Source organism: Erpetoichthys calabaricus, chromosome 2 (genome assembly GCF_900747795.2).
Source record: "Erpetoichthys calabaricus chromosome 2, fErpCal1.3, whole genome shotgun sequence".
Taxonomy (NCBI): Eukaryota; Metazoa; Chordata; class Cladistia; order Polypteriformes; family Polypteridae; genus Erpetoichthys; species Erpetoichthys calabaricus.
In genome coordinates, this window is record NC_041395.2 from 45,057,139 (window position 1) to 45,170,001 (window position 112,863).

The 112,863-nt window shown below is 38.4% G+C and overlaps 1 protein-coding gene across 1 annotated transcript; it reads right to left on the minus strand.

Moving 5' to 3' along the window:
* Window positions 1–31,685: 31,685 nt before the first annotated feature.
* LOC127526602 (outer dynein arm-docking complex subunit 3-like) lies at window positions 31,686–95,993 on the minus strand. Its single transcript, XM_051922480.1, has 13 exons — window positions 95,957–95,993; window positions 94,092–94,210; window positions 90,027–90,104; window positions 81,845–82,015; window positions 74,345–74,446; window positions 53,887–54,012; window positions 52,241–52,363; window positions 47,739–47,870; window positions 46,206–46,366; window positions 44,158–44,317; window positions 38,821–38,976; window positions 32,504–32,591; window positions 31,686–32,080 (listed from the first exon to the last, which is right to left on the minus strand). Exons 1-13 carry the CDS (start codon window positions 95,991–95,993, stop codon window positions 31,980–31,982), a joined length of 1,554 nt encoding a protein of 517 aa, XP_051778440.1. The 3' UTR covers window positions 31,686–31,979.
* Between the last annotated feature and the right edge of the window lie 16,870 nt (window positions 95,994–112,863).

Genomic DNA, 112,863 nt, shown 5'->3' on the forward strand with positions numbered 1-112,863 from the left:
CTTAGAATTTTGCAAGAATGGTCTAAAAGATGCAGACTGCATTTTCAAGAATTCGTCTGTTCATTAATAAAAGTTGTTATTTTATAACTTATGACAACTTGGAATTCATGTTGACTTTTTGTTAGGCACCTTCCACACTCATTAATTTGTCTTATGAATCTTGAAAATTCTCAGTAGTTTTATTTTGAAAAAATGTACTGTGACCTTTAATTTCTAGTTGTATTTGTGCTATTTCCTGATGTCCATGATATTTTTGTCCCCACTCATTTTGGCAGTTTGCTGTTAGAGCTGGAGTTGTACTTAGAGGTGACACCGTACTGAGGTGGGTGGGTGTAATGATGGAGATAATCACTTACTGCGAGGAAGGAAAGATAAATTGTATTCAGGTAGACACCAGTAAAAACCATACACTCATAACTACTGAGCAGTAAAACTCCGCATGTGTGCGAGTGCACAAGTAGATTATGAGCACACAGAAGACATTTAGATGTTAAAAAGTCTCGGGAGATGGGTGTTCAGTCTGGAGATGGACTTAGCTGTTCTAATTATAGTGGGCAGGCTGTTCCTTAAGTGGGAGCTACAGCAGTTTTGATGCCCCACTGCAGTGGCATCACCAGGAGGCTGAAATCAAATGGCTTTGCTTGGATTATTGTCTATGGGCCTGAGGTGCAAATTTCAGATTTCCTAGTTGGCCAATATGCCAAGGGGAAGATTTTGATAATGATGCAGGCAGATTAAATGCATCCCCTAAAAAATTATTCTTTTATATCTCCACCTAGTTGGGTCAATGTCAGGGTGGAGTTGTCCATTTAAATGCACTTCTGCAGGAGGTTTCTCCAGATATTCCAGTTCCCTTCCACAGCCTAAAGACATGCGCGTTAAGCAGATTAAAACTCCAAAATGGCCCTGAGTGTGTGCCAGTGGCTTTGTGTGTGCAGATGTAACTTACATTGCATACACGTTTACTGCCTGCTTTGTGTTGTTGAATTAGAATCTGCAACATGTAAAATTAGTTTCAGCAAGTAGAGGAATGAGTGACTTCACACTGTAGGCACAATTATGGAGTACGTCAGTGGTATTCCATTCCAGGATATGTTTTTAAGATCTGTGCTGCTCAGCTTGTGTTCATACTAACATTTTTCCTTAACTTAACCCAGTCTTTTGTACTAACATGCTTTAAAGATCCACCATTGTTCCCTGTACCTAAGAAATCACATCCAACCTGCCTGAATGACTACTATCCTGTTGATCTAGCTAGCGTCTGTAACATGACGTGTTTTGAGAGGCTAATCAAGAATTACATATGCTCTTCTCCACTAAAAGAACTGGATTAATTAGCATTTGTGTATCACTCAAATAGGTCCACAGAGGATGCCATCGAGTTCACACAGCATTGGCCCAGCTGGATAGCAAGAGATTATGTGTGAATTAACACTGTTTATAGACTATAGTTCTGCATTTAACACAATAACCCCCTCTAAGCAATGGGAGGTATTTTCTACAAAAAAAAGGAAGTGAAAATTTAAATTATAAAATGAAAATGCAATCTCTCTTTTGCAGTTTCATTTTCAAAGTCTACAAGCAAGAATGCTGCAAAAATTGAAATTTAAACAAAGTAACCCCACTTGCGATTTCATTTTCAGCCTGAACCGCAATGAAGCTGCAAAAATGAAAAGTAAAACGCAAATAAGCACTGGCGCCACCTGCTGCTCATTGAAATTTCATTTTCATCAAATCCTGGGATGAGACGACTTTCAGAGAGACACTTTGAAGTCCTGCGAGACAAGTCTTTGTGCCAAGAGATTTAACCATGCCCGGGGTCGAAAATAAAAGACAGAGAGTAGAAGACAAAGTAGAACGTCATAAAGAATTCAAAAACATTGGTGTGATACACATGCAGAGCAGGTTAGAGATTATTAAAGTACTAAACTTCAAAAGTCTCAAAAAAATGATAGTAAAGGTCGCAATAGTGCAAACAAACAGAAATTATTACTCGGTGAAATAACGGAACAGTGAAAAGAGATCAAATATATTATTCAGATTTAAACTTTAAGCTGGAGACTTGTAGATTGTCTAATTCGTGTTGCCATCAGGGGAAAAGTAGTGTGTCTTCCCAATGAAGAGGCGTATCCGCGAGAACTGAAAGATTTGTTGTTTAGTGAAAGTGAAATCCACATACATGAGCAGCAGAGATGCGAAGTGGCTGGCGGGTAGCACAGGGTTAGCGAGCAGAGGGCAAAGCCCCCTAGTTTTCCAAAGAAATAGCACGCCTAATCAGAGTTTACGAAAGGATGATCAGGCAAAGAATGTGAGAGTTTGGTCTCCGGTATTTCTTTGACTTTTTTTTTCCATGGAGCAGGTATGTCTTTATCACTTCTATGTTAATGTTCAGTCAAGGCCGACCTGGTACTGCACGGGTTGCCGTGTCCACTGATTCCGTACTCGGGCGATGTACAGCCTCATGTAAATTGAGCCATACGACATCAATTACCTCTGTGCTGGTGAAAGCCTCGACATCTCCAAGCCTACCTAAAATCACTTTGCATCTAAGTAATATAAAACTTTCATCTTCACAATCTGCCAACTCCATTAGGTCTCTTGCATTAGAAACTGCCGGTACCTTCCACATGTTGAAGTCTTTTCCCCGCCCACCGACACGTGTTATTTGCATGTTGAGAACTTATAAATGAAAATGCAATGAGCAGCAGGTGGCGCCAGTGCTTATTTGTGTTTTACTTTATTTTTGCAGGTTCATTGTGGTTCAGGCTGAAAATGAAATTGCAAATGGGGGCATTTCATTTTAACCCTAATTTTTGCAGCATTCTTGCACGTAGACTTGGAAAATGAAGTTGCAAAAGAGAGATTGCATTTTCCTTTTATAATTTTAATTTTCATTCCCTTTTCTTGCAGAAAATAAATCCCATACTAAGCTTATCACTTGTGTCTGAACACTTCACTGTGCAGCTCGACTTTTACCTTCCTGTCTGGAACTTCCATACATCCCTGGAGCAATATCACAGGAATTTTCAAAAGAACACAGATTTAGTATTTCAAATAAAATAATGGACATGACAGAAGTGGAAAGGGATTAGACTCTTGTGTTAATTGATTAGTGTACCCATTAGTCCCATTGTAAGCTGACAAGGAATCTTAAAAATTTTTGAAACAAAAAAAAAAACCTGCATTTTAAAAACAATTTTATGTGGCAAATTAATATATACAATGATTGTGGAAAAAGTAACCCTGACATGAAAAATGCTAAACATATCGTCTAATACAGAGTCCAGACATTATTACAATATAATGCTAATTAAGTCATGTAAATAACTGATATGAAAATGCGCCCTTGGCCCATTTTAGTTAATTATTACTGTTATTTCATATTTGGGTGACACATTTATGAAAGGCATCCGTACACATTGCTAATGCTTATCTTTGGAATGGCCACAGGTCAGGAGACCTCCTTGGGGTCCCACAGTGCAGCAGAGACAGGAGCTGAACGTGCAGCCTTGAGGTTTTAAAGCCCAGTGCACCGTACCGCCTCCTGGTGGAGCCCCTTAATCTGGCTCTAGTGAGTAATAGAAAGCTTTAACAAGCTAATTATTTATAACTAGCTGTCTAAGCCCAGTGTCCTAGAAACTGTTGAAATCGTCAGAAAAAAACTGAAATGTAGAGATGTCAGGTAATTGAAAGGAACTACTCTGGGCATGTCTCTCCTAGGAGGATTCGTTTTGCCGATGTGCTCGCATCACTTGTGTATTAGCGTCAGGAGGAAAAGTAAAAGGGATACCGTTTTGCTGATGTTAGCAGCGAAGTGACTTTGTCTTTCTTCTGAGGTTTTGTTTTACTGACATGCTGGCCCCGCTTGTGTTATTAGCAGCTACGTGAGTTTTCTGTTTCCTCAGAGGTGGAGTTCTTACCCTGGGCCGGACACACACACACACTTCCATGCATAGACGTTTATATATAAGATATCTGCCAGGATGCTGCAGAGGGTAGCACTGCCACCTCACAGGCTGTGGGTCTGAATCTTGTGCCCAGCCATTGTTAATGTGCATTTCCTTTCTGTGTTTAGTTGGGTTTCCCACCCCACATCCCAAGATGTACTGGTTACATTAATTGGTAATTTCAGATTTGTAAACATAAGGGTGTGTAAGTGAACCTTAGAACAGACCGGTGTCCACTTGAGGGCTGTTTTGTTTTACTTGTACCCAGTGCTGCTGGGATAGCCTGCAACTCCTGTGACCATCAGATGGATTAAGTGGGTTTGAGAATGTTAAGGAGGGCCATAGAGTATTACTGAAGTCAACACCGCTGTCTGTAGTCATCACTCAGAGCACTTTGGCACATTCACCTTCATATGCACTGCACAAGTATATTAGTCACAAAATAAAATGTTTTTGTGTTCAGACATTTGACATACAGTAAATGGTGTTTGTGCACATTGAAGTGAGACTGACACGGCCAGACAGTGACATATTTTAGTGAAAAGGTACTAAGATCAGATTCGATCAAACACAGGCTCTGGATGTGACTGGCAAAAGAATAACTCTACACTTTCACGCTTCAAAGTAAATGTTTCTAATCCAAATTTTAACAATGTTTCTGATGACTCCAAAATACAAGAAAAAAACTCTCATTAGTGATTGTCTGTCCGGTGAATCGTGACCTATTTATGGAAGACTGGCCTCCCACCCAAACGGATACTCAAGTGGCTGCACAGTAGAATGATGGTAATATTTATTTTTCTATTTTGATCATTGTTGTTTGTATAAATATAATATATATTAATGTATATCAGGGATATAAAGTAACTTTCAGTTAATTTGTGATTGTGATCTGTGAGCAAGATTTTTCATATACATAATCGTATTTTAGTAATATACTGCACTTTGATTCATAAATAAACGCTTGTTGGGCCACCGGCAGGTCAGTTTTTCTTTTTTTTCTGGAAACTAAAGTGTGACCAAAGGTTCAAATAACAAGCCGTCACTGTTTTCTATCAGTCAATTGCCTTTAATGCAAACAGGTTCAGTTTACATACGAGATTACGTTTTACCGTCATACATAATGACTTGCTGATTTAGGCCACAGGCGGTGAACTGGAGATTGGAAAAATGTTTTCGCCACTCTGCATGCTGGTCGGCAGAAAAGTATCATAAAGGTTAATAAGTGGGGTTAGTGGATGGTCCGCCAGATGGCTAAAGGGATTTATTTTTCTGAAAATTAATACTAATAAACGTATTGGTATAAACAGTTAATAAGAGCTAATGGACAATATAGTTAATGGAAGATGATGTAATGTTGGCGGCAGTTCTTAAGTAACTGATTAAGTTCAAACAAAGAGATGTTCTACGATATAAAAATGACGCTCAATTGAGTCACGTGAAAAGGCCCATAAAATGTTTACTTTTACCGTATGTGGACATATCAAGATTTGATTTTACTAAACAGCGTCTTTAGGTAAAGGTGATGTAAATGAAAAAAAAACAATGAAAATGTGATTTTGCAATAATTTATTAAACAAAAGTCATTTGCATCTGTAGAAAACGTAAGTCCACCCATGGGCTCTCAAATCTGGTCTTGTCTCCTTTGACATTTCGGACATTAACTGGGAGGAGGTTTTTGCCACTCCGTCATGTAGAATTCTTTGAGCTGTGTGATGTCTGAGGGGTGTCTTGTGTTCAAAGCCCATTTGAAACCCCCCCACCAAAACTACACCTTAAAACGCTTTTGTGCCCGCCTTTAACTCAGCTATTCCAGAACACTCCTTTTCTTTTTTGGTAGATTTACTGGTATTTTTCGGATCATTGCCAATCTTCAGACAGATGGTCTCACATTATTGTCAAGGACCCTCTGGCGCAATGCAGAATTCATAATGTTATTTCATGATGGCAAGCTACCCGGGTCCTGAAGCAGCACAGCTGCCCCAAACCATAACAACTCCACAGCCATGCTTTACCGCAGGTATCAAGTACTTCTACTCAAATGCAGTTTTTGTGTTTTGCAAAAACATGTCTTCTGGAGTTGTAGTCTGATAACTCCTTGTTTAACTTGCCTGGCCAGAGCACATTGTTTCAGAAGTCCTCATCTTTGCCTAGGTAGTCATTGGCAAACATTAGTTGTGCCCTGATGCCTTTTCTGGACATTGTGTCCTCCTGGCCTCCCACGTAGACCTCATTTTCTTTAGCCTCTTTCTTATGGTACAGTTATGTGCTGATATACAGCCAACCAAGTGAAGGTGATTTATACGTATGGCCAAGGGCCATAGGACAATAATAGGGTAATAAAGTTCTACCAGCTGCAGTTATACATTATTTGTTAATATACAGTAATTGATATTTCAAAGGGTCTGATTCTCGGGGAGCCCTTTAAGGTCTGTTTTGATCGGCACCACTCCACATGGCTAATGCCCACGTGGCCCACACCGCCTTCACTTACACCAGTGTTTCTCAACCTTGGTGGTCCTGCAGCCCACTACTAGCAGCAATTGCAAACCACCCCTCGGTGAAATAAGCACACTTTGAAACCGGGAAACATACCCTGCAGCGTCACTTAGGTGGTCCTTTCACAATCCAGCAATGGTAACCCACAACCCATTGGTGCCAGCTTGGGTTGTGACCCAGTGAAATACTGTCAATGTCAATTTATTTATATAGCACATTTAAAACACCATTAGAAATGTTGTGGCCAAAGTGCTTTACAATAAAAGAAGAAAAAAAAAAACATACAATTAACATTAATAGAAATAAAGTAAATGAACATAAATAATAAACAGAAGTAAGATTACATAATCACAATGAGGAAATCATCAGTGGGTGGCGCAGTGGGTAGCGCTGCTGCCTCGCAGTTGGGAGATCTGGGGACCCGGGTTCGCTTCCCGGGTCCTCCCTGCGTGGAGTTTGCATGTTCTCCCCGTGTCTGCGTGGGTTTCCTCCGGGCGCTCCGGTTTCCTCCCACAGTCCAAAGACATGCAGGTTAGGTGGATTGGCGATTCTAAATTGGCCCTAGTGTGCGCTTGGTGTGTGGGTGTGTTTGTGTGTGTCCTGCGGTGGGTTGGCACCCTGCCCAGGATTGTTTCCTGCCTTGTGCCCTGTGTTGGCTGGGATTGGCTCCAGCAGACCCCCGTGACCCTGTGTTCGGATTCAGCGGGTTGGAAAATGGATGGATGGATGGATGGAAATCATCAGTATTACTGAAGGTCACGGAAAGCAAGTGAATAGAAATGAGTCTTTAATCTTGTTTTGAACAGTTCAATTGTAGACGACTCCTTTATGTGACGAGGTAAAGAGTTCCACAGGCGAGGCGCAGCAGCTGCACAAGCCTTGTCCCCCTTAGTTTTACACTTAGTACGAGGGACAACAAGACACAACTGACCAGAAGCACTCTAGATGGTTGGTGTAAATCACACAATTCAGATAAATAGGCAGAAGAAAGCCCATGTAAAGATTTTAAAACTAGCAACAAGATTTTAAAATCAATTCGAAAACTGACAGGCAGCCAGTGTAAAGAGGCTAATATTGGAGAAACAGAATCAGACTTTCTTGCCCCAACCAGAAAGCGAGCGGCAGCATTCTGGACCAACTGTAACTTGTGTATCAGGGATTTGCTAATCCCAGAATACAGCGAGTTGCAGTAATCAAGGCGAGAAAAGATAAAAGCATGAGTAGCTTTCTCAAGATCTCTAGAAGATAAAAAAGGCTTGATCTTACCTAAAAGATGAAGCTGGAAAAAGCAACTCTTGACTACAGAATGAATCAGTTTCTCAAAAGAGAGGTTACTGTCAAAGATAACACCAAGATTGCGGACTTGAGGTTTGCAAAAGACAGAGAAAGAGGGACCCATTCGCATACCAACGACGGCAGCCTGTGACCCAACAGTGGTTGAGAAACACTGTGCTACACAGACTCCCTGTGCAGACGCCGAGACTCAAAGATCTGCTTGTGCTACTCAGTACTGGCAGTTAAGTTATTTACCAGTGACCCACATCAGACCCTCGGGGCCTCAACTTGTAATGACCGGTAGACTTTGTGACTGACATACAGCCAAATAACCGGTCCCAAGTGGAGCTGTAAGTGGGTGCATCACTATACTCTGATATCAACATTGGCAATGGCTACCTGACCCTCTCTAGTGATGTTCTGAGCATTTAAACCTGATCTGGGCAACTGATTCTAATTGGAGAAACGTGGGGCAGTGATAAATGTAGGCTGAATTGTACATTTATGCTTACTTAAATTATACAATGGATTACAAAATGTAAATGTGTGATGTTTGTTATCATTTTTACCTAAAGATACTGTTTAAATGAAGGTCATATTATGGATATGTTCACATACTGTGTGTCTTTACTTTTTCACGTGACTGTGACTCAGTTACTCATTGAAGACGCCTCCTGCTGTTTGTGTCTAGGAGAATCCTTCTGAGTCATTGAAGACCCCACTAAACATCATAAGATAATTGTGCTGTCCTATAGGCGTTCTTAGTGGTTTATCACAAAGTAAATGCAGCATTTAAAAGCAACTTAAATCCAACCTTTCTTGAGTACCCTAAAGCAGTGGTCGCCAACTCTAGTCCTAGAGGACCACCATGGCTGCACGTTTTCATTCTAACCCTTTTCTTAATTAGTGACCCTTTTTTGCTGCTAATTAAGTTCTTTTGAACTCTTTTTAATTGACTTGTTCTTGAAGAGTCAGACCCTTTAATTGTTTCTTTTTCCTTAATATGCAGCCAAACAATAATGAGATACAAAATGAGCCAAAACAACTGGTGTCTATCATACAATATCTGAAAATAAAGTGAAAATAAAGAACGATGAAGGTCTCAGGAATGTTGATCTGCTCAGGTCCACAAAACATTGTAACTTTGAGCTACATCATTGTTAACAGTGCTCTTAGAAAAGAGAAAATCAACAATTTCGGAAATGTCTGCTAATGCACCACAAGAGCAGCAACAAGCCACAGAATTAAAGAACGGGTTTAATAAACAACAAGAATCGGCACCTCATTAAGCAGCTGGTTGGAGTGAAATTGGTTGGAGTTTCAGGCCCTGACTTAGTTGGTCTTCTGTTGTCTCCCTCACTTCACATTTAATTTCTGTTTGGGTGCCATTTAAGGAAAGAAATGAAGAAATCTTAAAAAATGCAATTCAGTTTAAGTGAATTCACAAGAAGTTAATTAGCAGCACAAACGGGGCACTCATTTAAAAAAGGGTTAGAATGAAAACCTGCAGCCACTGTGGTCCACAAGGACTGGACTTGGCCACCCCTGCCCTAAATGGTCATGTCTTAATATCTCCACTGTGAATACTGGAAGGAATATTTGAGCTTGAGTGTGATTAGAATTCTAAAAGGACGCAATCCCACGCAGCATGTGGCCACTGCTGGAATCTCACTGCTCAACAAAACACTACTTCCCATTTAGTTAAAAAGCTGAAATTTGGCAGGATGAGGGCAGAACATATCTGTGTATTTAGGGGTAAGAAGATAGAAAAACTAAATGCCCCAAAAACACCTTGAAAGATTTAATGGAAATTTGGTGATGGTATAAAATAATAAAAATAAAATAATTTTTGCATTTATATAGCGCTTTTCTCACTACTCAAAGTGCTCAGCAATTGCAGGTTAAGGGCCTTGCTGAAGGGCCCAACAGAGCAGAGTTCCTATTGGCATTTACGGGATTCGAACCAGCAACCTTCCAATTGCCAGTACAGATCCTTAGCCACAGAGCCACCACTCTGCCTATAGCACAGGAGTGGGCGATGTCGGTCCTGGGGCCTCATGTATAAATGGTGCGTACGAACGTTTCCACGCTCAAATCGCGATGTATAAAACCTAAACTTGCCGTAAAGCCACGCACATTTCCACGGTACCTCATACCTTGACGTACGCAATTTATCCGCCCGTTTTTTTTAGACTGGCGGCACCCAGCGTCAAAGCAGTGCTACTGTTCCTGTGTGATCACCCTTTCTTTCTTAGATCCACATTCCTGACACGGTTTTATAAATACACTGAAATTAACTGCATATTGTTTATTAGTGTAATGCATCTGATTGTAATTAACCTGCAGCAATATAATGGTCCAGGGAATAGCCATAGTATTCCAAATACCATAACTGCTTTAGCGTTGTTACGCTCACTGCATCTTCTTCTTTCAGCTGCTCCCGTTAAGGGTTGCCACAGCAGATCATCTTTTTCTATATTATCCTCACTGCACCACTCGGAGTATTTGTATCACTGTATCTGAGTGAGGAATCACAGCAGCAGCTGATCAGAAAGAGAATTATCGGTATACAGCATGAAGCAGACGCTGCCTGAGCCACAGCAAAATGCTTCAGAGACTTCCCTCTACGGACTTCGCGGTTTAGAAACAGTTTAATCCCAAGAACTATAAACGCACTCAATCAGTCCATCAAGTGCTCCTTGTAGAAATGTTTGGACTTATAAGTACAATGACCTCACTGTAAACTTGCACTACAGTTATAATATTGCACAACCTGCGCTACTTTATAAAGCGCGTATTTACATATGATGACGGTATTCGTTTTTAAGATGAAATGCAGCAAAATATGTTGATTATATTATACAGATAAAACTTTAACTTCATTTAAATAATCTGTATTGTTAATAATTAAACGTGAGGACACGGTGCCGCAGCGCTACCTAGTTCAGGGATTGTTCCTGCATTGCATTGTATTCTTGCTGGTGCTGACGCGACACTGGAAAGATAGACGGATATAATAATTAAACATGTACTACGAAGATATTTCAATGTTCCTTAAAAGTTTTGAAGAATCGGCGTTCTAAGCTTACAGATGGCTTCACGTCTATTACATAGCTGATTGTGTGGCGATTGGGTATTTGGAGAAAGAAAAGTAAGGACAGGAATTGGAGGTTAGTACGTTTGAAAGAGACAATACTGCTGTGATAAATTATTTCATTGAAGGTCACGCATGGCGCAGTAAGCCTCTTGCGTAAGACATGAACAAGCACTGCGCCACCATGTTCCCATGTTTAATAACATGCTTTCATTCCTATCATCATGAAAAAGATATCACGTATACATCTCAGTATTTTAATTATGCAGAGAGCTGTAATATCACGAATGTAATGGATTATGTGTCCTGTCGGAGAAAGAGAAAGAACAGAAGCAGGTAGTGATTCACACACAGAGCACAAAGAGGATCAAATAGAGAACAAAGCATTTAACGTCCTACTTTAGTTACAGTGGGATTTGAGAAACTAGTAAATTAAACGATTTTAAGATGAAGTTTATGATGTTCTACTTTAATCACGTAATTTATTTTGTCATTAAAGTGGAAATTTTGAGATTAAAGTTGACATTTCGTACTTTTTTTCCCCACTGTGTGCCTATTTTTTTTTTGTCTGTACCCTAATAAGCTTTCATATGACACTCAGACGGTGGGCTACGACTTGCCTTTTCACGGCGACTTTGATATGTGATTTCTTTTTTATTTCGGGCACTGTGCGACTTTGTGAACTTGAGCCTTCGAGTTTCTCCGACACTATGTCACTCGATCAACTTTCTTTTGTTGATTACACCACTGTTTAAACCAACAGATAGTACGTTTTTCCTTTGCCTCCACTTGGTATTCGCTTAAATTCTTATATTTTCCCCTGTGCTTTTCCCATTGTCTTTTCTCAGAAGGCTATTTATATCGATTTGCATATTCAAAGAGGCGTAATTGTGGGAGGAGTTGGGGCGGGACAGAAGGCGTGTGCACGTGCGTTACTTTTCACGCTGATCGGGATTTATGTAGTGGAAGAATGTGAAAGTTTACGTACGTACAGATTCCTGCATGTGGATTTTTCTGTGCGTACGCACATTCCTGCTTTTGTGCTTACGCCATGTTATAGTGTGAGTTCTATGCACGCCATTATACATGAGGCCCGTGGAGAGCCGCAGTGGCTGCAGGTTTTTGCTCCAACTCAGTTTCTTAATGAGACGTCAATTACTGCTGATGAAGCACTTACTGCTTAAGTGACATTTTGATGCTTCATTTTAGTGGTCTCGCTTGCTAAGGTTCCCCACCCTTAATTGCTTATTTCAATCTTAAACGGCTGCATTCACTGTGTTTTAATGGCTCCTTATAACCAATAAGATGTAAATGACAAAGAAGTCAGCAGTTCTCCATCTAGCTTGTTTCCATTTACTTCTGTGTGTGTTCATCATGTACTGTCTGATTTATTAAAACACTTCATAGAAAATTTAACAGGCTGAAAATGATCTGTTTTTAGGCTTCAAATCATTTTGATGATATCCTTGGAAAGGAAAAAAATCTATGATATAAGAACCTTACATTGCAGACTAACAAGCCCTAAAACTAAATCAGGTCTGAGATTGACCAAGTTTGGTTTCTAATTAAGCAATTGGGTTGGAATGAAAACCTGCAGCCACTGCGGCTCTCTAGGAAAAAAGAAAATTAGCTGATCTGTTTTTTTATTTGTTGATATTTATTATTATAAGGGGCTTTATGCAAATGAAGGACACATCAGAAGTGACTGACAGGCCACACAAATAGCACCCTAAGTGTTATGGTGGACTGACAACTAAAGAAGGGGTGCTGTCTGGGACAGGAAAAGAAGAGATGTGATCATGTTTGCCGTCTCCAAAATTCTTTACATATACATTTGCATCTATGGACTTTAAAGCTTGACAAAAAACATGAAAAGAAATACTGTTCTATAATTGAATGAATGTCATAATCAAATGAGAATCATAAACCTTTAATAATAATAATAATACTATACTACAATAATATCCCCAAATTTTACATTATTTCTGATTACCTGTTTTAATTCAAAATAATACTTTCCTGAAAAATTGCATTTTGCAATGGCCATCAACAGAAGCCAAGTCACTAGGAAAAGCAGAACTTGATCCATTACAGCAGGGGTCCTCAATCACAGTCCTGGGGGGCCGCAGTGGCTGCAGGTTTTTGCTCCAACCCAGTTGCTTAATAAGAAGCACTTATTGCTCAAGTCACACTTCTGCTTCACTTTAGTTGTCTCACTCGGTAAGATTTTAAACGCTTATTGCTTATTTTAGTTTAAACAGCTGTAGTCTTGGTTTTTAGTTGCTCCTAATTAGCAATAAAATTAGCAAATGACTAATGAAAGCAGCATTTCTCCACTTAGCTTGTTACCATTTACACCTGTGTGTATTTATCCTGCACTATTGGGTTTAATTAAATACTTGGCAGGAAATTGAAGAGAAAAAAGTGAAGGACTGAGTATTACTCCTCCATTTTAGCCTTCAAATCATATGGATGATATCCTTAGAAAGGGGAAGAAAATTGAATGACCTGACATAATGGAATTAAAGCATAAACAAGCCATGAAATTAAATTATTGGCAAGAATTGCTGTCTAATTAAGCAACCGGGTTAGAAGAAAAATCTGCAGCCATTGCGGCCCTCCAGGACTGTGATTGAGGACCCCTGCATTACAGGAACGTCATACCCGTGGGCAATTGTGTATACAATGTTCAGAAGTAAAGCGGCCTTAGTGACCTAATAGTAGTAGTATTATTATTATTTGACTGATGCCTTTGTCCAAAGTGACTTACAACATTTGAGATACGACTTGTTCCGTTTCTTTTCCTTTTCCAATTGGAGCAAAGGCAGGTGAAGTGACAGGATTTGAGCCCAAGGGGGGATCAGACCTCAGGGTCTGAATTCCAAAACCTTAACCACTACACCACACTGCTTGACAATAATATATAAAAAAAAAAAATCTTGCAACGACACGTGATCTTTGGAAGAGAGACAGAGAGACACTTTCACGTCCCACAAGACGGACAAGTCACGTCATGCTTACAGCCTTTGGAAACAAGTCCCGTGAGACACATGCAGAGCAGGTTAGAGATAATGGAAGTAGGAAAATTCGAAAGTCTCAAATAAATAAGAGTAAAGATCGCATTAGCGCAAACAAACTGAAAATATTACTCGGTGAAATAAGGGAACAGTGAAAAGAGAATGAACAGTGTCTGAGGATGTCTGGGGGACAAGAAGGTGCTGTACTGGCTTTTAAACGGTCACAGCGCCACACGAAATGCAGATCACTCGGCATGGCAGGAGCAGCAAGTCAGCAGGTAATTGAGCAAAGAGAAGAGTTATTTATTTGTTTCCCATTGTATCACCATTTAAGAGGGGTTTCGAAGGAGCGACCGCATCTCCTTAGAGTGCGTTCAGCCCCCCTCTTCACAATGGCGTGTAGCGCTGGCAGGGGGTGGGGATAGGGGTTGGCGAGCAAAGCCCCCTAGTTGGTTAAATTAAAAACTACTTAGTTACATAATATCTTCAATACACCTGATGAACTGACACCCACTGCAGCTCGGCTACTGCACCCTAACATTTGGGTTCCTAAGTTCAGTGTTAGAGGGCTGCAGTGACTGCAACTGTTTGTTCTAATCCACTTTCTTCATTCAGAGCTAATTATTGCTGCAGAAGCCGTTATTGCTCAAGCAAGATTTTAGCACTTCATTTTAGTTACCTTACTTGTTAAGGTTCCCAACACTTACTCGCTCTTTTTAGTCTCAAACAGCTTCTTTGTCTGTTTTAACTGTTAACCGTTTTCTTAACCAGCTGCCAAGTAATATTTAGATACACATGAGAAAAGGAGCCAGCAGGTCACCATTTAACTTGATCCTGTTCATACCTGTGCATGTTCTTCATGAAGTTCCTGCTTTGATAAAATATTTGGAAAGAAGAGAAAAAATTACTGACAATTACAAATCCGCCACGTTGCTCAAATTATTTGGATAATATCCTCGTAAAGGAAAAACTGAAGAACAAGAGTGACCCGACGTGGGAGAATGAAATCGCTAACAAGCCATCAAATTGGATAACAAGTTCTGTTATCGGCAAGGACTGGCTTCTAATTCAGCAAATGGGCTGGAATAAAAACCTGCAGCCACTTAAGCCCCCCACGACTGAACTTTGAAACACTTGACACTATGTATGTATTGGCAGAGTGGCTGGTGCTCCAGTTCAAATCCTACCTCAGATTTTGTGTGCACTTTGTACAGTACTGTGTCTAGGAGGTTCTTCCCATATTACATTCACAGGCACCTCGAAATTGTCTCGGTTTGGCTGAATTTTAAGTGTGTAAAACAGTAACAGTTCACCCATGTTTGGTTCCCACCTTTTACCCAATCCTACTGAGGTAGGCCTCAGCCTTCTTTGGCTCTTAATGTGAAACAAACAGGTTCAACCAGATGGAGCAATGGCCAAAGTGCTCATTAACAGTGAACACTCCTGGTGTGGGCTACAAGAGCTGCCCATGAATTTTTACAGCTGAAAAAGGCCGGGGAGATTGAAACTCCAGCCTTGTGAATTTAAGTCTGAATAATGGAGACCACTGTGGTATCACTTCTTACTGGCAGTGGACTTGATGTCAACGTTTGCAGACTGTTGTTCACCATGTTTTAATATTTCCTTTTCCTTTATGTAGTACTCTCATCTTATTGTGCTTTCTTTCATGACTGAAAAGCCTTAGACACAAGTCTATGTGGCCTACTGAAACATCAGAGGGTTTGCCTCAAAGTGGGAGTTAGAAACTATGAGAGGTATCATTCACTTTAGGGCAGATTTGGCACAAATGATGACAAACAGACATATTTGAACAGCTTTTGTAGTGCTTTATTATAAAAATGTCAGTAATTAGCATGTCTAACCATTAATTGAGTGACACACATTAAAGTGAGGTGAGGTTAAGTCAAGTCTGGATACTGTCCTCTGGGACGTCATTCCATGCCTATTCAGTTTTCCTGGTCTGCTGTACTGTAGTTTAGGTGGGCAAAAGGAAGAATCCAAATGTCTGCCAGAAATGTCCCTAATGTGTTTGACCGGATTCAGGTAAAGGTCCTGAGAAGCCACTCAGCTGTCGAGAAGTCTTAAAGAGCTTCTCCAGTGATGGCTGCATTGTGTTTTCAGTCAGATGCATAAAAGAAATCCCGACAGCTTGTGGACATACTGTACTACTGCCTTCAAGGTCGACTGGCTTAGATCTGCTGTCTTATTTTATAGCTCCCCCAACCAAGGTTCCGGGTCTCTGGAAGATCCACACCTCCAAGACTTTAATGGACCCAACACTGACCACCACTATCTCACAAACAGAAATGAGACTCATGACTGATGATGAATTTGCTGCACTATAATGCCCAGTTTGACAACAGACAAAGTACATCTCATAAATACAGGATAATAACACACAGGTACCAGCTAATGGTCTCTCCTGAGAATATAAAGGTACCAGTGGTCAGGGTCTAATACGACATTCTGGAAGGGAGGCCAGACTTAACCTGTCACAGTGGGGGTGTTTGGGGCAGCCTGTACTAATTCTTGAGAAGATGACCCTAGGAGTTTTACAGGGCCAGGTGATGATGGCACATACTTTGGGTAGGACTTGAAGTGACCACAGACGTATTCTCTGGACTGAACTTAAAGAAGACCATGGGCCTGATCTGTTTGAAGATGCAAGAGGACAGGTGGGCAAGGACTTCCTTTTACAATAGGGGCTAGCATACTTGGAAGAAGAACAGGGAAGTAAAATGAGTGTCAGTGAGTATTCTAATAGTAGGTGAGTGGACCAACCATCCCACGGGTAGGATGCAGACATTTCTGTTTAGGAAGGCCCTTAGAGGGTTAAGTTATTGTTTAAACACCTCTCTCTGTGTGCTTCTGTGTTTAATATAAACTGCCCTACATTATTTACCTGCACCCCCTTGCTTGTTTATCTGGGTTTGAGTTCTGCTTTAACTCCCATGCAGTTCATAAGACACTTAATGTTAATGCAGGTTACATTTGTACAATAATTCTTTTGAGGTTTCATGCCACCATTACGACTATGTACACTCTTCCTGATCTGTCATCCTTCTAAATGGTCCTGTCCCAGGTCTGCTGGTGGGGGTCCCTGACCCTACACCCCTTTCTGTGTGGAAGTATTACACATGCCAGTGACCAGGCCCCTCTCAAACTTCAACCGCTGTTCAGACAGTGCTCTTGTCCACTTTCTAGCCATGGTCTGTCGAGGACAAAGGTGTACAATATTGCTTGCTAGAGTAAGGATTCATTTTTCACGTGTACAAGGCCAGGAACTCTATAGCTTATGTCTGATTTGACCATCTTTATAGGCAGAGGGTTAATGGTGTCCCTGGACCACCTTGACTAATAAGGGAGTCTCCCTTGAAGGTAGGTATGCATTATTACTTGAAATATTTGCCATCTAAGAGCATGTCCTTGAAGGTATTAGCACATTGATATTAGTATATGCTACCTAAGACTGGGGGGCAGAAAGAGTTTACCCTTTAAAGTATTAGCAGGTTCATAATAATATTAGATCATCTATGAATAGGGAGGTTGGTCCACCATGAAGGTTCGTATTGTGTTCTGAAAAGTAACTTATGAATGCTTTGAAATTACTTCAATTTTTTTTGTCTGGTGAGAAAACCCCCACATGATACAATGTTCGATGCTCTGTGATGTCTAATTATGCAAGATGTCAAGCTTTTTGGTGTTCCCTCCTATTTTAGGCCCTTTTGACACGAAAAACACTCATTTTTGGTCATGTTTTGTGCTGGAAATTATACAGTATTGATAAAGAGTAAACCAATTGGTGTCTTCAGCAAAATTGATCTGACAGACTTGAAGTTGTGCATACCACATCAACTGACCTCAGGGGGTAACCTCACCGCCCTACCGGGATACACAAGAGGTCAAAATTACTCCTTTTCACAAAACTTCAATGATATACGCATGTGAAGTGTCACTTTATGCTCTTTTGAGGTTGCAGATCACAAATAATTTTTAATATTTGATTCTTTACTGGTGGCCCTAGATCTCTAAAAGACACTCCCAGAATGTTAAGAAACATAATTTCAAACATAAGCACAAGGAGTATCATTTTAGAGTATTTTAGGGTCATTGATTACGAATATGATGATATTTTTGATTTCTGATCCTTTACTAGGGATCTAGCCCTCTGTGGACTTCTATGAAAGGGTGACAAATGACACATTTCTATTAAAATCAAGAATATTTTGACTTTAAACATTTAAATGGAAGCAGACATTTTTAATAATTTAAATGTTTTGTGCAATTATTTTTGTTTTTATTATGTACAGTTACATGAAAAAAAACATTTTGCTCCTTTTCAATTTCCTTTGTTTTTGCCTATTCATTCATCCTCATTTCCAGAGATTTTAATCACGTTACCCTGAACAGGATGCTTAGTACCTTCACCCAGTTTGTGAATTATCTCACCAGGGAAAATAAAACTCTGGATTTAATGTATGCCAATGTTAAAGAGGCATAGAGTTGTACCACCATTCCGCCTCTGGGTAGATCGGACCACAACCTTGTGTACCTCCTACCCCTTTATGTGCCACTTGTGAAGAGGCACTCGGCCACTGTCAGGACCAAGAGAGAGTGTGGTCAAAGGAAGCCAATGTAGCTCTGCAGGACTGTTTTGAGACAACAGATTGGGCTGTTCTTTGTGAGCCTCATTTGGAGGACATTGATGGTCTCACGGATTGTGTTGCAGAATACATTTAACTTCTGTGTGGACAATGCTGTGCCTTTAAAATTTGTACTCTGCTTCCCTAACAACAAGCCATAGGTCATCAGAGACATTAAAGCCCTTCTGAATGAAAAGAATTTAGGTCAGGTGATAGAGAAGGAGTAAAGAGGGTACAGAAACAGTTGTCCATTAAAATAAAGAGGGGTAAGATAAAGCTGGAGCAAAAGCTGCAGCAGATCAACACCAGAGAGGTGTGGAAGGGTATGAGGACAATCGCTGGCTTTAATTCCAGCTGAAGGGGGACTGAGGGTGACACAGTAAAGACCAATGAGTTTAACCAGTTTTTTAACAGGTTTGACAACATGCCTCAGTCCAACCTGCCCTGCTCCACTTCTGTGGCCGACAACTTACCCCCATTAGTGCCTTGTTAGCTCACTGCTCCCCACCCTCACCCTTCATTACAGGGGAAGTGGTGTGTAGAATCACTGCCTCCTCCCCCACTTCTGTCTACAATTCTGATACAAGCAAACCATCCATCACATTTACTGAAGACCAACTCATGAGAGAACTACACACACTTCATTCTGCCAAGGCAGCAGACCCTGATGGCATCAGCTTATAGGTGCTCAAGATCTGTTCCTCACAGCTCTGTGGTGTGTTACTAAGCATTTTCAACATGAGCTGACTTTTCAAAGGCTGCCCAGTGCTGTGGAAAACATCCTAGTGCCCCATCTGACTACAGGCCAGTGATACTCACCGCACACATAATTAATAGACTTGTCCTGGAAATACTTCGCCCCTTCGCCTCCAATTTGCCTAACAGGTAAGGACTGGGGTTGGCGATGCCATCATCTATCTGCTGCACCATGCCTACAGTCACATAGATAAGCCAGGAGGAACTCTTAGGATTATGTTCTTTGATTTCTCATGTGCTTTTAACACCAGCCAGCCAGCTAGACTGGTGAGTAAGCTATCAGCAATGCAGATGGATGCTCCATTAGTTGCGTGGAGCATGGACTATCTGACTGGAAGGCTGCAGTATGTGTGGCTCAGGGCTATGTGTCTGACACTGTGCTGTGTAGTACTGGTGCTCCACAAGGGTCAGTTCTGTCATTGTCCCTTTTCACCTTGTACACTACAGATTTTAGCTACAACATGGAGGGCTTCCATCTGCAGAAATTCTCTGATGACTGTGCAGTAGTGAGAAGTATTAGGCATTGGAGATGAGACAGAATATAGGAAGGCAGGGGACAGTTTTGTTGACCGGTGGGAGCTGAATCAGCTGCGGGTCAACACCAGCAGAAGTAAAGCGCTGGTGGTGGATTTAAGAAGATCACGATCTCCAGTTACTCCCCTTTCTACTAGTGATGTGGATGTCACTCAGCACTATACCAATGTTGGGGTGCATATGAACACTAAGTTAGACAGCTCCAAGAACTCACTGGCCATATACAAGAAGGGTCAAAGTAGGCTGTATTTCCTATGAAGACTCAGATCTTTTAGGGTCTCAACAAGATGCTGTGGACATTTTATGAGTGTGTGGTTGCCAGTGCTATTTTGTTCGCTGTGCCATGTTGCGGGCAATAATATAAAAGTGGCAGACATTAAAAGGCTAAACAAACTAATTCAGAAGGCTGTGGTAGGAGAGAAACTAGACAGCTTGGAAATTGGCAGATTGGAGAATGTTATCTAGACTTCAGTTTATTATTGAAAATGCTAATCCTCCCTTTATAGTGTTGTGGTTGGACAGAGGAGTGTTTTTAGCAGTAGACTGACCAGCATAAAGTGCTCCACTGAACATCACAGGAAATCCTTCCTTCCCACAGCCATTGGACTCTGTAACTGATGTTTCCTTTTCTCTAATGGATAGCCCAATATCTTTTCAGCTACTTAGATGTGCAATAACTTGTCTGTTTTTCTCACATGAATAACCTTTTCTTCTCTGAATGTGTAATATCTTCACTTAACATGCAATATTATTATGAGAAGTACTTCAAGCTCAGTCTGCTATTACTGTTTAGTATACTAGGAATTTTGTAACATACTAACATGCATACTATTTATTGTATTTCATTACCATGTACCTGTAGAGCTTAATGAATTATGATTTACTGTACTTTGTTTGATATTTATATTCTATGTATATTTTTATTTTACATGCTTATTTTTTATACTTTCGCTTAGTGTTGTTACTTATGTCATTGTCTATGTGTACAGTTTTAACATAAACAATTTCCCTTAGAATTAATAAAGTTTACTAATTCTGATATGATTGCGATTCTGGTTCTTTCCCTCAACACTTGCTATTGTAGTTGTATAAAAACACTTGCTTTGTAGAGTATACAAAATGAAACTACAAGCTTCAACACACTCAGAACTTCACAGGGGAATATTGCTTCGATGCAATCTGAATTTTCATGGGGGATACTGAAGTAAAAATTTTAGTACCAATCCAACACTACTGCAGACAAACATCCAGATGCCATCTCACTAGTGCATTGTACAGTTTGAGCAGAACAGCCCTTAATTTATATTGAACAGTTTTAATGATATAACCTAACATTTTATTTACCTTTTTGTTTCTGCACATTGCTTAGATGATGAAAATATTTTGTCAACATAAACCCCTAAATCCTCCCCTGACATTGCTTCCATCAGGACAATGTCTCCCATCTAGTATTTATAATTGACATTCCTTTTCTACATTCAACTGCATTTTCCAATTGCTTGCCCAGTCCTGAAGCTGATCTCCAAACAAATTTATTTGAATGGAAAAGACAAGCCAAGTAAACAAAATGCCATTTTTAAATGATCATTTGATTTATTGAAGAAAAAAAAAAATCAATAACGCCCATATCACCCATGTGAAAAACTTGTTCCCTCCTGAACTTTATACTTGTTTGTGCCACCTTTAGTGGCAACAACTGCAATCAAAAGATCAGCCTTTGGCATCACTGTGGAAACATTTTGGCACTCCAGACAGAGGAACAGCTTCAGCGACAGACTGCTGTCACTGTCCTGCTCCACTGACAGACTGAGGAGCTTGTTCCTCCCCCAAACTATGCGACTCTTCAATTCCACCCGGGGGGGTAAACGTTAACATTATTCAAAGTTATTGTCTGTTTTTACCTGCATTTTTATTACTCAATTTAATATTGTTTTTTGTATCAGTATGCTGCTGCTGGAGTATGTGAATTTCCCCTTAGGATTAATAAAGTATATATCTATCTATCTATCTTCTCAAAGGATTGTTTAAACTCTGATATGTTGAAGTGTTTTGGACTATGAAATGCCCATTTGAGGCCTACCACAGTATCTCAATGGGGTTAAAGTCAGGACTTTGACTAGGACACTCCAAAACCTTAATTTTGTGGTTTCTGCAGCCATGCAGAAGTGAACTTGCTGTTGTGCTTGGGATCATTGTCTTGCTGCATAATCCAACTGCACTTGAGCTTCAGATCACAGAGTGATGACCTGACATTCTCCTTCAGTACTTTATGGTACAGAGTTGAATTCATACTTCTCTCGAATTAGGCCTTGAAGCAACAAAGTTTCCATACACCATCACACTACCACCACCATGTTTTACTGGAGGCATAAGGCTTATATAGTGGAAAGCTGTGTTAGTTCTGGGCGAGATGTAAGAGGACCCATGTCTTCCAAAAAGTTCCACTTTTGACTCATCAGTCCACAGAACATTATCCCAAAGGTTATGGGGGTAATAAAGGTGTTTTTTGGAAAATGTTAGACAAGACTTTTATGTTCCTTATGTTTAATCAGTGGTTTTCGCCTTGCAATTCTCTCATGAATACCATTCTTGCCTAGTGTAATTCAAATGATTGAATCACAAACTGATGTTAATTGAGCTGAGAGAGGCATGCAGTTCCTTAGATGTTGGTCTGGGTTTTCTACGCACTCTTGAATTAACTGATAGGCCGGCCACTCCTGGGCAGATTTACCACTGTTCCAAGTTTTCTCCATTTGGAGATAACAGCTTTCATGTAGGTTCGTTGGACTTAAGGGTTTTAGAGATTGCTTTGAAACTCTTTCCTAACTGATATATTTCAGGGACTTTATCAGGCCTTCTAGAATTTTTTTAAATCCAGGTATGGTGTGCTGTTTGTTGAGCCAACTTCACATTGCTATAAGTATTCTCTTTTAGTGATGATTAGATTCAGCAGGGCTGGAACCATAATGCATGTGTGTGTCTGGTCTAATTTAATCTGTTATCTTTAAATTTGGTTCATAGGTTAATTGAGTGACTAAGGGAGCAATTACATCTTTACATAGGTGACAACAGCTGTTAGTGAATTTTTCCTTCTATTAAATCAAGTGATCATTTAAAAACTGTGTGTTTTGTTTTCTCACAATGTACAGTATTTTGTATTACACTAAATTTGTTTGGACATCAGAAACAATTAAGTGTTAGAAATAAGTTTCATTCCTTTCATTTGTGTGTCATGGTATCACCTGGTTTCTTTCTTGTGCCTGTGTGGTTAATAAAACATCATTTTATTTGCATGTTGGGTCTTTCATGTTTGCAGGAAGTTACATGATATATAGGATTTATTACTACAGAAGTACACTTGTTGTAAGTGGTCCCCAAACATTTCTTGTGTACACCTGAAGTGAAACTCCAAAATGGCTACATGGCATTGTCAAAACTGAGACATGCTCTCATGCATCACCCTACAGGGCCTGGATTTAAGAAACTGTACCTGGAACTGGCAGCATGGCATCCTTATGGCTAAGGTGATAGGCTGTAAAACTCAAGATTGTTGCTTCATTTTCCGCCGTTGACTCACTGCTTGTCCTGACCAGGTCACTTGCATCGTCAGCGCTCCTAGTTTAAAAACATGAAAAGTAAACTACATTGACATGATGAACACATCCAGAACGACATTGTAAAAATGGTTTGTATGATGTAAATAGGCGTAATCAGAGGATGAAGGCAGTCCAACAATTCACATGTTACGACAGACAGTATGAAGGTTTTACTCCCATTGTGGTACAGAAATCATTACATGGGAATCAAGTTGATTTCCTTGTAGATAAAGCTTTAAGTAACCTGTGTCACTAAAGAGGATGCACAAAAACTGGACTAAAATAATTTTTTTGCCACTAATGAAGGAAGGGAGAATTTTAAGAGCTATTAAAGTGAGTCAGATCAATGACAAAGAGGTGACGCCATTCAAACTTTGTTAGGAGTCGATTTCATTCCACAAGTGGATTCCCATTTGAGCTTAAAGAAAGGAGAAGTTACTTGTTTTGCTTAAGATTATTTATGCATGAAAGAAAGGGATTGTAATTTCAAGGAAAAAATTCTTTCTGTAATAGTAATAGATATGTAACTATGTCAAGCGTAAAATTAATGTGGCAACCTTTATATCTTTGTTTGCAGGGATGGAGAATTTTAAAATTTACAATGATTGTTGCAGAGTGTTCAAAAGAAGCATTGAACTACGGTGGCTAGTGCTGTTTCATGAATAAGGAAGTGTGTGTTCAGATCTCTTGCCTGGATTTTGTTATGATGATAATAATAATACAACAAGTTCACAAGTATGACTGAACTTGCAAATTCAAGTTTGAACAGAATGGTATTGTAGTCAACAAAAAATTGTAAGCAGTATTAAATGTCACTGTAATCTGTGCAATCAATTAGCTTTGCACGCTTAAAAATAACAAAATATTCTTCTTTCATATACAATAATATATATAATACACACACACACTGTGCTGCTCAAAAAAATTAAAGGAACACTTTTTAGTCAGAGTATAGCATCAAGTCAATGAAACGTGTGGGCTATTGATCTGGTCAGTTAAGTAACAGAGTGGGTTGTTCATCAGTTTTAGCTGCTTTGGTTTTAATGAAATTAACAACAGGTGCACTAGAGGGGCAACAATGAGACAATCCCCAAAACAGGAATGGTTTAACAGGTGGAGGCCACTGACATTTTCCTTCCTCATCTGTTTTTTCACTCGTTTTGCATTTGGCTATGGTCAGTGTCACTACTGGTAGCATGAGGCTACCTGGACCCTACAGAGGTTGCACAGGTAGTCCAACTTCTCCAGGATGGCACATCAATATTTGCCATTGCCAGAAGGTTTGTTGTGTCTCCTAGCACAGCCTCAAGGCCATGGAGGAGACAGGCATTTACTGTAGGAGAGCTGGACAGGACGGTAGAAGGTCCTTAACCCATCAGCAGGACTGGTATCTGCTCCTTTGGGCCAGAGCCTACACAATGACCTCCAGCAGGCCACTGGTGTGAATGACTCTGACCAAACAATCAGAAACAAAGTTCATGTGGGTGGTCTAAGGACCCGACGTCCTCTAGTGGGCCCTGTGCTCACTGCCCAGTACTGTGGAGCTCGATTGTTATTTGCCATAGAATACCAGAATTGGCAGGTCCACCACTGGCGCCCTGTGCTTTTCACAGATGAGAGCAGGTTCACCCTGAGCACATGTGACAGATGTGAAAGGGTCTGGAGAACCCGTGGAGAACGTTATGCTGCCTGTAACATCGTTCAACATGACCGGTTTGGTGGTGGATCAGCGATGGTCTGGGGAGGCATATCCATGAAGAGACGCACAGACCTCTACAGGCTAGACAATGGCACCTTGACTGCCATCAGGTATCGGGATGAAATCCTTGGACACATTGTCAGACCCTATGCTGGTGCAGTGGGTCCTGGGTTCCTCCTGGTGCACGACAATGCCCGGCCTCATGTGGCGAGAGTATGCAGGCAGTTCCTGGAGGATGAAGGAATTGATACAATTGACCGGCCCCCCACGCTCACTCACCTGACCCAAATCCAATAGAACACCTCTGGGACATTTTGTTTCAGCCCATCCGATGCTGCCAGGCTGCACCTCAGACTGTCCAGGAGCTCAGTGATGCCCTGGTCCAGATCTGGGAGGACATCCCCCTGGACACCATCCCTCGTCTCATTCGGAGCAAGCCCTGACGTTGTCAGGCATGCATACAAGCATGTGGGGGGCATACAAACTACTGAGTACGATTTTGAGTTGCTGCAATGAAATCTCGGCAAAATGGACTAGCCTGCCACATCATTTTTTCTCTTTCATTTTCAGGGTGTCTTTGAATTCAGCCCTCTGTAGGTTGATAATTTTCATTTCCATCAAAAGATGTGGCATCCTTTTGTTCCTAACTCATTACCCAGTCCATATGTAGAGATATCCAGCAGGATTTTTTTCCCAATGAGATCTGATGTGCTTTCAAAGTGTTCCTTTAATTTTTTTTCAGACGTTTTTACATTTTATATATATATATATATATATATATATATATAAAACGGTCACTTTTGCACATCACACCCTACTTACAAAAAATGTAAAACAAGTTCACGGACATCTAACCTCTCAGTTGTTGGAATGCTATTGGCAGACACACTTCATGTGCTCCCAGCTCTTAAAAATTTAATACGCTCTAGATGGCATGTCAATGACTAAGTGAAGAAGAAAGAGCAGCTATGTGCAAACTATCTATCTAAATTCGAAAGTATCAAAAAAAAGAAAGTGAAGATCACATTAGCGTAAACAAACGGAAATTATTACTCAGAGAAATAATGGAACAGCAAAAAGAGATCGAATATATGGACATAAGTGATATGTCAGAAGTATGTAGATAGTGTTTGGCTTTAAAGTCGGAGACTTGTAGATCGTCTAATTTGTGTTGCTATCAGGGAAAAGTAGTGTTGCCTCCCAATGAAGAGGGGTATCGGCGAGAATGAAAAGATTTGTTGTTTGGTGAATGTGAAATCCACAAACATTACAGGCAAAATATCCATATCTAAAATAATCTGTTTGCGTTCTCATCATTCAATACACAAAACATAGATTTACACAATAATGGACCATACGCTATGAGAATGTGTGGTGCCTCAACAATTAAAGCTATGACATGTTTAATTTAGAAGAAACCACAATTCGGTCAGGTGTATATTTATGATCACGGAGAAGAGATGCAACATAGAATTGAAAGAGTATGTAACAATTCCCATAAAAATAACAATCTCTTTAAATTGTATATCCGGATAACCAAACCCAGGGGTGGGCGAGCGAAGTGAGCAGGGGGCAGAGCCCCATAGTATATATATATATATATATATATATATATATATATATATATATATATATATATGTGTGTGTGTGTGTGTGTGTGTGTGTGTGTGTGTGTGTGTGTGTGTGTGTGTGTGTGTGTGTGTGTGTAGTTTCTACTTAATATTATGTTATATTGTTTGTTTTACCTTTAATTATATATTAATGCTTTTTATTTTCATTACTATCCTGTATCAGTCAAGCTGCTGGTTTAATAGCCATTTGTCTATGAGAAATGTTTTTGTTTCCAGAGATTTCTACCAAAAAAAAGTGAAACTCCTAACTAAATGCTGGTAGGTTTCTTTTACCCACACAATGTTACGATAAAGTTATAATGTATTTTACCAAACCCTGGCATATAAAAACCCCACAACTGCTGGACTCTGGACACACTGGAGCACCACAACCGTTGACCTACTCAGACCTGGGCCTTTTGAATTTGCAGCCCTCCATAACCTTCCACCCTTCAGATTTTTGCACGTTATGACAGCATCTGGAGAAGATAATGGCAGGAGCAACAAGAGCACCTCGGCTAACAAAGAAAAAGAGAGAGATAAAGAAAGTAAGCATTTTAACCACTGCAGATGCTTTAATTCTTTGCCAACTTTTAACAGAAATTTCCCAGCAGAGTCTGACAATGTTTCTCTTTGAGTTCAATAAATCTGAAAAAAGAAACAAAACAACATTTTCTTGAATGTTTCACATTATAGCAGCCTTATGGTCACTGTTGTAAATTTAGTTTGGTTAAGTCAAGTCAGTATGTAACTGCGAGACAGGTGTTTTCTTCAGTGAGTCTTGGATAAATTAGTATTAGTCTATCCAGTACTCAGTCTGAAGTAAGTGTGCAATTTATACTGAGAAGCACCCCGCCATGCTGCTAAAAGGAAATGATGAACAACACACTTCTGTGTTAACTGGTTACTACTTATGTCCTATATTAAAATGTAATAAAAACAATCTTGTTTTGTGAACCTTATATAAATAATGTCTTCTACTCTTAAGTTCTCATGTAGTGTAAGCAATACTATTCATCACACATACTTGATATATGACTCTATATATATATATATATATCCATCCATCCATTATCCAACCCGCTGAATCCGAACACAGGGTCACGGGGGTCTGCTGGAGCCAATCCCAGCCAACACAGGGCACAAGGCAGGGACCAATCCCGGGCAGGGTGCCAACCCACCGCAGGACACACACAAACACACCCACACACCAAGCACACACTAGGGCCAATTTAGAATCGCCAATCCACCTAACCTGCATGTCTTTGGACTGTGGGAGGAAACCGGAGCGCCCGGAGGAAACCCACGCAGACACGGGGAGAACATGCAAACTCCACGCAGGGAGGACCCGGGAATCGAACCCAGGTCCCCAGATCGCCCAACTGCGAGGCAGCAGCGCTACCCACTGCGCCACCGTGCCGCACTATATATATATATATATATATATATATATATATATATATATATATATATATATATATATATATATATATATATACACATATACATACACTGTATATATGTATGACTTTCAATATAACTAGTGACTTAGTTGGAATGTATGTCTTGTAATTTAATTCACTTCAAATTTACTGGATTCTGCACTGCCTACTTGTATCACTCTTGCAAATCCATATTGTCTGCAGAATTTTATATGCCTAATTTAATTTAATACTATAATATTTGCTTAATTAGTTAATTAATTGCTTGCTGATCTGTATTTGTACTAAAGAGTGTGTGGGTGCAGAATGAATGCAAATTTAGCAATAGGTGCGTTACTTTTATAGTGTGTTTGAATATTCTGAATTAAATTTGTCAGCTGGTATAATTATTTACCAGAAATTTATATTTTATCACCAAAATAATTTAGACTGAAACTAAGAACAGCAACATTAAATTATACCTTTACCAGTCCTGTGAAGCTAAGTGAAGTGAGTCTTCAACAAAATGACCTAAACTTACATAATTCTGTCCATTGCTCCATCTAGAATATAGGAACCTAACAATTGAAAAGCTAACTGAAAACAAATGCACATATTAATGTAACACAAAGACAACACACATTCTCTTGTTGATTAGGTCAATCAAAGCACATACAGAGTAGAAGGAAATGAACAGCAGTGCCTCATGTGACCAGTGACTACACCCCCTAAACTTTTATAACAAGAGCGATGCATGAAGGTGGAGAGACCCCTGAATACAATCCATCTTTAGTCACAATACAGACAGTGGAATTACATTAACTTTAATTCTATGCTGTAAATGAACATCATTAATAAATGTTTATAGTCTAGTCTGAGACAGACTAAATAGAGGTTATATTTAAATAGGATCTTTCTGGAGATTACAGTATATACACAACATCATACAGTGAAATGAAATGTCTCCTGATATATCTACTGTCTAAATGAAAATGTAACACATCACTGTATGCCATCTTTTGGAGAGTCACCTAAGTGAAACATGTCCATTCTGCAGCATGCAAAGTAGTGAATAATTTACATGTACCTTTGTAGTTAACAGGAATTCTACTCAGAGAGCTGTATTTGGTAATCAAACCACATAATTATTACAGATAGTGCACATACACAGCTGTTGTCAACCCTCCATGATGATTTTTCCCTGGGAAAAACTGTTTCTGCCCAATGAAAGAAGTCCACTGCACACCCACTGGGTGTTTATTGTGATGGTCTGGTTCACTTGAACTGGAGAGTAAAACAAAGCAAAGTCACAAAGAGCTGTACCCTTTCCTAAACAGCATCAGACAGAAGGCACTTAACAGTCCCCATCTAACCCAACAAACACTTTTTACACCGAATCTGCAAACCTCTTTCCACAAACACAGTGCTGGAATAAAGACTTAAGCTCAGGTTTTTGGAAGCATGAGACTGCAATACTATTTACTACAACACACTGATGCCTCAAGTATATTTCTATTTCCAAAGATTACATTTGATAATTTTCATTAAATCAATTTTAATTTACTGATCAGTTCAAAAACCGGATATTAAAATGATTATTTTTACAATGGAAATAAAAATTAGTTTAATTTCTTTTAAGTATAATTTAGATAAAATATTATTTACTTGGTAACATTTATATAAAACAATGTATTTAATAACAGACATGTTAATACTGCATGTATTTGAATGGGTTGGTCCACAAACTGTTTTGGTCAACCTTACATTAAGAAAACCATTGAAAGATGTACACTTGTGGAACCTCATTTCTATAATGCTACTTGGAAACATTCTAAATAAATGTAGTTTTTGATGTATTCATGACACCTTCTTTTAGATTGACATAATTCATCATTGGAGCAGAATTTTGTTATATTAATAATGTATTTGGAATAACTTAAGCAGCATTGGTCTCAGTCTTTATCAATCTTTGGTGAGGAATGAAGCAGATCTCTTTTGGAATGGAAGAGATAGCAGGGTTAACATCACTCTAAAATGCAAAAAGTAAACTAGTTATTAATTTTGAACAATTAGTATACCTTCATATAAGTTGTAAAAAAAATTCTCTGTGTATTCTGGTATTCCTTGCACATTCCAAGGACATACAAGTTAGGTTACCTGGCCTGGTGTGACTGAGTCTTGGCGTCAGCAAGTGCTGCAGAAACAGGCCCCACAACCCTGAACTGGATTAAAAGGAATTTATCACTGATGAATGGAAAGTTTCTATGTGTTAATCATTATTTGCAAACTAAATGAATACTGTAATTGAATTAAGTAACATTTCTTGATAGAACTAGTTATTTTTGCCATGGTCAGCATTTTGAAAGGTAGCTCTAGTAAGTGGTATTTGTTTTGCAGTTATAATTCTTATTACTTATGGTGTGGACAGGGCGGCACGGTGGTGCAGTGGTAGCGCTGCTGCCTCTCAGTAAGGAGACCTGGGTTTGGTTCCCGGGTCCTCCCTGCGTGGAGTTTGCATGTTATACCCGTGTCTGCATGGGTTTCCTCTGGGAGCTACGGTTTCCTCCCACAGTCCAAAGACATGCAGGTTAGGTGCATTGGCGATCCTAAATTGTCCCTGCTGTGTGTGTACTTGGTGTGTGTGTGTGTGTCCTGCGGTGGGTTGCAGCCCTGCCCAGGACTGTTTCCTGCCTTGCGCTCTGTGTTGGCTGGGATTGGCTCCAGCAGACCCCCGTGACCCTGTAGTTAGGATATAGCAGGTTGGATAATGGATGGATGGATAATGGATGGATGGTGTGGACAGCAATGTATTTCACCTATGTTTATATCAAAAATTGTTAGCGAGGACTACGGGTGTGCATAACTAACAAAATATACAGTATAAAGCCCATATCTTAAGAAAACACTTTGGGGTATTCTCATTTGTTATACTTGCTCTAAAATTTTAAGTATATTAAACTGATCACAAGTGATGGAAAAGGGAGTGTGAGATGGATAATCAGATTTAAACAGCTGAAGCTGTTTTGCAGCCGCTGTAACAGCCCATGGTGGTGAAGAAGGAGCCAAGTCTAAAGGCAATACTCTCAGTTTACTAGTCAATCTACATCCCTATTCTCACCTATGGTCATGAGCTGTTGGTAATGACCTATAGTGTAAGATTGCGAGTACAAGGGGTAGAAATGGGGTTTCTTTGCAGGGAGGGTGGGCTGACACTCCATAATAGGGTGAAAAAGCTCAGTGATTCGAGAGAACCTCAGAGTAGATTCGCTGCTCCACCAGATCAAGCTGAGCCAGTTGAGGAGGTTTGGGTATGTCATAAGGATGCTCCCCAGACACCTCTCCTTACAGCTGTTCTGAGCATGTCTCACTGGGTGGAAACCCAGTGGCAGACCCACGACATGCAGGAGGAATTATATCTCTCGGCTGGCTTGGAAACATCTGAGCATTACCCAGGAAGAGCTGCGATCAGTTACCGGGGACAAGGAAGTCTAAGCTGACCTGCTTGGTCTATTGGCACCATGACTCTCACTAGGAAAAGTGGTAAAAAAGAGGAGATGAGGCATTTTTTCATTACGTGAAATCTAATTTAAATAAACAAAATCTGCCGGAAGGCCATTGTTCTTCAACACAAAGTTAATCTATGTAGACAACTGGTAAATAAGTGGCAGGTCAGTGGAAAGAATTCAGGTTTTTTTATTTTATGGTATTGCACAGGTAGTATTGATGATGGCCTGAAACTAAGTTACACTGAGAAGAAAACTCCATCATCATTCAAGCAATCATTTAGAGAGAAATTCTTCATACCATTAGCAAAACACCAGCTCCATTAAGTTGGTTCAGCTTGTTATTTTGTCAGGCTTTTGTTCATCTAAGTCCAATATCTATAATTTAGCCTCTTCTCTTCTTTGAATTGACAATCTTTTGTGACTGCCGTTTCAGTTGCTCACGAGTGAGAACATCAGGATCCTCTTCTTCACTGTCCTCAATTTCTGTGAAAAACATGCAGTAAACCATATAAAATTAGAGCATAATTTCCTTTACAAAGTCCCTAATGAGTAGGAAGTGTGGCAATAGCAGGGAATTAGAGCAAGAAGCAAAAGTAACAGTGCCCAGGTTCAATCTTACATCTTAGAAGAGGCATAGCTGCATCCACATTCTAATCACAGCCACTACAATAGCTTTATGCATCATTTATTTATCTGTGTCCAAAACAGCAGAATAGCATTAAGAAGAGCCAGAGCCCAACACATCAGCAGTGGGCATCACACAATGGTTTGCTGGTCCATTGTGAAGTGCAACACTAATTAGAAAAGATAATAATGAAACTCATTCTTCCCCAAGATAAAAAGTAACTTCCTTAATTCAAGTAAGCAACTACTTATGTTTCAAGTCTAATCTGTATAATCACTTACCTTCATCCATCTCTTCACCTGGAAGCATTGGCAGCTTGATTCTAACGTTAGTAGGTGGCATGATCTCTTCCAGCACAGAATAATCTTTCTAAAAGATTGAAGGGATAAAAACGAATAGGAGACACAGTTAACAATATAAAAACTTAAAATAAAATCTAGATAATAACAGGCCATTCAGCCCAGCAAAATTCACCAGTTCTATCCACTTAATTCTTCCAAAATAACATCAAGTCTAGTATCAAAGGTCCTTAAAGTTCTACTGTCTACTACACTACTTGGTAACTTATTCTAAGTGTCTATGGTCCTCTTTTTGAAGAAAACCTTTCTAATGTTTGTGCAAAATTTATCCTTAACAAGTTTAATGAACTCATTCAAAAGTAGCAGTCTTGATTCACTGTACTAATTCCCTTCATTAGGTTTTACATTTCAATCATTTCTTCTCGTAATCTCATTTTGCTTAAACTGAAAAACTCAACTCTATTAGTCTTTTCTCATAACTCAGCCACCGTTGCCCTGAAATCACCCTAGTCACTCTTGCCCAGACTACTTCTAGTGCTGCTATGTCCTTTTCATGCCTGAAGACCGAAACTGTACACAGTAGTCCAGATGAACTGTTATTTCCCAGTTTCTATGTTTTGGGGTAAATGAAGAAATTACAAAACTGAAGTGTGTTAATACATTTTAATAAATATTAGGCAGCTATATGGGGAAATGGGTGGCGCAGTGGTAGCACTGCTGCCTCACAGTAAGAAGTCCAGGGTTTACATCCCAGGTCCTCCCAGCATGGAGTTTGCATGTTCTCCTCAAGTCTGGGTGGGTTTCTTCCGGGTGCTCTGGTTCCCTCCCATAGTTCAGAGACATGCAGGTTAGAACATTTGAACAATCAAGATGAGAACAGGCCATTCAGCACAACAAAGCTCGCCAGTCCTATCAACTTAAATCAATCTATTATAATAAAAAAAATCTTGGGACAAGTCCTGCAAGACAGAGACTTTTAACATGAGATTCTTTCAAGTCACATCATACTTACAAACTTTGGAAGCAAGTCCCGCAAGACGGTGACTTTTGCCATTAAATTCTTTCAAGTCACACCCTACTTACAACCATTTTTAAACAAGACAATGGTCATCTAACCACTCAGTCGTGTGAATGCTTTTGGCAGACACACTTCCTGTGCTATCAACTATCATAAATTTTATCAGGGCAATAATTTTATATGTTCTAGATCAGGGGTCCCTAACCACCGGTCTGCGACCCACTACCGGGCCGCGAGAGAACTGCCGGCAACGGAGACTCACTCAGACTTTTCAGAACGCTTGGCGGGCGGGGCTTTGCAGCGGCGCAGAGAGAGGAGAGAGACTGAGGTGAGAGAGTATTACAACAAAGTATTGTTACGGTCCCGACAGTTTCCCCATATGACACGAGTCTATAGAAATCGCGTTACTACGAAGTACATTCAGCAGATGCTTTCATTACAACGAAGTGACCTTGAAATGCCTGAATGAATCATCCACAGAGCAGTTAGATCTGTGGTCGCAGCTCAGATGTGCACGTTTGCACAACGATCCCCAAACAGAAACATTGTAAAAAAATTCTTTCTTCAAACTTTCCTCGTACTGTTTTTTTTTTTTGCTGTTTTTGTTTTCTGTGGTTTTCAGTGATACCTTTTGCTTATTGCTTGTCAACATTTGAAAAACATCCATTGGAATTTAACTCATTGTCACCCTCCTATAGAAACAGCAGACACGAAAAAAACAATAACAGTGTTAATGTTTGTGATGTGCAATCTGTTGGAATGGCAAATGCAAAGCATGTGTCTTTGTTATATGCAAAAAAAGAAGAAAAATCTCCGGTTGCAAACGTATGCGAACTGCTTAATAACTTAATAATAATAGAAATGTTATGTAAATTGTGTATAAAACTGCCCCCCCCCCCCCCGACTGGTCCGTGGAAAAATTTGCATCTAATAAAGTGGTCCTTGCTGTCAAAAAGGTTGGGGACCACTGTTCTAGATGACACATCAACGACTAAGTGAAGAAGAAAGAGCAGTGCATCGAAAACAGACCCAAAAGCGTTGTTGAGAAAAGAATGCAAAAAAGAACAACAATAATCTATGTGCAAAGAGGCGTATCCGCAAGAATTAAAAGATTTCTTGTTTGGTGAAAGTGAAATCCACAAACACTACAGGCAAAATATCCATATCTAAAATAATCTGTTTGCGTTCGCATCATTCAATGCACAAAACATAGATTTACACAATAATGGACCATACGCTATGAGAATGTGTGGTGCCTCAACAATTAAAGCTACGACAAGTTTAATTTTGAAGAAACCACAATTCGGTCAGGTGTATATTTATGATCACGGAGAAGCGATGCAACATAGAATCGAAAGAGATAAATGATCGGACGTATTAGAAATTATACAGTCAATAATAGATACAAATCCACACATTCACACTTTATACAAAATTTATTTGCAAAACACGGACAAATAAATTTTCTTGGATTTCTATATGAATCCGAAAGATCAAGGTCGCATTTATAATAAACCAACATGTGATCAATTGTCAGCGATAATAGTTTTGAAAGACAGAGATATCAAAGACAGAATAGATTTTCGTGTATATCCAAAAGCAAAGCATGATTTGTCATTTCTGTTAAATAAATTGTCACATTCCGATCCATTACTCTTTCCTTTTCTCATTGATCACATTCAAAATTCAAATATCAATCGTTCAGACAAATTCGAAATAGGTAAAGCAGTAATATTACCATCATCATATCAAGGTAGTCCAAGAGCATTGCAACAGTTATATCATGATGCAATGGCAATATCCCAAACTATCGGGCGGCCAGATTTACTTATTACAATGACATGCAATCCACAGTGGCCAGAAATCCTTCAATTCTTGAGAACAATGCCACTGGCTACATCGTCTCTGGATATTCCGACTTTCGTAAGTAGATTGTTTTATCAGAAAGTCTTACTTTTATTGAATGAACTCAAAACGGTGTTCGGTAAAATCAGAGCATACATTTACACAATCAAATTTCAAAAACAGGGTTTACCTCACATGCATTTATTGGTTATTTTGCAAAATAAATTATTAACTGCTGATGATGTAGATCGGTTTTTCAGTGCTGAAATTCCAAACAGAGAAACCTATCCTGAATTATGGTGCAAAGTCATTAAACACATGTCTCACGGACAACATTTAAAAGATTCAGTATGTTGGGACTCAAAAGAGGCGGCACGGTGGCGCAGTGGGTAGCGATGCTGCCTCGCAGTTAGGAGTCCCGGGTTCACTTCCTAGGTCCTCCCTGCGTGGAGTTTGCATGTTCTCCCCGTGTCTGTGTGGGTTTCCTCCCACAGTCCAAAGACATGCGGGTTAGGTGCATTGGTGAACCTAAATTGTCCCTAGTGCATGCTTGGTGTGTGTGAGCGCCCTGCCTGGGGTTTGTTTCCTGTGTTGGCTGGGATTGACTCCAGCAGACCCCCGTGACCCCATAGTTAGGATATAGCAGGTTGGATAATGGATGGATGAATGGATGGGACTCAAAAGAAAAAAGTGTTTAAAGAAATTTCCTAAAGCATTTGTTCAATCAACAGATATGACTAAGGCTGGCTTTCCTGATTATCGCCGAAGAGATAATCACGAACAACACACTTATCACGGAAAGAAACATGGTAAAAATGTGATGATCGATAATTCAATGATTGTACCATATAACCCGTATTTGCTCGAACAATTCGATTGTGCATCGGTGGTGAGTATTAAGTACATCTATAAGTACATTCATAAAGGGCACGATAGAGTACGCGTAACATTATTCAAAGGACGAAGGACGTTATTCAGGACGAAGTTCAAGCATATTTAGATACTCGTAACGTCGGTGCAATGGAAAGCGGGTGGCATTTAATGGAATTGCCAATAAATATCAAATAAACACTTTGACAAAAGGTACATGTATAACAAAACAAGTGTGCTTTTATTCAAGAATATAACCAAAGAAAAAGAAATCGGGTTAGGGTACGACACTGACACAAATACTTGGGTGGTGTAATGGTAAGAACTGCTGATTCATAATCAAGAAGCCGTGGGTTCGATTCTGGCCACTTCCCAAAATTACTGTTTTGAGTAGTGAGTGGCTCTTATTGTTATCATTATACAATAAAAACATACATTTGATCTGAGTCTGTAACAACCAGTGTAAATTTATGGTACTTAAAGGTTAGTGGTTTTTTTTTATTCAGTTTTATTCTCTCAGTCACGTTCAGACTCCCCACGATCTGACACTGCTGTTTTCAAATGAAAATGTGCTATAACAGAGGTGAACTCAGATGAAGATGAGCAGGGCATGCCGAGCTTGCCAAGGTATTGTGCAAAGTTCTATTTGTGACTATGTTTTGTGATGGTCTTTATATAAAAGCCAGATCGAATGTTATTTACCTATTTACCTTAATTTATTTACTTATCTTCCTATAGCATAAAGTCACATGTAGACTGCAGAGGTTCCTGTGTTTGACCGACACGTGTATGCTGACAAAGTTTTTGCCCAAGCTGAGCTGCAGTGTTAGGGTGAATGGGACAGCAGTCTGCCGATGAAATGGTGCAAAGGAATTTAAGGTGGCTCGGGATTACGAGTTTTTTCGTAGGCTTCGGGGATTCTAGTGTTAAAGACGTCAGTGGTTAAGGTTGCTGTAAGGTGATGGGTGCCATGCAGAATGGCCTTGAAGCACCCTCAAAGAGATTCAGAGAGAGTTTTTTGGGAACTGGACTTGGGATGTTTCTCGTCAGCTCATTAGCTGTTCTCTTTCATAAGTTCAACTCTCAGTTTCATTACCACTTACCAGATACAAATATTGATGTTTTGATATCTGTGCCAACACAATTTACTCCACCAAAAGCAATTGTCAAAGCAGAAATGATCTTTCAATTCAAACATAGTATGGTGTGCACCAGCTAACCCTGAGGTATGGAAACAAACTGCATGTTTGATTCTGCCACTAAAACACAACATCTGCTTTGGGGCAGTAATATGGCATTTGAAATGATTGTCAAAGTGTCAACATTTACTGCTGTAGCTGAAACCTCCGAAAGCCATATGGTGGGTGAAGGTGATTTGGGGAGTTTGCACACCTCCATAATATTTGGTATGAATATATTTTGGTATTCTGGTGTGTAATCCATTTATAACTTAAATGAAATTTGTATACAATGTGAAATATTCTTGTCCATGTCCTATCTGATCCCAGTGAGGACTGTGTCCGTTTCTCTTGTTGATTTTCAGAATACTGTCCTAAGAGTATTTTAGTCAGTTAACCCAACTATGCTTGCCTTTGACTACAGCACTAGGTCGATACAATTGCTATTGGTCTTCTTGGTCTTATTCTGTTGCAACAATGGGGCAAAAGGGCAATCACAGAATAGAATGGACAGCATGGGATGATATCCATCCATCCATCCATTTTCCAACCCGCTGAATCCGAACACAGGGTCACGGGGGTCTGCTGGAGCCAATCCCAGCCAACACAGGGCACAAGGCAAGGACCAATCCCGGGCAGGGTGCAAACCCACCGCAGATGGGATGATATATCACAAATAAATGGATTGATTACAGTCAAGTTACCTGCTGAGGAAGATGTTTTGTGATAAGACTGGCAAAGCATTTGACCCTTTTATTTATCATAAACTACAGTATTGTTTGTTCTCCAGGTCCAACTGAATTGCAAAATGCAGCTACATTTTTCCTTCATTCCACTATCATTGTTTGACAAGAAGGAACATTTAGCTGTTTTTCAATTCATAATGGGTTCACTATTAAATCTTGGCCCATAAGCTGGTGGTCTAGAGATAAAACTGATAAAGTTAAGCTCAGTGATCTGAGGACTTCAGGACATATAAATTCTGTAGTCTTACAGTAGAGTCTCATGTAAACAGTGAGAGAGAGAGATACTGAGAATAGTACTGGCTAACTACAGGGATTTGTTAAAAGAAAATGAATCCTGACTGAAAGGAGCCATTGGAGAGAGGAAGAAGAACTGCACCACACTATTCTTCTAAATCTCCTGTACCATTCTGAAGTATAACTGTCTTCTTTTGTGTATAACTTGAATCAGTAGAAGAAGAAGTGGTGAAGCCCAACTAGTACATTTCACAGGATTACTCCTGATATGTCCACTGTCAGCAGAATTCATACAGGTTTAACCAAATCATAAAACGGACCACCCCAGTGCAGGTCCAAGTGAAGTGTGTTATCCTTTTCTGAAATTAATTTACAGGCATTATTGACCCATGACTATTGCTTTCTTACCTTACTATCTTTCATTTCTTTCTGAATGGTTGCCAGATCCTTGCCACGGAATTCCTCCATAATCACCATTAGCTGTTTCTCCACACTAGACAAGAGGTCCAAGACATATTCTTCTAAGGATGGAACATGGCGCACTGAAAGGGGACTGATCTTAGGCTAATGAAGAAAACCATAAACAAACAAAATTCAATACTGAGTGGTAGAAAAAAAAAATCACAACAAAATTACAGCTTTTATTCATCCAAATGCAGAGTAGAAAATACAGTAAATTACTTGTCTGTAAATTCATTACAAAGATATACTTTGTTGTGACTCAGATAAAATCAAATTTTGCTTTAGCATTATTTGAAAATCCCAAAGGTTTTGGACATAGGTTAAATCTTGTTGTTTTTTTTTTTTTTTTACCGTGACACTATTTTGTTTTATTATTGGTCTTTTACGCAAGCTTGAAAAGTAATAATTAATTTGTATGTTGCTTATGAATCAGCAGAAGCAGAATATGATAATGACTTGCTGTTCCTTCCTGAATTACTGTAATATATTGGGATTAAGACAGACATTTAATCCATCACTTCTAGGTATGTCTTGTCTACCTTCAAATCTGTACCCATAGTCAAGAAATGTGTCCTAGTAGCTATGGTCTTGGATTGTGAAGTACATGGTGGTTAGTTTAACCTTCAACTGTGACTCACTGTGTGACTCTGACCAAATTCTAATTTTGTGTTCCAATCATAAGAAATCTGTCTATTATATAAAAAAATCTTGGGATGAGACTTTTTTCTGGCGACGAGACATGATCTTTTGAAGCGAGACAGAGAAACACTTTTGAAGAGAGCTCTTCTTTTTTTTTTTTTTTTAATTTTATTTATTAATTTTATTGTAATCATTCCATACAAATAGATCAATTTATAACAAAAAAAAATTTTGAAGACATATCAAACCCCACCCCTGAGAAGGAGAGCTTAGCCAAAGGAGAATTGCTTAGGGCTTTTTAATAAGGCAACAATAAACAAAAGAAAGGAAGTAATATATATAGGTAAATAAAAAATGGAGAAGGGAATTAAATGTGGTAATAGTTATTTCTCTTATTCTAAAATAATATTGATTAGATCCTGCCAGGTTTTAAAAAAATTCTGTATAGATCCTCTAACTGAGAATTAGATTTTTTCCAATTTCAAATAATATAAAACATCGGTTTCTCACTGACTTATCAGAGGAGAGTTAGGATTCTTCCAATTTAACAAAATAAGTCTGCGTGCCAAAAGTGTTGTGAATGCAATCACCGTTTGCTTGTCCTTCTACACTTAAAGACCGTCTGGAAGAACACCGAACACAGCTGTTAATGGGTTAGAAGGAATTGTGACCCCAAGGCTGTCTGAAAGGCACTTAAAAATTTTGGTCCAAAATGATGTTAGTTTGGTGCAGCCCCAAAACATGTGACCCAGTGAGGCTGGAGCTTGGTTGCAGCGTTCGCAGGTTGGATCTTGCCCTGGAAACATTTTGGACAGTTTTAAGCGAGACAGATGAGCTCGATATATAATTTTTAGTTGAATAATTCTATGCTTTGCGCATATGGAGCTCGAGTGAATTCTCTGCTTTGCTACCTTCCACTCCTTTTCTGATATATTGATTAAGAGATCTTCTTCCCAATGTCCTCTTGGGTCTTTGAAAGGTAGGAACTCTAATAAGATTTTATATAATGCGGCAATGGTGTTTAACTCCTCTAAGTTGAGCAGTATTTTTTCCAACATGGTGGAGGGTACGAGGCAAGAGAGCTCTTCTGAAGAGAGATGCTTTCACATCCCGCGAGACAGGCACATCACGTCATACTTACAACCTTTGTAAGCAAGTCCCATGATACACATGCAAAGCAGGTTAGAGATAATTGAAGTAGGAAAATTCGAAAGTCTCAGAAAAATGATTGAAAAGATCACATTAACACAAACAAACAGAAAATATTACTCAGTGAAATAACGGAAAAGCAGAAACAGATCACATAGTGTTTGAGGACAAAAGGACAGGTGCTGTACAGGCTTTTAAAAGTTTGAAGCGCCGCCTGAAATGCCGATCACGTGGAATGAAAGCAGCAGCAAGCCAGTAGGAGGTAAAAAAAAAAAAAAATAACTTACTTGTTTCCCAATGTATCATCGTTTAAGAGGGGTTCAGCCACACTCTTCACAACGGCACGTGGTGGTGGGGGGGATTGGTATGCGAGCAAAGTTCAGAACACACGGCATGGCAGCGCGTAGTGCTGGCATGGGAGGGGGGGAGGGTAGGTGAGCGAAGTGCAGATCACGTGACAAAAAAGCAGCAGCAAGCCAACAGCTGCTCAAGTAAAGAGGAGTTAAAAAAATGTATTTGTATCCCATTGTATCACCGTTTAAGCGTGGTTTCGGAGGAGTGGACACGTCCCCTTGGGGTGCGTTCAGCCCCCCTCTTCACAATGGCATGAAGCGCAGGTGTTTTTTGGCAAGCGAAGCGAGCAGGGGGCAAGGTCCCCTAGTGTATATATATATATATAATTGCACTTTATTTCTGTACATGTAAATAGCTGCTATTCAGTGATGGATAACTTCACTCTGTATTAAGGTTTGGATAGAATGAATTATGAAAGTGGCCTAGAATAGGATGGCTTTATAGTTGTACAGGCAGGTTTGGTAAACAAGGAAGTAATCTATGACGACAATAAAAGTTCCCTAATTGAGCCAATAAAATACATAAGAGCAAAACTTTTCTTAAACATCAAAAATAAGTTTCATCCAGCACTCACATCTAAGCAATAATGACCATCACCTTGTTCTCTTAAATATCAGAGGAAAATATAGAAAAGATATCACGTGAAACTGGTCATTACCAGGCAATAAAATTACTAAAGCACAGCGTAATGGAGGAAGACAGATGCAGCAAATTGACATAATCCTCTGAAGATTTATAGAATAAAAAAGGAAAGGTCCGTTGTTTCACAGAGGATATTTAATTCATTCTGCACATTCAATTTTAGGTACTGATATAAAAACATCACACTTCAACTGGTATTCCTAAGGAGAAGTGAAGAGTAAATTAAATGTCTAACTTCTGAGGACAAAGACACAGTTTCATTATCCTTGACTAGGTTTACTAACAAAAACAATGGCTCAAATAAGGTTGGTGTTGAACTATGGTACAAGTCTATTCCTATAACTACAGTAAATGTCTACTCAGTTTTGCCGATTGCAATATGTTGAGTGTAAACATGTTAAATCTGCTTTACATTCTACAAGATTTTGTGGCTATGATATTGGTGAAGGAGTATGGAACATATTCATATTTTCTGTAAGAAGTGTGAGCAATGAAACAATTAATCTGGCATGCTTCTGTAATGTAAGAAAGATATATTTATTCGTTCACCTAAGCACATCAATTTGCTGTTCTAAGTAAAAAAAAGCAGTTGCATGAGCAGAGGTCAAGTTCAAGGCTTTTTATTTTGTCATATTTGCACGAGAAAACATGAAATGGACTTCTCGGCTGCATCCAATAACAGACAAAAATATCATATACAGACTGGTTAGAAATTACACAAAAGTTCTGAAACATTTATATCTTTTGAAAAAAGCAGCACTTTGTTTCTAAAAATTTGACATTAAGTTCAAAAACTTTACTTAAACTAAAACAGTTACACAATACATATGAAAACTACACACACCTTTTAATTATCTTTGATATTTCAGGTTAAAAAGCCATATGGCACTTGGAAGAAAGGAATTTCTGAAGCAGTTTGTGTGGGCCATTAAGGCTACTATTGTCTGAGTAACTGAAGGAAAGTTGTGCATGTAATGTTAATGTTAAGAGACTGGATCACAATGCAAAAAACACAAGGTACTTGACCACTTTAAACAGTTTACAGAGGAGAAACATGTTGATTGCATTTAGAAAAAAAAATATATATATGCCTGGCCTCATGTGGCGAGAGTATGCAGGCAGTTCCTGGAGGATGAAGGAATTGATGAAGGCCCCCACGCTCACCTGATCTAAATTCAAAAGAACACCTCTGGGACATTATGTTTCAGTCCATCTGACGCTGCCAGGTTGCACCTCAGACTGTCCAGGAGCTCAGTGATGCCCTGATCCAGATCTGGGAGGAGATCCCCCAGGACACCATTCGTCGTCTCATTAGGAGCATGCCCCCCCCCCCCCCCCCCCCCTTCAACATTGTCAGGCATGCATACAAACACATGGGGGACATACAAACTACTGAGTACGATTTGGAATTGCTGCAATGAAATTTCGGCAAAATGGACTAACCTGCTGCATCATTTTTTCACTTTGATTTTCAAGGTGTCTTTGAATTCAGTCCTCTGTAGGTTGATAATTTTCATTTCCATCAAATGATGTGGCATCCTTTCATTCCTAACCCGTTACCCAGTCAATATCAGTATAGATATCCAGCAGGATTATTTTCCCATTGAGATCTGATGTGTTTTCAAAGTGTTCCTTTAATTTTTTTAAGCAGTTTATATATAGTGTTCATATTCCAAATCAGATAATTATTTTGGTGATTTACATTCAGTCACTTATTCTACCTCCTCCCCAGGTCAACAAGTGATGAACATACAGATTTCTGTAGCAGGTGAACCAAGCTGGAGACTGCAGGATTTACTCTTAACCAGCATCCACATGCAACAAATTCATCATACTGGTAAAGAATTCAACATGCACACCAGGTTAGAAATGATTAAGTGTTGTCACTCCTGGAACAGTTTGCAGCAGCTGCTGACAACCCAAAATTCTGGGCTGAGTAGCCATTGACCGGGATGAGGGAAAGATGATAGCTGGGCAAAGCAAAGACAATTTTAAATTTGGCATGTCTCCTAATACTAGACTGTTGTAAATTGAGTTCTGAAAATTTTCAGGTAAGAAATACAGAAGTTTTGTGGTAAGGTTTTTACACTCACTAATAAGGGAATGTTGCATGTTGATTAGCATGTGCAAGTAAGAAATTCACTGTACTCTTTACATGTAATAATAATGATCCCATAAGCCCATTTTCTGTCCTAATTATCCAGTTAAGAGATACAACATCTAAACTTGACAGTTTGATAAGTCTGCTCTGATGCAGAAGGACAGCCCCACTGCACTCTTTCATAACCGTTTTATACACTATTTCTGCCCACAAATGACTGTGCTCTCAGTACAGTAATATTAAATATGTATTAGTTATAGTTCTGCACAAACAGAGAGTATGTAGTATACTGTATATGTACAGAACAAGAGAAATCAATTTGCCATTTGAAAACACACTTGACACTTTTAAATTATTTACTTAGCCTCTGGAAAGTCCCAAATGTTTATAGGAAGTACCTTGCTGATGTGCTGTAGCTTCTCAACAAGTGTTTCAAGCACAGCCCTCACTTTATTCAGAGTTCTGTTGGACAGCTCCTTTGCCCATTTCTTGGCTTCATCCCTGCGTTTCAGTTCTGCCTCTAACGTGTAGGTGAGGTCCTCTATCTCCTTTTTTTCCCTAAAGTCAAAATAAAGAACACACATACATTTTTGAAGTTTGGCACCAATAAAACCCTGTTTGTGGTTCCAGTCAAAGGAGAGATAATGGGAAATGTTGTCAAAGAAAGTTCATATTAAGCTAACTAGTTAAAGATTTATCTTTTTTAACAGTCTAACATAAGTCATTATCAGTGTACACATTAAAGCCAAGGGTAGTTTGTGAAAAAGCAAACAATTACAGCCACAAATTCAGCTAAAATAATGCCATCTGTCTATTGTGTATCACTCTTCATAGAATTATAAGAACTCATTACTATCTGGCCTAATTGTGTTTTTGTTTAACAATGTATACAAGTAGTTAGAAACCTAGACTTAATCTATTATGATGGAATTCAAATCTGAGCAAGAAGCTGATGATGGAAGCAAACATGTGATAGTGTCCATCCCCTTCATTAATAGGTGTAACAAGACGCTATATTGCGCCTGACCCGACACAGACTGACACTGAGGCACAGATAAAATAAACAAAAGACTTAAATTTTTCTTCAATTGTGGGTCACGTCTTCCACGTGAACCCCATAGGCACAACACAGTCCCGAAAACAGACTCTCCAACACTCCCTTCTGGCACCACCACCACTCCTCTCGTCAAGCTTCGTCCACCTCCTCCAGACTCTGGCCGTGAAGTGGTGGTTGCTGGCTCCTTTTATGGCCCACCCGGAAGTGCTCCAGGTGCTTGATCACCTGTTTCCGGTTGCACTCCCGTGTGGGGCTGAAGATTAGTCCAGCTGGGCTCAGGGACCCATGCAGCGCCCCCTGGCGACTACTCCAGAGCCCAAGAGGGCTGTGGAGAACTCTATCTCCCATGGAGCCCTGCAGGAAGCTGAGGCACCACCGTCAGCCAGGGAGGCTGCCACCAAGCGTCCCGGGGGAGGTATTAAACCAGCCCATGGTTGCTCCTCCGGAACGTGCATTGAAGGGGCGTCCCGGCCAGGCATGGGACCCGGCCGTCCACCACATAGGTCTAGGATCTATCTTGGTTCTGCTTCTGAGATACTGCTTGGTCATTTTTAACTTTCAAAGTAGTGTTGTGTTTCAGTACTGTGTCATGAATATATATAATATAATGTAGATACTGTATAATCCCAGATAGTCAATAAATAAAATCTGCTTTTCCAGACTGCTAGATTACGACACATAGTATATACAGCAAGTTACCAATTAGTGGAGTTGAAAGTAACATCTTTACCAAGGGAAACATTAACCAGAGCTTTCTTTGATGGCAAGAATTTAAATTTCATCATATGATTAGCTATGGCATCTGTTGTGTAGTTATGCCCACAGTAGAGACATATAAATGTGTTTATTATCCTTCAAGTGATTAATTCTTCCTATTGTATATACCTTGTCTAAGAATAGTTTTAGGAAGAACTGCAAGCTCCACAACATCAAAGATAGTACTGAGAATCTAACAGGTTTTTGGGACTGTGAAGCAGCTGTGTCAATACGTTGTTGTTCATATGGCAGAAAATATAAATATACTTAAAAAGGCAGAGTAAATAAAAGAATGAATAAATTAGTTTGTTAAGAATCTATAAGAAGATCTTTAGTAATATATACAAAAGAAAATGGAAACAGTAAATGGGCCCTGGATGGATGGATGACAGTACAAGTGGGCAATGTAGTGAACCGTTTCCTCATACAAAGTTAGTTGATTATGAGGGGCTCTAGCCCACAACCTGAATTGCAATTAGAATTACATCCTGAATTGCAATTGCAAATACTCTTATGCAGTATTTTAAAGTTACTTGTCGTGTGAGTCATGGCTTTAAATGTATTCACAGTACTGAGAAAACTACACCTAGAGTCTGTTAACTCTGTTAAAATAAAGTGGATGGTAGTACATACTGAATTATTCTGGCACCTCCAGAATATTTGATTTGGTTAAGTTCATCCTTTAGCTTTTTTTGTTCTTCTTTAAGGCACTGAAGGAGCATATCATTTTCTGCAGCAAGATGTTCCAAGCGCTTTTGAGTGTCACCCTGACAAATAAAGAACTGCACCACTTTCTGTAAGGACATGAAGAAGACGACAGATATTAGTGGGTATACTAAAGCAGTAACACTTCATATCGTAGCTCCATTCAACATAAATTAAGTACAAATATTATGAGATGATAATAGGAAAGTATACATAAACTCAAGTACTGTACATACAGTAGCTACTTGTTTTTGTATATTAGGGAGAGTATACCAAAGAGCAGATACAGTATTTACTCAGGTTATTACAATGCAAGTATTTACTATAAATGTTCAGTGTAATTTGTGTACTCAGTGAAGAGCATTACAAAAGAATAAACAGAAATGAATATGAAAACTCACTTATAGACAAACATAAACAGAAGTAAATATGATCTATTGCATGAAAATTCAGCAGGCACCCAAAATAGAATTTTAAACTTATATACAACTAAATGTATTCTCACCAACATAAGCTAATGTTCTTTAAGATTAGAAACGGCTAATAGGGGACAATGGATGAATAACAAATACATTTATAAAATGCATCCACAGTTTTAAATTTGAAGGTTTTAATTAATGACATAATATACCATAAGTTTTAAAATGATTAAGACAATTTTATTCTGTAATAGTCACTGTTCTTGTTCATGTGGAAAATCAACAAAAAGTTAAGAGTAACATGGCAGTGCAGTGGAACAGGGGACATTTTGATTTGTCTTAGGTAACCCTGAGACAGATTTACTTTTATTTCTTGAAGAATTATTAATTCCACTGAAAAACTTTATTGTTTAAGTAATATTAGGTTGCCCAGGCAAGAGTTTCTTTTATTAAATCTACATTTGTTTTCACAAACAAATCATGTCTTTGCTCAAAGTTAGAACAGCACATAAGGATGTAGTTACTCAACTATTCCGAGAAAAATTTCAGAATTTCAGTAAATAAGGAACCGTCCTTTTCCAAAGATGTCCACTGGTACTGTCTAAAGATGCCACTTGTATTTTATTGTGCATGCACAGTCTGTATGCTGATAGTACCAAGCAGAACATTAATTAATTACTAAAAAATAAACTGACTTCATGAGAAATTATTATACATGTTGTTCATTATTCTGTCAAACCGTCACAACAGCCTTAAGTCTGAATACTTGAACTGGCAGCTAGTAATAGCCTTTTAAGAAATACATACAAGTAAAGAACATTTTCAGAAAAATATCTCAAGTCTGTATTGAATTGTCAGAAAACATATGAAATGTTATTGTATATATTTTTGTATTGTATAAACTGAAACATATAACCTCATTTGTATAACATGGTTTTCTTTAAAAAAAAAAATGAAATGCCAAACCAGTTTTTTCAGGGCACTATCACTTTGCACTCCAGGCAGTTCCACTCCATTCCAGAACACCCTAACAAAGTCTCACCTCGGTGTCAGTGGCACCAGTTGCCTCTCTGAGCTTTCCAAATGCCTCTTCTAAAGAGTCGCCTTCCTTCTCTGCCTCCTCCTCTTCAGGGGCATCATATCGGCTCTGTCTCCAAATAATCTGAGGCTGTTTCTGTACAAAAGAGGAATAAAAATCATTGTAAATGAACAAATTATACAGTACAACAATCAAAAACTACAGCAATAATTTATTTATTTTATAGCCCAAAATCACACAAGGAGTACCGCAATGGCCTTTAGTAGGCACTGTTTTCTGACAGCCTCCCAGCATTGACTCCTTAAAATGACAAGAAAAAACTTCCAAAAAGGGAAAAGAATAGAAGAAATCTGGGGAAATACTATTTTCAAATTGATTTATTATTGCTATTTTTTATGTTTATGCAATTCATTTCTGGGGCTGCAGAGCATGATGCCACACGGACTATGACATAATCGCCACTCCTTATCAGTGCAGTGTTTTCTAAATTAATACTTATACCAAGAGGCTCCCCTGATTAGGTCAGTTGAGAGAAAGCCTTCATCTTTTCTTTTTTTTTATTTTATCAAAATGCTAATTTTCTTATCTTCATGGTAGATTACATATTTTAATTTTTGGCATTGGTGATTTTTATTGTATCGTTAACAGTATTGTTAATATCCTACCTCTCTGACCTTGCTCCTCATTAGCCTCTCTATGGTTGTAATGTATTATTTATACTATTGTTTTATCAATACTGTGTACCCTGTAATGCACTGGCCTCACTACCTATAGAGAAGATCCAGCTCTCTGTGAACCTTTACTGTAAAAAACTGGTGGGTAATAATATGCGTTAGGTGGTTTTATGAGGGAACCATCAATTTTTAATACTTTTTTATATGATTACAAACCTGTAACAAAATTGATTTCATTTTAATAAAGTATGACAAAGAACACCCTTTATAGCTTTTCTATGTGATGCACAATGGCTTTGGGTCAAGCTACAGTTACCTTCCTTGGCCCCACTATATTCTGTCTTTTCCCTCAGTGAGATTTCTCCCATGGAGTAGTCGGTAGTGCACAATGAAGTGGACTTGGCTAGTAGGAGAGCATAAAGACAAACACAATGTTTCAAATGGTGATACAAATTATAAGGCTGGCTAGTGGACATAAATAAACGATTTACTGAAAAAGGACAGGAAGCCAACTGGGTAAAAACAAATCTCTCTATTATAAAAAAAAATTCCTGCAGAGAAACTGTAGGGCGTCGAGACGTGATCTTCACGTTAAGATCATGAAAGACACTTAAAAGACCCATGAGACTAAAGAGATTGGCCACGGAGCGTTTCGCGGGGACCTTAAACATGAGACTTTGTGCGAAGAGATTGACCCAGGACCGTCTCGCGATGACGTAGAACATGAGAATCTTGCAAAACACGCCCTACTTACAACCAAATAAGACCACGGTCATCAAACCTCTCAGTCGTGTTTTGGCTTTGAGCACACACAGATCCAGGGCTCTCAGCGCATATAAAGCATATAAGGACAATACGTTATAGATGAAACGTAGACGACTAAGCGAAGAAGAAAGCAGCGCAGAGAAAAGAGACTCAAAAGTGTTGGAGAGACAAAAAAGAAAAAGAATAATCTAGGTGCAAATTCAGAAAATAAGGAAAGTAATTATCAGCCCGGAACAAGTGGAATTGAAAAAAAAGCACGTCCAATTCGGACGTTGGCGCTATACACTTGCAGAGAAGGTTAGAGATTATGAAAGCAATGGAATTCGAAAGGTTAAAAAAAAAAAAACATTGCCGCAATACACATGTGGGGAAAGTTAAAGAATATGAAAGTAGGAAAATTAGAAAGTATTAAAAAAAGAAAGTAAAGATCGCAGTAGTGCAAAAGGAAATTATTACTTGAAAAAGGGAAAATAATCACCACGGACCAGGTGTCACTGAAACAAAAGCAGGATAAAGCGAGGTCAGAAATAAAAGAGTAGAAAACAAAGTAAAACATCATAAAGAGGTTAAGAAACAAGGGGGCCAAACACATGCAGAGCAGGTTAGAGAAAATGAAAACTGGAATTCAAAAGCCTCAAAAAAATGTAGGTGTGAAACACATGCAGAGCAAGATACAGAATATGAAAGCAGAAAAAAACGACAGTGTCAAAACAAAGAAAGTAAACATCGCATTAGCGTAAAGAAAGAGAAATTATTACTCGGAGAAATAACGAAAAGGTGAATAGAGATCGAATATATGGACATAGGTGATATGTCAGAAGTATGTAAATATTGTAAGGCTTTGAAGTTTAAGTCAGAGAATTTCAAAAACGGAGTTTACCTCACATGCATTTATTGGTTACTTTGCAAAAGAAATTATTAACTGCTGATGACGTGGATCGTTTTGTCTGTGCTGAAATTCCAAACCGAGAAACCTATCCTGAATTATGGTACAAAGTCATTAAACACATGTCTCACTGACCTCATTAAAAAGATTCAGCACATTGGGACTCGAAAGATTCCAAATATTGTTTTTACAGAATTCCAGAAATAAAAGTAAAACTAATGAAATAGTAACAATTCAAAGAAAAAAAAAATCATAAAATTGTGTATCCGGAAAAACAAAAATGGGGGTTGGCGACCGAAGCAAGCAGGGGGCAAAGCCCCCTAGTTAACAAAAACAAAAATTAAATCAAGCGCGTGGTCCTTTACTTTCACACTGCTGTTCTAATGATCTTTTTCTTAGGCTCCCTGTTGTGACCCTCAGTAAACTTTCCTGCCCTTTCTCTTTAAACACAGATTTTGGCTTAATTTTGTTTTTTTTTTGTTGTTGTTGTCGTTGTTGTTTCTGATGTGTGAAATCAGTAAGTCTAATGAAAAAAAAACTACAGTACTTCATCTGCTCAAACATCTCCATATTCACTGTAATGTTTACCTTTTAGTAAACTTGTTACGAATGCTTTTGAAGTTTTGTGATAGTAAAAGAAGATCAACAATATGAAATTACTTCAGAGACTGCTGTTTTTCAAGATGAAGAGGAGGCAGTGGATTTGGTTTGGGCATTCAGAAATGATGGTGCTTCACACAAGGTACCAGTCCACCAGGAAATGACTTTGGACAGATCTAAGCCACAATGGAGAAAGATTACTTCATGGCCAGCCTGAGAGTGAATGGTTCTAGAAGTACCTAAGCACCAGATCATTAATTAGTAGTTTAAGTTGTTTTGTTTTTTTTGCAGTTATATTAAAATTAAGTAGAATCTTTAAACATCTGGCATCTATAAAATCAGGCACATGCAGAAAGTTTGAAAGGGGCAGGTGGTGAATTCATGTTAACAAGGCATGCAAGGAGAGAGAGAAAATCTATCTATCCTTTTTATTAACGTGTTTATTTAGGGCAAAGTCATAGGGAAGCTGAAACCCATCCAAGCAAGCATCATGTGCAAGGCAAGAACAATCTAAGAACAAGTAACCTTTTGTGTCGATGTGATCTCTGTAGAGCAGATGCACGGTTTAACTTGCTAGGATTTACTGGTTTTTCCAAACTAAAATATTCAGTATATAAAAAAAAGTAATAAAGGCAGTGAAACTTCACTTTGTGTCACCTACCATCTCTGGATATGTCCTGACAGTAACTAAAGAGTGACGCTAACTTATTAAATTCATCTGTTATCCTGACCATATTTGATAATAATCTGTAAATGTTATTTTATTCCTGCTTCTGACAGTCTTCTGGAATTTAATATGCTTATCAATAAGCATATTTATCTTTTATGAATTTTGCTTTATTGATTTATATTTCTATCTATATGACATTTGTTCACATTGCCTTTTTATCTGAACAGAGCAGATACTTGCATTTTTGCAATGTGGCATTTACAAGACGAAGTGTCACATAAATAATAAATGTATTTCCTTAGAAGACAAGCAATGTCCCATTTTTAACTCTAGTATATGAAGGTGTTAACTGTGGGTCATTTCATGGTCACAAGGATGTGTTGGTTGAAAGCAAGGTATTGTATTATGTAGGTGAGATAGGATTACTGGAAACATCTGATAAGAACAAATTCATCACTTCTCTAATTAATAAACCAAAAATGATGTGTTCATTGTTTCTACAGAGTTAACTAGTCAGCAAAATCAGGCATGATGTGGTTCCTTTAAATATGATAACTCAAAGCACAGAAGATTATTCAAATCTTATCTTTGACAGAAGTTGAACAAACTGATGTACTGTAATAAAGACCTCCAATTTGATAATTGCCTCATTTTTCTTCCACAGACTGGTTTTAGAAACTTTCACAAAAGGCTGCAAGTTTTTGTGGTTTCTCTGCATTAAACCTGCTAAAACGAGGACCATTGTACTTTTCGACTTACCTCATCTGGTCACAGCTCTACCTACTGTATGATCCATATTAATAAACACTGCTGTAACACAGTGGATACAACAAAAAAAACATCAGACACACAAAAGAACTTTAAAAGAGCTCAGTGTCTACTGTACACATTTCATTCCACTCAAACTCACTGGCCACGTAACAGAATCCAGACGGTCTCGTTCTTTTTCTGCTTGTTTGGCATATTTGGTCTTGAGTAGCTCTCTTGCATGATGCTTCCTCTCAGCCAACAATTTGTGACGTTGCAATGCTGCCTAATAAATAAATTAATAGACAAATAGTTTTGTTACCAGTCAACTAGATAAATTAACAGGACAATGTACTGTTGCCAGTTAACACACAGAACTGGAACTCCAGAGGTCCTTGGTGAAGCTACACTCTCTGACAGTTGACACGATGCCTCCTAGAGCAGAACAATATTATTTTTATACAATTTATTTTTTTTTATTAACTTAACCATCATTTATTGAAATTAGTGTTACATATACAGGTATATCGGAAATTATTTAAAAACGGGTCTCTGAAAATTATTTATGAAGCTATAAGGAGTATTCAACTTTTTTGAATAGTAATAAGTAATATTTTTTTTATAATATGTAATGTTGAACTCTAATTTTATTGACTTTGAATAACAAATAAAGCAAAATGAAAAGTCAAATGAAAACAATATTTATTGTTATAAATAAAAACTATAATCAGCTGAATACATACTACCTATATGCAGTGAAAATGTCTAATTTGTTTAGACTCAAAGTGGAGCCTCATGATATCCAAAAGATACTTTCTAGATTCATCAACTATTTGCATTACCACTAAGTAAAGCTAACTTGCCTGTAACAGGTATATTGTGCATGGATACCAGCAGCTTCAAATGCAAATGTAGATCACTTACTAAATACAATACGCCAATGTAGACTAATGGTACAATGTGGCCCACTCAGGCTCTTGAAATTGTAGTTAAACATAGCCAAAGTTACAACCAAGCACAGTTTCACAAACATCACAGTTAGCCAAGGGAGATCCAACGCCATTGCATGCCCTGTTTAGTGACATAGTGTAAGAATAAGAGAAAGAGCACATCTTGCATCTTCTTCTCCTCTGCTCTGGATGAGATGGCTAGAAAGATTGGCAGCCGTGTATCTCGCTTTTTTCCGCTCCATTGTGCGCAGTTTTTTGTGTAAAATAGTACGAGAGACCAATGTCATTGTTCTTGCGAATTTTATTTTACATTCTTTTCCCTTTTTTTTTTTAGCTCCTCTACCAGTTTGTTTAAAAGTTATTTTACATAAGTTGAGGTTCTGTTGCACTGTAGTATTGTATATTAAGAAAGCAGAGGAGATTTCTGTGATCCTTCATCCTTAATAGTATCTGCTTAATCCATTTCAGTTTTCCAAGTTTACTAGTTTAATTTGATATATAAATCTTTTCTTAACTACAAAAAATTCTGTATCTTTTGCATTCTCATAATTCCAATTGTAAAAAAAAATATTAGATTGCACAAAGCTAGGTATTTCTGGTAGAATCGTAAAAAATTCAGTCTCTTATAAAACCTTTTGCAGAGAAAAGTCTTATTTTTAATTTCAAAATTATTACATTGTAAGGGCTAAAAATGCATCTGTATACCCAACACCTCAACCCCTAAAATGGTTTATTGGCTAATTAAAATCAAATTAATACTTAAAGAATATAAATCAACTTTTAGTTTCATAAGATTACCTGCCTCAATATGGCCATATACTTGGATCTACATCTGGATTTGAAATAATTGAAGAAATACCTTTGCCTCATCCTTTGACAGGCACACATCTTTTTGCATGTGTCGGAGTCTGATCAACACCTGCTTTTGCCTCTCCACCTCCGCCTTTATCGTCTCCATACGACTCTTGAAAGTTAAAATCTCACCCTGTAAACATAAGCAGAAAGTTCATGTGGCCAGTGATAAAACTGTGCATATTTGGTCTATGGACTCAAGAAGAAAATTATTTACCACTATTGAAAGCCCAGAAAAAGCTTGCTATGCATTTTTAAAAGTTACTTTTATTACATGTTTATAGGGTCATCATTATCACATGTACATAGTACAGTGTGTTATGACATTGCACATACTGTATTTATGCATTCTATTATTGTTCTGGTTTCTGAGCTGTTATGTGTTTTATTTTCATGTATTTTCTGTGATGTTTACAATTATGCACAGGCAGTTCAGTGGGATTTGTTGTTACTCTGAAGTTTTTTGGAGTTGTAAATATTATTTTTGGATGTATTTTTTTTTTCATTATATTTTCCTCTTTTAGGCCTGTGTAGCCTACTTTCCAGGCAGGAAGAGGCCTTTCCTGGCCAGTGAAGCCTTTTTGAGGTCTCGCACCCTTTTTGCATTCATGGAGGCTCCAGTTCACGACAGAGTGAAATTCTTACTTGCATGTAATCAATATGCAACATATCACCACTCTCCAGCTCCATTAGTAATGAGTATAACTAACCTGTCTCCAAACTTGTCTTCCTTACCTAAAAACTGTATTTCATTTTTTGTCAATTACTTTTAGGAATTTTACATGAGGTCATTAGAAAGTAATTATTATTTTCTTGTACGCAAATAAGGCATGTATAGCTTCCTATAGCTATACCTGATATAGCCAGAGCCTCATAATGTCTAAATCCAGCCCTAATGTTGAGAACCACTGCTACAGAAGAACCACATTGATTCTTTTTAGCCACCTTCAGTAACAGAAATGTGAACAATTTAAGCAGTCTTTTATCACAAACATTAGGTGTTATAACCTGTTATTACAAATATTTAATTATTTAAATTTACTATATAGACTAATTTTGTAATTGAAAGCTGAAAACGAAGTTTAAATTTGAATAAAACTATAAAATAGCAATGAACTCCCATCAATTTATTTCAACTCGACAATAATTTTTGGGTCTGTTGCTGCCAATCTTGTTGCCTGTATCTAAGTTTCCACACAGAGAACTTACGAAGAACCTGGTTAACCATCAAGCAAAACAGCAACACATTTTTTACCGTCAGTTTAATAAAATTCAGTAATATTACAACAAGGAGGGAAGAGATATTGGCTCACTGGGCAAGCTTGGTAAAAAAAACTGCACATACTGTATATGCATTACAGTAATAAAGTATGTGTTTGTGTATATATATATATATATATATATATATATATATATATATATATATATATATATATATATATATAGTGACTTGAAAGTGCTCAGCCCTTTATCTCACCCTTAAAGTCTCAGTTTAGAATTTTAAAAATGTTTTAAATTGAGAAACATGTTGCAAGTTAAACATTCATCTTCCCAAAGCCACCCCAAATAAAGAAAATACAAATAAAAAAAAAATTGAAGTGTGTGTCATCATAATAACTTTGTACATCACTTTGACCATTATTCCTTGTGAAATTGCTCTAGTCGTGTCAAGTTAGTTGGAAAACTATAATAACTTTGAGGTCTTGTTGCATATTTTCAATTGAATCACAATAAGGTCAGGTGCCTGACTCTGCAAATTAAGAAAATCTTTATTCCTTCATTTCAAGTCACTTGCTTATTGTTCTGATCATTGTCATGTTAAAGCATACGGTAATCGGATTTCTAGTTTTAATTTACTGGCAAATGTTTATCCAATGTTTCTTTTTTTTTTTAAATTTTATTTATTAATTTTATTGTAATCATTCCATACAAATAGATCAATTTATACAAAAAAAATGAAGACAAATCAAACCCCCACCCTTGAGAAAGACAGCATGGCCAAAAGAGAATTGCTTAGGGCTTTTTCATAGGGCAAAAATAAACAAAAGAAAGGAAAAAATATATATAGGTAAATAAAAAAAATGGAGAAGAGAAAGAAATGCAGAAATAATTATTTTTTCTTATTCTAAAATATTATTGATTAGATTCTGCCAGGTTTTGAAAAAATTCTGTACAGATCCTCTAAATGAGAATTTGATTTTTTCCAATTTCAAATAATATAAAACATCGGTTTCCCACTGACTTATCAGAGGAGAGTTAGGATTTTTCCAATTTAACAAAATAAGTTTGCGTGCCAAAAGTGTAGTGAATGCCATCACCATTTGCTTGTCCTACTCCACTTCAAGTCCGTCTGGAAGAACACCGAATACAGCTGTTAATGGGTTTGGAGGAATTATGATACCAAGGCTGTCTGAGGCACTTAAAAATTTTGGTCCAAAATGATGTTAATTTGGTGCAGGCCCAAAACATGTGACCCAGTAAGGCAGGAGCTTGGTTGCAGTGTTCGAAGGTTGGATCTTGCCCTGGAAACATTTTGAACAGTTTTAAGTGAGACAGATGAGCTCAATATATAATTTTTAGTTGAATAATTCTATGCTTTGCGCATATGGAGCTCGAGTGAATTCTCTGCAATGCTACCTTCCACTCTTATTCTGATATATTGATTAAGAGATCTTTTTCCCAATGTCCTCTTGGATCTTTAAAAGGAAGGGACTCTAATAAGATCTATATATATAATTCACTAAGCCGCCGACAAGTAGCCACCCATGGAAAGCACGCAGGAAAGGGCATGGACTCACTAAGCCGCCGACAAGTAAGACGCCCATGGCGCATGCAGGAAGGAGCCACGCCCACCAACTCTAAGACCATTGGATACGACAACAACTCACAGAGCCACGCCCACCAACTCGGACACGACGACTTGGAAAAAACGGCGTCATTTATGTTCGTCTGTGCTACAGTACACATGCACCTCTGAGCCACGTTGACTTTCGGTTACGACGCACGACCGCGTGCACCATAGCAAACTGTTTTACACACTACATACAGCAATTCACATCCACGACAAACATGCATCTTCTTAGATGGTCCTGCAGGAACACAGAAGACGTTTCCCCGCCCATCAACACTTCTTTTTCCCCGGCCCGCGTCTACCCTCGCTCTCTAGGCATTCACACTGCCTGCTCATGTGCCCGGACGCAAAAACTCACCAACCACCCAGTTAGTCCCTTTCGTCTGTGCTAGGAGTCCACAGGCACCTCTGAGCCACGTTGACTTTTCATTATTCTTTTCGGTTGCTACACCCGACAGCGTCCACCATCGAAAACCATGGGAATGGAACAACGAAGCCCTGCCCAGAAACTCTACCCCTCCTCCCACGTGATCGGGAATGCACCTCAGAGCACTGCCCGCCAACTCGAACAGCTCATCAAACACATACTCACTCGCTTTGGTCTGTGCTGCTGTCCAAACCCAGCTGTGAGCCACGTTTACTGTTCTTTTGCCCTCCATGGCTACCGGTTCAAATGTATTTCATGGAAACAACACTTCTTTCAATGTTATAGAAATTCCTGCATCAGGTAACTGTTTGTTTCTATCAGTCGGGTTTTTTTGGAAAAATGTCATTGACGAAACTGTTGCTCTCAAACTTCGCAACATGGCTGTTGGCTTTGTTTGCCAACATTGGGATAACTTTGGCGACGTGGTCACAAACTGCAACAACTCACCACACAAGGATGCCCTGTCTCTCGAGGCATTCACACTGCCGGAAGACAACCATGGGATACGCACAAAATAGCCATGTCAGTCAACGCAGATCAGACACCCAGGTAAACAACACTGAATAATCAATAGCTGCATCTACTTTGCCCGCCCCAGCTCCTCATCGGTTTCGTCTGTGTTCAGCAGTGTTTCCCAAACTCCTGGTGAACCCCTGTGGATGCAGGGTTTTGTTCCAACCAGATTCCTAATCATTAATGCCAGTGAAACTCATCAGGGATAAGTTGGTTTTTCAAACGCAGCCATGTAGCAGATTAGTCTAGCAGGATGTAATAATCCGAGATGAATGCGCGCCCACGCGCTGAGTGAAAAGACAATGTATATTGGGTCTAGAAAACATGATCAGCAAGTCTTTGATAGGCTGCAACAAAATGATGAAAGAACGGGCGCATTTTTTTCACACAAGCTGGGTGGGTGGGGGGCGGGCGGCACGGTGGCGCAGTGGGTAGCGCTGCTGCCTCGCAGTTGGAAGACCTGGGGACCCGGGTTCGCTTCCCGGGTCCTCCCTGCGTGGAGTTTGCATGTTCTCCCCGTGTCTGCGTGGGTTTCCTCCGGGCGCTCCGGTTTCCTCCCACAGTCCAAAGACATGCAGGTTAGGTGGATTGGCGATTCTAAATTGGCCCTAGTGTGTGCTTGGTGTGTGGGTATGTTTGTGTGTGTCCTGCGGTGGGTTGGCACCCTGCCCGGGATTGGTTCCCTGCCTTGTGCCCTGTGTTGGCTGGGATTGGCTCCAGCAGACCCCCGTGACCCTGTGTTCGGATTCAGCGGGTTGGAAAATGGATGGATGGATGGGTGGGTGGGTGTTAGTTAGTTAATTAGTTACTCGAAGGATTTCAAGATTTAACATGCACAAGTGGTAACACTGCAAAAGCAGCCCAAACCAGAAAAGATGGCTGGCAAAAAGTGGCCGACAAATTAAACGCGTGTGCATTGTACTTACTGAAAGCAGCGTTACGGATTTTGCAAATGTTCATTTTTTTCCCTCTGCTTAAAAAGCGGTGTGATTATGCGGCGTATATTACGCCGCGGGTTGGTATGCAGCTTGTAAAACAATTTGTTTGTCGCGGATAATTTGCCTTTTACTTTAACACGAAGACAATTTCCTGTTAGATTTGCCTTTGCGATGACAATTAATAAGGCACAGGGCCAAACTTTCAAAAAGATGTGCATGTATCTGCCAAACCCAGTTTTCAATCACAGACAGTTGTATGTTGCTCTCTCCAGAGTTCCATCTTTTCATTCACTTACTGGTATGCCTGCAGGAACACGTGCAGCGAGCGAGCGACACACACACACATACAGGCGCGCGCGAGAGAGAGCGAGCGTTGGACGCATAAGAATAATAATACTTCATTACATTGATATACCGGTGTTTTCAGTATTCAAAGCGCTATCCACACAGGGAGAAACCGGGAAGCGAACCCAAAATCTTCCACAGTCTCCTTACTGCAAAGCAGCAACACTACCACTGCGCTACAAGGCAGTTAAAGAATGCACCGGGCTCGATTTTGTTTTCACTTCTGTTTACAGCGATCGGATCGTAGAGTGCATTATTGCAATGTTACTTTCCTTGGTGGATAATTACATTACGGATGTTTCACATGTTAATTTTTTCCCTGTGCTTAAAAGACATTAAAAAAGTGTTTCTCAACTGTGACTCCGGAACAACTCAGTATGCAAGCTATATTAAGCGTCAACAACGAAGACTCGCTACACCTTAATGAACAAGTGCTGAAACTTATCCCTACCGATGAAGTAACTTTCACCAGCGTGGCCTCCATCGTCACAGACGATCCCACTTTCAGTCATGGACAATTGTATGTTGCTCTCTCCAGAGGTCCATCTTTTCATTCACTCACAGTGGTATCCACAAACCCACCCCATTTGGACAACTGTGTCGTTCAGGAAGTGTTCACCCATCAATACATAATTATGCGGCGTATGCTACACCGTGTGTTGGCTAGCGGGTCATACGCTCACACTGATTACGTCCCTGCCCTTTGTACACAAAACCCTCCCTCAACCACCCCACGCCCCTCTCGGTACTACCATGGTCGGGTGACTTGGTGGATTATATATAGAAAAGCAGCCAAAACCGCAAACAACAATGAAAAGTCTACGTGGCTCACAGGTGAATGTGGACTGTGCAAAGAGGAAAACGACTCAGGTAACGAGTTGGGGGTGGGCACGTAAGCAGGCAGTGCATACTGAACGAGAAATCAGCAGACTAGCATGACGGAGGGGGCGGAATGGGCGTCCTTCCCCTCTCCTCCCGTTCCGCCCTCCGCACCCGAGCGCCATCCACCCCGATCCCTCGCTCTGGGAGGAGAAGGCGCGACGGCGGTCCGCCAGTTTTCAGTCATGGACAATTGTATGTTGGTTCGTTCCGTGCATTGTTACAATGTTACTTTTCTTGGTGATTTATTATATTACCGATTTTTCAAATGTTAATTTTCTCCCTGTGCTTAAAAATCATTAAAGAAACGGCCTGATTATGCAGCGTATGGTACGCCGCGGATTGGCTAGTTTTATATAATGCAGAAATGGTGTCTAATTCCTCGAAATTGAGCAGTATTTTTTCCAGCATGGTGGAGGGTACGAGATGATGAAAATCGGGCAGTTTCTGTTTAACAAAGTTTCTAATTTGATGATAGTGAAAGAAATGTGTAGCTGGGAGGTTGAATTTGGAACATAATTGTTCAAAGGATGCAAAGATATTGTCTATATAAAGATCTCTGAGCAATTTAATCCCAAATCTTTTCCAGGTATTAAAAACTGGATATGTTTGTGAGGGTTGAAAGAGGTGGTTCTCTTGCAGAGGTGCCACAGATAAAAGATTTTCCATCTTAAAATGCTTTCTAAGTTGGTTCCATATTCTGAGTGAGTAAAGCACAATTGGGTTATTAGTATATTTGCGATAACTTGCATTTATTGGAGCGCAGAGCAGGGAGTATAAAGAAGTACTACAGGATTTTATTTCTATTGTGGGCCAAGCCTGTGTATGTTCATTTTTTTGTGTCCAGGTTTTTATGGCTTGTATGTTTGCTGCCCAGTAATAAAACTGAAAATTAGGTAAAGCCATGCCACCTTCTGCCTGAGGTCTTTGTAGGGTCGCTCTTCGGATACGTGAGTGTTTTGAGTTCCAAATAAATGAGGTCATAGTTGAATCTAATTGCTTAAAAAACAATTTATTTATATATATTGGAATGTTTTGAAATAAAAAAAGAAGTTTAGGAAGGATATTTGGCTTAACAACGTTAATTCTTCCGGCTAGAGTGAGATGAAGGGTTGACCATCTATGCAAGTCTTGCTTAATTTTTTTCATACAGACGGCAAAATTTTGTTGATAAAGAGCTTTATGTTTACTTGTGATATTTACCTCAAGTTATTTAAACTGATCTGCTATGGTAAAAGTTAGGGTGTCCAGTCTAATATTATATGCTTGTGAATTCACTGGAAAGAGTATACTTTAATTCTGAGAGCAGATATCTTTTGAAATTCTGTGAGTGCTGTTAAAACTGCAGGCACAGTGTTTTCTGGGTCTGATATATATAAAACCATATCATCTGCATATAGAGAAATTTTCTGTTCCAGTCCTTCTTTGGTAATCCCCTTTATCTGATAAGAATTTCGACAGTGAGCCACCAGTGGTTCAATGGCGATTGCAAACAGCAGTGGTGACAAGGGGCATCCTTGTCTGGTGCCACGTTCTAGCTTGAAGTAGTCTGAACAAATGTTAATACAAACCGAAGCTTCTGGATTGGTATACAGTAGTTTGATCCATGCACAAATATTCGGGCCAAACCCAAATTTCTCCAATGCAGTGAAAAGGTAGTTCCATTCAATCATATCAAATGCTTTTTCTGCATCTAATGATAGTAATATCTCTGGGGTGTTTGACTTTGCTGGTGAATATATTTCATTAAACAGGCGTCGGAGATTGGAAGATAAGTGTCAGCCTTTAATAAATCCAGTTTGATCCTGTGATATTACCGAGGGCAGCACTTTCTCCATCCTTCTATGATTTTTGAGAGTATCTTAACATCATTATTCAGGAGTGAAATTGGTCTGTATGATGCACATTGTAACAAGTCCTTATTTTGTTTAGGAAAGACGGTGATAAATTCTACCTCAAACTTTTCGTCAAGCATTAGATTGTCTCTAGCTTCTGTAAGTGTTGCCAATAAGAGAGGAGCTAGCTGAGTAGAGAATTTCATATAGAATTCTGCGGGGTAACCATCAGGGCCTGCTGATTTCCCGCTTTGAAGTGACTTTATAGCTTCTAGTAATTCTGATAGGGTCAGAGGTTTATCCAGTTCCTCAGCACTTAAAGCATCTATTTGTGGTGTCTGTAATGTATCCAGAAATGCATTACATTGTGTGTTGTCTTTGAACTCAGTGGAATATAAGGATTTATAATAATCTCTGTCCTGCGGTGGGTTGGCACCCTGCCCAGGATTGGTTCCCTGCCTTGTGCCCTGTGTTGGCTGGGATTGGCTCCAGCGACCCCCGTGACCCTGTGTTCGGATTCAGCGGGTTGGATAATGGCTGGATGGATGGATGGATGGATAATAATCTCTAAATGTGTGCATTATATCTTTATGGTCAATGATTTCTTCTCCATTCGAGTTGGTGATTACTGGGATTGCATTGCGAACTTCTTGTTTGTGAATTTGTTGAGCTAAAAGCTTATTAGCTTTTTCTCCGTGTTCATAGTAATGATGTCTTGACTTATAAATAAGTTGTTCAGTTACTTTAGTTGTCAAGATGTTGAGTTCTGTATGCAGAGCCTGCCTTTTCCTATGAAGAGCTTCACTTGGACGCCTGGCTTGTTCTTCATCTATTCTAGTAATTTCGCTTCTTAGCTCTGACGCTTTCTTGGTTTCTAATTTATTTCTGTGGGAAAGATATGAGATAATCTGTCCTCTTAAGAAGGCCTTTAGTGTTTCCCCAGAGTGTTCCTGCAGAAACCTCTGAGGGTGTGTTTGTCTCTAGGAAGAAGCTGATTTGTTTGGATATAAATTCTGTGCAGTTCTCGTCTGCCAATAGAAGAGGGTTAAGACGCCATCTGCGAGGTGAGTGTGAGGGGCTTAATGATTTTAGCTCCAAGACTAGAGGGGCATGGTCGGAGATAACAATTGTGTCATATTTGCACGATTTAATCGTAGGCAAGAAGTTATTATCTATAAAAAAATAATCAATTCTTGAGTAGCTATGATGCACTGGTGAGTAGAACGAATATGTTCTTGAGTTTGGGTTAAGAAACCTCCAAGGGTCTGATAAGTTGTGGTCAGTTACAAACTGTGTAATTGTCTTTGCAGTATTAGATGTCGTCCCCCCTGTCACAGGAGTCCTATCTAAGAGTGGATTTAAAACACAATTAAAGTCCTCAGCCATTATAATTTTATGAGTGTTCACATTGGGAATGGATACAAATAAATTTTGCATGAATTCCTTATCATCGACATTGTGCATAAAAATTTATCAAAATCATTTTATTGTTAAATAAGTTGCCCAGGACCATCACATATCCCCCTTCAGGGTCTGATACTACATCTGATGCTACAAATGGGACTGTTCTGTGTATGAGAATTCCCACACCTGTAGTTTTCTTTGTAAAGCTAGAATGGAACATTTGGCCAGTCCAGTCTTTTTGTAGTCTGGACTGATCCTTGCTTAGTAAGTGGGTCTCCTGTAAAAATACTATTTTAGCGTTTAAGCCTGTTAGGTGAGAGTATACTTTCTTTCTCTTTAATTCGTGATTCAGGCCTTTAACATTCCAGCTCACAAAGTTAACTGTCCCATCATGGAGATATTGATTCTGAGTTTTTAATGTCATTTTATAGTCTTAACTGGTAGTGAGGCAGTTTTATTCTTAATTTCAAATTTCCCCACGAGTTATTACCATATAGCCTATTGTTACGTTGATATTTATAGTTATAAGGTTTAGAAGAATAGATTAGATATAGCCTGCTCTCCACCTCTCCCCCCTTTATCCTCCCACCCCCCATTTTGCCTCCCCGCATGAGGCTAAGTCCCACTTCGCAATGTCCCAGTCCTCTGACATACTAAGAGACAGAGCACGTCGAAAACAAAACAAGCCACACCCCGCAGCGGCGTTTGAGAATTACAACAAAGTAGAGATATCTATTGCAGCTAAAGTCTAAATACTATCTGGCAAAAATATAATCATTAACAGTCTTTAAGCTTAAAATAATCTTCAGCAATTTTAAGATATTAAAATAATAAAATAATGAAACCTGGGAATGATTAAAAAAAAAAAAGTGGTCTAGGATAAACATAGTAGATCCTAATGCAATAGCAGAAAGAGCAATAAACCAAGGGTATGATATAAAACAGTCTACTTTAAGGTAGTTAAAAAAAACCTAAAAAAATCAAACCCTACTTTAATTACTTCCACACACTCACGTCTATAACTGTCCAAGTAAAGTGTCCAAGTAAAGAAAAGGATGTATAATTATAATACCAGTCTCTTTAAAAGTGAATCCGACAGCAGAAAATAGGTCCTTCCCATGCCATGACAGAATACGGCTCCTTATTAACTTTCAAAAGAGTGTTGGGAACAGCTTCTTTAATTCCTTTTCAGCTTCCTCCTTGCTTGAAAATACATAATATTTGTCTTGAACTTCCACTTTCAGTTTGGCGGGATACAAGAGGCTGTATTTGATATTGGCTTTCCGTAGCAGCTTTTTAATGTTAAAGTAGGCTGCGCGTTTTGCAGCTGTTAATGGTGAGAAGTCAGGAAAAATACGAATGAGATTATTTTCAAATATGATCTCTTGCTTGTGTCTGAGAAGTGCCATCACATCAAGCTTACATCGTAGTCGCTCGAAGCGGACAATAAAAGACCTAGGTTTAAAGGTGCTTGATCTGAGTATGCAATAAGCTGCTGCTATCTCTGTATCAAATTTAAAGTCATCTCCAATTACTTTTGAGAGTAATTCTATTGCAAATTTCACTGGGTTTGAGCTTTCTCGTTTCTCAGGTATACCTTCAATTCTTATATTATTTCTTCTGCACCCATCTTCCTGGGCCGTAAGTCTGTCTCCGAGTTTTTTGCATTTGGAATTCGCAGCTGTAGCTTTTTCATCGGCGTTGGATGCCAATTGTTCCACGGTTTCAATTCGAGCCATGAATGCCTGCTTAACATCCTCCAGCTGATCTGTATCGTCATTTATCTGATCGGCAAGTTTGGTTTGGATCTATTTTCTTCAATGTGTTGCTCTGATTTCTCCAAGATGCCTTTAAAGGTCGCGTTATCCAATATTTCAATGCATTTTTCTCCATTCACCTTTCCGATTATCATGACAAGATTGCCAGGAATTTCTTTTGAAAAGACATCATAATAGCACCACCATACTGTAAAATGACAATACACCTCAGCACTCTGGCCAAAATGTTACATTCCAATTTCATCAGACAGCAAAATTTTCACCACAGATTTGTAGTATACTACTTACCACATATTTCACAGGCACAGATTAATTTTTTCGGGGAGATTTTCTTCCTTGAAGCACTTCCAATTTTCTGGAATGCCTCATATATTGTTTAATATATATTTTATATATATTGTTTATTTTAGCCTCTTAATTAATCTACATCTCACTTTTAATGAGTCCTTTGGTTAGCTATGAAATTATTTTCTTATCCTTCAGCTACATTTAGCAAGGTCAAAAGTAGTGGGTAGTGTGGTAATGATTTCATATTTTTTCCACATTTGAGGAAATGACTGCACTAAGTTTCAACTGAGTTTGTACTATTCAGCTATGTTTATGCTTTAATTTATCTTTTGCCTTCATCTTTAAACTTTCCCTTGCCAATCACCATTTTGAATCCTGTAAACGCCAGGAGTGACTCTACTCCGTTGGGCCCTTGAGCAAGACCCTTAACCTGCATTTGCTTTGTCCTGGGTATGACATTAATCTGCACCCTGGTCCTCCAACTTGTAGGGAAAACACGGGGGTTAGTGGAAGAATCGACACTCCAGCCACCATAAAAAACCTCACATTGCTCCAGTGTGATGCTGAGGTGTCACCTACTGCACTCGGGTCCCAATCCGGGTGGCTCATCATGTGGTGGGTGCAGCAACGTGCTGTCAGCTCCCAACCTCTCTTTTTCACCATCTACCATACAGTGTGACCTTACAGCAAGAGGGTGGTCATCCTTACATATTCATTAAAAGCAGGTTATTTACACAATTACCAAACAGAAAGTCCATTAACAAACTGTATATTATTTATGAGTAAACTCTGTCCTGTAATTACTAACAATATTGCCACTTCTTTAATCTGATCATTCCATTATTCATTTTATTTAAATTGGTGAGAATTTTTAACATTTCCATTTTTTTTTTTTAAACAGGAATACCAGGTTTATCCTTGGCACCATTCTAGGCTTGCCCACCATGGACTGAACTCGAGGCACCATATTTCTCATATATTGTACTTCACTGTAGAACCATGTAAATTATCTTTACTAACAAAAGAAGAACTGGACAACTGTCATAATGATAATCTGGGGTATAATGACATCTCTACACTATAATAGCTTCATAGAATGAATATTATTTTCTTATAATATGTGCATTTTTGTTTCTAAATGCTTTTTCAGTTTTGTGTTTTAACCATTCAAGTAATTGCAACCAAACATGTCAGGGGATTCCTTTTCACCAAAATATCTTTTCTGCAACCAGCAAACAGTCAGTAGCCAGTAACTAATTTCAATACAGCACAGATGAGATGCCTATACACCCCAACAAACACACCTGTGGCAAAAGGTCTCCTCTTTTCTCGTTTGTATTTCTTCACTTGTGCTCAATTAAAAAATACGATTTCCTATTAACAAAAATCAATCTCCAAGCTAGAAGCTTCAACAGAACTCCATGTCAATTAAATGGAGTACCCTTGTTATTTCTTTATGCTACCCATGCTGTTTTTTTTTTCCAAAAAAAATAACAGATATAATAACAGAGGAGAAGAGGATGAATTAAATACACCATTGTAATCTCTGGCCAGTTACCATATACCAGAGTGACCCAAAAATTCCTGAAATATGTCAATAGCCTGGAAGTAAAGTGCATTTCTTGACTTTGCCACTAGGAATCACACACCTACAGGTCTTGTTAATCAGTTTGTCGAGTGACATCATGCCGAGTAGACCGGATGTGTATGTCTGACATTTATTCTACAATTATGCAGGTGACTTCAGTGATTTTTTTTCAATAAGAGACCATGGCAGATTTTTAAGTATATCAATGATGCTCACATCTTTCCACATGGATAAACATTTTGATCCCCATGAACAGACTGTTAAATAGTGGCACTGCATTGAACTGCTGAGGAACATACAGGAACGAATCAAGAAAAATGGCTGGAGAAGTGGTGCAAGTAAAACTGCATTTTGTACCAGGACAGTACACCTGCACACACTGTGCTGTCAGTCAGAGCTTTTGGCCCAAAAATGTGGTTGTTTCTTTGCCAGATCTCAATCTCTAAGAATTTTTTTGGTCATGAAATTAAAACCGATACTGAAGGGAAGCTTTGGTACTGCAGAAGAAATTCAGGAAAAAATGCCAGAGGTTACAGACACAGTAACAAAAAGATGAATACAGGAAATGTTAACAGAAATGGGACAAGTGCATTGAATCTTGAGTAGAGTATACTGAATGTGACTAAAAGGGAATTTCTGTAAGATTTTTCAACAGTTTTGGTAATTTTTGGTGCACACTTGTATATTTAAGAGTGATCTCGGCTGCATCTTAAGTTTCTTCCATCTTAGCAGCACTAAGACTTTAATTTCTTTACGGCTGCTCAAAACCACTTGGTGCCTGGTGCCTAACCTCATTAGTTCCATTGTCACTCAGAGCCTCAGTTTTGGAAGACAATTCTCTTCTACATAGATTCCTAGTTTGAAATGTTCTACTGTAATATACCGTCTTTAAATTGGATGACTGAAAATCTTAACAGGCAGATCAAACACAATGAGAAAGAACTAGTGATCAACCCTACAAAAGAAGGTCTTCTTTGACTTTCATGTGCTGGAGATAAAATTTAGAGCACTGAGAAATTTGCTTGAAAAATAAATCATATACTGAAACTGAAATTTCATTCATTCTGAAATGTGAAAAGATCTTTGAAAAAGAAACCTGTTTAAATGAAAACCAACAAATACTTTTCTAGGATCAAATTGGAAAAATCATGATAGCCTAGAAAACTTTTCTCACTATATTAAGCAACCAAACTCATTGTGTTTCATTGAGCCTGAAGCTTTTACTAGAAATCTGGAGCAAAGACTCACTGCCAGAAATAAAAAATAAAGACCTGTATATGTAGACCTAATGAGACAGAACTGCTGCTGTTTGCTTTGTACTTTGTGTCCTCTCTTATTTATTCCTCTCTTTTGTGTTTAAAAGAAAATACATATTTTATTTGTGCTTCTTGTCTCCTTTGCTTTCATCATTCCAAATGTGGAGAGGTACCATAAGTGTGCACCCTCCTTGTTATAATGCCTACACTCCAAAGTGTTCATCGCAATTACAACACATATACCTGTAACTACGAGAAGGCCTAAGTACATGTGCTCTTGGGCCCCAAATTTTGAACTTTTAAACTCAGCCTCATTCCTGAAATACTACCATATAAAGTATTTACTAAATATTTGCAGGCACAGATTCTAACAACCAAAGCACTTGATATCTTGTAACTTGGAACAGAATTCTGGTAAATAAAATGCATTATGATTATGTGATGTGTGACACATGCTATATAAAGTAAAGATTGACTTAATGAGTCAGTACAAAGAAAAAAATAATCACAACAGAAACACTTGCTTATTGCTTGTAATGGCCAGTGGCAAGCAGGGCAGCTTTGCTTGTTTCTGTAACAAGAAAACTTTTATAGGACGAGGTTGTTAGCTTTGTGCACAAATGGCAGCCTGGAGGACAACTTCTGCATTTTGGATACATTTTCAGCTTGCATGACCCTGCCAGGATACTATGCTCTCACTGGCATAGCTCTAGGGGTTATTAAAATACACAAGCTTCTCAAACCACAACAAGGTAGCAGCTGGCTGGTAGAACAACAGTGCCTGTTGCTTAAATCTCAACAGTATCTCAGCTCATTCAGCACTTTTACTCAAGAATTTCTCACAAAAGAAAAAAACCATATTGATTTCTTCAACAGTCTAAAACTATGTATGTTAGATTAACTGGTGAGTCCAAAGAATGTACATAGGGATGTGTGTGCATGTATAAACTGAGATGAATGGTGTGCCATCCAGGGTTGGTGCAGGTCTTGTAACCATTGCTGCTGGCATAGACATCTATACCAGATGGACAGGAAAAATGTCATGATGAAACAAACAAGTTCACCAACCACACAGAAACTACTTATTCTAAAATAAGGAGAAATGTAAGACATCTTCAGTTAACCATGTGTCTTGAAAAGTCACTGCAGCAAAGCTTACTTTTTTACACTTGTGAAGTCAAGATGGAGCAAACATTTCAATGAGGATGCTCAGCCTCTGAACATGATTTTTAGGAATAGTTTTGCCTTTCTAATACAATATTGAAAAACAAACCTTTTATCTAAACTAGTTAAAAGGTGATAAGCAATAGCCAACAAACATATCTGAAATTTAGTTGAGAGCTATGACATCATTTCCCCAATTAAGCTTTGTTACTACACTTTAAACAAGAACATACAATGTCACTACACCAAATTTTGGAGATCTCTGCTGTGCCCATATATAAGCTCATTTCTACTGACACACGTTAGTGTGGCAATGAACAGAAACAATGATGTTAAAGTATCTGTTTCTGTTTATTTATTCAGCTGCTTCTTCGAGTTTTACTTGTTTTTTTGGCAAAGATACCTTTCTGCTGTGTGAGATTCTATTGAATTGTCAGGCTGCTGGCATGGTTTAGGGTTGCTGTATGTGACACCAGGCCATACTAATATGTGTGTGTGTGTGTGTGTGTGTGTGTAATATATATATATATATTATATACACACACACAGTCAGATCCATAAGTATTTTGACATTATTTTTGAAATTAAGCAATCATTATGCGAGTAGAATTTCCACTTTAATTTAAGGGGTTTACCAAAAATATTTTATGAGGCGTTTATGACATTTGAATGAACAGTTGTTCCATAGCCAGGTAGAAGCAGTTCATTCATTATTTCACTAACTATTGAGCAGGTCTGGAAAGGTTTTAATTGTATGAAAATGGGGGAAGGGTCATGTATAAAAATGCCTTTCCTAAACAGCTCATACAATAATTTTTGTTAAACCCCTTCAATTAAAGCTGAAAGTCTATACTTCAATCAGTTCTTGATTGCCTTGTTTCAAATCCATTGTGGTGATGAACAGAACCAAAATTATGAAAAGTGTATCACTGTCCAAATACTTATGTACCCGACTGTATAAAAATTAACTGGGTACCAACAAAGATGATAAAATGTAGAAGTAATGTGTTCTCTAAGAATGAAACATCACACAAAAAAGGATGTCACAAAGATGTAGATGAGAGTTTCAGCAGCAGCACTTTTATGTTTTAAGGAAAAAAACATGTCTTAGTTTTGAACTTAACATGAGATTCAAATGAAACTGTGAATTCTATGATAACACCAACATTCTTACTTTCCTTAGAAGATGAATTAACAAAACCTTGAAAAGAAACTTTCAATTTACCTGTGGACATTTTCAAAGGCAAAGAGAAGCACCTCTACTTCAAAAAATATAAAACCGTATTTAAGTGTCTGTGCTGTGATAAAAGTAATAACCTTCTACTTTTTAACTGTCTAGACATTCTGCATGTTACTTAACTGCCTGTCAGGCTGAGTACTTTAGCCTTGTAACAGCAGGGGGCTCAGCATTGCTATACAATGGGTCCCCTCAAAATACACTTTGCACGGCATTGGACATGTGTATATCCTTGAACTCATGGGCTTTAGTGATTTGAGATAATTTCTCAGCCCAGTAACTGTATGTGTAACATGTTTACATTCTCCAAATATCTGCATGGGTTTTCTCCAGGTACCGTTTTTACTTCAGCTTAGAGAATCTCAACTAAAGGAGAAGAAATGTCGGTTTTAAGCATAAATTAGTGTCAGTACAGATGTAGTCTAACAAATTGATCCACAGAAAAAGAGTTTCACAGAACAGCAAACACAAACTTAAATAAGTATTCCCCAAGTTTAAAGGTTGTTTAATAGGTTTATACTGTATAAATTAAGCAGTCACAAACAGGAAATATGAACTTTGGGAATTGAAATTTGAAATACGATCCTGCAATCTTACACTCAGCTACACTCACACAGAACTAAAATGAACAAAAACATGCTAAAAAAAAAACCCAAACCAGGGAGGGTTCTATAATTATAAATGACTGGACAGTAACATTCATACACCAGTGACACATTATACTGGCAAACGCGTAGACAAGACGAGAGGCTAATTAAAGGCTTGCGGAGCAGTGACTGCTTTCGCAACTAAATTAATGGGAGTAGGTGTGGCTAAATCTTTAATGAAAAAGTGAGAAGTCCAAAAGGGGTTAATGACGGATGTTTTGAGGTGGAGATATGGACAGAAATTTCTACCATTTAGATTGTAACCTTATGAACAGTAAAGCAGAATTATCTTTATTATGATCTCCAAAGTCAAACATTTCCTCTGCAGCAGCCTAAAGGCCTCACTGTTTACGCAGGCAATCTGTCTTTGGTCAAGGGGACTTGAATATGTTGAACATCATTCTTATTTACTGAGATGATATTTACTTGGAGCAATATACTACTTTCCATATTTTTAAAGTTATCTACAGCTATTAAATAACAATTTTTATTTTATGCAACATTTTTATAATGTTTCTACAACATGAGCACTAGTCAAACACTAAGTCAAAAGACCACACAGCCTGTAACCCTACCCTTTGTATAGAGAAAATGAATATAGTATCATTCAAATGTCAGACACACATTAATAGAGAATAAGTAAAGCAATATTTAAAAATTAATAATAGTAATAATAATAAAGGAAATTAGAAGTTTATAGATATCAAAATTTCACTACAAAGAGTAAACAGTAAAAAACTAAAAAACAAAACAAAAAAAAATCAAAGTGGGTGCACATCCTTCCCTTAAAAACTGCATTCTCTCTCTAAGGTCCACTATTGGACAAGCTTTGTAAGAAAGTCTGCTAGTCATTTGTTCCAAGCATCTTGGAGAACTTTCCCCAGTTCTGCAGAATTTGGTTGTCTCACATGCTTCTACAATCCCAAACAGATGTGATGATGCGGAGGTCAGGGATATATGAAGGTCATGCCATCTGATTAAGGACTACTTGTTCTACTTCTTGCTGAAGAAAGGTCTTTATGATTTTGTCCATGTGTTTGTAGTTATTGTCCTGCTGCAGAATGTTGGGACTGATCAGATGCCTCTCTGATTGCATTGCATGATGAATAAGAATCTACCTGTACTTCTCAATATTCAGAATTCCATTAATTGTGCAGCAATGCAGACCAAATCAAACCTGCTGGGAACCTCTGCCGAGTTTCTCTGTTGGCTGCAAATGCTAATATTATGTTGTGATTTCCAGCTCTTCTATGGAGAAACTTCCACCTTTTTGAACCAAAATTTTCAAATTTTGAGTCATCAATCCAGAGAATGTACTGCCATTGTTGAGCACCCCAATTATTGCATTTGTGTATCTAGCTGTGCCTCTTGGTTTTGTTTCCAACTTGTAGGAATAGCTTTTTGGCATTACCACATCTGACAAAACATCTTTGGATTGTTGGGGGTATACTGGGCTTCCAGTGGTGTCTGAGAGTTCAAAGTTGGCAGCAGTGCTAGATGTCTTCCAATTTCAAAGGCACATCAATTTGATGTATCTTCCATAAGCTTTACTCGGTTCCTGTGACTGACCACTTGCCCGTTTCATTGTGCTTCTTCAGAAGAGTCTGGACTGCACACTTTGAAACTGCTGATTGCCATGAAAGTTCTACTTGGTAAAGACCTGGCTGATGCAGGATGCCCATTATGTTTCTTGTTGGTATGCTCACTATTGCCTTGGCGTAAGAATTAATGATTTAAAAGGCTACATTTTCCACCCGCTGCGCCATCTTTTTGTCTGATTGTACTTTTTAACCCATTTCTATTTTCTACTGACACACTAATGCAGAAGAAAAAAAATAAAAATTCAATACAAAATTTAAAAAGACTTTTGCACAGTATTTGTATCCCACACTAACTTTGCACTTCCTCACAATATTACATTCATCTCTTTAGTCTAGGGTGGTTCAAACACCCTGCCGGTGTAGACTTAATGTTCAACGAGCCCTCAGAATTTTACATTTCTTGGCAAAAAATGAGCAGTCATACATATGCACACTAAACAGAGAAACTACTGTAAAAATTACAATGCTCACGAACCCCAGACAATGTTTTGTTTTAGTAGCAGGAGATTTTTATCATTTTCCCATCACTTAAGCAAGCATGTGGGGAACAAAACAGAGATGAAAGTTGAATATCATGTGAGGTGGCACAAAAAAGCTACTCATCCATTAGCATAAATATGAGATTATGTAGAAAAAAAAAAATAACAGACCTCAACTTATAAATTCTGGACGGCTTTTTCCATTTCTCATGTTTTGCTTTGTATCTATAGCTTTTAACAAGCCTCATATTTTTTTCAATTGGCAATTCATTTTCTGTTAAATGATATCCAGGTTTTCATATAAAACCCCAAATGTTACCAGGTTTCCCTATCCAAAGAATTTTAGTGAGATTTACGCATTGACACTTTTAAGGACATCTCAGTTATTTCATGGATCAATAGGGATTAAATTTGAAAGTCACAAATCAGACAGACTCAAAGCATACTGAAAACTGCATACTGTGAAAAAGGTCTGTGGCCACCAATGTGTGAAGTGTTTTAAGTCTTTAGCCCTTTGCCTTAACTATACTGAGGCTTTTATAATTGGTTGACTTACATCAATGTCAGTGCATCTTATGTAAGGCTGCTAAGATGTTTTCTGTTCTTGACAAGGTAATTTTATGCATTTGTTCATCCATAAGCCAAGTGGCACTTTCAAGAATCTGATCAAGTCTTATCTACTCCAAGACTGTCCGCTGCACAAGGCAATGAGACAGCAGATCTGGATGGAGGAAACATCAGTGATACGGAAGCTATACGGCAGCTTAGAGGACCTACAATGTACAGTAACATTTATCTGGGAGGACAGTATGTCCATTTAAGTGAAAAAGATACCAACTCTTCACCTGGATAACCAGTAAGCTGAGCTGCTAAGAATACTAACCCCAGGTTTTGCTCATACATGATCTTGCCTATTAATCTAAAATGTATTATTGTTCAACCAGGGAACTGCTTTCTATAAAATTTTTAAAAATCCATTGTATACAAATTTCTTGAAGAAGGGTTCATATTCTCAAGACAAAATTAATGTTTATGGACACCTTTGCATAGATTTACTTGGAATAACATTTTTATTATTTATTTTAGTAAAACATGGCCAAAGCAGACCTTATCTGTCTCGCTCCTTCAGCACCTTCAAGTAAAGTCTGCTTTTCTCTTCCATTGCTTTTACTTTGATTTTTTTAATAATTTTTTTTCCAGCTTAATCTGTATAGCCGTGTCAGGTATTCTCCTACCTGGATCTCTTTTTTGATATCATGGTAAATGTGTGTAAGGTGCTCAGCCTCCTCAAACTTCATCTGAGCCTCTTCCAGACTAGACTGAAGCACTCGTTGCTTCTGAAAGAGACAATGATATCACAATGACAACTCAATTCATTAGAAACAAATAGTCTAATTTAAAAATATATCACAAATTGATGCTAATGACAGCTATAAAAATCTATAAAATCCAAAAATCAGTACCACTAATTATAAAAAAAAAAAAATACAGTCATATGAAAAAGTTTGGGAACCCCTCTCAGCCTGCATAATAATTTACTCAACAAAAAAGATAACAGTGGTATGTCTTTCATTTCCTAGGAACATCTGAGTATTGGGGTGTTTTCCGAACAAAGATTTTTAGTGAAGCAGTATTTAGTCGTATGAAATTAAATCAAATGTGAAAAACTGGCTGTGCAAAAATGTGTGTCCCCTTGTCATTTTGCTGATTTGAATGCATGTAATTGCTCAATACTGATTACTTGTAACACCAAATTGGTTGGATTAGCTTGTTAAGCCTTGAACTTCATACACAGGTGTGTCCAATCATGAGAAAAGGTATTTAAGGTGGTCAATTGCAAGTTGTGCTTTCCTTTGACTCTCCTCTGAAGAGTGACAGCATGGGATCCTCAAAGCAACTCTCCAAATATCTGAAGACAAAGATTGTTCAGTATCATGGTTTAGAGGAAGGCCACAAAAAGCTATCTCAGAGGTTTAAACTGTCAGTTTCACCTGTAAGGAATGTAATCAGGAAACGGAAGTCCACAGGCACAGTTGCTATTAAACCCAGGTCTGGCAGGCCAAGAAAAATACAGGAGCGGCATATGTGCAGGATTGTGAGAATGGTTACAGACAACCCACAGATCACCTCCAAAGACCTGCAAGAACATCTTGCTTCAGATGGTGTATCTGTACATTGTTCTACAATTCAGCGCAATTTGCACAAAGAACATCTGTATGGCAGGGTGATGAGAAAGAAGCCCTTTCTGCACTCACATCACAAACAGAGTTGCTAGTTGTATGCAAATACTCATCTAGACAAACCAGATTCATTTTGGAACAAAGTGCTTTGGACTGATGAGACAAAAAATGAGTTATTTGGTCATAACAAAAAGTGCTTTGCATGGCGGAAGAAGAACACCGCATTCCAAGAAAAACACCTGCTACCTACTGTCAAATTTGGTGGAGGTTCCATCATGCTGTGGAGCTGTGTGGCTAGTTTAGGGACTGGTGCCCTTGTTAAAGTCGAGGGTCAGAGGAATTCAACCCAATATCAACAAATTCTTTAGGATAATGTTCAAGCATCAGTCACAAAGTTGAAGTTACGCATGGGTTGGATATTCTTTTTTTTTTTTATATTTTATTTATTAATTTTTATTGTAATCATTCCATACAAATAGATCAATTTATAACCAAACAAAATTGAAGACAAATCAAACCCCACCCCTGAGAAGGAGAGCAAAGCCAAAGGAGAATTGCTTAGGGCTTAATAAGGCAACAATAAATAAAAGAAAGGGAGAAATAAATATATAGGTAAATAAGAGATGGAGAAGGGAATTAAATACGGTAATAGTTATTTCTCTTATTCTAAAATAATATTGATTAGATCCTGCCAGGTTTTGAAAAAATTCTGTACAGATCCTCTAACTGAGAATTTGATTTTTTCCAATTTCAAATAATATAAAACATCGGTTTCCCACTGACTTCTCAGAGGAGAGTTAGGATTCTTCCAATTTAACAGAATAAGTCTGCGTGCCAAAAGTGTAGTGGATGCAATCACCGTTTGCTTGTCCTTCTCCACTTCAAGTTTGTCTGGAAGAACACCAAACACAGCTGTTAATGGGTTAGGAGGAATTGTGATACCAAGGCTGTCTGAAAGGCACTTAAAACTTTTGGTCCAAAATAATGTTAGTTTGGTGCAGGCCCAGAACATGTGACCCAGTGAGGCAGGAGCTTGGTTGCAGCGTTCGCAGGTTGGATCTTGCCCTGGAAACATTTTGGACAGTTTTAAGCGAGACAGATGGGCTCGATATATAATTTTTAGTTGAATAATTCTATGCTTTGCGCATATGGAGCACGAGTGAATTCTCTGCTTTGCTACCTTCTACTCCTTTTCTGATATATTGATTAAGAGATCTTCTTCCCAATGTCCTCTTGGATCTTTGAGAGGTAGGGACTCTAATAGGATTTTATATAATGCAGAAATGGTGTTTAATTCCTCGAAACTGAGCAGTATTTTTTCCAGCATTGTGGAGGGTGCGAGGTGGGGGAAATCGGGCAATTTCTGTTTAACAAAATTTCTAATTTGAAGATAGTAAAAGAAATGTGTAGCTGGGAGGTTGAATTTTGAACGTAATTGTTCAAAAGATGCAAATATGTTGTCTATATAAAGCATTGGGATGGATATTCTAACAAGACAATGACCCAAAACACAGTTTGAAATCTACAAAGGCATTCATGCAGAGGGAGAAGTACAATGTTCTGGAATGGCCATCACAGTCCCCTGACTTGAATATCATCGAAAATCTATGGGATGATTTGAAGCAGACTGTCCATGCTCAGCAGCCATCAAATTTAACTGAACTGGAAAGACTTTGTATAGAAGAATGATCAAAAATACCTCCATCCAGAATCCAGAGACTCATCAAAGTCTATAGGAGGCGTCTAGAGGCTGTTATATTTGCAAAAGGAGGCTTAACTAATTATTGATGTAAGTCTCTGTTGGGGTCTCCAAATTTACGCACCTGTCTAATTTTGTTATGATGCATATTGCATATTTTCTATTAATGCAATAAACTTAATGTCACTGCTGAAACTCTACTGTTTCCATAAGGCATGTCATACAGTATATTAAAAGGAAGTTGCTACTTTGAAAGCTCAGCCATTGATAAACAAAAATCCAAAGAATTAAAAGGGGTTCCCAAACTTTTTCATATGACTGTAAAATATGTATTAACATGTGCATAGAGTAAATATTTACAGTTATGGAACAGAAATAGATATCTTTTTCTTTCCCATTCCTTAAAAAAAGTGAAAGGTGTAGCAGAATGGGGTGATTAAAGAGTTTTGTGCCGATCAATTTTAGGGTAACATGTTAAAAGAAACATGCATTGTGTAGTCATTTTTACCTTTTTTTTTTTAGTCATGGGTAACCTAATGCAATGTGTTATTGAATTACTAGGGATACTTAGTCCTACCACTCCAAAAAAAAAATTATTCTGCAAATTTGTTTCACAAAGACATTGCCTACTACTGTCATTGTGACGTCATGTAGGCACACACTCTGGCCATCTGGGGATAGATAATCAGGAAAAGGTTAAGTACGTGCATAGTGTGCAATTAAATAAAAAGAACTGAACAAAAGTTGCACACCTAAGCAGAAAAAAAGTGTGCTGTGTGCAATCCACTAACAGAAACCTATAAAAATGTCAGTTTGGTTTAAATCCAGCTATTTGCTCTAGATATTTTGAAGCAGTATGATTGTGGGGTGCAGCGGTCAATGTTTATATTGTGAATCTTTGCGTTGGGAATGGATGATCCTTCATGAAACACATGAAAGACTAGATGTATGTTTATAAAACACAAGAAAATTATCAAATTTGTATATTTTTCTTGTCAGTTTCATGAAGGGTTATGTATGGACTTAGGATTTAATAACAAATGCTAGCCAGTGAAACAAGAAGAAAAAGTAGAGCAGAAGTGAAGAAGAATAAGGAGAGCAGAGAAAGGAACAAGCGAAAGAAGAACCCAAACAATTGGGAAGACCTCTGCAGACTGAACACCAATCTAAACCAAATCTGCAACTAGACTTGAAAATACAAATTTTCCATTACCTATATTTTCTGTATAAGTATTTTAATAAGACTCTTTTTCAGATACATTTCCGAACCTTTTAAGTCTCTTTTCAAATATGATTCCTACTTTTGCTTCCATCAGTTTTACTATGTTTTTATTAATTTTGCTTTATGACAACATTGATTTTATACGGTTTGATTAGGTCAAAGTATATTGTTAAGAAGATCTGGTGTGGGTGATTACCATATACCCACAGGGGTAAGCAGCTGAAAGAAATCAAATTGTCCTGCTTGTGCAAAGCTAGCAAGTCTCTTTGCTTGAAGTTGCTGCACACATGCAGCTAAGGCTGTACACGTGGGGCACTATAAAGTAGATACCCAACACTCCTGTCTCTCTATTATAATAAAAAAAATCTTGGGTCGAGACGTGACCTTCTCGGAAAGATACTTTGACGTCCTGCGAGACTAGACTTTACAACCTTTGGAAGCAAGACCCGTGAGATGGTGACTTTTGCACGTCACGCCCTACTTACAAACAATTTAAAACAAGATCATGGACATCTAAATTTTCAGCGTTCTAGATGGCACATCAGTGACTAAGTAAAATTGCCCAGACCAAGTGGAATTGAAAACCTCTTAGGTCCAATCGGGGTTAGAAATAAAAGACTTCATAAAGACAATCAAAAATGTTGGTGCGATGCACATGCAGAGCAGGTTAGAGATTATGAAAGCAGTAGAATTCGAAAGTATCAAAAAAAAAAAAAAAGTAAAGATCACATTAGCACAAACAAACGAAAATTATTACTCTGTGAAATAACGGAACAGCAAAAAGAGATCTAATATATGGACATACGTGATGTCAGGAGTATGTAGATATTGTAAGGCATTAAAGTTTAAGTCGGAGACTTGTAGATCGTCAAATTCGTGTTGCCACCAGGGAAAAGTAGTGTTGCCTCCCAATGAAGAGGTGTATCCGCGAGAATTAAAAGATTTGTTGTTTGGTGAAAGTGAAATCCATAAACACTACAGGCAAAATATCAGAGTCTACAGTAAACTATTTGGGATCGCATCATTCAATGCTCAAAACGTTGATTACACAATAATGGACCATACGCTATGAGAATCTGTGCTCCTGCAACAATTAAAGCTACATCAAGTTTAATTTCAAAGAAACCACAATTCGGTCAGGTTTATATTTATCATCACGGAGAAGTGATGCAACATAGAATCGAAAGAGTAGGTAACAATCTCTTTAAATTGTATATCCGGATAACAAAACCCGGGGGTGGGCGAGCGAAGCCCCCAGTATACAATATGATTAACCATAGCTATAACATATGTGAGCCAAAATGATGAACATAGGAATCTCCATGATAATATATTGAAGGTATAGCGATAACAGCACCTAGTGTGGGTGACTGCAATATTCCAACAGGGTTAGCAGCTGAGGGGAGACAATAATAAAAGCAGCACGGTGAGTGGGCACCAGCTTTGGTGATTTGGAATAAGTGTCATTGCCTAAAGCAGCTTTCCATGTGCAGATAAGGCTGTACATGTGGGGTGCTATAAAGTGCTATTTAGGCAAAATTCCACAACAATATATATATTTATTCACTTGTTTTGTAAATATTAAGTAATGTAATCAAGTTACTTTTAAATGTAATGCTCCCCAAAACTGGTGTTTATACTACTTTTGTTATATTTTAAGTCAGAACTTGATGAATGTACAAGAGTTTTGTTATTTGCTAAAACAAACTCTTTCAGGTCATTCTTAAAAGCATGTTCAATGATATCATGCCAATAACTATGAAACTCTCACAATTTTACATTATTATGCAATACAGTTTTCTCCCAGGGCACCAACTCTTACATCCAAATTAAGATATGTCTACCTTAGTCTTTGCCTACAACAGCTACAAAGTAATATGACATACAAATGGGAGCTGCTTTTAGACTTGAGTGTAATTGCACAAAATGCTGTACAATAAATTGCACAGTACAATTATCCTTTAAATTACATGGCTTTGTGTTTTTTTTAAATTGTGTATTGTCTTTCTTTGCTGTTTTATGTTTTGTTTTGCCACATTTTAATTTCTTTTATATTATTTTTATAAAAAAGTATTTCTTGCCAGTAAATAAAACAAGTCTCTGACTGTCATTCTTGATTTGATACATACACATGTCCAGGAATTATCAGCACCTCAGTTTTTTCAAAGTAATCTTAAATTACCAGATTAAACTTAAATACCAGAAACAAAATTTGTCTATTTTCAACATTTAAAGACATTACCCTCTAAAGCAGTTAAATAACTCAATTGCCATCAGTAATGCTATGTAAATTATACAGTACATATAAAACTGGCTTTATATATAAATTTAGAAAAAAAAATTTCTTCACATAAACTAATTGACTCAAATTTTCAGAAAACGCTTTATGATTAGCTACCAATACGTTTTTTTCAACTCACTTGAAATCTTCACCTGAGGTTTTGAAATGTATGATTCATTTTAAAGAAAATACATTTCCTTTGATGTGAAACTTTACTTACATGTATACACAAACATAAAAAGTACTCAGCCAAAAGAGAAATACAGAAAGAACACAGGAGAATCAAAAAATATATATATATATATACACCAGAGTATGATAGACAAAGATTCTGAAATCTGATCCTAAACAGCCCACTCTTTCCCTTAACCAACCAGCAGTCAACAGAAAAAAATGTCTGCTTATGCCTCATCCTGTTAGGGTTATCTGCATTCACTCAAGGCTTCCCTGATGTGGGCTCTCTCTTTGTCCCTCATTATGATGTCAGATGGAATTTTGTCTGTCCGGTGAAACATTTTGATTCTTTCTAGTTTGTGTTGCAAGGTTGTGTGGGAAGTCAAACCACACCTACTGGTCTATGCGATTATTGCCCTTTGCTTCAGTATAGTGTCTTTTTGCAGTCATCTGAGTATCACCTTTATTGCATCTGCAACTAGAACATATGTAAAAAGCGAGGTTACATTATGGTAATCCATAGCCTCTTCATGTCCTATTGTCACCCTTAAAGCATATAAAAAAAAACCCTGATGTTTTGTATGTGGTACTCTTTGCTGCCAACTAGCAGACTACAGGTGAAGGACAGGAATGTTACTGCATTACAGGCGATTAAATTAACTATACTGACAATAAGGTGTAAAGGGATCCCTGGTTTTTGCATTTTGATGATCCCATAAACCTGTGGTTCATCTCCTCTAGATACACCTTATGATAGAAGATGTTGTCAAGAGTGTAGAGCTTCCATAATTTTTGGTAACCTTATATAATCTTCTAATATCCTCGACCTAGATGTATCTTCAGAGACAATGATATTCTCACTAGGAAGTGACATGTTATCATGATAGTCCCTTTTGTTCAGCACAAAAACCCCAATCTTTGTTCAAATGGCAAACTCTTTGGCTGTAATAATTTCCACAACCAACATCTGCTTTGGTTTAACCTGGTATTTAGATTTACATATTTGTACCCATGTGGATATGATTTTAACTTTAACTTAAGTCAAATAAAAGAGAGAGTATAGTAAAATATATTAAAGAACTAAACGACAATATTTAATGTACTGACAAACCTTTAAAAACAAAATTACCATAATGTGATAATATCACCTGGTAGGACCTTTATTGGAAGCACACTTACATGTTCCTCTTGACTGCACATATCCTGCTCAGTCCGGACTGTATGAATATGGGAGCTGTGCTGCTGTTTCAGCTCCTCTAAACGGCGCTTCCGGGCTTCTTTCACATGTTGTTTGGAATTCAGCTGCCAAATTTTCTTGTTCACTAGCTTCTCCAACTTCTGCACGGCAGACTAACTCAAAGGAGAAAGACAATGGATTGATTAATGTAGACTTTGTTTTTAATTGTTGGTTAATGCTACATATTAATTTTTGATAAATGTTTCTTATGACTGCATTTTCAGAGGCCAACCTGAGAGGTCACTACAGGTTTATTTTTTTGGGATTACTTTTAATGTCCATCTGGAATTTTGTCCATTATACAATACCTAAAAAACAATCATAAATTGGGTGTAAACAATTGCAAATAACATCTGGAATGTTTTCCATTATAAAGTACAAAAAAAAACTTGAAATTAGGTACAAACAACTGCAAATAACATGAAATTAAAAATGTTACAGTCTATCTCTATATGCTCTGCTATAAATTGTCAGCTAACCCAAAAATAAAACAATAAAATGCAACAATAAAAAAGAAAAATGGACTCAGATGATAAATAAGAAGATATTATGGATATTTCACTGACCATGTGACCACTCTAGTCTCTTGTCTACATGCTGCCCATTCATATGTAAGGTAAATAAATTGTAAACGAACTCCACTGAGTCAATGGATGGCTAAGGTGGCTGCGGGTTTTAGATAGATCCAGCATCTTTGCCAGAGTCTAATTTGTGTTTTTGTTATTCAATTTAACTTATTAAGGTATTTACTTCACAGTTTCTTAGACTAGAATGAAAAATTCTGAAAGTTTAGGTTTTCCATTTTTACAACTTTGGCAACCTGAATTCTATTCAAGAATTGAGGTTCAAGGAACTATATTCTATATATTTCACTTAACTAAAACTGCTTCATCTAAACCAGTTGTTCCAAAACTCGGTCCTGAGGACGCCCTATGACTGCAGGTTTTTGTTCCAACTAGATTCACAATAAGTGATAATAATTGATCTTATTTAGTTAGCTGGTCTTTTTTTTCTCTTATTCTGCATTCAGAAAACCATAGCAGTATGATTTTTACATTGTAAGACATTCAGAAATAGTTCTATTTTCCACTATAGCTTTAAATGCTTAACTCTTTTGTTGTTTTCTAATTATTTTTCTTTTATTATTTGTAGTCTAATCTCTTTATTGTATCCTAATAGTGAAAATTAAAAACAAGCAAAGCAGACACACAGGCAAAGATGATGAAAGGCTGCAACTGCTTTAGCTTCAGACCCACTAAATAGTAAATAATGGAAAGGAAGAATGGAAATCAGGATGAACATAAATAACATATAACTGTCATTCATTTTCTAACCCGCTCAGTCCTGAACAGGGTTGCAGGGGCCTGCTGGAGCTTATCCCAGCTAGCATAGGGCACAAGGCAGGAACAAGGTCAAACACACACACCCCAATCACATACTAGAGCCAATTTAGAATCACCAATTCACGTAACCTAAAGGGGAATTAAAAAATACAGTGAAATAGCAGATGCTCGAAGCATACATTTTTCTGAGGTCTTCAAAGATGAGGAAGTAGATAAAAGGGACTACTAAGGTGGTACCGAGTGATTTAGACATTGCAGAGGAAGAAGTGCTGCTCAGATTAAATATGCTGAAATCAAACAAATCTCCAGGACCAGATAATATTTACCCTTGAGTTCTTAAGGAGGCTAGCAAGCTCATATATAAACCCTTGATGCATATTTTAGGAAGTCATTGCGCACTTGGGAAATTCCGAAGGACTGGAAAATGGCAAATATTATCCTGTTATATAAAATGGGTGATTGGGCAGATCCAAGCAACTATAGGCCACTAGGTTAAACATGCATTACAGGAAAAATAATGGAAGGAAATTTTATGGATAAGATTGAGCAGCACATGGCAAGAACAGTTTTATTGAATAGTCAGAATGGGATCAGAAGAGGGACGTCATGTTTTAGGAACAAGCTGGAATTCTATGAGGAAGCAAAATGGGGTATGATCAAAGCGGAGCATATGATATTATTTATCTGAACTTTCAGAAAGCATTTGATAAGGTGCCACATGAGAGGTTGGGCATCAAACTAAAAGAAGTGGGAGTTCAGGATGTACTGTTTAGATAGGGACAGAATCGTCTCAGACATAGGAACCCTATCAGAATTGTCTGATGTTAAGAATTGGGCTTCGCAGGCATCAGTGGTAAGGCCACTGCTATTTTTAAATATATTACAGTAATCCCTCCTTCATCGCGGGGGTTGCGTTCCAGAGCCACCCGCGAAATAAGAAAATTCGCGAAGTAGAAACCATATGTTTATATGGTTATTTTTATATTGTCATGCTTGGGTCACAGATTTGCGCAGAAACACAGGAGGTTGTAGAGAGACAGGAACGTTATTCAAACACTGCAAACAAACATTTGTCTCTTTTTCAAAAGTTTAAACTGTGCTCCATGACAAGACAGAGATGACAGTTCCATCTCACAATTAAAAGAATGCAAACATATCTTCCTCTTCAAAGGAGTGCGGGTCAGGAGCACAGAATGTCACATAGATAGAGAAAAGCAAACAAATCAATAGGGCTGTTTGGCTTTTAAGTATGCGAAGCACCGCGGCACAAAGCTGTTGAAGGCGGTAGCTCACACCCCCTCCGTCAGGAGCAGGGAGAGAGAGAGAGAGATAGAGAGAGACAGAGTTTGTTTTTCAATCAAAAATCAATACGTTTCCTTCGAGCTTTTAAGTATGCGAAGCACCGTGCAGCATGTCGTTTCAGGAAGCAGCTGCACAAAAGATAGCAACGTGAAGATAATCTTTCAGCATTTTTAGACGAGCGCCCGTATCGTCTAGGTGTGCGAACAGCCCCCCTGCTCAATCCCCCTACGTCAGGATCAGAGAAACTCAGCGCAAGAGAGAGAGAAAAGTAAGCTGGGTAGCTTCTCAGTCATCTGCCAATAGCGTCCCTTGTATGAAATCAACTGGGCAAACCAACTGAGGAAGCATGTACCAGAAATTAAAAGACCCATTGTCCGCAGAAATCCGCGAACCAGCAAAAAATCCGCGATATATATTTAAATATGCTTACATATAAAATCTGCGATGGAGTGAAGCCGCGAAAGGCGAAGCGCAATATAGCGAGGGATCACTGTATATATATATATATATATATATATATATATATATATATATATATATATATATATATATATATATATATAAATGATTTGGAAAGGAATATAAGTAACAAGATGGTTAAATTTGCAGAGGATACCAAAATAGGTGGATTAGCAGATAATTTGGAATCCGTTATATCATTACAGAAGGACTTGGACACCATACAGGTTTGGGCAGATTTGTGGCAGATGAAATTTAATGTCAGTAAATGAAATGTATTACATGTAGGCAGTAATGAGAAGTCAAGCAAAATGACATCATTTATTGGCTAACTAAAAAAAAAAGATTCTAATATGCAAGCTTTCGAGGCAGCTCAGGCCCCTATTTCAGGCTTGCCTGAAGAAGAGGCCTGAGCTACCTCAAAAGCTTACCATGAGAAGTTAGCCAATAAAAGGTGTCATTTTGCTTGACTTCTCATTGCATCCATGATGGCTAACATGGTACAACACCCTACTATACTATGTAGGAAGTAAAAATGTAAGGTATGAATACACAATTGGAGGTCTGAAATCAAGAGTACACCTTATGAGAAGGTTTTAGGAGTTGTACTGGACTCTATGCTATCAAATTCCAGTCAGTGTTCAGAATGTTAGAGTATATAGCACCCTGATGTGTACAGTACAAGTCCAAAGAACTTATGCTCAAGCTTTATAACACACTGGAGAGGCTTCATCTGGAGTACCATGTACAGTTTTGGTCTCCATGCTACCAGAGAAAGTCTCTAGGCTAATTGCAGGGCTATAGGGATGAATTATAAAGAGAAATTAAAAGAGCTGGGCCTTTTCAGCTTAAGCAAAAAAAGATTAAGAGGTGACATGACTGAAGTGTTTAAAATTATGAAGGAAATTAGTACAGTGTATTGAGACAGTTATTTTAAAATGAGTTTATCTAGAAACTTCGTGAGGGTAAATTTCACACAAAAATTGGTAAGTTTTTCTTTACAGAGAGAACCATAAACACTTGGAATAAGCTACCAAGTAGCGTGGTAGACAGTAGGACTTTAGGGACTTTTAAAACTAGACCGATTTTATTCTTAGAAGTAGTAAGATAGGACTGGCGAGCTTTGTTGGGCTGAATGGCCTGCTGTCGTCTAGATTGTTCTAATGTTCTAACCAGCACGTCTTTGGAATGTGGGAGGAAACTGGAGCACCTGGAAGAAACCCATGCAGACATGGGGAGAACATGCAAACTCCACTCATGAAGGACCCAGAATGCAAACCCTGGCTTTCCCTAAGTACAAGGCAGCAGTGCTAGCCCTGCACCACCATGCCACCCATTTCCACATATAATTGCTTCATTTTTATTAAAATGTATTAAAACAATTAGCTTTGTAATTTCTTCATTGACCTCAAAACACAGAAACTGGGAAATAAGAGCTCACTTAATTAGGCTGGGAGTTCAATTAAAAACAGAATATGGTTGGAGTTTGGGAATGACTTTTCTAAACCAGTGGTTCTCAAACACATTCCTGGGACTACCATTTTTTGTTTTAAGCCATTTCTTTTTGCAGACTAATTAAGTAAGCTGTTGTTTCCCAGTTTCTGTATTTTGGGGTCATTATCATGATTTTTGTACAGTATATTTAATTTATTAGTTAACTAATGAGCACATTAATGGGTCTGATGCTGAAGTATTTGCAGCCTTTCAGCATTTAGTTTTATTTGCCCAGTGGTAAAACAAAAGGCAGCAAACTACACAGAAAATGGTAAATGAATAGGAAAACAAAAAGAAAGTTATCAACAATTAAATCTGTAGGAAAAATACAAATATTTCTAAATGCCTCATACATGTAAATAATACTGCTGGACTGTCTTGAGTGCAGAATAAGACAGAAAGTAGAACAGCTAATTAAATCAGATCAATTAAAAGTAAAATGGCTCACTAATTGTGAAAAACCTGCAGCCATATGGGATCCCCAGTACTGAGTTTGAGAACCACAGTTCTAAAGAGTTCTACAACAGAGGACTTCACTTTCAACAAAACAATATGGCAGCATTTGACAAGTCCTGCATAAGCACCTGTCAGTCATTTGTTAAATTAAGGATTTCACAACTGAGCCTTTTTGCTGTAAAATGCCTGCAGTGTAGAAAGCTAAGTTCATGAGATGGTTGCACTTACTTGTCATGTTCACTAGTTAGTTACAATACAGTATATCAAAACAGTTTCACACTTGTAGTTAAATCTGTTTGATAGTTTGGGTACAGAAATAAGCAAAATAGAATTCATACTAATAACTGAGTCCAAAAAATTAAAAGAAAGTAAAAGACTACATCTATTTTAACAACCCATTAATGGGTGGTGAGTAGTCCAATAATAATACAATAAAGCAGTAAACTTTTAAACTAAATGTTTGCTTTTCAATTTAACTAACAATTTCCTAGGTTTCTATATGGAAGTAGAGATTCTTCTTGTAGGTCCATAAACTATTTAGTTCATTTTAATGCCAGTATATATGCAAAGGAAGCTATTCTCTTATAACCGACTCAACAACAGAGATCACAATGTAGGTGCAGATATAATATAGACATCTGCCATGCTTTCTAATCATGTTTTGGGCTTCCCTGGAGTGTAATACTCTGTCTTGCTTGGACTTAACTGTTGAAAGTGTTCATATGTCAATCTCAGCAGCCAGTGATCTCTCATACATAATGGCTCCTTACCCTGATCCTCTCCTATTTATGTCAGTTCAGTGTCATGTTTATATATATACACCCTATTCTGATCACATTACACCCGTTATTCAGCAGCTTCATTGGCTGCCAATAAAGTTTAGGGTCAACTACAAAATTTTAGTCCTTACATATAAGGCCATTCATAATCTTGCCCCCACATATCTCTCACAGCTCCTTCAAGTCACTAAACCCTCTCGTATGCTCAGATCCTCTTTTTCCATTAACTTAAATAATCCACCAGCACATCTTGTTACGATGGGATATCGCGCATTTAGCAGATCGGCACCTTCCTTATGGAACTCATTACCTGCTTATCTTAGGAATATGACTACCCATTTAGCCATTTTCAGGCTAATCTTAAAACTTATCTGTTCAAAATTGCTTATTCATTGTAACTGTTATTGGTGTTTTATCTGATGTTTTATTTGGATTTTAAATTTTCTAGTTATTGAATGTTTATTTTTTAACCTGATTGTACAGTGACCTTGAGTTTTTTGAAAGGCGCTTCAAATAAAATGTATTATTATTATTATTATTATAATAATAAATATAAAAATATAAATAAAATAATAAATAAATATAAAATATAATTAGTACTTGCACTGCTACCCTTATTCTGTCTCTAACTTTCCACTCACTTTCTTTTATGTTACTACTTTCAATTCCTTCATTACCTCATATTCTCATTACCCTTAACCTTGGTGACCTTTTTTTCTCTCTCCCTCTTTCTGCATCACCTTAAATTACTTATTTGGGCACCATAGCTGCCAAATTTCTCATGTAACCTGAAATGTCTGATATTTGCATTGCATACTCTGATACTTCAGACTTCTCTCTATTTTGAATTAATATTCAGCGATTCCATCCAAAACTGGGTTTCAGATAGATAGATAGATAGATAGATAGATAGATAGATAGATAGATAGATAGATAGATAGATAGATAGATAGATAGATAGATAGATAGATAGATACTTTATTAATCCCAATGGGAAATTCACATTCTTCAGCAGCAGCATACTGATACAATAAATAATATTAAAGAATGATAATAATGCAGGTGAAAAACAGACAATAACTATGTATAATGTTAAATGTTAACGTTTACCCCCCCGGATGGAATTAAACAGTCGCATAGTTTGGGGGAGGAACGATCTCCTCAATCTGTCAGTGGAGCACGACAGTGACAGCAGTCTGTCGCTGAAGCTGCTCTTCTGTCTGGAGATGATACTATTAAGTGGATGCAGTGGATTCTCCATAATTGATAGGAGCCTGCTGAGCGCCCTTCGCTCTGCCACAGATGTTAAACTGTCCAGCTCCATGCCAACAATAGAGCTTGCCTTCCTCATCAGTTTGTCCAGACGTGAGGCGTCTTTCCTCTTAAGATGCCAATCTAAATAAATCCTTCATGGCTAAAAGAAGTGTGATGCAATCCTTCTCAGGAATATGGTTTCACACTATAATCTACAAACTAAGCCATCTCTAAAAAAAATGATATCTAGTTTTATATGTTTGTAAAAATACTGTATATAAATATATAAAGATGGTGATTCTGATCAACAAGAAAAAGCATCTGAGCAAAACTCTGAGTTTTATGTTATCAGTATTCTCATACTCCAGGTAATGACTAGTTAGACTTCATTTGGAGTACTGTGTGGAATTCTGGTCATCAAAGTGCCAAGATAAATAGCAGCATCTGGAGATGTGCAGAAAGAGGTAACCAAATGTCTCTGTAGTTAAAATGCCACAACTTCCTATTAGAGGCTGGAGAAAACAGACTTGATTCAGTCTCAGACTAACACAGCTAGTGAGGAAGTGAGGAACCAGTCCACGTTTTTAAAATTCTTAATGGTATCAATAAAGTCTCAATTTGGAATTTATTGAGTTAAATAGTCAACCATGTGCTCAAATACACAAGTGGATGTTAAGCAGGAACAAGGTAGCACTTCTTCACACAAAGGGTCGTCAGAATCAACACACATAGTTGAAGGGAATAGCTTGATAGCTTTGATAAAAGGTCTTCATCTGGCTTCAAGGCAACATATGCAATTAATGCAATCTTGACGAATTGAATAGTTACCTTCCATTTACAGTAAAAAAATATATGTTCAAGTAAATCCTAAACCAGCTGTGTAATTCCACTTACAATTTAAAATTTCATCAGGAATGGTTTTATTTGAAAGAAATGTTCTAAATTCCTAAATGAATCATTTGAATTTTAATTTCTTTATATGAGGGGGATTGCTCCAGTTATATCAAATGAATAACACTGCTTCATATGACACTTACCTTACCAGTGACATGCTTAATGTCACCTTTTTCACCCTTTTCTTTATTCACCAGTTCATTACTGAGCAACTCATGCCGCTGAAAAACAAACATGAAATGTATATATAAGTTGTCTAAGCAAGCACATCTATAAATGTTGAGCAGAATACAGTGGCGAGAAGGACTTTTACAGTTCTATGTGATTCTCAGTTTTTGTATGTTGAGTGGAGTGCAAAAAGGCATAGGTCATATTTCTCTGAATTATCTTTCATTTAATTTAGTTTTTGTACATATCTTATTAAAAAATGATATAGCAAAGAAACTTGTTGCTAAATAAGGAAATCCATTGTGTCATCAGGTTTAGTACTACTACCTTACAGACTTGACTTCCGGCCCAGGCCCGGTAACTATCTAAAATAATTTAAAATGTTGCTATTTCTGAATCTTTCTTCTGTTACTCTGCTTTCCTTCCATACGCCAGGAACATGCATATTGTTCTATATGACAATAGTAACTGGCCTAAGAATGCGTAAGCATATGTGGATTTTTACAGATATACTATGCAAATTATTGGAATTCTGTCCAGTGCTTGTTTAAAAACAATAGTGGTGGCATAGGTTCTATTTCAGTGTAATGGAAAAAAATAACCCTTATCTGTATGCATTAATTTGCAAGGAACAAATTAAAGAATTGCAAAAGTCTTAGGCTACTCAAGAAAATAATTCTAAAGTTAGTTATCTGGTCAGTAAGTGTTTAGAATTATGTGCTACAACAAAAAGTGCTGATAAAATAACAAATAAGTTGGTGTAGTTTAACAAAAATGTGGTGCCTCATAGAGGGGCTTGGAAATGGCTAAGCTAAGAGACTTCAATAAACTTAAAATCAAGAGTTTTTACCAACAAACATGACTTTCAAGTTTGCATGAGGAAATGTTACCAAACTTTGTAAGTTGAGCTCATGGTAGAAACCCAAAAAGATGCTTGCATCAGTACTTAAAGTTACAGTTACATCTGCTATGTATGTGCTTTAACTGTGTGATTAAGTCTTAAAAGAAACGATCTTGATTGGAATGCAGCAGCAAAGAAATAATTCTTTTAAAGAAAACAAGCCAAAATGATTGCAGCACACAAAAGACCATAGCATAGAAAAACAATCAGTCACAGAAAGTCTAACGGATGAATCCAAATTTGAGTCCAAATTTAAAATATGTCATTTGCATAGATCCCAGTATGATGTAGTATCTGGCCAAAATTAATGGAATAATGACTGTTGGGAAATAAAAGTTTTTGATTCCTTTTTCATTAATACTGTAAAAATTTGTTATTGGCAAAAACATCACCTTTCAGCATGATAACAACCCAAAGTAAACTCCAAACACAATTCACACTGACTTGGAGAGGCAATCTTTAAATGGAACACTGAAAGTATTAGACTGAGACTTCAGAATCACAGCCTCAACATAACTCAAGCTGTGTGCGATCAGGGGAATTGAAAAAGCAGCCAAAATCAAAGGAAGAGTTACAGAAAATGCTGCAAGAAGCTCAGAAGATTTAACAGTAAAACTACTTGAAAAATATTTACAGCAGTTGTTCAGAAGACACTTTAAATTGATCAGGTAATAGGCTTTTTGCTTCTAAAGTCTTGCCAAGATGCATTCTGCGGGAGGTATAACATGAAGCAGGAATCTAGGAGCCTTTTCATACTTTTTGCTGTGAGAAACCGTAAAACAATGTCAAAATGCTCTTTTAACAGAGATTTAAACCAGTATGCCAGCTGATTTGTGTTTGCTCATTTTTGGGTAAGAAGCGAGGATGAGCTGATGATCTTTTAAATAAAAATACTTTTCAAAGGTGCTCCTTAAAAGACTGCCAAAGACTTGACACATTCAAGCTGTCGGATTCTTTATATTCAGTACACTTGCTTGCAATGCAAATAGTTACAATTTTTAAATAAAAGATTAAAAGCTTTAACTCTGTCTGATTGTCACTAGCAAGCTGAGAGCAAGATTGTCATTCCTTGGCCAACAGCGTTTCCTTAAGGGCATGAAAAGATATTCATGTGAAGCCTTCTATTGGTGGTAAACTGGGTTGAAATAAAGGAGTAAAAGCTAAAGACAGTCGCATTCAGCAAAGCAGTCCATACAGGCTTCAACTTGCTATACTCTGATGCAGCACATAGTTTAAAAGGAGGTATGATGAACAGCGCAGTGGATCGGATGGTCTGACTCGGACCCAGCTAAGGATAGAAGGTGGCTGGTGTGGCATGAAGGCTCACGAGGACAGCAATCCCTTTTGATGAAGACAAGGAACAGCTTCATCTTCTGAGCCTAACAGTGGGAGTTGATCAGGGTCCTTTCTTAAAGGGACAATAAACAATCCTTTTAAGGACTATTAAGCAGCTGTTTGTGTCTGTGTCTGAGTCCATCCTCTGCTGTACATCAAGTTGTTACATTATATTTTGTATGCAGTATGACAAGATAACATAACATTTCCTTTTTTTTCTCATAAAAATCAGATTTTTGAAAGAGTCCGTTCATACTGCAATTATCTTACTCTAAGTCCCAGAAAGGATGGACTGACATCTTGACTGAGACGGAGGATGATTCCCTACCCAGCTGGGATGCTGTAATGGAAGGACCACAGAAGAGGAGGCTGAGCCTGGCCCGGATGATCCTCAATATCTATCCTAGTCACAACGAATTAATGAATAATGGATGGACTAAAGGAGGCGGAGTATTGGGAACAATTCATCCCCCAGCATGAGAGGTGGCAATTATTCCTCTGGCTTGCACAGTTCTATAAGTAAATCTATGTCACATACTTAACATCTCTTTAGTGAAAAAATGTTTGCTGGACAGTTATTGAACTCTGAAAGCTGCAATTAGCAGATTTTGGACAACAGGTAGGACTGCGTCTGGTGACAGTTTGGTTTGAACACTTCCATGAATAAAACAGATCTCTGCAAAGAGATGGTGGTGGATTAGCAGGTAGACCACTTTCTTCCGGAATTGAAATTCAAGCTACCAAGGCTACAGAAGGATGATACAGGATACTGAGTTGTAAAAGAAGCCCAGATTCACATTTAATGCTAAAACTCCGCAGCCATCAAATACCCAATGACACTGTTCATGAATATTCCTCAAGTGACCTTTGCCAAACTATTCACTAAAAAAATATGTGCCATTGAAAACATCTCTGAACAGCTGGCTCCTTAATTTTTAACCTATCCACTTCATGTCATGTACACCTGATATAAAGCACCCTGAGACGTGTATTGTATAAATGGCACTGTTTATGAACAAATAGTGCAAAAAACATAATCACTATGCTGCAAGGGTGTACAGAGAATGTTATAGTCGATAAGTCAAAAATAAAGTGTTTAGCCCTAAAAACTGCATCTTTTATTCTCATCTATATCTACATGTATATAACATAACTTGAACAGCTTCATCTGTAAACTCGTGGTACTGTAAATAGGTGGTCAATGTCTATTAACCTGCAACAGATGTACCATCAATGTAAAGATCTAGCATTAGCTTTTTAGTGGGTTTCAGTACTGTATTTTATATTTTACTAAACACTGATGCATTAGGTCCACCATTGGTCCCATTAATGCAAGATTTGAATTTTTTCTAACTTCAAACACAGAAATGTAAACGTAAAGCATATTAAAGAGAGATTAAGAGGCCAGATACAGAGGCACAATGTTGTTTGGGATGTGTATAGTAAATAACAATGGTCCATTCTCCATTCATTCCAATTTTGCGAGTTTAATTTTTATGAAATGTTTAAACAATTTGTCTTGTATTGTGCTTTCCATACATAACACTATACAAAGGCACTTTAGAAGTAAAGCAACACTGATGTCATATTTTGAAAATTTAAGCACTTGCAGATTAAATAACTGACTCACTTCTACAATGTAATGCAGATTATACTGACATCCTTATGTTTCAGATTCAGATACCTTTGTGAATATATGTCTCAGAATTAGTAAATAAAAAAATCTTCAAAAATTACCAAAGAAGGAAACTGTAGATCAAGAAAAATACAGCAAACCAGATATTTAAAAATAAATAAGTCTTGCCTCCATTTTCTCATCCAGCTTCTTCTTCAGCAAATTATTATCAAGTTTCATTTGTAGAATCAATACATTGTTTTTGCTGATTATTTCCTGAATTTTTTGATTTGTTCTCATTTGCTTATCTAGAATTGAAAGAACACATAATTTAATACTCATCTGAGCTATTTTGGGAAATTCACAACTATTTCAGCATCTTTTCATCAATCCTTTTTTAACTTTCTTTTCCTTATTACAAAATCTCAAGAAGCATGAGCAGTAATCATTCTAGGATGACATATTGTACAATACACTTATGCGTGCACACACACACACAGGTATGCTCACTGGGTCAATTAACCTATAATGCACATCTTTGGAATGTGACAAGAAGTAACAGCATCTGGAAAGAAATCACAAAAACATTGAAAGAAAATACAAACACATAAGTAATTCTGAATCCATGACCCCACAGGAAGGTTACTCTAGTACTAGAGGGCAGATTGGAGCAGATAGATTTCTTCCAAGTGAGTGAAAGGAAAGTCAGAGAGAGAGGAGGTTTGGACATTAAACAGATTAACATCAGTTGTAGAGTGAGAAAAACAGGAAAGTAACTCACCAGGTGCCAGAATCTCCATAACCTAACAAGAACAGGTCATGGAAACCAATCTGCATAGGCTTTAATTGCATTACCTTTGTTCTGTGTCCTGCTGGTGTGTTCTTGACTCAAACACATACACTAAAAATGCAGTAACTGAGTTGTCAGAGCATCTTTATAATGGGTACAAGCAGGACTATAATAATGATATATAAAAACACATGACTGTATAAAGGCAGTGCAGATTTTGCAGTGTTTAATAGTCCTTCACAGCAGCTTTATGGGCATAATTTAAATCTCTGTGTAGTCATCGAGTGGAGTAAATACATTCTCCACATTCTACATATATTTAAATATATTTAAATATATTTTTTCACAAGCAATTTTGTTTCTGTCTACATCCCAAAAACCTTCATGTTAGATAATATCCAACTCAAATTTAGCCAAGTATAAGCACTGATATGTCCATAAGTGTTCTGTGTGATGGGCTCCTGACCAATCCAGCTTTTTGCTCAATGCTGCAAGAAATGTCTCCTGCTCCTGGCAATGCTAGAAGAGATGCAACAGATGGATGTTTAATGACACTCACAGGCTGGTAAACACAATCTGTGCCAGACTTTTACCCAGTTTTTGCATTAGGTCCTCAAGCAATAAGACTGAACAGAAAGATGCATTTTATTTTTTTCAAAGAAAGGGTTATAATTGTCCAAATCTGGGACTCAAAATGAGAGAACCTCGCCATATCACTTCATGATCAAAAGGGACATGGATGACTGCAATTTACATCACAGAACTTTCCAGAGAGGTGTCCTCTGGGTTTCATGAAGACAAATGGTTTTTTTTCTCTGCTTTGCCTACCAACTCCCTTTAGAACTGTGCATACCTTAGGCTCATGGAGCATCAGCTGTGTCTGTGAGCAAACTTGACTTACTATAAAGTCTTTTCTTGTTGAACATACCAACATGTGCAGTGGCAAATGCTCATTTATAGGGATCAAATAAGTCTTTTTGGCAAATGTCCTTCTATAATGATTTTAGACCTACAATCTTGCACAAAGTATCTATCTATCTATCTATCTATCTATCTATCTATCTATCTATCTATCTATTGTAATGTTTGGGTTTTTACATTGTGCTTGGCTATCAATTACATTTATTTTGAAATAAGAAGAAAGTCTGAATGTTCCTTCTTATTCTGATGCAATTCAGTAAAATATTGAGTAGAAAGAGGGTCATATATAGTTTTGCTGTTGTGTTTTACCTCTGCAAGTATGGTCCAGACTTAATTCTTTTACCTGAACCTACACCATCTGTCTGAACCATTTCTCCCATCCTGCACTATCTCACCACTGTCTGTTCTGTCTACAGCTCAGATTCCTCCCAAGCCCAGTCACACACTGTGCCAAGTTGTGTTGCTCTTCAGCAACAGACTTCCTGCAAGTCAGAGGTGGCAGCAGATGAACACAAGGATGTGCTAGAAGCTACATGACGAGGACTGTTGCTGCAGTTTGCTATAGGTTTTTAATAGCTAAGCTAAAACCTGACTCTAGCTGTTCCTACATTTGATAGAAACATTGCACAACTGTAGCCGGGAGGGGTCTATTTAATGTTTCTTTTCCACTCATTAGTTTAATGTATAGAGTTGTAAATTATTATCACCTATGAAAATTTCATTTATGTAAGGATGTCAACTTGCACTTTGAAAAAGTGCATCTTATCACAGTACTTTTAAAATAATTAAATAATACATAACATACTTCATCAGCCTCATGCTTTAAAATTGATAACTTCTGTAGATGGGGGAAGGCTGAAGTCCAATTTCCCTCCACATTTATCTGGCTGATGATTTGAATCCTTCGCAGGGACACCAGTGAATTGCACCAGAACTTCCACAAACCTTAAGCACATTATCCTTTGGCTTCAATGCATTTATATCCATAGTTCTAAAACTTGTACATCTTTTTAACTATTATTTAAAAATGTAACGCCTATCTTGACATCATCACCGCTTTTCAAGCTGGGGCCTCAAACTAAGTAAGTGGAGAGCTACAGTGGCAGCAGGTTTTCATTCCAGGCACTTTCTTAAATAGTAGCCAATAACTGCTAATAACAGGCACTTTTTTGTACCGATTTTAATGGTCTCATTATTTGATATATTAAAACCTAAAGTGCTTATTTTTATTATACTGTATATCTGTCAATGTATTACTGTATTAATGAAGTGTTCCAGATCGATCAAAAACATTTGGATAATGGGTCTTAAACTCACATACTGAAGGGCCGCAACAGCTTTAAGTTTTTCACAGCAACAAACTTTACAATCGGAAGCCAATTCTGGCTGTAAACAATGTGTTACTTTTATTCAAGCATTTAGCTTGGCAGTGCACTCATTCTGACACATGAGACATCAATATTCTTTACTTTTTTTGTTAAAAGTACATTTTTTTTACTCGAAGCAGCACAGTGTTTCTTGTTAGCAGATAACTAGGAAAAACTGGCAGTTTCGATTTCGGATTGTTAAAATGCGAGTCAATTCAAATTAAAGTACGTTACATTAACAGTGGGAGTTGGCAACTTTTTAAAGAAGTTTGAACTTCATCTTCATTACCTTATGTGAGATGAAAACATATTAACTAATGAAGTACTTTACAGATTTAAAAAAGCCCGAAAACCCGGATATAACGGTTCTAGAAATGGCTCAAAAAACAGCAGCTCGTCGCAACATCACCTGCATAGCAGTCCACTTCAGCTTTGTCTCCATTACGTCTCGCAGTTTCGTGAGGACCATCATGTAATCGCAAGATGTGACTTATTGGCGTTTGAGCAAGGCCCTTACCCTGCTTGCTTCGTCCTGGGTATGATGTTATTTCTGCATCCATTGCAGGTCCTCCAATTTACACTGAAAACTTAGGGGCTGGTGGCGGGATTCACACAATACGACAAAACGCGCCAGACTTTTGAGTTCAACCAATCAGACTCTTTCACTCACCACCACAAAACGAGCCCGCCTTTTGAGTTCAACCAATCAGACTCTTCAACTCTGCGCGCCGAGCAGGTGCCGGTATGCGCTTCAGTTTGTCATAATTAACAGTTTACGAAGTACCTGAGCGCATTCATACTCAGGAACTACCCTTTTTCCAATGAGACCCTTTCTCTCCTTTACCTGAGACTACAGCTCTACTCGTTTGCGGAAAGTACGTAATTATTCAAATGCCCTGAAGGGCGTTTTTCTTTTTTCTTAGAACCTACCTAGGGTTTTGAATAACGGATGCTGGTAATATTTGTCCTCACAGGTGACACAGTGGTAGTGCTGCTGCTGTGCAGTAAGGAGATTGTGGGTTCGCTTCCCGGTTTCTCCATGTGTGGATAGCGCTGAGAAAAGCGCTATATAAATGTAATTAATTATTATTATTACCTCATAGAGCTACTGACGCCGCCCCGTGGCACATTACGGTACATGATTTTTGCCTGTGAGCCGTCGGTACATAAAAAGCCCACTTAATTTAAAGTTGCGGGACAGGCGAGGTATTCTGCACGTTGGGTGCGGGTGCCAGGGCTAACTCCGCCAAGACGAAATCACTATTTAACCTAATATGCATTCAACGGTGGACGAAAACGCACGCAAACATATTGACATAAAGTATATATTATACGTGGACAACTATTAGGTCTTGGATTCAAAACCATGAAGCAGCAACGCAGTCCACCCTGCTACGGTACAATGCAAACACACATGAATAAAAGACGCAATACAGTACATCCAGTACGTGACCCTGGTTATCTGAACCAACAGATGGACTAAGCCCCAGTGTTTGGCAGTGCATAATAATAATGGTGAGTGTAGGTTGGTTCTCCAAGTGCTTCTGTGAGTTTGACATGGGCTACTTAATGGTTCAGATTGGCTATCAATAAGAGGCAGTCAATACAATCAGAGTTGGTTCCAACCATATGCCCAGTGCAACAGATACAGGCTCCTGGTTTGTGATCTTTTGATGATGAGGGGAAAATCTGCTTCAACTGAAAAAAGAAGATTTCACCAGGAAAAAAATGTATAGATGCCTTAAAAATACTAAACCAATTGTAAGAATTTTACTGTACTCTGTACATTAGGGAATAATAGCCTAATAAATCCTATAATTGGCGAGTCGTTTATGAAATTAATATACACTACAAAAAGTTATATTTAATATATCTGTTAGGCATGCTATATCAGAATACCTTGATGGTAATTTCTATCTATTCACCACTGTTTATGTAAATTCTTCCAAAAATTGCTTTCTTACTACTAGAATGTGGCTGTCATTCCCATTGCCAGTGACTACAAACTCATCATCTAAAGCAGGGGTCGGCAACTCCGGTTGTGGAGGACCACCATGGCTGCAGGTTTTCATTCTAACCCTTTTCTTAATGAGTGTCCTGTTTTTGCTGCAAATTAACTTCTTTTGAACTAATTTTAATTGGCTTGCTCTTAAAGACTCAGACCTCTTTATTGTTTCTTTTTACTTAATTAGCAGCCAGACAATAATGAGATACAAAATGAGCCAAAACAACAGGTGTCCATAATACAATATCTGAAAATAAAGAAAGGTGAAGGTCTCAGGAATCTGCTCAGGTCCCCAAAACATTTTAACAGTGCTCTTAGAACCATCAACAATTTAAAAAAATGTCTGCTAATGCACCACAAGAGCAGCAACAAGCCACAGAATTAAAGAACTGGTTTAATTAACAACAAGAATCAGCACCTCATTAAGCAGCTGGTTGGAGTGAAATTGGTTGGAGTTTGAGGCCCTGACATAGTTGGTCTTCTGTTGTCTCCCTCACTTCACATTTAATTTCTGTTTGGGTGGCATTTAAGAAAAGAAATGAAGCCAATCAGAGGAATGATGAAGAAATCTTTAAAAAGTAATTCAATTTAAGTGAATTCACAAGAAGTTAATTAGCAGTGCAAAAAAGGCACTCATTAAAAAAAGGGTCAGAATGAAAACCTGCAACCATGGTGGTCCTCGAGGACCGGAGTTGGCGACCCCTGATCTAAAGCACTGAGTGGCTTAATACTCTTCATACCCATAATGGGAATCAGATATGTAGCCAAAACAGAGCATACCATATAAATGTTTAGGTCCCAAAAATTCCACATACAACATTTTATATAAATGTGTTACTTCATGGTGTAGCTAACAATTTACATTTGAGATCTCACAGTGTCAGCTCAATATTTTATGCAGATCATTAGGTGACTAAAAATTGATAAGCTCTTTTGAGATTAATCAAAAAATGTTTTCTTAAATTAATGTGTTCTGTGCTTGGTCATTCCTAGTGCCCCCTATGTGGTGGCTGCAATTGATCTAAAAGAAGATATAGGACATGATAACTACAAGCACTGTTGCTTTGCTCAACCTGATTAGGATATTGATGAGAGAGCCTGTTGCTCCTTGAACATGTTGGGACACTCTGCTTGGGCACTCCCCTCTTATTTGTATTATAGGGTATTGTGTCACCATTTACTGGCAAGTAACTATGGTATATTATCTACTATATATCTACACAGACGGATCACAAGTGTACTGGGGAAATCTTGGTCAGACATAACCGATTTATTAAAAATATTTTAATGATTATGGCTTTACAAGTATATAGGGAAAACATTGATGATATCTCATGCACTAGTGTCTTTACCACATGAGAAGTCAGTCATAGGCAATATGTCCAAATGGGCTTCTGCAGAATCACTGTATCACACAAAAGTCTTCTTTTGCAGGACTTTTCATGTTTTATATTATAGTAATTACAGGAGGATTTAGTTAGGCCTGCTTTCATCAAAATGGTTGTAATGTTCTAATAACATGGTGGCATTGATTTATTGAAACTGAGGTCTGGCTTTAATTTCCTGTCTGCCCACTATCTGATTGGAGTTTGTGCATTTAATCCCATGTATGTATGCATTCTATTTTTTTCTGGCTGTACTGGCTTCCTCTCACATTCTAGAGGTGTGTGTAGGACAAATGTTCCCTGTGATGTTCTGATATTCAATGAAAGTGTGATTCATTCCTTGCATCCAATACTCTGCCTTTCCCGTGACCTTGTATTGGCTTAAACATCTTGGAAATAAATGAGTGAATGGATGAAAAACGTCAATGTTATATTCTTTCCATACTAACATATACGCTATACTTATAGCTTATGCCATGCATCACAAAATGATCACTACTATCTTGAAAAAAGTAAAAGGGAAAAATTGCTACATGTAGAAAAACACGCTAGATTTTTGCTATTAAAAGACTTTAGGGTAGAAGTGGATGATTAATGCCTTAAGCTGGTGGTACCATGTTGTCTGTGGTCATTTGGATGAGGGGTAATTGCAGGGACTGGTATTTTTATTATCTTTTTATTGACTTTTTTATTTCTATTTTATTAAATACCTACCTGAAAGATGTTTCCTTCCTTGTAGTGTTGCCATGTTTGTGTGTAATAGGATGGTTGAGATTTACAGTAATAAATATATTCAGAGGCCTGAACTTGAAAACCTCTCTGTAATGTGATCTAAACTACTACCCATACAGAAGAGGTTTTCTACTGTGCTTCCAGTGACCCTTTAGTTTCCTTTTTATACTGAACTTAAGTCACATGACCATTATACGGTAACAGACACTTGTCGATTCCAACATTCTAGACTTTTCAGCCAATCAGAAGCAGTCTGTACAAGAGAATCCCTCCCCTTGCTGGTAGAATGACTCAAATAAAGAGGAATGAACTGCTCTTGAATGTGGAACGTTCTGCTGTTATTTTATTAACCCTTTAATGCAACAAGTGAATTTGTCATTCAAAAGTAACTAAACTGAATAAACAAGCTGTAAAATTAAGACTTATATAAAATTCATGTAGCCCAAGAAAGCAGGGAATGAGTTAATGTACATTTAAGTGCTTTTAACTATATAACGAAGCTGTGGAAGGGAGCATGGCTGAAACTGTTAATTATAAAATGAGCCTCACACAGCAACTTCTTTTAAATGTGATAGGTGAGCAGTAAGACACAGAATCTTTCTCTGCATTGGAATGGTCTGAAGTTGCTGTGCTGATTCTCTATATCTGTAATAGACAGTACAGGAAGGAAGACATGATAGCTACTTTACTGTGATTAGTGCAGAATGATGTCATAATATTAATATTTGTTTGTGTTCCAGGGCAAGTGTTTTGGTGTTTCTCTTTCTGAAGGTGGGGGTGTTTTAAGATTAAAGCGTAAGACTATTGAATTAGTAAATTTAGTTTTTATGTAGGCTATTTTCTTGTGAACAAGGAGTAGAGTGATGTATATTTCCTGTTCTTGGAGGACTGGGCTGTGTTTGGTTCTTGGCCTCTGTTCCTTTGGGATTTTTAAAGACTATCTTGATGTATTTTCTTTAAAGAAGCTACTTCCTTCTGCTGGAGAGTTGTAGGTTATCATCCAAAATTTGCACTGCATTTTGAAACCCTTAACAATTCAAATAATGGGTTGTTTAATGGGTGTACAAGAGTATTAAAATGTAAAGTATAAAACCAAACCAATATCTACAGTAAAACCCTTAGGCCACATTCACACTACTACATTCATTTAAAGAGAGTTTTTAAACTAAAATGATCTTCGCCTATACTAACATTTTCACAAATTTTACAAAAGTATTTCTGTCCACATTAAAACAACAAGAAACACATATATATTGCTGACGTTCACCTTTCATCAGCAGAAAATTCTTTGGAGGGATGGTAAAGCCACTGGCTGTGGAATCTCAAAACTGTAGCAACCAGTAAATTGCTTGCTTTTTGCGCAAGAATGCAGCATTCAAAATGTACAAAATGCTATTTAGATGCATACAGGTAAGCAACATAGCACGAAAAGCAACTCTTCTATGCCTAATATGTTGGAATAAGGTTTTCTTCTATGAATAGTGATCAATGTAGGAAAGAATTTGATTTATCGTGCCCTCCCAGAGGGACACTAATAAATGCTGGAAATGGAAAGATGAATTATTAGTCTTCAACAAGACTGGTAATTAATCAAATAATTTGACATGGCTCCTACTTTATGAGGTTTACGTACCTTACTTTTCTCTCTTGTAGAAAATGGGTGTACGGCCTTTAAACTTGTATTCACTGAGGCACACTCGCTTTAAGAAACAGAATAATACAATTTATTGATGAACACAAGGATTATAGAAATATGATAAGTGCATAAATATGTTGACATATAAGACAGGACGCAGACAAACAAATATTAACATCGAAAGGCTGACTGTTACTTGCTTTTTAGAGTTCCAATTTATGTTGGCACAGAAGAACAATTTTACAATAGTAAGTCTTATAAGGTGGTGTCCAATGTGCTGTGGAGTTATTGCTTTATTGTTGCACCAGTTCCAAGCGGAGGACTCTTTATCCATCAAAGTGTACTCTTTCACTTTGCTGCATGGTCCTTTGTGGTGTTCTGTGATGCTTCTTTCTCAGCAGGCTTTCAGCTGTTAGGCCCTTTGCCTGTTTCTTCTGCAACTTCATTGGAAAAAACATTACTCTTAATGGCACAAGACTTCAGATGCTGAAGTTCCCTTCTTGAAGTGATGTCTACTTTTCATTCTTCAGACTGGTAAATTGGATTCCAGTTTTCTGGTCCTGTGGTACTGTATAACAGGCCCATGGCTTAACAATCAGAAGCTTGTTTTAAATAAATAATTAATTGGCTGGCTCAACTGGGTGTGCGTGATCGCACAGCTGCGGGAGTTTGAAGAGGCAACTAAGGCAAGGTGAGCCTGCATGTCAGGGTCCAGGCTGTCTCAATTGCTTTATTGGCTATCTTCAGTGCATGACTGAGACTCTGTGACCACGGAGGGAGATAAAAAGGAGCCGGTACACTAAGAAGGGGAAGATTGGGGGGACCAAAAGAGAATGAGAGGAAAGGAAGACTGTTCCAGTTAAAGGAAGGAGAGAAGAAGTGGGAGGTGGAGGAAGCTGATGTGGGTGAGCGAGAGAGAGAGAGAAAGCAGGCAGCTGGAAGGAAGTCCCTCAGGAGGACTGAAGCTCGGGGGGTAAAGGAGGCACTTCAGTCAAGCAGTTTAGGAGCTGGAGTGACTGTTGCACTGCTCAGTTGGAATGACTCTTTTTAGCCAGGAGAAAGGCACTGGGAGCTGTGGGGGTATTGGAATGCTCACTGAGGCGTCCTGCACGTGGAGCCATGAACAGCAGGGGCCTGAGCCTAGGAGCAGCACAGAAGGTTGGCTGAACTGTGCCTCCTTGGCCGCAAGGACCCATTTGGTGTTAAGCTAAGGAGATGTTTCTAAAGGATTGTACCAGGGACTGAGGTTTTTAAATAGAAGATTCCTGCCAGGTTTTAACCTCATTTTTATGGACTTATTTATTTGGATTTTAACCTCCACAGATCACTTGTTTTTATGGAGTATTTATTTATTGACTATTGGAACACTGCACTTATTGAACACTTTTAATTGGTTTTGATAAAAGCACTGGAACACTTTTGCGCCAAACCTTTGCTCTGTGTGTTGTTTTCTCATCTGCTGGCTCATCCCTCAGGTACGTTATCAGTAGTGGCCGTTCAAGAGGCACCCTGAAAGGTCCTGGTAGCATGGAGCCGACCTGCACCATCACAGGTCCACATAGGGAAAAGTTATCAATGTCAGTTCCCCAAAGAGAGTGAGAGAGACAAGCTCATCATCTTTTAGTTTTAAAGAGAAAGGATTTTTGCATAGATTTCCTGTAATTATTGGAGACTCTCTGTGGTGTTATGGGTCCACAGCTCTCCCAGCAAAGGCCAGTTTTTGTTTAAATAAATAATCACCGCGCTCGCAGCTTAGCAAGAGGGCGTGGTGGCTGTAGCGAGTCTCAGGGCGATCTGTGATGTGGGCGTTTCTCACCTAAATGCACAGGTGAGAGACTGCCCACATCCGTGATTGTTCCTGAGGCTAATGTGCTGCAGCTGCTATGTCCTCTCGGCATAAATAGAAGCGTGAGCCAGCGATGAACGAGGAAGAAGAAAAGAAAAGTAAACGAAGGTTGCAGGAGGAAGCAAGAAGTGAGCGAGTGAGTGAGAGACAGCGGGTGCAGGAAAGCGAGAGAGAGTAGGCTCGCGGCAGCTGAGCAGACACCCAGGGCGTAGTAGTTGTGGTCGCTCCCGCAGAGTTTGTTTTTATGAAGGACGGGAGTGACCAGAGGCGGGTGACATTACCTACGGTGTTGGGTTCAAGGGCTCCCTAACAGTGGATGGGAGCACGGAGCTGAACCCACATCGTCACATTTGGTGGCAGCGGTGGGATGAGCTAGCAGTGAGGACAGAAGAGGAGACAGAGCAGCAAGTGGGATTGGTGCCAGACTTTTGAGGAACCCACGTACCCAAGCCGGAGGAGGACATTTTTATGGACAGAGCTTTTTATGGACATTTATTTATTGCTGGTTTTTATTTGTCTTTTAAAGGGTTCTTATTCTTTTAATGTCCTGTTTTAATGAAGGGGGGCTTGGGTTGGTTTTATTGTGGGGTTAATTGTTTTAGTGCTTTTATTGGTTTTAGTACAGTGTAGAGTGGCCGAGCTGTGGACCTGGGCTCCAGTTGCACTGGGTTGGCAGTGGCAGTGGCTTTCCCATGCAACTGGAGTCTTATGGGGGGTGGAATGTGGTGTTATGGGTCCACAGCTCTCCCAGCAAAGGCCAGTTTTTGTTTAAATAAATAATCACCACGCTCGTGGCTTAGTGAGGGCGCGTGGTGGCTGTAGCAGGTCTCAGGGTGATCTGTGATGTGGGCGTTTCTCACCTAAGTGCACAGGTGAGAGACTGCCCACATCCGTGATTGTTCCTTGGGCTAATGTGCTACAGCTGCTATGTCCTCTCGGCATAAATAGAAGCGTGAGCCGGCGATGAACAAGGAAGAAGAAAAGAAAAGTAAACGGAGGTTGCAGGAGGAAGCAGGAAGTGAGTGAGCGAGTGAGAGACAGAGGGTGCAGGAAAGCAAGCGAGAGTAGGCTTGCGGCAGCTGAGCAGACAGCCTGGGTGTTAGGCCGACACCCATGGCGTAGTAGTTGTGGTCGCTCCCGCAGAGTTTGTTTTTATGAAGGACGGGAGTGACCGGAGGAAAGTGACTCTCCGCTTAAGGCCGCGGGATGCAGCAGGAGTCGGGACTTGGGACGTGGTGTCCCCAACGTAGGAGCCTTGGTCGTTGGGGAGTCCCAAGTCACTGTCAGGAGGGGCCGACCGGAGCCAAGGAACGGTACGGCAACTGGCAGCAGAAGTAGTGGCGAGAGAAGGTCAGCCGCAGAGATAGCGTTTCGCCTGCTGCAGGTCCGTAACGGGAGAAGCAGGTGAGAAGCTAGTTTAGAAGAAGCACCAGGCATTGTCATTGGTTTTTAAAAGAAAGCGTCCTGCACAACGTTTTAACCTCGGTTTTAAAGGATTGTGTTTTTCTATTTTAACCTCCACGATTGTCATTGTTTTAATGGATTATTTATTTAAAGAAGAAGATTTATGAATGCACTGCTGCACTTTGTTGGAACACTCATTTGTTTTGTTAGATTGTAAATAAAAGCACTTTGCACATTTGCACTTTTTACATCATCCCCTTGCTCTAATGTTGTTGCCTCACTGTCAACAGTGGATGGGAGCACGGAACTGAACCTGCATCATCACACTCTCCTCAGGAGTATCCCTGGGCTGAGTGTCCAAGGGATGGCCCTGAGATTTTTCTCTGAATTCCCATTAAAAGGCCACCTGATAAAGCCAGAGTATGTTTCAGAGAATATCTTCAGATGGGATGATTGTAACTAGTGTTTAAGGGAATGTATAACTTCTTCTGATTGTATTAAAGCCATTTTCAGTTGCAAAATAGATAGATAGATAGATTATTAATCCCCAAGGGGAAATTCACATACTCCAGCAGCAGCATACTGATAAAAAACAATATTAAATTAAAGAGTGATAAAAATGCAGGTATAACAGACAGTAACTTCGTATAATATTAACGTTTACACCCCCGGGTGGAACTGAAGAGTCGCATAGTGTGGGAGAGGAACGAACTCCTCAGTCTGTCAGTGGAGCAGGACAGTGACAGTAGTCTGTCGCTGAAGCTGCTCCTGGTGAGTGGATACAGTGGATTCTTCATGATTGACAGGAGCCTGCTTAGCGCCCGTTGCTCTGCCACAGATGTCAAACTGTCCAGCTCCGTGCCTACAATAGAGCCTGCCTTCCTCACCAGTTTGTCCAGGCGTGAGGCGTCCCTCTTCTTTATGCTGCCTCCCCAGCACATCACCAGGTAGGAGAGGGTGCTCGCCACAACCATCTGATAGAACATCTGCAGCATTTTATTGCAGATGTTGAAGGACACCAGCCTTCTAAGAAAGTATAGTCGGCTCTGTCCTTTCTTGCACAGAGCATCAGTATTGGCAGTCCAGTCCAATTTATCATCCAGCTGCACTCCCAGGTATTTATAGGTCTGCACCCTCTGCACACAGTCACCTCTGATGATCACGGGGTCCATGAGGGGCCTGGTCCTCCTAAAATCCACCACCAGCTCCTTGGTTTTGCTGGTGTTGAGTTGTAGGTGGTTTGAGTCACACCATTTAACAAAGTCCTTGATTAGGTTCCTATACTCCTCCTCCTGCCCACTCCTGATGCAGCCCACGATAGCAGTGTCGTCAGCGAACTTTTGCACATGGCAGGACTCCCGAGTTGTATTGGAAGTCTGATGTACTGTATATAGGCTGAACAGGACCGGAGAAAGTACAGTCCCCTGCGGCGCTCCTGTGCTGTTGACCACAATGTCAGACCTGCAGTTCCAGAGATGCACATACTGTGGTCTGTCTGTAAGAAAGTCCACGATCCATGCCACCAGGTAAGAATCTACTCCCATCTCTGTTAGCTTGTCCCTGAGGAGCAGAGGTTGGATGGTGTTGTGTCCTTATAAGCAAGTTCTTCTGTACATCAGAGTTGTCAATACTTGAATTATAGCTCTTTGTTCTTGCTCAAGTCCATTTTGCACCTTCTGGCTCAAGATGTTTATGGAGGGGCCTCTGAAAAGATGTCAGCTTAACATCTGATTTACACCTTTGTTATCAGATGAAGTACAGACAGATCCTGGTACAACCTGGAGTTCAGCCAAGGAAGGAACAAGACTAAACAGAGCTGCAGACTTCACAGACTAATGTGTGTATCTACAGTGTGCTATGTCGGGAAACTGTGAGCAAATAGCAAACCCAAGACGAAAACTTTGTGCTGTGAATTCTAAACTTATTATGTTTTTTTTTTCCTAACTTCAGAAATTATTCTAGCTTGCAGTCAAGCAAAATTTCTATATTTTTAAAATTGCTGATTTTGAATATTTATTTTGTGCTAGTTATTATTGTTATACCATTTATCAAATGAAATTACCACAACACTATTTTGTTTTTGTTAGAGACGCTGCTATTTGCAGTGTTGAAACTAAGAATGCTGTTGTGGGTTGCTATACAATATCACCCAGAACTCTCCTCAAGTGACATTATCAACACCACAATATTATTTACAGTAGGACTGATTAACTGGTTTTGAGTAGGCAAGGCATTTTCTACATTACTGACCCGTATTATATCTGCCAATGTTTCCTGTGTGATGCAGAGTGTCAGGGGTCCCAGACAGTATAAAGGTTTTAAAAACAGTGCTGCAACCCTGAGAGTGTTAAGCGTGCAAGAGGAAAGCCACGTTGCAGTGGAGAACGTAATGAGGGAGTTAGAGTGGTAGAGTGATTAGCTGTGCTACCCAACTAAGGTGGGTTAAAATCTGAGTTATCAATGTAGACCTCATGTTTTTTATTTGATACATGGGTTGTCCATTGTATCTGGTATAACAATATGCACCCAATCCCTTTCTATTGAGTTGGTCTTTTTCATTTTGGATAGAGCCACCCATTTTCTCTACTTCCTCTCTGCATCGCTTATCAAACTGACTACTCTTACAGTCAAAGTGTTTTGCTAGAGAAATGAGGTGGTGGTTGCTACCACATTGCCCTGGCCTATTTGTGTTGGGTATTTGGATTCTCAACGTGTCTGTCAATCTATCATTCTATTAAAATATGATTTGCCCCGCAAAATTAGCAGTCATTTGCATTACTGGTATAAACCTTGTTCACTTAGCCCAAATAGGTACAGGAAAGTCACTATCACTGCTGTTGCTGGCATACAGTCATGGCCGAAATTATCGGCACCCCTGGAATTTTCCCAGAAAATGCACCATTTCTCCCAGAAAATTGTTGCAATTACAAATGTTTTGGTATACACATGTTTATTTCCTTTATGTGCATTGGAACGACACAAAAAAACAGAGAAAAAAAGCTAAATCTGACATCATTTCACACAAAACTCAAAAACGCGGCTGGACAAAATTTTTGGCACCCTCAACTTAATATTTGGTTGCACGCCCTTTGGAAAAAATAACTGAAATCAAGCGCTTCCTATAACCATCAACAAGCTTGTTACACCTCTCAACTGGAATTTCCGACCACTCTTCTTTTGCAAACTACTCAAGGTCTCTCAGATTTGAAGGGTGCCTTCTCCCAACAACAATTTTGAGATCTCTCCATAAGCGTTCAATCAGATTTAAATCCGGACTCATTGCTGGCCACTTCAGAACTCTCCAGCGCTTTGTCTTCAACCATTTCTGGGTGCTTTTAGAGGTATGTTTGGGGTCATTGTCCTGCTGGAACACCCATGACCTCTGACGCAGACCCAGCTTTCTGACTTTGGGCCCTACATTGCGCCCCAATATCTTTTGGTAGTCTTCAGATTTCATGATGCCTTGCACACAGTCAAGGCATCCAGTACCAGAGGCAGCAAAACATCCCCAAAACATCTTAGAACCTCCACTATTTTTGACTGTAGGTACTGCGTTCTTTTCTTCGTAGGCCTCATTCTGTTTTCTGTAAACAGCAGAATGATGAGTTTTACCAAAAAGCTCTACCTTGGTCTCATCTGTCCACAAGACATTTGCCCAGAAGGATTTTGGCTTCCTCAAGTACATTTTGGCAAACTCCAGTCTGACTTTATGTTTCTGTGTCAGCAGTGGGGTCCTCCTGGCTCTCCTTTCATTTCTCTCTTTCTCTCCCTACATGGATCGTGGTTCTCGTTTCATTTCGTTCAGATGCCGACGGATAGTTCGAGCTGACACTGTTGCACCCTGAGTCTGCAGAACAGTTTGAATATGTTTTGAAGTTGATTGGGGCTGTTTATCCACCATTCGAACTATCCTTCGTTGCAGTCTTTTATCAATTTTTCTCTTCTGTCCACGTCCAGGGAGATTAAATACAGTGCCATGTGTTGTGAACTTCTTGATCATGTTGCGCACAGTGGACAAAGGAACATGAAGATCTCTGGAGATGGACTTGTAGCCTTGAGATTGTTGATATTTTTCCACAATTTTTGTTCTCAAGTCCTCAGACAATTCTCTGCTCTTCTTTCTGTTCTCCATGCATAGTGTGGCACACTCAGACACACAACAGAAAGGTTGAGTCAACTTTTCTCCATTTTAACTGGCTTCAGGTGTGATTGCTATATTGCCAGCACCTGTTTCTTGCCACAGGCGAGTTCAAACAAGCATCAAATGCTTGAAATAAAACGATTTACCCACAATTTTGAAAAGGTGCCAATAATTTTGTCCAGCCCATTTTTGGAGTTGTGTGTGACATGATGTCAGATTTGGCTTTTTTTCTCTGTTTTTTTGTGTTGTTCCAATGCACATAAAGGAAATAAACATGTATATACAAAAACATTTGTAATTGCAACAATTTTCTGGGAGAAATGGGGCATTTTCTGGGAAAATTCCAGGGGTGCTGATTAATTTCGGCCATGACTGTATAATTTCAGAGAACAGAATACGTTGATATGGCAAATTTTCTTATTTTAAGACACTTACTTGGTATTTTTGTTATAATTCTTGTTTGATTTTTCTTGTCTCTTTTTAACATTTTGCCTATTTTTACGTTTTTCTTTCTAACCCTAGCAAACAGACAGACATGCAGATACAAAGACACCCAGAGAGGCACTTGTCCTTTTATTAAGGTAGATAAAGTTTATCTAATCTAACAAAGCTGTTTTCTGTCTGTCCAACAGTTACTCTCTGTTGGACATTTCAGCATTAACATTTGCAGTGCAGTATTTATGCATGTAGTAATGAAATGAATTACATTCTTCATTCCAATAAATGGAGCATCACAAACATTAGCACTGCTTTTACAAATCCTTACTAAATGGCATATAACAGAGAGATAGCAACTAGACAGATACACAGACGCACACAAAGACACTTGTCCTTTTATTTAGATAGATGGTTGCTGTAGTGTAGGCAGGAATGTGCTGAAGTGTTTTTTCATGTTATGTATTGTTTGTTAAACATTATTGTTCAAATGTTTATTATTTTTTAGTAAATATTTTGGAATACTTATTATTTTATGTTAATAATTCCCTTTTCAGTTTAAAAATCTGCTGCCATTGTGCACTGGCAGTACAAACAGGACTTTCTCATTACCACTGCATTCTATCTTAACATGAGACTGTGAAAAAGATTTTAAGTATACGATCAGGAGATGAAACGTAGTCAAAAATATAAGCCAGGTCATTACCAAAAATTACATGTGAATCTTTTGCCAAGCCAAAAATGTAAGACAAGAATCAGAAAAAGAAAGTCAGAAATGCACAGAGATGAGAAATGCACAGAGAGTTACACATAAATATTTTTATTCAAACATGGAAAAATTAGAATCACAAGCACCAGACCTTATATGTTATTCTGACAACAACATGCATTACACACTCTTGTGGAACTCTGAGAGTTGCCTAGGCAACAGCTGACACAAAGCAGCAGTGCCTGAGACCAATCCAAAATGGCATTGGGGAAGACAGTTATGATTTTTATTTTTTAATAAAATCCCAGTTTCACTACATAGATCTCAAAAAAGGTACAAAGTGAAAGGCAAAACAAATGTAGTAAAATGTACATACATACTGGGTATTTTATACACCACCAGTGACCCAAGGTTATATTGATGATGACATGTCTGAGTGCATGAACAATATTTATTAGTCCTCCAAGAAGAAAGTATTCACACTTTGCCAATTTCTTAGCTCAGCTCTTCTAATCTATACTGTCATGCACTGTATTGTGTCAGTTTACAATAGCTGTCTTAAAACTTCTATTCTAGAGTAATAAATAAGATCAAGGAGAATGCTGTATTTCATATGAGAGGTTACTTCCATAATAAATTCTTGTGTGTTGTGTTGTCACACATGTATGATTAGGAGACAGTTTAAGTGCTCAAATAAGTGAATTTGCCCACCAGACTAGAGGTTGGTGCTGTCCTCTTAACTCTTTCTCCTATCTCTCTTCAGAATAAAACAAGAACCGTCAGCCTAACCATCACTTCTGGCCCCCAGATAACATCATGTCCGGTTCTGGTCCACCAGCTTCTGATGTCACTTCCGGTTCCAGAATGTCTCAGACCCATGACGTCATTTCCTTCAGTCAACCATATATGCCACCTTCTCTTTGTTATACTCAGTTCTGTTTTTGACTGTAGTCTGTGAATACGTATTTGTTTCATCTAACACCTACAGTATACAGGGGGATCCTCCAAACCTTTGACATTGTCTCTGTGTTTAATTTACAGTGTATATTCCTCAAGTAATCAAAAACAAAAAAAAGACACAGTAGAGGCAAAATGCAAGTTAAAAGTAAAATCTGAAAATATCAAGTAAGTGGATCACTTTTGTTATCTGGGTGGCATGTTAACACAAGATGGAATAAGTGATCAGGAAATCAAGAGCAAGATTGCGATGACAAAAGTGTGATCAAAACAATGGAATGTAGACTAGAGAGCTGTGAGATGAGTTTTTTTTAGAAGAATACTACAAATTTCCTGGATAGATAAAGTAACAAATGAAGGAGTATTAAAAAAGAGCACAGGTGAAAAGACATAACGTGAGATAAAGAGTAGACATTTAAAATATGTGGGAAACATCATTAGAGGTGAAGGCATTAATAGTGTTGCATTGCTGGTTTAAATCATTGAGAAGAGAGGAAGAATAAGGCAGTTAAACAGGGTAAATGGAAATGCTATGAGATGGTTTGGGAACAACAGGCGTTAGAATGGCAGAGACAGTTGGAAGACCCTGATCACCAGCATCTACTTCGGACTTAGAGAAAGTAATTGCACAAC

Excerpts from the sequence above, each read along its gene's own strand:
- LOC127526602 (XM_051922480.1), bottom strand. The coding sequence starts at position 95,993 with ATGGGAGAAATGGTTCAGACAGATGGTGTAGGTTCAG. Across the intron at positions 94,211-95,956 it reads GACAGATGGTGTAGGTTCAG|ATAAGCAAATGAGAACAAAT; the intron begins GTAAAAGAATTA and ends TTTCAATTCTAG. Across the intron at positions 90,105-94,091 it reads AGCTGGATGAGAAAATGGAG|CGGCATGAGTTGCTCAGTAA; the intron begins GCAAGACTTATT and ends TTTGTTTTTCAG.